The 132,470-nt window shown below is 33.0% G+C and overlaps 3 protein-coding genes across 3 annotated transcripts; 1 reads left to right on the forward strand and 2 right to left on the reverse strand.

The window, feature by feature from the left end:
- Positions 1-4,351: 4,351 nt before the first annotated feature.
- LOC142973848 (uncharacterized) lies at positions 4,352-65,102 on the reverse strand. Its single transcript, XM_076115869.1, has 6 exons — positions 64,951-65,102; positions 33,464-33,594; positions 21,380-21,499; positions 11,396-11,510; positions 7,065-7,227; positions 4,352-6,305 (listed from the first exon to the last, which is right to left on the reverse strand). The coding sequence occupies exons 2-6, from the start codon at positions 33,521-33,523 to the stop codon at positions 6,173-6,175; spliced, it is 591 nt and encodes a 196-aa protein (XP_075971984.1). The 5' UTR covers positions 33,524-33,594; positions 64,951-65,102; the 3' UTR covers positions 4,352-6,172.
- On the forward strand, positions 24,847-28,446 carry mmm (missing minor mitochondria). Its single transcript, XM_076115868.1, has one exon. It carries the CDS (start codon positions 24,919-24,921, stop codon positions 28,216-28,218), a length of 3,300 nt encoding a protein of 1,099 aa, XP_075971983.1. The 5' UTR covers positions 24,847-24,918; the 3' UTR covers positions 28,219-28,446.
- A 6,790-nt stretch (positions 65,103-71,892) lies between the features above and the next one.
- LOC142973478 (alkylglycerol monooxygenase-like) lies at positions 71,893-101,875 on the reverse strand. The gene is made up of 10 exons (XM_076115193.1): positions 101,650-101,875; positions 92,456-92,625; positions 88,363-88,490; positions 87,181-87,332; positions 86,223-86,326; positions 85,113-85,275; positions 83,269-83,420; positions 81,212-81,346; positions 79,509-79,622; positions 71,893-73,143 (listed from the first exon to the last, which is right to left on the reverse strand). The coding sequence occupies exons 2-10, from the start codon at positions 92,609-92,611 to the stop codon at positions 72,877-72,879; spliced, it is 1,371 nt and encodes a 456-aa protein (XP_075971308.1). The 5' UTR covers positions 92,612-92,625; positions 101,650-101,875; the 3' UTR covers positions 71,893-72,876.
- Between the last annotated feature and the right edge of the window lie 30,595 nt (positions 101,876-132,470).

Consider the following 132,470-nt stretch of genomic DNA (forward strand, 5'->3'; position numbering starts at 1 on the left):
AAGATCTTATCGACCTAATAAGGTCTTTTGTCAATATTAATAGTATATCAAGTAGTTATACAAAAATCTTATAACAAGAGTACAACTAACTACATAGAACAATGCAACAGGACGCCTAAAATGTCGTTCCCGTGCCAAATGTTCCCTGAACTGTGCAGCGTGCTCCAAAGTTTTAGTCTCAAGCGTCTTTAGCTTCGGAATAGTTTGCCAAATCTAATTATAGAGCTTATGGCTTACTTTAGCGCTGTCGCTGGGTAAATTATTTATTAATGTTCAGTTTGAACTAGAGCAATGAATAAATCGTCTTTATTGTATGTTTTTTTTAGAGTCACATTTACAGAATTGACTGGAAAGACTTTCGACGTGCTTTTGCCATGCTTGCTATAGCGTCACAATTTTGCATTAAGAGAAACCTATTGCCATATAAACGTGTTACCAATTTTCAACACGAAGGAGCTCAAATAAGTGCCGTTATTAAGAGTCTTTGATAAGAAAAAGGAAAAGTTTACTAGCGATTAGCACGACTCGGGAAATGTACTCAAAATCTTATGATCAGCAGTCACACACACTACCGCGAAAACCCTAAATGCAACAATGTAAAAGGTTATGTCAAAAGTAATTACTACGTAGACATAATTTTCTCTCGGCTGTTCCTCGCAACAGGCGAACGCCCAACGTTCATTAACAACTAACGATGATATATTAATGCGATGACGAAGCGCATTCATTACTGATTGCTAATTTGTATGCTTTATTTATTAATGAAATGTTATAATTATTACGTCAATCAAAAACAACAATAAAGATATATGAATAACATATTTAAAATGTGATGTTTGTCAACTCTGTAGTCGTTGTATATAATTATGTAGAAGTACGGATATCTTTTAAGTTTAAAGAGAAATTAATTACATTTGAGTGTGCATTCTTGACCATAGGAGCGTCGGTGTAAGTTCATATTAAATTTTTACGCTATTAAAAAAAAGTAGCAAATCAATAATTGTTGAACGAACATGTATGTAATTATTTTTATCAATTAAAAACTATTAAGACAAAAATACCTTTATTTATCAAAGATAACTGCTTTATACTGACTGTTTAAAAACCGAATTCAGTTTAGAACCCTAACGATATAAATAAAGTAAATATTTGTTCAGAAGTCCTTCTTATGGGTCACAACTCTATTGATATAAAATTGCTATCAATAGAAGATATTAGAGGTTAGCAATAAAGTTCATTCACCTCTTTGTAAGTATTTTATGTGATTCTGATTTGTCGTAAATCTTGGTTATTGTGAAATCTTATTGGTACTCTAGAAGCGTAGCTATTGAATTATTTGAAAGGTTTGTATGAACAATTGGGTTCAGAGGAACTTAAGTAGGTTGAAAATATTGAAATTCAAAGATTTTTCATCGAGATTTATTTTAATATAGAAAATTACATTTTTTACGTACTTTCTATTAAACTAAGATTTATACATTAAAATTTATTAAGTATGTTAATCTATTTTACCGTCTATTCCACAATGTTACATTTTCAAAATTGTGAAACGTACTACATGCTTTTATTTACATTTGTATTACTTTATTTACAATAATTAAAAGTATAATTATATCCATAATAATCATAATTACAATAAACTATTATATTTCTTTACTTTAAATCAAAATAAATAACATAATTTATTTCAGAAAGATAAACCTACTTTGTAGAAAATGTACAGTTTGTATTATATATATCTAAAGTCACTTATTAAATATTTACATAATAATATTTCATCTGATTTTTTACTTAATTCTCGACTATTAGTTAAATATTCTTGATATTTATATATCAGTGCAATAAAATATCTTAATACTACGTCTCAAGGTATCTCTATATTTATCAAAAAATTAACAAAGTTCTTTTACAATATTTACAAAATATATTTACAGATTATTTTAGTCTACTATTTTTGTAAGTTTATAGAACGAAGTAATTCATTAAATAAAAGATTTGAATCAAGATTTTAATTCTAGTAGCCATTTTTTTTTAGCTTAAGGATTGTATATACAAGAAACTAACTAGAAGTAACCAGATAATCATCTTCTGACACTAGATTAACAAACTTAACACTTAATTGTAAAATATAGACTACTAGTAATCCTGACAAAATCTAAGCGGAATCGCTAAAGTCTGTGTTATAAATAATTTCACACGGAAGAGCAATGATTTTTACCTATAATGAAGATAAGACTATCATGCATTTATACCTCACACAATTAAAATCATTTTAAAACCATCATGAATTTTCAGCGCCTAAAGCCTACCACTAGTTTTGAATAAAACCAATTCCATTTATTAAATTTCAGTTAATAGTTAACACCATTACAAAAGCCTACATTGGAATTCAGAACAATAATAATTCCACTACAAATTTCCACGTATAATTTTGTTCCACAAAGCGCGGATAAAATAAAGCCTGTCGTGACAATGTATTGTGGATAAATTATGTAGTTGTTAAATAAAATTAAATTATTATTGAGGTTTATTCACAGAGTAAAACACAAAGATACATAAATTATATCTTCCACTTATTATTTATCCCATAAGGGTAGACAGATATTAGAGATCACCACTTTCTACGATTCAGTACAAACTTCTTTTGTTTCATTTATATTCATATATCTCGTCAAAAACTTTTTGAAAAACCTGTTAAAGATACTCTACGAATAAACTTATCTATTGATTTCTTGCATTTGAAGTTTCAAAATAGGTTCATGCATAGTAATTTCATAAACTGACATTAAAATAAAAAAAAAGCTGACGCGATCAAGCTAAATATGACATTGATGGCTTTTTAACAAAGACAAATCAAGCATTCAATAGCGCAATTCTCTACAGTCGGTACTGTGGAGTATCGAAAGCCAGACCTTTAAAATGTATTGCCGAAATAGTTCTACGGAGCCCTCTAAAGGCGTTGATCAGATTTTAGTGCAAAATTTCTCCATAGCTAGCCGGTAGTCAACAGTCGGTAGTGGTAGAGAATCGAGCTACAAATGCATTGTATTAAATGCTACATAACAATAATGTTCTAATGTGAACATACATTTTAGTCTGTAACTTAGTAATATTGCGTATGACCTATATATAATTCGCGCAAGCTGTCAACAACTATGACGAATGGTATTGCGTGATCAAAATACACGAGAGATTTGATAAAAAATTACTTGTACAGATAAATTAATATCACGCTAAAAATGCAAGTAAAAAAGTTTCGTGTGAAAATGTAAAAAAATTTATACATTTTCCCCCTTAAAAAAATATTAAATAATGTGTTTTGTGACACACAAAGAAGCAGGAAATGCGTTGATGCTTGCCAATCTCCACTATTCTAATTAAAGAAACTTATTAGCACATAGTATTTGTAGGATCTGAATCCTTCTTTTGCCACGGTCAACTGTAATCTGAGACTCTGAGATCAAGGCCAAAGTTAAGTTAAATAAATTATAAACTAACAAACATATTCCAAAGCAAAAATACGAAGAATAAAATGTGATTCTAAACGAAATGTTTACACTAAAGTACCGAAGCCCTTGCCTTTTGTAAATACAAAATAAATTTCTATTCAAATTCGAACTAAATAGAATTCGCTTCCATTACTTAAATACGCAACTTGTATTTGATATCCGGAACCAAACTTCGAGCAACCTTAATAGCTGCTCAGAATTTCTCAGAATTTCAGCACTCTACTGAAAATAGGTCTAACCAACAGAAAATTAACCAATAGTACTTGAAATCTTGTTTTCCGAGTAAAATAGTTACTGTTTATTCTGAAGCTAGAGGTAAATTAGAATCGAACTAATATACCTAGTAACTAACTTATTTTGGACTGGCATAATGAAATAAGCGACTATGATAATAAATAAAGAACTACGCTGGCAAATAAAATCATTTGATATAATTCTTATATTATTATAGTGCCTGATTGAGTGTCCCACAGCTGGGCAAAAGCATGACGTTTTATCGATACGATATACAACAGCGACAGCAGCACGATTTGACATTTCAAAGCACTGCTTGTGAGTGTATTTTGTGATTTTCCGTGCAAAAAATATTTGTCAGCCACTCAATGATAGGCTCTCAAGTAATTCGTGAAGCCCTCTGCTAATGTATCTATCGCGTGTAGCAAAAACCAATCTAATATACTTTTTTCCAACAATAATCTCTTTCATTGCGTAGTTTTTTTACTTACTATACAATTTACGTTGATATTTTCCTAAAATGCTCATAAAACAAAATTAAGTATTTAGCACTGTGCTTTAAATTTTTTGTGCATCTTATTCAAACCACCTTTGTCATATAGAGCCATATTAATTTATTTCATTTCCTGAAACACGAATGAAAATCAGAAAACTTTTACTTCTTATTACCCACAAGTTAATCGTAAAACTCAAATAAAATTCTTCATGAAGCACATTCAAAAAATCTGTTTCTTTCAGAAACTTGCAAGCAAAAGTTAGTGGGTACTTAGTTTTTTACAAGACATCTCAGTAGCAAGCTTTTTGTTCAGTTAAGTGGCGTCTTCATCCACTTCCTTCAACAAATTGAAAAGGCCTTTCGAAGATGATTGCGAAAATGTATTTAGATATTTTATTTTACTTCAGATGGAAAAGTGGATTTCATAAGCTTGAAAGTTGAGATTTGAAAGAGAAAATATCCTTATTACATTTAAAAAAAAACTTTTATCAATATATACATGGCATAGATGCTAATAAATATACAGTAACCTAGATCAATTATCTTTTTATATTTTTGTATGTGTAGTTACCATACTTTCATATACGTTTTTTCCTTTAGGTGCTGTGGAGTTAAAATACTAGTTACTGGTAATAACTACTACGAACTACTATGTCGTGCATCAGAGCTCTCCGTAGAAAACAAACATCAATACATAAAAGGATTAAAGGCATATATAAATTGCTAGAGTATTAAACATTGATTCAGCTTATAAAATTGAGTTCCAGACTAAAAGCCATAAACGATTTTCAATACACTATCGCGTTCATATATTGACGATCAATACAACGCGAATTCGTTTTTAATTAACCTGGATTGCAATTGCTGTGAGCGAATCATATAGAGAAATGCATTCATTCACATCGCAAAATGCATATTAATAAATGTAAAGGTAACATTGTTTGTCAATCGGTTTCGCTTTTAATGTAAACTATAGAACAAATCGAACCAGGAAGAGGAGATGACTTGTATTCTGAAAAAGACATAGTTTAGCTTCGCAGTAGTGGCGCAGTGGTTTAGGTCACCACGCTAACACCACTGCGTCGGGAGGTCGTGGGTTCGATTACCACACGGAACAACTATTTGTGCGATCCACAAATAATTGTTTCGGGTCTGGTTGTGCTTTGTGTCCGTTGTTTGTATGTTTGTAAAAGTCCCCGCACACAAGAGCAATTCTTAGTGCGGATTGTCTTTATAAAAAAAAAAGAAACGCAGACAAATGCTAGTTTTGAAATAAATAAGTGTACTCATACGTTTTCATATGCTTCTCTATCAGAATTGCTTCTCTTTCATGTGGAATTATTACTATTTGCGTTACATTCCGTATGCTCAAAGCCTCTGCGCCCACGCGGTTCGAATTGTTCAATGCATTAAAACACGATGTGTTTTTTGGTCGATCTGTATCTGCAGTCTTGCTTGTCTTCAATTTATTACCAAGTGCACACTCCGGTTTCGCAAAATTTCATTGCAGAAAACGAAAAATGTTGATTCCCTACAGCCCCGCTATTATATTAGCTATAGCAAATATTGATATAGCAAATTATTTCATAATCACAAACAGGTTTTTAGGATAAGATAAAGTGTTAACTCCATTAGAACTATTGATTTTATTCCCTTTAATTAAACTATTATACACTCACATAGCTTACCTAATAATCAAAATAAATATTTACCTAGTTATCTAAAATTTACATCATATTACACAGCTATCGTAGAACAATTTATATCAAACTTCACAGTAGTCCACTTCACTCTAACAAACTTATATCAACCAAGCGACCCGGCTACCTTCTCTTTCAACGATGACGTCTTCGGGTGGGGTCACAGTGTCGGCGGCGGCGACAGCGGGCGCTTCGCTCACGCGTCTCCGCGTCAGCGAGCGCTGAGGTTCGCGTCATGTACTGCAGTCGATGCGAGCGCAAATCGCTGCACTGAGTAACGTAGCGGCAGCGAGCGCGATTTGGACGCAAGCGATTACTACTAAATCGCGGGATGATGGTATCGTGTCGTCTTCTGTTGGACCATCGCTGAAACAAACATATTTGGTGAGCGAAGGACATATTATATTTCTTTGTTAAAGTCCGTGCACTTCCTACTGCTGGGTTGTCCTCCTGAACAAGGTAGTTATTAGGTCTTTAGTCTTCCACGCTGGGCAATTTTCGTCAATAATATAAGATTATTTTAAATGTCTTTTTCAGCGTACAAAAAGCAACATCAAACAAAAATGGCTATGTGTTAATTTATGAGGACAGTTGTAAGACAACAATATTTTTTTATTCTCATAGTAATGTTAATTAGTTAATGTTTGTGATACTCTTGTCTCATTTTATTATAATTTTTGTTCAAAGTTCTTATTCTTGGAACGTACTAAATAATATTCAAAACATTCCAATATTAATAAGTAACTAGTTTATTAACTAGTAACAATATAAATTATCTGAATCACAATTATAGCCGTTACTAAGTCCGTCCTTGGCAGGCTGGAACTTAGCCTCAACTAAAGTCCTCTTTCGTTTCATAATAGTTTATTTATCCTCTTAGATTTCAATCAAGTTACTAATAGTTCTAGGTATTTTGATGCAATAAACTAATTCATACACATCATTGCACTTTTATTTTAAAACTTCTTTATAATTTTATCCTACAAGTGTTGTAAACTGTTATATAACATACTTAAATAATATAAGAATATATAAATATAATTAAAGTCTTGATCCCACAGAAAAGCTGCAAATGCTGTGGGGCTTAGTCTCAGTTTCTAATAAAAATATAAAAACAATATTTACCCATGATCAACTCCAGGTGGGTCCATGATAGTCCTACAGCATTGCACCACAAGTGCTATGAGTAAGCACGCTGCAGCCGCCCACAGCACGCTCGCCGCGCCCGCTCCCGCGCCCGCTACACCGGACATTGCGGCCCAACCTCGCGATGTGTGGATTGACACAGCTAAAAGCAACATTTCTGGTTAGATATTGAAGATCAAGTTAATTTTTGTATTGTAGATCCATTTTAATAGAGAGAGAACGAGATTTTAGCGAAAATAATGACTTATATTTTATGGTAAGCTGATGGACACAGGTTAACTTTGCCGATGACAGTCCAGGCACAGCCACTAGTCTTATATTTCCGCTGTTAACGAAAATATATCAAAAAATATTTCTTTATTTATCATATTATTCCCACTATGCCTAAAAAGATCGGATAAACCTGTAGTTCGAGTCTCTACTACTATCGACTACCGGCAACCAAGAAATTTTACATGAAAATCTGTTCAGCACTCTTACGCCTCTACCGGGCTCCGTAAGAACTATTTTGGCAGAACATTTTAAATATCAAACTATCGATACCTTACAATACAGACTATACGGAATTGCGCTACTGAAGGATAATACATACTCGTAAATAGACCCGAGTTAATACGTCAAACGCCGTCAGATATAAGTGTCAATATACGTCTATTAATATAGACCGGGTAATATCATAATCCTGGATATTACAATAATGTCTTCCTCGGCTTAGTTAATTGGCAGGCAGATAAGTCGTGTCTGCGAATAGAATAATATAATTATGAAAGTAATATATGTGTCATGTTTCGCAATGATCTATTTTCTAATTAGTTATTAGTATTTCATCCAGGTGCTACTAATTACCATCATAAAATTTATGTACTTTCTTAAATTCGTGACGTACTTTATTTTTCATCATATCATTTTTACATCATATAGTAGTACGAAAAAGACCACAATAAGTCTCCGACCGTAATATCAATGCTCTTTACGGTTTAAGATTAGAACAATTTTTTTTTTTTACTAACTTTTAGTATTGTTTTGCACAAAGTTGATATCAACAATGTCAAAGAGAGTAAATAATGCTATGATTAAATCATGGTTTACTTATCGTATCAAAATATTATCATATACAAAAATGTTTCATACTTTGTTGTTGGTTAAGCCCACGAAAAGAATTTGCTAGTAAAATCACGTACTTTATTAGGCAATAGTTAACCTTGGCAAGCAAGGTCATGTCTACTATATCAGTAAGGTGTGACCGGAAAATGAGTATGAATAGGTGTAATGAAGGGACGGTCTCAATTCTGTGCGAAACGGAGAGATTTGACGTAAAATTACGTACGTGATATACGGGTTTTTATGCTATTTTATGAATATTATTAATATATAACACTAGCTATCCTTTTCCCGAAGACTTTACCCAAGTAAATTATATTTCAGTATAAGGATTGCGTGCAGTAGTGATTTTTGTCACCGTGACGCAACGTCACTGTCACCGTGTACATCACCGTTAATGAAGATGCACGCATTTGGATACGTGACAATTGGGTGACTTTTGGTCCAAGGGATATGTACACGGTGACAGTGACGTTGCGTCACGGTGACAAAAATGACTAGTGCACTCTATCCCTAAGTTCGACTCTTTTCGATTTTATATAAAAGACAAAGATTCTCATTACATCATACGATTAGTTTGTTAAATGCATGGTGAGTTACATAAATATACACAGTAATGTGATGTATGAATTTTTGGTATTTGCAACCTTCTCGTGAGCAAAGTGGAATTTCATACAACCATTATGTATGTTTATAAAGGTGTAATAATAATTTGTTAATCTGAAGAAAAATACAATTAACGTTGAGTTGAAAGATACTATTATTATAAAGTAATGGGTGTAAAGTGTTAATTTTGTATTTTAATCTTCGTTTCCGAGAACAATCGGGAAGTTTAATGGCCGGGTGACAAATTACTTGTTAACTTTGTGAACGGTGATCATTTGTTTCCTCTAATTAAGTTTTAAAAGAGTTTTGGACGAAGCTAATATTTTTTCATATTTTGTGACGTTTTTGGGACAAGAAAATATTACATTATTATAGATTTTGACAAGGTTCTATACCTATATTTGTATACTTTTTTGATCATAGATATTATATTATTTTTTAATGATTATCAATTATTATCAATCAATTGTCGTTTCATACAAAGACAAACATGAAGAATTTATCAAAAACGTAATTTTATTAGGTAGGACCAAATGGTTTTATCATAAATTTCGCAATCATGTCTTTGTTATATTGCACTAATAATCGGAATGCGATTACTTTTTGCACTCATAACACGATTGTAGGCAAAACTTAGATTATCATATACAATAACAATACATACATACGTATGTAAAGGTAAACTTAACGTTATTACAATAATATTAATATTGACGACTATCCGAATATCTATTAATATACGATATAAATAGACATGATGAAATAGAACGACGTTTGGGTAAATATTGATAGTGTTTTTTGGGAACTCATAAATATATTATATTACAGATCGACGAATATTTTATGATGTGAATAAAAATGTTTTTGCTAGTATAATGGCTCGATTCTCTGGCTACTATCAACTGGCTAGCTATCGAGAAATTTTATACTAAAATCTGTTTAGCGCCTCTACCGGGCTCCGTTAGAACTATTTTGGCGTAAATTTTAAATGTCAAACTCTCGATACTCGATGGGACCAACTATACAGAATCGCATTATATTTTTTAAGAGCATGCTTAGGAAATTAGTTACATTAGGAAAGATTAAAATGTTTTAGCATCGAGGCTCCTCATAATGACAAAATCAGTTTTTAATACCGATTTTAGATTCGAAACCAAACAATGCTAATATTAAAACTACTAACTAGCCAAAACACGTTGGAAGATGTCTATATGCAACATTTTTTTTTATTGAAATCTATCCTTAAGCGCGTTCCTTCGTGCACCCCTTCCCAGAATTGCGGATGGGCCGAAATGAGAAGCAATGCGGGGATAAGCAAGATATATCAGAAGAAAACAAACTGCGGTTATTTTTATACCGATACACGTGCTGGTCAATTATGTGAATCATAGACCCTTAAACGTCGGGACAAGTTAATCCGGATGTCCTGATGTAGGTCCCGCTGATTGGACCGGAAAGTTTGTCGATATAGTTATTTAGGAATCATAGGATTTCTTGGAAGACATGGAGGTAGTGTTTGTATGTGCTGTCATGTAAGTGTTGGTTTGGTTGAAGAATAACCTTAGGTAATTAAACGACATATGATTTGTTGCGCAAGGGAAGAGAATAGTTTAATTTAACGTAAGAAACAAATACCTAACTATTATGAGAATTTAATCTTATTTCTCTACGACAATGATGATTTTTGTAGTGCATAAACCTATCGCGAATAAGTATTGTGTATGCAATCATGCTCTTCTGTAAATAATGCGTCACTAAGATAAAAAGTTTTTTTTTGTTTTTAAGTGTACTCATTGTTGAAGAGTTATAAGAGTAAGTATATACCTACGTATTATAAATATCTTATTTTCTTTTATCCCCTTAAAAAATGCACAAATATATGAATACTCATTGCATTTATAAAAGTACTATTTGTTCAATTTTGTATGTTTTTATTATCTCTAGTTTTTATACAAAGCCCTGCAGATAAGTGCAATTAAGCCATATAACTCTATAACTCTATGTATTCAACTTTCAATAAACAAAAGGAAACAATAGCAGCGTAGAATTAACTTTTTAATTATCAACAAAGTTGGGCCGCATCGTATACTGTAGTTACAAGTTACTATCCAACTCGTAATTAGTTTTTAACTTTTAAAAACAAAATTTTGTTGATGAGCGTCAAAATTTTGTTGTAAACGTTTTGTATTTTGAAATTATGATAAATATTTTTTATTTTCGTAAAAACGGGCTCGCTTTAGAGTCTTCGGAAGGAAAAATGACTACATAATTTAAGTGCTTAAGTATGTATATAAAGGTAAATTGTATACTTTATTTATTGATTTTTTCCTGTTGCTTATTTCAGTAAATCGTTTCTTTAATGGTTTAGTTACCGTTTTCACTGCAGGTGGGTATCGCGAAAACTTTTTCTAAGATAAGTTTGAATCAAGTAAAGCTCAGATCTAACCATGGTATTTTCTCATTAATGGGTTTTCCAATCAATTCTTTTTTATTATGAAACATTGTATTGTTAATATTACTATCATATTATCTGGTCTTTGCCTATGTATATTTAGGTATAGACATAAAACATTCATTTTTTACAGGTTTATAATAATATTTACCAGCAGCCAAAACACTGATACCTCCAGCAGGTATCCCGAGGCCCATGTTGAACTTCTGCCTCTCTTCTATGAACGCCACGCTCCCCATCACCATAGCTGATATGCCGCATACTATCTGTGAAAGAAGAATTATGTTACTTTCATAATCTTAGCGAAGTTTTTGTCAAATGATGGGTTTTGTTTTTGCAGATATTATTGAATTTCTTAAAAAGTTTTTATAACCCATGTGATCAAAAAAATAATATTCATATTTATTTAGTCAGTCAGATACCTATTTATTTAGGAGTTTAAAATATATTATCAAGGCCAAAAATATAGCACAATAGTGTTGACTTTTTTGGTTCCGATATTTACAATAAAACATACAGAATTAACTATAATTATAGAAGATTTTTTACATATTTGGATATTGTGTTACTCAATCATAATAATTGAAAATTGAAACGTTGAAGTAACTTTTTATAATGATTTTGTTTTTAGTTTTTAAATCAAAGGTTCAATTTCAGTATTTGTTTACTAATTATCTTTTTAAAATTTTAATTACAAATAGTCGTTTCTACTTCTAATTAATAGTTACTAATTCATACAAAAGAAAATACAATCTTAATTAAGTAAAAGAAATTTTAAAACTATCATTTGTTCTAAACTTTTAATTAAAGAAACATATGAACCTGCAAAATATAAGAAACTACGCTGTCCCTCGAATTTTAAGTCTCCTTTTTATAAGATTAAATATCTATTAAATTGTAGCTTTATTTTTATGAATTATACAAATAATGAATATACTAACACCGTATTTGTTTAACATTACTTTATTTACTTTGCTGATGTGATGTGATCATTGAACTATTTTTTTATTTTTGTCTGCTTGTGTCTTTTTGCGAGTTTAATGTATGTCCAAATTTCGAATAAAACCTGATCAGATTAAATAACATTAACCACTTAATGTTATTTAAACAATATGATTTGTATTGAATTAGGTGTTTACCTACAAAGTGGTTGGAACCGCAAAATATTTGGGTACTATTATGCTCGGAGCCATATCACTGCGGTTACCTATCCAAATAGAAATATGATGTCATTAACATCATGTTTATGTTATTCTTTGAATCTATATTGTGGAACAAATATAAAATATGTGTTTTGAAATATATTACACATTTGCAACTTTTAAACTTTCGCGTCATATGTTTATCATTGATATCTCACTAAGTCTTATTATGGTAATTGACGTTAAGCAGAATTTTGCTTCATTTTTAACCTCCTACTTACTATTGAGAAGCTAATGAGAGATGTTGTGTATGAAATCGCACATATTGAGCAAGCAGTCTGAGCACATATACAATGTATGTAGATAAATTAGAAAAATACCAATAGCACTCCGTCGGACCTGGAAATCGAACCCGAGACTTTGTAGTCAATAGTCGGATACACGACAAACCACGCCACAAAGATAATTTAATATAAAACTTATAACTGCATTGATAGAAGCACTGAACTACTGAAATATAAAAAGGCGATATCGAGAAATGCAAGTAAGTAGTGTACAACGCAATAATCCCGTGGTGTCGGTGATCGGAAACGATTGGATTAAGCAAATGACTTGGAAGTACCCGAGTGTTACTTGAACTAAAAGCTCTGTAATCGCCGTTAGATAATAGTCAAGTAAGAGACACTCGGGTGAACAAGTAACTTAAATGGGTACTGTTCAATGTGTTATTTGTTTTTTTGTTTGAGTAATCTGATTTTAGATATTTAGTGCGAAGTGATATTTGATTTTTACATTCTTATAAAAGCAGCTTAAAGACAAGCAACTAGGCCGGTGTACATACCTATATTCATTTTGACGTGACAAACTCTATTATAAGGGGCTGACGTTATTAACTGTAAAACGCGGATGTCTATTATACATTTTCGAGTATAGCTATCTAAGTTGCAGATGCAAACGTCTGACTGTCTGTCTGTTAAACTTTCACGGTTTAACTATGAAACTTTGTAGGTTATTTGTCGCTAATTGCGGTGACAAATCGGGTTGCACTTAACTCGTAGAACACCTCAAACCAGTAACGTAACTAAAATAAATTGTAACAATCACGTAACGCGAAACTCTCAAAGTTGTGATACCAAAAAGAACCTACTTCACCGAAGAGAACTTTATTTCAGTTATATAACAATCAAGTATAAATTCGAAAGTACGTATCTTCGAATTGTAGTTCGTAATCCAATAAAATCGAATACATAATGTCATCAAAAGCCACTTCTATAAGTGCCGGTGGACGTCAAACGTGGTTCACGGTCGTATTCCCGACTTTTATTTGAGGAGCGTCCAAGTACTTATTCCGTAACTTTATTGCTAAGGCGAGTCACAATGCGAAGAAATAATCTGATTCGGACTGAATCGGTGTATTTTAGGGGCCCGTTGGGTAATAGAATGGTTTAGAATAGTAAGGAATGGTGAGGGAAACCTAGATCACAGAGCTAAAAATACTATCAGCTATTGTATTTTCTATTTTAATCGTATTCGTACTAGGCGAAATGATAACAATTTAATTTTACGTAGTTGTATCGCTTAATCAACAAAGCTAAGCCGTAGTTACATTGGTGGTATATCTTAAAAAAATTGTTTAAGGATAAATAATATTTTACGTCGGTGTGCAAGATGAAGCCGATGCCGGCCTACGCTAATTATTTTTTAGCAAGTTCTGTTATTATTAATACACGTAGCATTATAAGTCAACATCATCTTACTTTAGTTTCATATTCTATCGACGACCACTTCAGTACCAGTTTTAAAAATATTTTACTATAAATGACTTTCAAAATACCTAATATCTCTACTGAACCAAAACCCTTAATTTTAATCCGCTCCCACGTTTATAAAAGTAAGTTCTCAGCGCAGAATACATTGGTTTTTACAGGATACGTTCAATTGACGATAGCTCGTAATGTCATTGAGTGTCGAGTATTCTATCTCGACTTAATACAATACTGTCTGCTATAAAACTTTGGGAATGGAAAGCTATGCGATTGCGAATCATTTTATTTAAAAGTGAAATAAAATTGATTTAAGAAGTAAGAAAATTTTGTGGAAATTCCTTCGGCAGGTAGACAGTTCCTTGCCAGGTAACGGTTGACTGAATTGATTGAAGAAAAATAAATGCTTTATTTTTTAAACTGTGTACTTATAGTCAATTTTCAATCAAACCTAACTAACACTGTCTCGCTACTGGCCAAGGTTTCCTCTCGGATTAAAAGAACGCATTCCTATTCAATAAATCACCTTTATCATCATGATTAGCCTGTGCGGTCCATTGCAGATGCTTCAGGATAATTTGGCTGAAGTTGTCTATACGGGATTGTCAATAATCATTATCCCAATCACCCAATTAGCTCAACTACTTGCAATCTCGTATATTTCGAGTGGATTGGTGAAACATGCATTAGCCACGTTGAGATTGAAACCGCGGCTCTTTGTCACGTAATGCGGGTAGCGAGTGCTTCGCAACTTTGCTGTTTACGACAGAAATTCTACGTTCGCAACTATTTGACTTCGGTGCTTGAATTTAAGAGGATTTTCGACTTCTTTGTTGTATTTTTTAGCTGTTTCTTATTTCCTGGTAAATTGTGACTTACAACTTACCAGGAAATTACAAGTTTTTGGTTTGTTAAGTAATTGATTGTTAAACAAAATAGGAGTTGAGATTGGCATGATGTTATGAAAGTCTTATGTCATATTTGTAGATGTTGCCAACTGCACCCTTAAGCTTAAAATATTATAGTGATTAATAAGCCTTTGCTGTCCCAGTTTTTCCTGAAATCCTGTATGGAAATATAAATAGTCGATAAGACATTCATTGGCTAAAAATAACTAAATCGGAATCATCATGACATGTGTTTTGAAGTAGCTCATGAATTTCATCTTTATTTGCATTATATCTTCAAAAGTACTTAGTACAGTCTACAACCACCTTTACTATGATACAAGCGTTAACGTTTTTGTCTCCCAAATCTAGATGTTGTAGCAAAAACTTCTGGAGCACGTAATTAGCGTCAGTGACTAACACTTTGTAACGAGCTCCATTGTAAGTAGCCAGGATTAGTTTTTGTATTAGGGTGGTGTTATTATTCCCCTTTAACCAGCATGTTACAACCTGTACCACATAGGAACTTACTGAGAGTACCCGTTGCATTATAATATTATGTGTAAAGGTGGTGGGAGTTTAATATCATTAAATTACCGAAAGTAAATGGAATTCGAAAATCCTGGACTTAAGAATATGTTATTGTTTATTTTATACTCCTAACATGTAATATGTAAGGAAGTCTTTTCTAAAAACTTACAGGTATAATAGGTATATAACAAGCGGCAAAAATGTTTTTTCGTTCAGATCATGCATCGTACGGTTCCTTGTTTTACCAAAGTATTCATGCATTTTACATATAATCGCCACTGATTTACAAAATCTATTAAAAAAATTTGAAATATCGTTATTGTTTCTGCAATGTTGTAATCTGTAGGGATGTGCAAGCGTGGCGATACGGAGACGATAATACACGCTTGACTATGGAACTACGGGTACTATGGACTATTATCTGCCAATTCTCTTTAAAGTGGCTCTCAAGCACAAAAACACGTATGCTAAACTATACAATAAGAGTGTAACAAAATACTATTTTCTTTCCCTTTACAAAGAACAAAGGGCAGTACTTCAAAGTTATTCTTTTGTATAGTTTCCTCATTTCAAAGAACTGATAGTAAGAATGTTCTTTGTCATAAGTGTTTTATTCCGAACTTAGATAAAAAATGTTACAAAGTAAAAGGTTATAGTTAATAATAGAAAATGTAGGAAGGGACAGGATAAGAATCTTGTACGTTCCTTTCTGAGGAAGTTAGCGGAGGTGGATGTAACTATTTTGTAAGGAAAAGGTGCAATTTTGCTACACGTGGCAGTGGCGAAGGGTCAGTTTTTACAAAAGGTAAGCCGGAGCTATTAGTCATTGTCTAGGTATAATACCTACATATTATGTACCTACATCGTAAGAATATCGACGTAAAATTCTGCATAATAACAATATGAGAGTATTATCTACATTCGACTACAGTCTCTTATTTCTCTCTCTACAGTCTAATAATACATAGGTACTTACCATGCTACCTAATCATGCTTGTTTTGCATTAAGTTACTCTGTCTTCAGTGTAGTAACACGTAGGTAACACAACAGCACATATTTAAGATAACGTATATCGAACGATTGATGATTGTCTCGCACTGGTTGTTTTATAACATATTATACAAGCAATTTAGAATGTTTTCATCAACAATAAAATATCAAACACATTATGGATAAACGCAGAACACTTTAATAGAAATGAGTTTAACCTATAAATCTGAGAAAATGAAAATTTACTCGAATAGAAACATGCAAAACAATTACTCTTTAATACACTGATACGTTCACAGTTATGCACAAACATTTAATAAGGAATAATGTTGTAATAAACACAAATATTCTAATTTGTTATAGAGCGCGCGAAAAAACAGTAAACAAACATAACCTAATGTCAAACTGGTGAACAATGTTCGACTCATACTTATGCAGGATGCTTAGCTTATATTTCGCCATCTCGCTCTTGCACGCGGCTCGCGCCGCGACAGAAACATGCGTAAGATCATGTGTCCGCCGCGGCGCGGCCGGCGCGAGCGCTGTAGCGCGAGGCAACCCGCTCTTCCTCCGGCTTGCTCGCCACTATGCAGCGCGGTGTAAAGCGCGATCCAAAAGGTCGTAAGCGACATCGCCGCCATAGTTTTTATTGTACGCGATTCCCGATCAGCGCCTACGGTTTATTTCATTATTATTACTTCACGTTGCGTTTTTAGCGGAGCGTAATTTTTGAAGGGTAGGCGTTTTCGTACTGTTTCGATTAGATTATTGATTCTAGTTAAAGATTTCGCTTTAAATATTGTTGATTATTAATTAATTGTGTATTATTAGGCAAAAGTAAACAATTAATTTAACACTAATATTAAGTCTGTCCAGAAAGGGAAGCCGGTAGGAATCGAGTTGTATGGAGCCTTCGCCACTGACACGTGGATAGTAGTATCCTATAAATAGATTTTTAGTGCAACAGTTGGAGCTTTGAAAAATGTGTAGATAAATTTTGTTTTGATTGATTCGATAACAATGTGTGCATCATTCTGTTTGTCACCTATATTTGTAATAGTCTCAATACAGTCAATGTGGTGCGTAGAAACGATAAATGAGACGGCTACAGCAGTTATTAAGTCAAAAGTTTTTCGCAATAAATGGACTATCTATTACAAAATCATTCGCAACCATTAGTTCCCGAGATTAGCGCGTTCATACAAACAAACAAACTCTTAGCTTTATACTAATTACTATAAGATTAGATTAGTACAAATATTACTGCTAGCAACCAATGAAGACTATAAAGGTGTTCGACACGTGTTAAAAGTATAAATTTATTTTCATCGTCATATATTTTTTATCTTGCGATATAAAATCCGTGTGCTAACAAGGTGGTTTAGCTTCGTTATTTTTATAAAAAGGATTCTGTCCTTCGGCTTATTGAGAGCTTAATAGGATTAATTAAAATACATACACTGTTACGTATATATTTTTGTGAAACTCTTGTTCGTAATCAAATATTTTTTTTTAAATTACGTGGATAGCTTTTAAGTTTTTTTTGGGGCTATCTGAGGTTACTAATTTTTCTGCATAGTGTCAGTTGCTCGGCTGTGTTAATGCATGTTAGTTTACCTTCCACGTTTTTGTAACTAATCACAAAATCTTTTGAGTCAAAGTATTACAGATTGCTAGCTTATATTCCGAGGGAGATTCATATTAAATAATATTCGTTTGCTCAACTTACTTTTCATCTCCACAAAAAATAATTAATACAAGCCCATACCTTTCATTTTATTAATATCATCTATAAAATAAGAAAAGACATTAAAGCACCGTCACAGAACTTGTAAAGTTTCCCAACAATAAACACTCTGAAAGGCGTCCTCGGTATTTTGCATTACACTTTCGCTTCGCTCTTTGTAGAACTATCGTATGAAGAGCTTTGTGGGAACAACTTGTTACTTCACACAATTCTTTGGAATCCAATATCTTGTATTTGTGCGAAAAGATCTGCATTTTTCTTTTTGATGTAACGATTGAAGGGGTTTTGCTATTGAATATGTTATTTCATTTTAGTTCTTCTTCCCACATACCAGTTATTAGTTTTTCTAAGGTTTTATTGGAAATCCATTATAAAATGAAGTAGGTATATTTTTTAGATCACTACCGCGGTAAGAATTATTGGTCTCGTGTAGTGAGGACTTTGTAAACATACCAACAACGAACAAAATACAACTAAACTTGAAACGTCTTTAAGTGGCGCGCACAAATATTAAGTTTTCTTCAGCTTGAAAATTGAACATATGACCTCCTTCCTTACTGGCAGTGGCATAACAACCACCTTAACCACTATGCCACGTCTAGTTCTTTTTGATAAATGCTCTGCCCCTATATGTATGTACCTGATTGTACCTAGTAGCTTGATGTTCTATATCACTTAATTATTCCTATGAATGTGGCTATACTCATAAGTTTGTGGTTCCCATTATTCGAAAGTTCAAACAAGCAAAAATAGGCTGTCTAACGTTATAATACGCAAAACAAATCAACGTTTTTAATATTTATTAGCGGCTATTTTTGTTCTATTCACAATGTGTGCTTCTATTTCATTATATTTATCTGGTTTCGAATAATCGAATTGAAATAACTACATTCTGTTAAACGAATCGAATGAAATACCATTTAGTTTATTTAACGAATGTGGTTCTCTATATATTTAAATTGAATTGATGTCGGTATTCATAAATGTTAAAAGCTTTGTCGAATTGGAAACATTTTTTTTTATAATATCACACTCAAAGGTAAACTGAAAAGGTTCGTACTCTTCATTAACTACCCGTAGTTAAAATAGAGTTCTTTCTTAGGATTTTCATAAAATTACTAGATACCTTAGCTCTGACTAACGAATGTTTTTTTTTACCCACTACCGTCCCACTGCCGAGCGAAGGTGTCTTCCCAAACGAAACGGTTAAGGATAATAATTCAAAATTAATTAGAAGAACCTATCTCCTCTTTGGTCGACCTAGGAATCGATCCCGTGATACTATATTATTCTGTAGTCGCATAACATACTATCGCCAACCCCATGGAAGCATTTTCATAAAATAAAAATGTTACGATAACTTGTTTATCAAACACAACCTGACCTTGTCTAATATTATTATTTCCCCTTACATCTAAAATTTAGTGATGTTTGGCACACATACATCATTCAACGCTATCCATCACTTTTTATAAGTTTGAGGCAATTTGTCTTACGTATATTTATTTATTACTATGTCATATCGTTATTTTAATGTACACGATCACTCACTTACAGTAGAATAAAAATATGACTCGACTTATAAAGGTATCAATAGTTGACTCCATAAATATGACTCAATAAATGTATGAAGTATAAATGTGCTACTAAATCTTTCTTTTTCTTATGTATAACTCTATTATCACATATAAAAAAAAGTCATCATAATTATCGTGTCTCTGTAAGAAATACTCAAAAGAATGTCATAGAAAATCCTTTTGAAGAATGGCAATAAGAATAACAAAAAGTCTGTTAATCCTGACTAGATAATGTCACGTCAACCTTTGTTTTAAGAGAAATTCGAATCCACAACACATAATTCACAACGATAATTAAAATTTTGTACGAAAACCGATTTTAAAACTCACACTTATTAAGTGCAACAGTTTCATAAAAAGGAGGAACATACTTTGTTCACGTACAAGTTTCACCGGTAACAATCTTTTTGTTCTAAAGTTACGAGCCCGTAGAAGCCACATGACTAACAAATCGGCCGAACTTCGTGCAAGCATCCAACATTCATGTCCTCGGTCGCTTGCGGGCACTAATACTGGAGCAGTTACCTCCCACTAGTGAACTTAGCTTGAAGCGCTAATGAATTGCCTTCTGGGTTAAGGAATCTTTGTGACGGTCAGTTCAAAGATGGGTGGTTGTTTATTGGTATATCATTCTTGAGTAAATGACACGGTAAAATATCATTATTGTTTGTTTTAACTTATCATATTAGGCGTTAACCTGCGGTGCCTTTAAAAAAAGGTTGAAAGCTTTACATGATATCTATATTTTTCTAAAAAAGAGCTACAAATATGAGCCTCATTTTATTAATAACGTAAATCACAGGCGCAAATATTCACTTAAAAGTTTTTGTTGTGTTGAATTTATATTACAATGGCAAAGACTCAAAGTTTTGTTCATTGCCTCCATCTAAAAATGAAACGCAAAGCCAGAAGAAAATTCGAAATTTTGCACAGTCAAGTATACAGCCATTTCCTCGTTATGTGTTCGTAATAACGTGCAGTGAGAAATCGTTATACTTTTACTAACGAGAACACATTCGTGACGTTCGATGAGAATGAAGAGCTAACTCCTATGTATTTTTAGTTCTTTGCAAAGCAATGAGTGAGGCAGTGTCATTCATTAGTTACTCGTTTGTCGTTAGTAAGCCTCGTCGAGGAGATTTGACTGTAAAGAAAGGTTACAAAATTTGTGTGTTGCTAAGACTAATATAAATATTACTGGACCATATTATCAGCTGACACAAGCAGTAAGGTCGTAAATTTACAGTCTATAGGACAAGCTTTACAGTCTATCGTCATTAAAAAAAATTATTAGATTTCGTCTTCCGGTCACTGTCTGATATAATATGCTTTTAATGATCTTAATTATTATTAGAGTCTCTAACCATTTCTAGATTTGCCAGTCATTTAACACAACAGTCACAAGCTTGACATTTAGAATCTCATTTTTGTATTTCCCAGTAGGGTTGCTAAAATACCAACAAAATTCACATAAACGCAAATCAATTTATCACTCACCTGTAAAACTCTTAGCCTCAGCACTAGAGCGAGAGGGTATCCAAATCCGTGACGAAACAGCGAGCTGTCTCTTTCCCCCGTCAGCGGCGCGGCCGACTCCTTCCGCCGAGACAAGGCGGCCTGCAAACAATTAATCAGATAAAGCTTTCTGCCAATCTTAAGTCAGTACGTCTTTAGGTGATGAACGGTGAGGATAAAAGTGGTGTCACGGAGACTTTGCAGGTGTCTTGTTAGTTACGTCTTAGGTCTTTGATAAAAAGCATTTAAGATGCAAGACTTGTTCAAGCCTATTAAGGTTTTGATAAACTATACAGCTACCTACAAGTAAAATGTTTGTGTATTTCGAAACAATATTGAGCGTCGAACTTTTGTTTGTTTTGAAGCGGTTTATTTCGGTGTTTACGTTCGGCTCGGAATAGATATCCGAGATCTCTAAATATACAGCAGAAATCAATGTTCCAATCAAGTTATATTAATTAACACAAACGCTATTAAAAACACAAAACCATTTCTGAACATCGTGTTTGATTTAAAGTACTGCGAATAGAAATTCTAGTCATAGCATAATTGCAGTAAAGATGTGCATTTGGCCTCCAGCCAGTATCATGTAGGGATCCAATATCGACAGTTTACCGGTACTATACTCATAGGTTCCGGTGGCAAGTGCAGCTGACGTTTTTAAAGCCGTGATTCCGATCTACGAAGCCGTCAAAGGCTGTTTGAAAAATGCTCCACTGATATCGGCCTTTTGGTAAATGATAGGCGGCGTTCATAGGAAAAAGTCGGGTCTTTTTTTATTTCTGTAAGTGAAGTTGGTTAAGGGATAACGATGTAAAATTATATATGTGGTTTTAACCCATTTGTTTTGTGTTGATAATATGTTTGTTTAACAGTGATTTAGCAGATGATTAAATAAAATAGTCGACAGAATTGTAATACAAGCATTGTTTTTGTAATCTATACCATAAAAAAAACTATGTAATTGCTCTATAACTATTAGAATTAAACGTTGCGTTTCTAAAGCAACAATGTTGCATTACACCAAATTGTTCCTTTAAAAAGGACAATTGCTCTAGAGTTTATACGAAAACAAAATAAGTTTGCATAATATAACATATAAAAAATACTCCCCTAAGTTAAAATCTATTCATAAACTGTTGCTCCTATCCCTGCTAGTACCGTTCCGTACCAGTAACCACCAACTCACTGAAGCGCATGCGTCAACCACCAACGCGACTGGCTGTTTGTAATCAAACAACAGCTCCTACAAATTAGTGTTAATTTAATTGTTAATGGCTTGCAATTAGTATTCACGGTTGCATGACAGTATTTACTATTAATACGCTTGGAGTGACGTGCTGAATTAATTTGGTAAGTACCTTTTTACAGACGTAATTTTGTTGTATGATTGCGCTTATTGCGCATACCGGTTGGTAAAGAATCAGTGGGCAAAGCAACTTTAGCGTGAGCATTTTATAGATGGGATTGACTGACGGAGGCTACAATAATGGTAATTGAGATGAGAGTGTCCGTGCTTCAAAGGGCACGTAAAAAGTTGGAATGCTACTAATGTAATATAATATTTTTTTGACCCGCTATTCCTTGTAATTTGTCTCTCTTTTTCAGTATTTGTTTGTCATTAGTGAAGCGTCTGAAGCTCTTAATTTCTCTGAATTCTTATTTAAAATTTGTCACAGCACTTCGCGGAACACAAAAATTAAAATACAATTTGCAGAAAACTCCAAACTTTACTTTCGAATACCGCTTGTTAGAAGTAATGCGGGTCCTAAACTTTTTAAAAAGGAAAACTTTTTTGGACAAGACATATTGAGACTTATACTTTGAAATTCTATTTATGTCACGTTTGAGCCTTATTTTTAAACGTTCAGAAGTTCGGATCTCTAACTATAAATCACCATATTTTGTAATAGTTTTTGAAAAAAGTCAAATTAGTGATGCATAATATGGTCTAACCTTTTCTTGACTAGTGTGGTATACTGGCCTAACTTTTACTCTTTCAGGAAGGTGACTACTAGCTAGTAATGGGAAAATACATGATCGTCTAAAATTTTCGTTTTTGAACTACAATGATGAAATTCTTTTTTATGTAACCCCTAACAAAAAAGTCATAACACCAATTTGATTTCAGATAAACAATGGAACATTTTGTTAGTGAATCTGATAGTGAAGATGAGGATCAGAATGTCAGGCCAGTTCGTAATTCTTCTTCAGAGACGAGCTATGATGAGGAAGAAGAAGAAGTTAAACCAGAAGCTAAACCAAAGTTACCAGAAGACAGTCAGGATGAGACTTTGGTACAGTCAGGTGAGGATCTTAATACTGTCCTACAGTGTAAATAATAATAATAAATCATTTATTCAAATATTTAATCTCATATAATTTAAATTCCATTGAGTCTAAAAACTACTGAATAACAATGATTTTAGGTGTCTGAACTAGGGAAACCTGTATAATAATACAGGAGGTAAAACAAGTAATGCTGTTGAATGTGTTACTCATGCTAGTGTGTAGATAATGTGTATTAAGATGTCTGTCTCTTTGATGATATAAAGATGAATTTAGTAGGCGTAATTGATCTTCTAACAAATGTATATTCTTGTATCTCAATAAATATATAACATACGTTTCGGAACCATTACGGTAATTAGAGTCTATTTTGTAATAATTTTCCCCGATATCAATACAAAGAAAGGAAAAATACAATCTTAACAAAACAGATTGATACTTTAAAAATAGCCATGAAAACAAAATTTGTTTTTCCAAAGAGAGCATTCCCTGAACAGGAAGCTTATCTATTCAAAGTCAGTTTCAAGGATATTACTTAAGTAATTACAACATTCAACAATGGGACTTCCGCAGTCAAGGCTCTGTTTCGAATAGAAGATAATTGAGCGGAAGAAAAGTTCAAAGACGGATGACCAAAGGTCCCGGGAGGACTGCCTTGACACTTTCCGTTTGATAAGGGTTTTATTAGTTTTGCTACACATCATGATGTGAATATAATAGATGAAGATATATGGAGCGTATATTAAAAGACCTTTTCTTAGAAAAAAACCAAATCGTGATAAAATTCTAACTAGGCGTAACTACTCTGGTCATCATACGTCAAATGCGGACATTTAAAGCTCTTAAATGATTAAAGTTTGTTAAAAAAAAAATATCAATTTTTTTTAATAAAGTGTTCGTCGTCAAAATTAAATAATAAATTTAAACGAATTGTGGCGATGATTTCCGGCTCATTGGCGAGAGTTAAAGTAATTAAATAGTACAGGTTACATTCAATAAATTCATGCTTGGTTGTTTTACGACAGATTTTTAGCTGAAAATAATTGCACGTTTCAAAAAGTGTAATTAACCTTATTTTAGTTATGGCCGAGGTTCAAAATAAACTTGTTGAAGAAAAAAAAAATATATACTGTCATTATTTTCTAATGTCAAATGCTGACAGTCACTGATTTGAACGAAATATATTTTCATATAATAATATATAATTTCCAGTTGAAGTCGAAGAAGATAAGATGTCCAAAAGTCAGTCATCTACTCAGGTGGCACCACCACAACCTCGAAGAAAGAGGTTCATCCCGAAATATGACGTCGAAGGTGTATACAAAATTATATTGGGTGAAGAAACACAATTACAGATAGAAATAGTCGTAGGCGTCCATGTAAACGTGCAATTTCCCTGGAAAGAAGTCAGCAAGGCCAAAATAGTTGAGAATTTGGAAGTCGGTGGTGAATTATCAGAATTCTTCCCTGTTCGAAAAGAAATAGAAGAATACAAAGATGAATATATTCTATTAGGGTTTGCACCCGAACTGTCGCAAGATGCAGAAACATTTTACCTTTGTTGCACTACGGAAGCCAGAGACCATTGTAAACAGCAATCTGATAGGTTCATTAAGAGGCAGGAAAAGAAATTAGAAAAAGCCGTCCAAAAAAAGCCAAGACCATGGGTTAGTCTGGGTAGCGAGAAAGAAATTATTGAACTGATACCCATAAACGCTAGAAATTTAATGGAGATGGAAATAAGAGCAAAGTTTCCTACGGTATACGATCCTGTAAAGTTTAAAGTAAGAGATACTAATTCCGTTAGAGATGGTTACATAGAGCTAACACCGTATAGACAGAAGTTTAATAATGTTTTTCGACGCCGAGTTGATTGTGACACTCAAGTATCGCCTCCATTGATGGATAGCGCTGCTCAAACTGTGCTTAAATATCCTCAGAATATGTGGACACAGTCAATTGCTGATGCTTTAGGTAGCATGGAAGATACTGAAGGCGGTGGTGGTGACGGAGGTGGTGGAGAACCCGCCGAAGAAGGTGAGGAGGGTCGTAAAGATGAAGAGGGTTCCGAAGATGAAGATGAACAAGAGAAAGAAGCGCCAGATGAAGCAGCGATGGCTTCTTTCAAAGCTGCTTTTCGACGGTTACGACGACCATCCTACATCAAAATGATAAATGGTTTCATGTCCTCCAAAAAAGACGAAATGACTTCGATCATTGAACTTAATACGGTTATGGATATTTACTGTAACGATTATCCAAATTTAGTCGTTCAAAAATCTACTGATACATACACTACAATGACATTCGAAGAGTATGTTTGTTTCACAGACGTTAGAGCTAAAGATAAATATGTGTCCTGTGCTGTATTTCATCCAATGTGGTCCGGTATAGTAGCTATTTGTTACTCTGATGGGTCTCCTAAGGTTATGAAGACTCTGACTACACGACCCGATCCTATTCAAAGAGCTGTGTACGGCCTAAATCCAGTAATGATTTGGAGCCACATCGACAGTTTATTACCAAAACTGTATTTAGAATCCCCGCGGGAAGTCAAAACACTATCATTTTGTCCGTTTGACGAGAATATTCTTATTGGCGGTTTAATTAACGGTCAGATTGTTTTATGGGATATTACAAACAAGCTCGATAATGTTGAAAGCATTGAAGTTTTGAGCGAAACAAGAGAAAAATATAAGATTGCAATGAATGCTCATATGGGATGGATGAAACCTGTTCAAGACAATGCCGTTGTGAGTGCTACTGTATTAAGTAATCTTATGACTAGTCATTACGGGCCCGTCACTGATATTAAATGGATATCGCCAAATTTTGTTGTGACTCCCACCGGTAAAATGACAAAAATGACGGATCACAAAAAATCTTTACAGTTTGCTACTAGTTCAATAGATGGAAATATTTTAATATGGAATTTGTCAGTCGAGAATATCAATATATTCGATAACAAAAAAGTTAAGAAATCTAAAAGAGTGCCAAGAAGACCTTCTGGATTACTTGTAGATGTTTCGCCGTTTAAAATATTGGATCGAATCCTGCAGCCGTGTTATAAGCTTATATTGGGTACAGCTGGTCAACCTCAAACACTTTGCTTGCAAGGCTTTGCTTTGAATCCACTTCCTCTTAAATATACTCATACACCAATGGATACTGGGAAAGGTAGAAAGTATTTTACTTGTGATATACTATCACAGGCAGAGAGTGAAATGAGTACTACATTTTATTGTGGTTCTCAACACGGTGATGTAGAAAAAGTATCTTGGGAAGGACATGAATTTAATACAGGTGAAATTGTCAATTCTGAGTACTGTGATATCAAATTTAAATGTTGTATTCACGATGGAGTCATATCTTGTACTACAAAGAATCCGCTCATGGATAGTGTAACGTTGACAGTGGGTGGGAAAATATTTGCCATTTGGTCGGATAAATTAAAGAATCGTCCATTGATTTGGAAAAAACGTCCTTACAGACTGACAGATGGGGCATGGTCATTGTACAAACCAAGTTTACTCTTTATTACCACGTCTGAAGGTGACATAGAAACTTGGGATTTGTTATTGAGAAGCGATCAGCCAATTTCAGTACAAACGTTATCAGGTACAATGTTGACCCACATAACTCTCCATACACTACCTCTGACTAAAAATTTGATTGGTGTTAGTGACGCAAATGGTTCATTTAGAATGTATTTGAATCCTCCAATATTTCAGTTAGAAAGTTCTTCGTACTTAGGGAGAATGGAAGCTATGCTTCTTAGGGAGGTTAAAGTCATATCAAGTTTTATTCAGTGGCAAAATATATACATGCAAAGTAATCCAGACATTTTACTAGAGCTCAAGCGAAAAGAAGGTGCTCATTTAGCAGAGAAAGAAGAGGAAAAGCGTAGGCTGAGAGAAGAACAGGAAAAAAGAGAAGAAGAAGAAGCAGAAGCACGAAGATTGGCCAAATTAAAAGTCATTGGTCCAGAAGAAAGATGGCAAATGATTATACAAAAACTTATAGAACGAACAATTGCAGTTAAAAAGAGAATAAACAGAGCAGAGTTGATTGAGCACGAGAAACCTTTAAGAGAATTGGAGGCGCAGCGTTTAGAGAAAGAAAAAAGAATGTTGGAAATAATGAAAAATCAGAAAGCTATATTTAGTGATACTGTTGCTATACTATTTCCTGAGGCGGTCAAAAAGCCACCAAAGGTAAAGAAGAGTCTATTATCAGACGATAAAGAGTCTCTCAAAAAAGAGTATTTAGAAGACTATGAATATTTGAAAAATACTGCGAAGAGAACAGTACTGGATAATCCGTTTAAGGCACCATTCTTCTGGGATGAGACTATAGTTGAAGGTAAGGAGCGGCGACAGGCTTTGAATGCTCAGGAAGATTATATGAAGATGCATAAGAATAGAATCTCTGAGGAGAACATGTCTCCGGATAAGATTGTTACTGCTCCACCATTTTCAGCGCCTAATGTCTTTGAAGAACGAGAAATGGAAGACCTGGATTTATTAGGTTAAATATTGAAATAACAGTCGTCATTTATCATGAGATTACTGTTAGTAATAGAAAAAGGAAAATGTACTAATGTCTGATTTTAACACAAAAATATTTATGATTTTTTATTTTAATCCCTGTATTCGTGTTTATTTTTAATCATGGTAATGTTTAATTTTATTATATTATTATTCATTCTTGATATTAGTGTTAATCCTATTTTCCCATTGTATTTAAATAAAACTTATGTAATTTAATTTGTCTTCTTCTTTCAAAGGTGAATTTAATTAGGATTTATTTGATATGGATTATTTATTTATTTTGGATTATTGCAGATCAAATGAATTTAAAGTAGGAATGTATAAGTGTTCATAAATACTGAGCAAGATAATAGTCCCTACTATAATAATAATTATAGACGATCTATGAAAAAAGTGCTGTAGTGTAAGCCACTAGGCACTAGTGTAAAAGTGTAGGCCATCTCAATTATGTAAGAGCTATTACAAAGCTTGAAAATCAGACAGACCACACTATACACCGAAGTGCTCAATGCAAATTACTCTGTAGTTCGCACGCCGCAACCGCAAACTGCAAGCGACACGGAATCTCGATGAAATCAATTTCGAACACGACGACAGGTGATGCTAGGTCACGGTCTCTATCAATTTAAAATATATGAATGGCGTCTACAAAAAAAAAAAAAACAGAATACGCCAGACGTATTCTCTGTATGCCATGATTGTTTTATTGCTGTCTGAAATTAACTATTGAGTCATAGTTAAGAAAAAGATGTTAAGCTTTTCAATTATCCATACGAACGGATTTATAAGTATGACACTGCATATTGCTATGAACATTACTGTTACATATATTGTTCAAACAATTTTTATTCACATAAACTAATGACTAAGTCTAATCACACCTATTATTTTCACTTGGTGAAAATTAATTTCCCAACGTGAGTGTACAACGAAAAGCACTAGCTCTGTGAAAGTTACAATAGAACAGTGGGGAGGCAATTTAGAGCTGTGCTAATTAAACCTGGGACGAGGTGTTGACTAATGAGATCAAAGGTTTTAAGTTTAGGACTAAAGTATAATAGCTGTTTTAAAGTAAAAGTTTAGTTTTAAACATTTGACTGTCTGCGACCCAATGTATAACACTTGTTTCATCAGCCTATCCTTATTCTAAGTATGTTGAAGTCGGCTTCATGAGTCACTAGATGGGTCTATCCCACTAGTCCCGTAGAGTTGTCCCGTGACGGGGAATCTGAAAACTAGTATTTTTTATGGAGCCTTTACATTAGTATGGTTTAAGATATCCCGACACTGTGTCTTACTGCTTGGCAATAGTTTCAGTGCCTGAAGAGCAGGTTTGTTATTTCCAAATAAACCTAGCGACCAATACACATAACCCTGTCATCTGCCTCAATATACACACGACAAGATATAAATTAGCCTAACAGACACAAATTAGTCTTACTTCAACTAATCTCATTTGAATAAACAGCAATTATTCAACCGTAATAGATCAATATAACTCAACATGTCTGCCTAATACATTACCGTATTAACATCGACGCAACTAATCCATTTTCAATATTATCGTAGGTAATTGTCGTATAATGTGCTAATAACATCAATGATTAATTAAATGTTTAGCGAACCGATATTTTGATGCGGATCAGCTAACGTGTTATCGTCATTAACTGGAAATTGATATATGCATAAAAACAATGGCTGTTATACCAAAGTACCTATATGCAGATGTTCCTGAAACACAAATGTTTAGCCATTTACATTGCTACTCCCATGTAAGAGGCTGCTAGCCTATTGTCATATAATATACCGGGCACGTTATCTACCTCTGGACATTATTGAGAGCATTCTAGACTATACTATAATAATATACTTGTTGCACAAGTGGATATCGAACCCTAGACGTTGTGATCGGCAATCGTGTACTACCCTACCGTCCAGACGTCAGCAGTTCTCGTCTGATACTTGACAAAAAAAATAAGTTACTAATATGAACCATGACCGTCATTTGTTTAGGAATCATAATAAATATATCCCCATGGAATTATGGTAGGTGTTTATAAATGACTAGCTGACCCGCGCAACTTCGCTTGCGTCACATATTACGCCATGTTTTTGTAACACGTTTTACTGTTACCTACTCTGCTTCTATTGGTCGTAGCGTGATGATATAAAATATGCTTTTTTTTCACGAAAAATATTCTCAAAATTATTTATATCTCTTAGTATAACGAAGTCGCGCTAAGACATATCCGCCATTAAAACAGTTGCCATGGCAACGTAATTTTGTTAATTCAATGTCATTATAATATTGATATTTCGCGACTTCGTTGAATTTTCTGAATTTTCCCGGGAAATGCGTCATTTTCCCGGGGTAAAAAGTAGCCTATGTCCTTTCTCGGGTATCAAAATATCTCCATACCAAATTTCATGCAAATTGGTTCAGTAGTTTAGACGTGATTGAGTAGCAGACAGACAGACAGACAGACAGACAGACAGACAGACAGACAGACAGACAGACAGAGAGACAGACAGAGTTACTTTTGCATTTATAATATTAGTATGGATTATATTATAATTAGATTTCGTCGAATATCGTCTATGATATACGAACTCTACGAAAGAAACTAATTATAATTCTCTCAGAAATATGGTTCTTATAGAACAATAACTATTTATTTTCATACTTGTAATACAAATATAGACCAAAATATATTTTTCATGTATTAGCAAGATCATTGTTGTATTCAACATGTTAAAGTTTAAACTTTTCTAACCTTAATCATGTTCAATTATTGTGGTAACAATTTAATATAAACAGTAAAAACAAATCATAAAAGTATTACTTCTCAAATTAGAAAAATATGTTTTCATCCGTCCTTTCTTAAAAGCCTTTCGATTTGTAGCTAGCCTCTTAGAAGCCTCGGATAACTCAATTTTTCCCCACTCCGCGGCAAAAGCAGACTTTGATAAACATTTTCAATTTCTTCGTTTAAATAGGTTGGCTCATGGAAAATTATAGCCAGTAAATAATGAGCGCGACTTCTAATTATGTGCTAACTAGTAAACATTAATTAATGTTGCTTCGGAGAAAATTAGAACTGATGATTTTGTTTCTTAGTACAATTAATGTGTTATTTAGAAATATTTGGAATTTTGCTTTGTTTCTCTTGATGAAGATTATTTTAGTAACAACGATTAAGTGAAAAAAGGGATGTCGAATTTTATACTTCTCTGGACTTCCGCAAATAATTTAAGACCAAAATTTGTTAAATCGGTCCTGCCGTTCATGAGTTTTAGCGAGACTAACGAACAGCAATTTATTTTTATATACAGAAGAGAAGATAACATAAAATAGATAATAGACATCTGAAATCTCAGGAAGTACTTGTACGGATTGAGAGCGGAGCAGTATTCTGATAAAGGAAATAAATATAATTAAATACTACAGTGCAAAAATACACGTAAAATTTAATAAGTTGGACAAAAAGCCCGTTCACAATGAGATGTTTATAAATAATCTAGTTGGTCTCGATTTACATGGATTTTTACAGGGCAGAGATGTATGAAATACACCCACGTTTCGACATTTATATAAATTGTCCCATGTCTATTGGTAACTGGAGATGTTACTATTTTTTTGGACAATAATTCACAATATTTAAGAAGAAAATGGGAGAGAATAATAGGAATTCGCTTGCGTCGCATACGAGAGAAAGGTCATACTTTTCCCCGCTTTTGTAATATTTTTTACTGGTACTCTGCTCCTATTTTTTGTAGCGTGATGTTTCATAGCCTATAGGCTTCCTTAATAAATAGGCTATCCAAAGCTTACTAAAAATTAAAAATTGCACCTAAACAAACTCAACAATTTTATAATATTAGTATGGATTATGAATGCATCTTAAATCATGTAATCGTAATTTGCATTTATAATAAACTAATCAAGATTTATAACACGAGCAATTACGAAAATCAAATCTAGTCAGTCATGCGTTACGTTGTTTGATGTATTGTCGTGTCAGACGTGCCTAGGCGATTATGAACTTAGTAGGTTTCTATGAATAAATAATACAATAGTAATGTATATTTACTAATTAGTTATGGCAGATGCATAGTGTATGAGGTCTAGTGAATAGTGCGGTGTCGTTAGCGTACTCTTTACGTCTTTAAAGAAAGGAAGAGGTTTCTCATTACATCAGCTTATTTCATTTTACGATTATACTGAATACAAGAAGGGACTTTGCAATTTGTGTTATTATAAGGCACTTGATTCTTTTTGCTGCTGGATTGCTTGTTTAGGTTTGTGGATCGCAAAAATATAACAATGGAAACCGAAAACTATTTTAGATTATTGGCTAATATTTTTAAAAACACATGAGCCAAGCCTTCTGTAACGCGAGAATTTAATCATTTAAATTTATTTCAAAACTTATTCCCGCGGCGCCCGCCGGAGGCGCTGACCAGATTTTTATACAAAATTAATAACAATTGTGATAACTAGCTACAGTCAATAGTGGTAACGAAGCGCGTCGTTTTCGTTGAAAAATATTATTTGAGCATGGCAACAACATACGAAAATCAGGATAACACTGGGATGGGTTTTATAAGCAAATCCACCGCAGAGTGGGTGTTTTAGAAACCAAAAACATACTCACGGGAAGGTATAAAGGATTAACTAAAATAAACTTCATACACCCTTTGACAGTCTCCTAAACAAATAAAGTTTCAAGGGACGGGTGTGTTGTCCCATAGGATTAGAGTTTTGAGGAATAGTGATAAATGATTTAATTTAATATTAGGTGAATGATCCCAAAGGTTGTAGAGTCGTTTGGGAAATTTCATTATGATAAAATTCGTTTCAAGTTAAAGTTATTAGTGAGAGTATTAAATCTTGCTAGGAATATGCAAAGCTTACGCGATAGTAGATAATCTAGGTCTTAGATTTGATACCAGTATCAGGTAAGGAACAATTCATGTAATTATATGTAATTCAGGATATGATCTTCTCGATAGATACCAAAGTATATTATGACTTGAGAAAATTTCAGCAGAAATTAAGGTCTTTTTAGTCAGATTAGAAAATATAAACAAAATAAAATAGGTTTGGAAAACGCACAAAGGCACTCAACAACATGTGTGAATATTGAAATGTTATGAGCATCTAAGACAATAGGTAACTCATTAAATTTCACGGTCTATCTAATAGTATTTTTTTCAAAAGACTTACGACATTAAGCTCCTCCATGTCTTCACAGTTGAATGATGTCCTGCATAGTTTGCGCTTCATATGTACTGGGTTTAGATACAGCTTGCAAACTAATATCACTCAGCGTTGAAGTGCAATTGAGATTGGAGCATCTGAAAAGAAGATATATTTTTGAGTTAAAATTAAATTCTTGAACACATCAATTATCTGGTTTAGATATATAAACATTTTTCCGTAAGTTCTAGCAATGACGACAATGTGATAATTCGAATAATTGAAAAGTTTTTGTTTGGTATTCAAAACCGCCTTAATACGCTCTTTATTCTACAAAAACGCGATATCTTTTACTCCACAAATGGCGGCGTAATGAGAAAAGGTGACGCAACTATCGCAGTGTAGCACTAGCGACGATCAAAAGTTTAAAAATGGTATACTGTAAAATTGAGTTTTTCGAAACGTCACATTATCATCACAAGTGAGCGATACATAGGTACTCAACAAAACTGAACGTAAAAAATAATTAGGTTAGAAAATTGTCCTAGTGAATATATTCTGTATTTTAATCTAAAAATGTCGGAGGAGCTAACATTAAACACCATTATAAATGTCGAAAAGCTTTACATAGTCCAATGACTTTTTTGAAGTAATTTCGTTAAAGCCTTAGTGGGTTTTTGAAGCGCTATTTATGACTAGTATGAAAACTACGCGAATAGAAAAAAAGTTATAAAACTCAGACCAATCTAAGTACTTTTCGTTAGAACAAATAATGCCTTTTCAGTGAAAGGGTTGTAGGTAATAGAATATAGAGTCGATGCTGGAACAAATGTGATTTCTACTCGTAAATGTGAGTACAGTCACAAACAAAGCGTTTATATAGGCAGCGGCTGAATATCACCACTTACAACATTCATACAAACTTCCCTTGAATCATTCACGTAAATACATCGGCCACTTTTACAATAAATACATACATAATTATATTCCTTAACGTGTTTTATCGTTTTAATATATAATACCACTTGTTTGTTAAATTGGAAAAATCTAAAAACTTTTTGAGCGCCAATAAAATTCTATATTAACTCAAGGTGTCTGAAAAATAGCGATCGCAGGAATTTATTACTATTTTTACCTTAACTGTACCCAAAGGCTCGTTTTTTGGAATAAAACGCTGTAAACGTTAATAACTTTTCCAAGTCACCTAGCCGTAGTAAATTCATGGAAACGGCTCAATTTTCGGAAACCCTTTCGCTCCTTTTAATTATATTTAAATAATCGTCTTTGTAAACGTTGGCGATAGTCAACGGTGATAATATTGTTCTGAGAAAGTTAGGTTTCTGGTAGATATGTTCAATTCTAGCCTTCAGAAATAGTTCGTTTACAGATTTTTTTATAAGAAAAAATATTTTTGAATTGAATTCAATTCAAGTTGGTAGCTTGGACAAAAGATAAAACATTGAAATTGCTCCTAAAACATGTTGCTATTTAATTCAAGTGCACATAAGATATTTTTTAACAAAAGTTTGATATCTGACCCATAAAACTAAAGTTAATTGTGAAGTAATGTAATTATTTCTACCTATATAACTAAACCTAGCACTAACCCAGGGGTCTGATAATTCACCTTAACTTTCACCGGCAGAAAACTCGTATGTATTAATATAATTTACGGTGTTCCGGTACAGTGAGTACCTTTCCCCTAACATTAAAATTCCCGGAGTTATTTCTGAAATTGTACTTTTTTGTTGTAGCAATTAATCTTTTTTATTACGAGCTTCCATTGTGTAGAAGATTAGGTGTCTCTTTTTTTATGTTGTTATTTTGACAAACTCGGAAAAGCGGTATCATGTTATATTATATTATTATATGGAGTCCTGAGGCTTATTATTATTATGACTGAAAAACTTTAGGTCATTAAAACTTGGACCACGACATCAGATGGAAAAGAACTGAGATCATGGGAAGAGACTTTGCCCAACAGTGAGATGATACTAGCTATCTAGCAATAACATTAAGGGGTTCTCTTCAACTTCTTAATTCTCTTTTTGTAAGAAACGGGTTTCTTTTTCAATGAAATAGTCAAGTTTGTAGGAGTTGCGATGTTATTGATAGTAGGTATCACGAGAACTGTTTGATTACTAATATACAACATCTAAAAGTAGGGCTTTACAAGGCTCTATCTTACTAAGACCTAATACTATTAAACTATTCTCACAAAGCTAATAAGCATAATGTACTCATCTCCATTTAAATACATTAGTACATTATATACCTTCTTAATAATTTACTATCAAAGTTATACCGCGTCATAAACAACGAGCTCTATAATAGATACACAACTTAATTACTTAGTAGACAGACCCTGTATTCATTAAGGAGTCGACACACAAAAGTCGCCAACCCGCCGACCCGCCGACATGTGTCGGCGACTTTCTGTCGGCGGCTTAATTTTATACAAGTTTCTGATATAATTTATTTTGAACAGGGAGTCGCCGATGTCGTCAACAATTGTCGGCGGGTCGGCGAGTATTTATTCTGTTTGATAGAATACAAGCCCAGTCTAAGAATCGCTCTTACGGGTTGAACTCGTATGGACACTCATATATTATATAAAAATACAAAGTATAACTAGACCAGAACCAATAAATAAAATAAATAAATAAATAAATATTATTGGACAACTCACACACGGTCATTTGATTCCAAACTAAGCAGAGCTTGTACTATGGTAACCAAATAACTGATAAACATACTTAAATACTTCTAAATACATACTTATATAGATACATTAACATCCAGGCTCGGAACAAATACACGTGCTCATCACACAAAGATTTGTCCCGGGTGGGATTCGAACCCACCACACGCGGCGCTACGGTTGTTGCGGCGAGGTGACCGCTTAAACCACTGCGCCAAACGTGCAGTTGCAGTTTAATAAATATTTGTGGATTGCACAAATATTAATTATTATTCTTGTAATAATCGAACCCACTACCTGAAGCAATGGTTGTGATATGGCAACCAACTTAACTACAGTGCTACAGACGCCGGTTAAGTAAACAGCGAGTGTAATAGATACGCAGCTTAATTACTTAGTAGACAAAGTTTCTACCAATTATACTAATTATCTTGTTTGAGAACTCAAAGGAACAACTTGTTTTATTTGCTACTAACGTAATGTAATTTTTGTGGGTGAATGAACTTACCTTTGGGCATTTTAGTTTCACGGCTGAATACTGAAATTGGGTAAGTAGTAATAGTTAAGGAAAAAAAAAATTTTTTTTCAGTTTGTTGGAAGGTTTTCTTCATTATTTTTTTTTAACTTCGTGAATGAAATTATCTCGTTTGATCAGAGTCAAAATACTCATCCGTCGTCATATTGTTGTATTTTCAAAGCAAAACAATCTTTTGGCCATTGCTCCGAAGACAAACACCTATCTACTTAGTACCTACAGTTTCTAACAATTTATTGCACAGAATTTTAACCCTAAATTCAAATCTTCATCAGGAATTGAGTACCTACACCAAATATCCATTATCTGAGTGGTAAACACTTTCTCGCCTAGGCTTTTAAATTGTTCAGTAATCCTGAAGCAAAACAACCTACTGGTTCAAGAATATTTTGTTCCAATTTTCAAAGATGATACTTACCTACTTTTAGGCATCATCTTTGAAAATTGCTTCAGAGTTTGAAATCTTCCAACCTTCCAGTATTTTTTATAAATTATGATCTGTTCCAGGGCTTTGTAGAAACCTTTACATAGATTCTGAAAGTTTTAGACAATTCCTAAAAAATGTATAAATAGGATGACAGCATGAGAGTATTAAGTGTGACTTGAAAGTGAGTGCATTCTTTTTCAAAAAATGTTTTATCAGTGTAACTATCTTAATATTAACATTACGGTTAAAAACACAATATGCGAATATAAAATGAAACCGTCCCTGTTATTGCGACTACGTACTGTCTGACAAATGAACTATTCAATTCATCACGGCATATCCCGAGATTATCCGTTTTCAATCAACGGTATTTCAACACGAAGGGATTAAAATTAACTTTTACATTTTAAATATTTTGTATAAAAATATTTAACAACGGTATGATCGAGAGTAAAGTAAAAGCAGTTTGTAGGTATAGTAACAAGTGGCATTCTTTTGTTTCTGCTTTTCTCCGTGAGTCTAAGGCCATTTTATTTTGTATATTATGTTATGAGTACTTCTATTGAACATTATAATAAAAAGGTTATTATTTCTTAAACATTAATAGAACCACTTTTAGTGGAAAATTCCCGCACTCATTCATTATAAAAACCCTTGTAGAATTTACCAAAAATACCAGCCTATTTAAGAGGAAACTTTTATATACACTCTTTCATGAATTGATTAAAAGTCTCACAAAGGCAAGAGGTCAAGATACGCCCCGAGCCACTATTTATTGCTTTATGAGGCCGCTATAATAAAACTTCTATTGCCATCAAGAAGCCTATTAAAGAGACAATATTTTGTTTGAACTTACCCTTTCTCCAAATTTTAGTTTCGGTTTGACGTTAAAGAATTTATTGTTATAGGTCCGAAATATTGAGGTGGATTCGTGGAATATTTTTCTTTATTTTATTAATGGTGTGTGCTTTTCTCGGTTTAGTGAAAGGTAAATCGGTCAAAAGCTTGCTTATTCTATTTTAGGAATGCCTTATTTTAGACCGTTTTATACAGATGTTTAATAAATATAATAATACCATTCAGTAGCAGCCATTTATTTTTACAAATTGTAACAAAGATAAATGCACAAAGCAACAGTGAACACAAATAAAACATAATAACCTCAACATAAATGCTCAAAAGAGAATGTTAAAACGCCCATTAAAGAGCAGCAAGTGGACAGCACATATTGAATAAATATTTCTGAATATCATTTATAAAGAAAGGTTAAACTATTTATTTTACGTTTCAAGATAATATAAAATACCATATTTCAAGATAAATTGGCATGTTCTAGTTTCGATATCTAATATATTTACGTTCTCATAAATCAATTTAGACGACCACCAGCTGAATACCAAATTTTATTGGCAAACATTTAAACTTCACCCAATATTGTAACACAAAACCTCAACATTGGTCTTTAATATTCAGTGAAATTCTAGTGATTTCTAAGTATTCAGTGACAAGTAATTAATATAAGTCGTGAAAAGCCGTTGACTTGTTGAAAGTCATTTTGTTCAATACCCTTTTGGGTAAAACTGAGATCTTTTGAAATGAAAGGGCAATTACTTGATGGTACCTATTTTGTTTTGGGAAAGGCCCATTTTGTTAAACGAATACTGAATGCGGTATATGAATATCTTTCGTACTAATGAAAGGCGATTTTGTTGTATTTTTATAAACATGTAGTTACTGAGCCTACATAAATATTTTACTGCTTTTTACAGTATATCCTATAGAAAAATCTATAACTACTTTAGAATACTACGGGCCAGTTCCACAGCTTATGAATAAGCGGAAGGCTATCTGCTTTAAAAAGTGACAGAAAATGTCGAATACAACGTTGTCGTTTCCTCTGATAAGGTATGTATGTGATATTTAAAATTTCCTCTGAAAAGCTAAGTGATATTTTTTCAAGTTTTCTGAACATAAATTAATGTCTGAATCGATATAACTTGATTCCAAATGTGCAGACTTTAAAAGGAGGTTTAAATTTTTTCAGACGTTAACTTAAATATTCAAGGGCTTTTTGTCAGTGGCCAGCATATATTTAACGTATTATAATCGGTACCAATCTTTAGCATACAATGCGTAATTTAAAGCTTACATTATTAACGGTCCTATTATCTGGTTTAATACAATATTGTTATGTGTTCTATTGTGCCACTCGAAGTGAAGAGCGATCTAGGTTAAGTGCGAATTAGATACTAATATAATTACTAGTCTAGAATTCTACATACAATAAATACAGATTGTCTTCAAATAAATAAATGTTGGAGCCCAGACGTCGCCGGTAATGTTAATTTTTATTGTGATAGCGACGAAAGATATTCATGAATGAGCTTTTTAGAAACAGATCCTTTGCGATTACTTTGAGTAAAAATATCAAACATAATAGTCTTTTGTTGAAGAATATAAGCCAAGTAGGAGCTTGGCTATTGCATAAGACTTATGACCAATATTTTGTGGGTTTAAATTCCGATTGGAAAACTGACGTAAAAGTCATTCACTCTTTAAAGAAAAAAAATAAATTACAGCAAAGTTTGCTAAAGGATTTTTAGACTATAGTTTATCGTAACGCGTAGTATTATTGACCCCCCTGCAATCAATGGCATTTTTTTTTGTAGTGTATTATGGAGTACAATCGAAAAAAAGTTTTTTGTGATAAGGTACTTAATACATTTTACACAATTATAGTAAAAACCTAAGCTATGTCTTTTATTACCGAAATAAATTCTACTTTGTTAAATTACATTTAAATCGAATGTTGCGGCTTTTAAGAATCTTCCATTCTCAAACGTAGTGAATCGAGTCTTGATAGAAATACACTCAGACGTAGTCAATTCAATTATTGAAAACGAAGACCCGTCTTAGACATGTTTCAACTTTTCTTCAAACTTTTATAAAGCCTAACTATGAGTGACAGTTCTGTGTCATCAATTTAGGTCAACTCTTTGAAGTTTTATTTTATTACGAAATAAGTGTCGATATTGTATGATTGATGAGGTTTGAAAATCTGGGAATAAAGTTGAAGTCAATTTTATGTTACATTTAAATTATCAAGCAGAATTTGTCCATAATAAAACCTTGGCATCGCAGGGATTTCTAGTTTAATCGTATAAAAATAACATTTAATTGCATTTTATTTTCACTTTTAGCTTAAATAAATATTAAATGAACTAGTGTCTATTGTAAAAGTAAACGCTGCAGCTCGTCATTAAAAGTATCTTGTTTCAGACAAATATCTATCATCTTAATCGGTCATCCTATTAGACAAGATGAATGATGGGCATGAAGGAAAATATCTGTAGGGATCATAGCAACGTACTCTGGTCCCTTTATGTGGAAAAGGTGTGATGGTATCTAAATATGTGTGAAATAAATAATATAGTTATAGAGAAAATATTTTATTAGCTACCTCAGCATAAATTAACATCTAAAACTTTACTTTCATTCAATCACACGATCTATGTGGTTATTTGAAACTCAGTATATATTACTACATACTATTCGTATATATTTAATCAAGTTAGGCTATATCTAGAAGCGTTTTATTATTAAAAATAAACAGTTCATGTGATAGAGTCAGTTTATTTAGGACAAGTGATCTTTTGACTTTGCCTTTAATATTATATACTGTTTACGATACGATAATGAAATTTTGTTATGTAATAAACATATTTTTCGATGTGTATTTGTATGGTACTTATATTTTTTATTAAGCATTACGACTATGTTTATAAAGTAAGACTACTCGCGACTGTTGACGGTCTAATTTAACGAAATTTTACCAATATTTTGTGATTCATGACGCTGTTTTTTTTGTATATAAGAAGATGTGAAATTAAGTGAGAAGACAAAGAGAAGAACAAAAGTGTTGCGGCGCAATATGAAAGTATGTGAGTTTGAGGAAGACGACGTCTAGGATAAGGCGAAGTAGACTAGGGAGAGTTTACGGAAGGTTGTACCTACCCACCGCCATATTGGACTATAATAGCTAGGAAAAGAGAGAGTACATAACAGTAAATAATGAATGAAGTGCCCAAAAATGACGCAACAAAACAGGGTACTTTAAAATTCAAAAAAGTTTTCAAAGTAAATTAATTACTGTTGTTTAACACAAAAAGGGTTCAAATGGATTATAAATTATAATGGCTGATTCAACCCGCACTCTGTAACCTACATATTTAATTTTGCATTGAATTTTAAATACTGGAAAAGGTTGTGTGGATAAATGATGAGTATATAACGTAAATATGTAATTAAATACATTTTGAACAACCGCTTTCGTTGTGTAATGTCTGTATGGTAACGGCTGTAGCTTATGAATTCCAGCAAATTTCAAAATGATATAATCATTATTTAACCTTTTGCTGTTTAAATTTTCACCGTAATATTTTCATTATAATTTCAATTACACTTTATTTATTAAAGTTACCCGAATTTATCAATGGTATTGGCGTTACGGTAGATTAATGTCCCACTGCTGAGCAAGGGTTTCCTCCCATAATGAGGAAGGGGTTAGGCTTTGAGTCCACCACGCTGGCCTAGGTTTTCAATGTATAAATTTAATAACACATGCAGATATATATAGATATATAACAAATGCAGATAAATTAAGAAACACTTTAACATCTCGGAAACTAAGTTATCCTAACATGGTTTGTGATACGATGACTATTCTGTATTGATTGTGAGTCAGATGTGCTAGGTTATATCGCAATGTCTTCAGTGATGTTGGCAAGGTTTAGCAGCAATTGATAGGTAACTAATTGCACCCAGACATTATTCTGAAAGAAAAGAAAACTCACCACATGTAATTCTATAACAAAAGCCATAAAACAATGACCTATTATTAAAAAAAACCTTTTTTTTCACTTCTGTCAACAAATGTGACTCAGCACATAATTTTATAGCCCACACATTTAAAAGCCTTTACAAAAAAGGTTCAGTGTTAATTTCGCACGGAGTAACGATCATTCGAGGACTCCGCAAACACTCGTTAAAAAAGGCACCATTATCGATTTCTTTACAATCTATTGAATTGAATCGACCTTTTTGTACAAATAATACTTGTTTTGTACAGACAGGAAGCTGTTGCTAAAAATATTCAAGATTTGAGGGTATTTATGGGAATTATAAAAGGTTGACATAAATATAAAATTGTTTGGGGACTTTATTTTTTGATGGATTGTAAAGAATTTGAATGAAGCGTGTCAAACATTTTTTGGACAAGAGCTGAATCTAACTATTTTCAATGCACTAGAAAGAACGATACATAAAGAATAAAGAGCAGCGTCTTGGAATATAAGCAAAGAGCCTATGCGCAATCTACGTTACATTTACCAATGACGTTGGATGTACATACATAAATATTTTATTAAATTCAGTTAACTCACAACCTAATTTGAACTATACAAAGAAGGGAAGGCTTTATAACGATGTTCAACACATATTATGGTAACTTTATATATTATTATATCCTCAGTCACCAAAGTAAAGTCAGGCAAGGAGAGTTACCAAAATATGTGCTGCCTATTAAAAGTATGTCAAATTAAGGCCACAACATGATGTATGAACAACGAAACTTTGACAAACACTGCCGTGTGCCTAATTGCTATATTAATTTACAACAAAGTTTGTTACGGTTTTAGCGGTTCCTAACAATTTATAATTAACACGATAGGGAATTTGTTGTTGTCGCTGTTTTGGTAAATTTTTTGATGGATTCGATATTTACTTATTTTTTATTTAGGATATTCTAAAATAAACTTTCTAATTGTATTTATTTGGGACTAAGCAAACATAGATCTGAATGATAATATACAAATAAAAAAAAAATTGAGCAACCACACATAGTCGTCTGAGTAACCAGAAAACTGATGTATACTGATTATATAGATATCAAGAAACATTCTGTCTTACTAATTAATAAACGTCTTGTTAGCTATGATTAGTTTACCGTGTTTTGTCTCTTTCAATCAATTTTGTAACTGCTTATAAGTGAAAAAGACAAAACACTTCAACTACATTGTGTAACTGTAACTAGTTCAATGGCTTTTAAGAATAGTTAATGTCTTGTGTCTGAATAGCAACAACTAAATACGAATACACATTATACGACGGCCATCTATCTTCGTAAATACACTTACATACAAGTCTGGAGTGAAATATGAATCAATGTTCTAATGGCTGGAAAGCAAATTAGTCGCTAATGGAATCAAATGGGGCTATGTTTCAGTTCCACACATATCGTGACAATTGCTATGCTTTCAATCAAATGGCAGTTCTCGGGAAACAGATTTATTATTGTATCAGGTACAAAATTATATGGAAAGGTATTTTAGTGTGTTTAAAGTATTTCTGCGTATTTTATTGCTGATAATTTATGTAACTTATCATAGACATCCTATAGAGTATAATCAGTTATCTGTTTGCTCCCTAAATAAAAATAGTTTAATACGCGCATTCGACCGGTTCCATATGCAATGCCTTCGGAACATAATGGGTATTCAGTGGTCTGATCGCATCAGAAACACAGAAGTTTTGCGACGCGCTAACACCTGCGGTATCGAAGCGTATCTGATGCGACGACAGCTGCGTTGGTGCGGTCAACTGTTTCAAATGCCCGAAGCAAGGGTTGCTAAGCGCATCTTTTACAGTGAGCTTAAAGAAGGCCAGCGCAAGCAAGGCGGACAGCTCCTGCGATACAAAGATGGGCTAAAAAGGCACATGAAAAGATGTGATATCGACCCTTCCAGTTGGAAGTCGCTGGCTGGTAACCGGTCGGAATGGAGGTCTCTCGTTAAGCGGAAAACCTACGCTTTCGAGGACCAACGAAAGGAGAACCTTGATCGAACAAGAGACGCACTAAAAGCCAGACCACCCATGGCTATAACTTATAACTACTGCGGTGGAGTCCTGACGTGTCCACGTTGTGACCGCACATTCGTAGCCAAGATTGGTTACGCCAGTTACCTCCGAGCTCATCAAAGAGAGGAACAATGTGGAGCTCCGCAGTAACTAGCAAAGTCCACAATAATTGCAGCCGCTGTCGCCGAAATCGGCTAGGACCAATATATATAAAAATAGTTTAGAATGGTGAACAAAAGCACTTCGATAATAATCATCGAAGTGTGTAACCATACATTTTTGAAAAGTTAAGGTCGTCTATAAAGGGCCTTTACGTGTTGGCTTCGGCCCCACGCACGTCTTCCAAATATCGTCGCCTCTATAGTCCCCAGATAATAATATACAAAAGACGTACAGATTAATTTAATTGCGTTAAAGGAATTTTATTAAAAAAAATCTGAAATGGCTTCCTGCAGATATTAGTATGTCTATAGGAATAAAACAATATGTAATTAATTTTAGAACGCAAAACAAAAGGTTAAAATCGTAAGGTACTAGTAGTTTAGATATTCCTACGCACATATTAGTCAGACGCGCTTTTCTAGTCACGCACTAAATTGTCTGTAGGCTCAGTCTTGAAGCCCTTCAAAATATGTAATAACGTTCACTACCTACATTTCTTCCAAGAATAGAAACTTCAACATCAATGCTTAGTTTATTTATCAGTAAATTATACAGCCGTCTCGTCTCGTTCATTTGTCAGCAACCAATTTCTATTGAGTTTCGATCTCTTTGTAAACACAATTTCAAGTAATATCAGCAAGTACTTTTGTATTCGATTTGTATATATAAAAAAATATACTATAGAGAAAAAATGTTCTAGAATTCTAGTATTGAAACTATCAATATATTATTCTGCCTTACAGATCAACGGCGTACCTATATGCTAATTGTTATATAGTGTATTATTTCTTTCACTTACATATATGCAGTTTCAAAATTATTGGAAAGTGACAACAGTGTACGTATCTACAACTAATCAGAGCTTAAAAGACATACTGTTTAATTAATAAATGACGATATTATTAATTATAAATTGTGTAAATGGTTGTTCAAATTCCATTTTCAAATTCATAAACGGTTATCGTTACGACTTTGTACCAACATATAATTTATAGTAGCTTTAATTATGTGTTATCAAACTTATACATATTTTTTTAAACCTTATAATACATTTTCATAACGATATTGGCTCTACGGCCAATTTTTCCTTGAAAAAAACACTGCAATCATTGCCAAATATTACCAAAATAAATAAATTCTAGAAACTTAGTTACATCTCAATAAGCTCTTTAGAGGTTTAAATCATTTTGTGAAGGTAATTGGGTCCCCGAAGAAGTTAAGCTAGGATTATTTCCAAGAAAATTAAAATTCCAGTTTATTGTTGAGAAATATCTGAAACTTTGTAATTTTATTTACAGGCAAAGGCTTTAATTTACTCCTCAAGTTATTTTATTATTAAAAATTAAATGACTTTCTCTTAAAAAAAATTATGATATTTTTTGAGTAACATTTTTCTTTGATCATTCTTTGTAGAAAGTGCAGATTCTATTACTAGTTTAATTTTGATTCAGTTACTTAACTGTTACAATTACAAATTAAAAATTCTTAATTATTTAAAATCATAACTACAGTTACATCAAAGTGCATAAAAAACAGTCAATATAAAGGTTGTTTTTTCATATACTTACAAACTGTAAACATGTATTAATAGTTAAAATATGTCTTAACCAAAGGCCGCCCGCGACTTCGTCCGCGCGGAAACCCTTCCCGTGTAAATCCCGATCCCTCGGGAACTCCGGGATAAAAAGTAGCATATGTGTTATTCTACCTTCTTCAGCTTCAGCTACCTATATACCAAATTTCATCGTAATCGGTTCTGTAGTATTTGCGTGATAGATACATACATACATTCTCACAAACTTATATTAGTATGATTCACCATATTTTTTTGCCCAACAATTTACACAATTTTCGCAACGTAATTGATCAGTCTTACGTACAATTTCCCGCCTAGTTGATGATAGTTGACTCGCAGAATGAAATACAAACATAGTTGTGCCCGTCGCCGTTGGCACAGCTCTTTATAGGAAGCGACGACTGATAAAGTGGTTGAATCAATTACTATAGGTATTGGCTATCAGTATCTACTTACTAGTTTACGCTTTACAACATTATACTCCGGTTTTCCACGTCTAAATAAGTATCAATCAGGAAGAATTTTCATAGATATTTTGTATGAATGATTGATGATTTACGGTCGCGTTATGTATTGAAAACGAGCATTTATATTATGATAGTCTAGAACTTAGAGTCTTCTTAGTTTTATTCATACTAATTTTGCGTCATGACATAATATATGTAATTATCCCTCATTTAATAAAATTATTAACCAATAATTTAAATTTGGTAGTCTTATCTGAGAAAATCGCTAATAAAATAATTTAAGTGCCTCTCCCTTACGTATGGGTAGAGGTCTCGATTGGATTATTGTTTTCGTTCTCAATTGAATGTAATTAATAAATAATATTTTCAAATGCCCACTTCTCTGAAAAGCTTTCCATCTTGAACAAACCAATAACTGTAAATACCTCAAAATATTGTACCGTTCAGAGACCAATGATCGCTGTTTCTTTAATTACGTCGACAACACTTCAAACACTTTGAAATTGATCGGTTTTGCTAAGAAATCCAATTTCGCTTATCTTAACTCGGTTGACGTTATTTTTGTTTGGTCCTCTATCAATTTGAGGTATTTACCTCAACGCAATTTTGTATTGAGCTTTGAAGTTGATATTGGTCTCTTGTTAAATAATTTTGGTAATAATCAATCTTAGATTAAAATGACAGATACGTTACACGAAATTCTCGCATTGATCAAAACTATAGCATAAACCATTTAAATGTTACTTCTGAAACAAGCTTTCAGTCTGTAGTGAAAGTTTTTAATGTCTTCTTTAAATTATGATGAAAACTTCATTCGTGTTTATGCCATTTTTATGCTTTGCTTTATTCTCAAGAATTAGTCGTCTATGCGCTATTTTAAATCCTTTTGTTACAAAATAACTCATTCACTATCCTGTTCCAATATTGACTTCTAGAGCTTTGTTCCTTAAACGTACCATCTCACCCTCTTATTCATAAAAATACATATTATTATATTAAGTTATGAAAGGCTTAATAAGAGTTTTGTTTATTTAACTCCTTAGCGAAATGAAAAAGAGAAACCATTTTATAGTAGTTTTTTAACTAAAATAGGATTATAGTGTGTTTACGAGGCGCTCATAGCCAGTTGTGCTCACCGGTCGGTAAACGATATGTGGATTAAGCAACCGTTGGCGCGGTCATTCCATAGATGGGTGACCGCAAAGTGGTATTTGAACTGAGCGTCTCCGTGCTACGGAAGGCACGTAAAAAGTTGGTCCTGGTTGTTGTCAATTAAGATAACAGTCGTTAAGCCATGTCAAAGGCCTTTCGGGCGGCTTGAACAACTTTCACACCAGGTTGACCACTAACCATACGATAGAATAGAATAGTGTGTTTATGAATAAAAGGGTTTGTATATAAACAGTTACATGAATAGTGCTGTCACGCCCAGGATTGTAGCCGCAAACGTAGTACCAAAGTGCTCGCTTTGTGCTCTGAGACGTTCTCAAGCACTTGCTAACAATACGGACCGAAACAATGTTCGGACACTTAACGAAATGGGAACACAATAATATCGCGGTGTAAATTTTTGTTTCTAGTATCTAACAATGGTTAAAAGTATGCTTACAAAATACTGAAAGTAATGCTACGAAGTGAAAACCAAAATGTCTTATATTTCACGTTACATCACCCGAGGACGGCGACTTGTTTTAATATTTCATATATTTTTATTTTGCGTTAGATGCAAATATTTTATAAATAACTATGTCAAGAATAAATATTATGAAATAAATAGCTGTATAAAATATTTCATTAACTTTAAGAACTTTTGAGAGTTAAAAACACAATATGTACTAGAACATAAAAATTGCCAAAATAAAAATGAGACCAGTTTTGCATTTCATAGAATTCTATTTTTATTACATAATTTTATGAATTACCAAAACCATAAGTAGAATATAAAATTTCAATCTACTTGCTGCATAATAAAGATCAACACCGTCTATTCAGGCCAACTTATTCAAAATTCAACTAGCAAAAAGGAACGCGTCTGGCTATATCGGTCAGGCTGTTACATAGCACTCACTCCTAGCCGCTATCCCACTACTGCCCGACACGGAGACTTTTGGCTGCTGGGTTACCCCCCTGACCCGATTCGCCTCTCATTATTGAACCTGCATCATTCAAATTCCTTTAAACGATCCATATTAATACCAGGCTTAGTGTGGACGTCCAGTCAACATGAGTAACTTTGTAACAGGACTCCCGACCTCAAACCATCCTAGCCATTCCCGACTTCCGTGTAGCCGGATTACAAGAGACGCCACGCTCCCAGTCGAATTCAACTTCGAAATAGTTCTCCATATCGTGCTGAAATGTCGTGTCTTCGAATCCACGATTCCGCCCGCCCAACAGTGAAACACTTTTTGTGGTATTCATTTTTACTTTTTTGTATTAAAATTAATAACTTTTTGAGGACTATAATAAGTGTTGAAACAATTTCTAAATCAGTTTTTTTTATATTGTTTTATTATTTTTGTAAAGACAAAGACGTTTTTAATACTTTTTGTTATTAATTATACAAGTAATAATTAGCTCTTATATTAATTTTAGTGTTACAAAGGAATGTATTAATCCGTTATTAAAACAATTCATTCAAGAAACTTGGTTGTAAAAGATTGAGTACATTTAAAAAACGTTTGAATTTCACAACCAGTTCTCCAAACGTAACAATAGATTTTATTTTATTCGCTACGGCTGTCGCATATGAAAAGCGGAAGTTTGGCTCTAGAAATAGCGGAAAAGATCAAAATTGTTTTACTTATTGTTATTAGTTAAGGAAACGAGAAGTTTTATTCATACTTTAGTTATCTTTTATAACTTGATCGTTAGAATTTGGTTCTTTTTTTTGTGTAGCAGTCGATTCTCAAAAACGGTAAAACGTTCTTAACGTAGTATTACAATGAACGACATTGAGAATAAACGTAAAATGTATTTTACAGAATATTATACATACAGACAAAATGACGCCTGTTATATTTGAAGGTGTAAGTAAGCAAGGGTATATGAAATCGAATCCGGGACCTCGTAGTCAGTCGCGCCACAGTGTTACAATTCAGCTTTATTTACTATGTACAAATATTTAAACAATTATTATCTATCTTACCTTTAAGCGAAATATATTGTCAACTTTCAGTAAACTAAATAAGTACCAACATTTTATAAATTAATGACAGTTTCAGTTGCTTCAAGACATTTCATGGCTCTAGACGTCTAATCTTCAAATGTGACAGTAAAGCATTGCGACGGCTATTTCATTAAAGGAACTCGGATTTAAGCACTTTGCGGCTACAGATTGTAATAAAATCATGTTTAAGTGTTGTGGTCGTTGTAAATCTGTTTTATGGCCGTTTTGTAATAGTATTAAAGTTGTTAGTACCTGCTTAGTTCTAGACAATTTGATGAATTGCTAAAATTATGATTTAGATGATATAGTAGTAAATAAGGGATTGAACGTGAACACGCATTTTACCTGAAGTTTTCAAAATTATGATTATGGTTTAGATTTCTTTGGGCTCACTCAGTCACCGACCACGGCCAATGAAAACTGCGTCGGAACGTCAGGATATCCAAGGTTCATGTTCGCGTTTATTCCCGTATAATATTTGACGACAAAACAGAAGTTGAAGACAAAAGAGAATTTTAAAGACAGATTTGTTTGATAATAACAACGGATATGTTTTTAACGTTACGGTGTGTATTAAACAATGACGTATTTTATACCTTTGCCCATTACAGCGCAGTTTCTTTCTCTCTTTATAAAACCTACCTAAACTCGATATAAATGCGTATTGGAAACCATTATGTAGCATTTAGACGTAATATATAAAGTAATGTTAAGACAATTGAAATTGTATTTTCTTCTAGTACCTAAAGGTAACTATGCCAAAGTAGATAGAGTCAAAATTGGAGTCCTCGTGACTTAGGCATTGTTTCAATACCGCAAGGTTTTGGAGAGGCTAGTAAACTATTCCTTTTCAAAAGTAACAAATTGAGTACTCATGTTTCGCTGTAGATTATGTACCTAGCTTAAGTTATCTATACTAATATTATAAAGCTGAAGAGTTTGTTTGTTTGATTGTTTGTTTGTTTGTTTGAACGCGCTAATCTCGGGAACTATTGGTCCGGTTTAAAAAAATCTTTCAGTGTTAGATAGCCCATTTATCGAGGAAGGCTTTAAGCTATATATCATCACGCTACGACTAATAGGAGCAGAGTACCAGTGAAAAATGTTACAAAAACGGGGAAAATTATGATTCTCTTATGTGACGCAAGCGAAGTTGCGCGGGTCAGCTAGTACCTATAAAATATTAGTTGACCCGCGCAGCTCTGCCTACGAATATTTTTGGCACTTCTTTTTTTTGTAATAAAATGTATTTGTGTGCAAGTCGAAGAAAAATTGTTAATTGTTTTTATCTCTCCATAAAAACTTTTGCATGTCTTAAAGACCATTTTACAAAAACAAAAAGTTTAATTGGCCTAGTCATTCTTAAGTTTTGCGCTTAGAAACGTATTTGGAAATAAATTTTTATATAAAAATAATTGTCCCATCCATACGTCCTATAGTCAAAAACCGACTAAACCCTTTGACTTAATTAAAAAAACGATTGAGTGAAATCGTCCGCCATTAAAACAGATGCCATGACAACGGAATTTTGTTAATTCAATCCATACTAATATTATAAATGTGAAAGTAACTCTGTCTGTCTGTCTGTCTGCTACTCAATCACGCCTTAACTAAATTGATTATTCGCGACTTAGTTCGCCACCTGAATTTTCCCGGGAAATGCGTCATTTTCCCGGGGTAAAAAGTAGCCTATGTCCTTTCTCGGGTATCAAAATATTTCACATACCAAATTTCATGCAAATTGGTTCAGTAGTTTAGGCGTGATTGAGTAGCAGACAGACAGACAGACAGACAGAGTTACTTTCGCATTTATAATATTAGTATGGATATAAATTAGCTTAGCAACAGCTGTTACTAAGAAGTAAATAACTCTTGTACGTTTCGTAGTAGAAGCGGGTTGAGTTGATTTCCTCGAATTTGTGACGAATTTCATTTATTGAGCATCAGTTTGGTTCGTTTAATATACACAGGTATTCACAATTTTACCGTTCACCTTTCGTGGAATGTAACTTAATACAAGTCGTAAATCGGCACTAAAGGCAGAAATTGTACCATGTTTTGCCGTTTCCTGTTAACAGTAGCAGACTATCCTATTCCAAGCATTTATTTATAAGTATATAGGCACAATTAACGTACAATACGGGAATAAAAAAAGCCGTACTGAGCGTATTGGCTTATGTCAATGTCTCCAGAACTTGTAGCACTGTTATCTAATATCGCTATTGTCGAGCATCGAAAGTTTAACATTTAAAATGTACTGCTAAAATAGTTCCTATGATGCCCGTAAGAGGCGCTGATCAAATTTTCGTACGAAAATTCTCGTTGACTAGCCGGTTGTCGTTAGTCGAAAGTAGAAAAGAATCGAGCTAGAGAATTGAAGTGACACTGTTTATTAGGCAACATCAATTTGTTTTAAGAATATAATAATAAAGTTTTGGTCGATTACGTGATAACAACATAAGCAGTATCTGTATTGTTATTAAGGTGTTCCTATCCTTTTCTTAAAATACTTTCTCGCTGTAGGACTTACAATTTAAACTACTTTAATGATTATTTATAAACGCCACAAATATTACACTATTCGTCCGTTAAATAAAATTATTCTCTCCACAGAAATAGTCTAAATTTCCTGTCAATCCAAATCACAAATATCGATAGTTCAATACTGATATTGAAAAAGTTACTCAAACAGAATCAATTGAACTAACACGAGTTATTAACCTATTAAATTGAATCAAACTCGTTACGCATTTCAATGTAATTTGGACAAACTTTGCAGCTATTAATGTCAGTATAAAATATCAGTCCGGTTTAAATTATTACTTTCACGTTGTAATATGATATCTTCTTGGTATTATTGTCGTATTAAGTACCTTTTGTTCTAATTCATGGTGGTAATATAAAGGATTACTGTACGGCTTTGGATCTACCCGTATTTACAAATCTAATCGGTTATGACGATTTTTAAAGGCCTTTTATGTGTTCTCCCAACCCGCGCTTTGCCAGGGTGGCTGAGTCAAGACCTAACCCTTCCCTAATTACGAGAGGAGACCCTTGCCCAGCAGTGGGACATTATATAATAATAAATGTAACCCATTAATGTCCCACTGCTGAGCAAGGGTCTCCTCCCGTAATGAGGGAGGGGTTAGGCCTTGAGTCCACCACGCTGGCCAAGTGCGGGTCGAATTTTTTTATTTGTTTTACCAGCGCAGAAACCAAGCCAATTTTGACGTTTAAAATGCAATACTACGGTACTATTGCTACCAAACTTTACCGACCAAAGAACGCCACTTAGTACGATCCTTACAAACTTCTTTTAACTATAATTGTAACTCAATAAAATTTATTTTACTATAAAACTGAGGTTTCAGGTTTTAGAAAATAATAATGCCATCAAAAACATTCTGTAAAAACCTCAAGTCTCGCCGTAAAAAGTGGTGAGATCTATATAATACCAAGTCGATTAATCTATTTAGTCTCTACATAAAGGACCTTCTGTCTTAAGTTATTACGTATGTTATTATCATGCCAATTAAAAAAAAATACCTTTAAAACAAATAGACCAACCTGGTCATCGCATGATCACACTACACAGCACGACGAGAAGTTAATGCTCCTGAAATGTTAATGGCGAATTTGTGTTTTCTTGCGATGACCAAGTCGATCTATTTGTTTTAAAGGTATATATTTTTTTTAATTGGCATGATAATAACATACGTAATAACTTAAGACAGAAGGTCCTTTATGTAGAGACTAAATAGATTAATCGACTTGGTATTATATAGATCTCACCACTTTTTACGGCGAGACTTGAGGTTTTTACAGAATGTTTTTGATGGCATCTCACTTCTTTTTGTAGAGCGAACATAAGTCCAATTTGTATGGAAAGACGTTTTTTTTTCATAATTCAACATATTTTCCTATGGGAATGTTGTTCAGTTTCATGGGCTAAACACCCTTACCCACCCTATACCCCCTGCCGTTATGCCTCATATAGTAGGTACCTAATTACACCTATTTATTTTATTTTCTACAGTAATAATAATTCATTAACTGCAAATGTAACCTTGTAATCTTATACATTTATATGGGATTACAAAGTTATTGTTGCAGTTGGTGTATTTAGAAAACTGGACTGAAATTAGAAAATATTAAATTTTTCCCATGATTAAGACACTGAACCCTATTTGTATTCTAAATTTTAAGCTTCTAAGTCTGCTAGAAGTACCTTAGACTTTTGATGATCGGTGAGTCAGTGAGTCAGTGAATCAGTGAGTGACAAAATTCAAAATTTTAACAAGTTGTCATTCTTAAACTACTGGTTCAAATTGACTGAAATTTTAAATATACCGTGTTTATACAATGACTAATTACTTGCTGAAAATCCAGGCTTCTTGTTTTATCCACAACGAAATTATAGGGGTGTCAAAAATAGCCCGAATTGCTTCGAGAAAAGGATGTTACGGCCGTGCCGCTTTTTTTTTGCTCGACTTGCGGGGGCACTTCCGTGCCCCCAGATATGAAAACAAACCTAGAGTCTCTTTATCTGTATCTATATATAACGTTCTAGGTACTTACGTACGACACCCTCGGGAGGTACAGGTCGTTTACTTGAAACCGAGGTACAATTTATAACTGAGTACAGTCAGAATTTGTCACTTGAGACCTTAAGTAAAAGTTATAAATGTAACGTGTTTCATATAAAAAAGTCTGTTGGGTATTTGCACTACCGACAAAAAGAGAGGTTTTGTAGAATACTTAATACTGATTATTATCGATAACATTTTTTTTATAATTCATTTCCGTCATTAAGGTTGTCACCACGCCACCAGTGCGTAAAGAGGTTGTGGGTTCGATTTCCACACTGAGCAATTATTTGTGTTATTCATAAATAGTTGTAGCGGGTCTTGTTGTACTTTGTGTCCGTTGTTTGTATGTTTGTAAAAGTCCCCGCGACACAAGGGTTATTCTTAGTGCGAGAGTTGTCTTTTTCAAAAAACAAAAACAATTTATTTTTATCATCAATGATACTGCACTGCAAAGAATAGATATGGAATGAAATTAAATTCTATTTCAAGCCACTGACTCCATCCCCAGAGTATTAGGAATTTCCTATTTTCACGAAGATAGTACAGATGAATTCTTGAAATAGATTCTGGACTGGATATGATGCTAATTCAACATTGTCGTAGTTTAGTGATATATTAAATTCATTATGACATATTTTTGACATCCACCAACAGCTGTTTTAGTTAGTTAACACCCCATTGTTATTTTTTATGTTTCAAAAGTCTTTGCAGAGCAAAAATCGTGTATTTCCGTTTAAGCTCTTAATATAACATAGGTCTGTCTCGCTGTTTCCCTAGCCCTACATTCCCGCGAGCAGAATACTAAGCCCACCGCAACACATTGAGTGCTAATGTGTTCAGCCATCTATCTTTTGATGACGTCACACGGTTACCCTGACAAATTAGATAGGCTCAACATTATTAACGAGCTCTTTGAGGAAAATTGGCTGATTATACTGCCAAGTTGATATGGTCTCACACGTTTTGTGAAGATTCAGCGGGTCGCGAAAATAAGGGGTGTCAGAGATTTTTAAATTACCAGTATAATGAAATGAATTTAAAAGATTAAAGCTATTTGAAGGAAATTATTATCTTCAATGTATTTATTTATTTACATATTTACGTGACTTATTTGATTCTACACTGCGAGTTGCGACCATTTTGAAAATATGTGGTACAAGTGTTATTGTTAACAACGACTTTGTAGAATAAAATAATGAAAGTCCGCGCTTCGAAAATAATTCAAAATATCGATTGCCGGTAAAGATGTTTTCAGGCAGCTGAAATTATATTTTGAATAATTATAATATGGCTAAATAAAAATTTAACCAACAAGGTGATTTTCCTTACGGGAAAAGTAATTGGTTTGTCGAAGTGTTTTAAAGAGGAAATATTAATAATAATTTCTAACCAAAATTCCCTTGATTTTATTTGCTATAATCGTAAAGAGGATAACATTGTTATGACGTATAAAATTGGTGATGAATCGTAAACTCTAAATAGGTTATTTTCGCGAATCGCTAATAGAACTGTTTTATACTTTGTCGGGTTTTACCAAGACTTTTTCGTAATAGGAAGAGCTTTTTATAGGTGTTAAGTAACAATTTGCATTAGTAAACAAACAAGCAGTTGATTTGGAAAACAAAACATGAATCTTTTTAACTTTTTTCTTATCAACCATCTTCATGCCTCATAAATTTTAATCGAAATTTCTTAGTTACAAGGTGTAATAGACAGACTTTGGATTTATACCATCCATGATGTCTAATTGTTATGTACTAGAGGCCACCCCGCGACTACATACGCGTGGAAACTCTTCCCGGGTAAATCCCGATCCCTTGGGAGCTCCGGTATAAAAAGCCATGTGTTATTCTAGGTCTTCAGCTACCCATATACCAAGTTTCATTGTAATCGGTTCAGTAGTATTTTCGTGAAAGAGTAACAAACAGCAGTACAGTGATAGCCGAGTGGTTTAAGTTGGCACCTCCCACGCTAGTGGTCGCAGGTTCGAATCCGAGGCAACACACCAATGACTTTTCGAAGTTATGTGTGTATTAGAAATAATTATCACATGCTCCAACGGTGAAGGAAAACATCGTGAGGAAACCTTGCATGCCTAAAAATTTGTTTAATACATTTCTTGAGGGCATGCAAAGTCCCCAACCCGCACTTGGCAAGCGTGGTGGACTCAAGGCCTAACCCCTCCCTCATTACGGGAGGAGACCCTTGCCCAGCAGTGGGACAGTAATGGGTTAAATTTATTTATTTATTTATAGTAACAAACACCCTACATACATTCACCCTAACTTTCGCATTTATAATATTAATATATGATAGAGTACGGATAGTAAACGGACATGAACTATGTTTTAAAAGGAATTAATCCTTGTCATGGCGAATTATTTCGTTTTAGAGAGAATTATACCCTTATCAAAGATACTTTCCGATTTGCGATTTATCTCCAATTACCTCGTTATTATCCTTAGCTATGTTCTGATTAAATTTGTTTGTTAAACTATGAAGTTCGTAAGATCAATATGTGTGTTGGATTTTCAAATCTATAAACAACTATCCCACGCTTGCATCAATACTTGTGTCTGTCCAGTCGCTTAGTAATACTCTATTTTTCAAATAAACGTTAGAAAAAAGTCTTTGCATGGTCCAGTAATATAGATTTAATATTTCATTGAAATCAGTTTTATTCTTTTCACACAACACAAGGACATAATACACTTTCAAATATGTAATATTTGTTATCAATTAAGGATACAATATAGTTATTTATACATTACCATAAAAAAAAACTGTCGTATTTATGTGAAAGTGGGGCAATATATTATGCTTGCTGAAATCGTCTGTGACAAGATCAGAAAATAATAGATTTAATTTCGTGCTAAAGTGTTAAGATCAAATAAATGGGATCATTTAAACAACTCCCACACAATATGATGTACTGAACACGATTCTATTTCCAAGCTTTCTTTTATCTTTATAGAATAGAATTGGGTAATTCAATGTGTGAGACACTTTGACATTATCAACGTTTAAAGTTGTACCAAAATAGGTTATTTCGGAGTACCTAATGTATGTTCAATTTAAAGGCTTTAAAGGTTTGAAAATAATCTACATGAGATTAGAACAAAAATACTTTATAAGACTTCATAGCATGATACTCGTCTTACTTCAAACATAATTATTAAGTAGATTTCATCAACAACGTTTAACAATTCAGTGTTTTTGAGAAATTAAATATTTATATCCTAAATGAAAATTTATTTTGAAATGTTTCTTACGGGTTTAATACATCCTTAATTGCAGATTCTAGTTTTATAAACATATAAGTATTATATCTAAAGTACCAAAATGGAAGCACATCATAAACCTACATAACTTTAATAAGTACCACACATTCAGACGAAACTTAAAGGCCCACATAACGTTTCCAACAAAGTCGTTTTTCCTAACGTGATGTTTAACCTTCATAATAAAAAATACTTGGGCAAGGCAAAGGGATGTAATAAAAACATTCTTTTAAGATCTAGAGACATCATTACGGGTATATTTTTGTAATTTTTCAAGTAGTTTGGATCAAAGGAATTATGCTTAAAGAAATATGAAAAGGCTGTAAACACAATCCCTATGTATTCTGAAGTTAAAACGAGACTTACGACTAGATTTTGTGTAAAACAAAAAACCGCTATTCGGTAGCTCGATTCTCTACAACTATCGTCTACCGACAACCGACCAGTCATCGAGAAATCTTGTGTGAAAATCTGATCAGCGCCTCTGACGGGCGTCGTAGGAACTATTTTGGCAGTACATTCTATAAGTCAAACTTTCGATACTCGACAGTACTACACTACTTTAAGGCTGCAACTTACATTTTTTTGATGACATTTTGCAAGACCAGACATTGTAATCTACAATAATATTTACTTTTATTAGTACTTATACTAACAATAACAAGAACCGAGTTAAATTAACATATTCAACTTAAAAACTAACTAATACTCCCCTCTGTTTAACTCCTTGAAGCCTCGAAGTTCCGAGCCCTAGTGTCAATTTTGTTCAAGTTGCCCTTTATTGGTGTCAAATGGTGTATATATTTAAAGTTTTGCTACAAATCATCTGCTTCAAACCTTTCAAAGACCTTTAAAGGTACTTTGCAAAGTCCACAATTTGCATGTAGCGCATCACCTGTGCTATTATAATGTGCTTTATCAAACCAAGGGCAGGTGAGGCCATTAGGCTACAGAAACGTGCCTCGAACATCTACGCACAAGGGACTAGGTTGAGCACTCTCAATCATGTCCGGAATACAAAGTTCATGATCTATTTATAGCTCGATACTGACGAGGAACCCACGCTCTCATTATATATTCATTTCAGTCTCACTACTGATAGAGGTTTCGGTCACTATCGAACTTTACGTAGGTATGGTTAATAATGATCGGTTCTCTTCAAAGATTATTGTAAAACCTACAAAAATATTTTTTGGAAAACTGACTTTCAATTCGAGTTTCTCTCAGTAAAACTGGTTATTATTTAAAGTCGACTTGTTTAAGTTCAACATGTGCAAAAATGTATCCCTACGTGTCTCCGGTCCGCAATCAGTAGGATTCTCTACAGTCGATTATTGAGTATCGAAAGTTTGGCGTTTGAAATGTAGTGCATAATAGTTTTTACGGCGCCCGCTAGAGGCGTTGAACAGTGTTCAATTTTTTTTTTTCTATAGCTAGCCGATGGTCGATGTTCAACACTTCATAGCAAAGCTTATATTTTCTTCTAAGATCATGTACCGTTTAGATTGGTTAGCGTGTAGGTATATGCTTTTTTATCTTTGTTAAATAACGTACCATTTTTAACGAATGAAAATAAAAAAAATGGTTAAGAGTTTTACTGATACATATTGCATGTTTCAATTTAACCTCACTAAGCCTGTAGCCGTGGCATCGATTCATCATTCGGATTGCAATAAAACAGAGTGTTTTGAACTATCACCACAGTAAAAGTATGTACGTATTTTAAAAGAAAAAATGTACATTGTACATTGAATACTGGGAAAATTTTGAAGGTAAGGAAATATGAAGAAGGAATAATATGAAACAGATTTGGTTAAACCCTTAAAAAATAGTTTGGTGTAGTTGTGGTAAATAAAACCCAGTCTTTTTCACATTATTGCAAAATTATAACTAAATAAGAAGGTATTTTCAAGTCTAAAGAAGTAGCAATGTACACATTCTCTAAAGAGAAGAGACTCTTCAAGATTTTGCCCCAATTAGGTTATTTAGACATTTTGCTATAATATATTTTCTATAATATAAAAGTAGCTTGAAAAAATAGGACTTACTTGCTCTTTAGCGTACTATAATATTGTAAATATTTGCACTGCAACATAATTATATTATTATTACGATTTTTTCAAACACGTTTGATTCTATCTGGCAATATCTCAAACCAAAAAATATACTTTAAGAATGACGTTACATCCAACCTCGGTATCAAATAAGTTTGTCGTTCCTATTTGAATCCGTTTCGGCGAGAACAAATAGCAACTCTGTATCTTTCTACCAAAGTTACATAATTACTCGAAGTGACTCATATTTGATTTTGTATTGTTTTGTTCGATAACCTGTACCTCGATTCTCTACCACTATCGACTACCGACAACCGGCTAGCTATCGAAATTTTGACGTTTAGAATGTACTGCCAAAAGATTTCCTACGACACCCGTCAGAGGCGCTGATCAGATTTTCATACAAAATTTCTCGTTGACAGGTCGGTTGTCTGTAGTCGATATTAGTAGAGAATCGAGCTACTGTTCGAATGAGATAAGTCATGAATCTATGGTTTTCTTTCTACGTATTTGTGTTATATTTTTTTGTGATATAATTGATGGTGCTTACGACCATACGTATCTGAGCTTGCATATTGTAGCAGAATGTCGATTGATATATAAAATAGAGATAGTTAATTTATGGCTATAGGGGAATGAGTAGTAGGTTTGATTCTCCTCTTCTACGTTTTTTTTATGTGGTCTACATTATAATAGGTTATATCAGGCATTATATTAATATTTGTAAATTTGAAAAAACCACCACTTTACTGACCACCGTAGTCTTAACTAGTTTCTCCATAAACTCAATCTGATTTTAAAGTAAAATAAGTATCATAAACATTCTTCATTATTTAAAAAAACACGAACCTTTAAACAATACCAAAATTAAACGTTTCATTAAAAAGGTCGAATCCAAGTTTTAATTAATTTTCGATCTCCTCAAAATATCAAATGTCGTCAAAAGTGTTTCACGGACTATTTGTCTTATTATTAAGAAGCACGTTTCGCCATTATCGAAATAACAAGGCGCTATTTATATTTCAGTAATTGGTAACGGACGGAATAAACTGTGATAAATGGACTTCTCCCACGTTTTCTGGAAACTAGAAGTATTACGAGTCTACGTCATTACTACTGACTTAGTTTTTCATAAAACATGATTGAAGAAATTAATAAAAATATGGTATTGAGGTAGAATACCTAAACACAGTACAAAAATCTTTTAGACGAGTAAGTGGAATTTATGTTCACAAAATGTATGCCTTTCCGAGCCGCCTTTGGGCAAGTAGATAATAGTATTTCATAATGAAAAATTGTGAAACATCCATGTTTTTGCTGTTTTGTTAAAACAATCAGAAAATTAGAATATTCCAAAGTGTATACATATATATAATTCATAAACCCGACTTGATGAAAACGTATATTTTATTTGTTGTTGATACAAAAACTGTGTACACAGTCATGATTCATGTACAATTGTTAAGCTTATTGTCTCGTGTGTGCTCCGGTTGGGATCTAAAGGATCTCCGGTTATTTGATACATTTCTTGTGGGTTTAGTCTTGTAAACAATGTGCTTACACGAGGATTATAGGAACAGACGTGTGTGAGGTTGAACCGGAGGGAAGGTGAGTTGAAACATATTATAAGGCTATTTCATTTGGTTGTCTAAACTTAGTTTTCCACTTGCAATATGAAATGTTTCTATATGATACCACCATGTAGGTTTATAACAGACATTAAAATTTGGTTAGTATTTCAGTATTGTGTACTTATTCCCACTAATATTGTAAATGTGAAAGTTCTTATAAAAATTCAGTCAGTCAGGTAGAAGTCAGAAATATTTTGCTTCTAAATGTCCTTCATAAGATACCTTCCTTATACATAATATATAGGCTGATGTTGTGGTTCAGTTTTAAAACATAGTTAGCTGGTAATATACATATTTTTGCCTCCACTAGGACTGACACAAGGAACAATTCTTCTAATAATAGATTATTCACACCTATCAGAAATACTATACAAATAATTAGAGTAAAACCATTCTAATCTAACCACTACATAGTAACAATCACTCGAAAATAATACACGAACTTGTTACAAAAACTTTGTCGTTCTCCGGATTACTCCTATTATTGGTTTAGGTACTGTTTGCTCAGGATAGTTCGGTATGGGTACTATGACCAACGGAAGTGTATCAGACGGTTACTTTGGTTAAGTAAGCTCCGGTTAGAATAAATCTCGTCTGATTCGAGTTTGTTCGGTGTTGTTTGCAAATTATATTGGTCTGAGTAGTTTGGGTACATCCAACCATGTCTAAAACATACTACGTTACGTTACGTTAGTACTATGATTATCAATAAATTAAAACCTTGATAACTACATTAACTTCATATTTTTTGGTTCACTCGCCGTAGCCGTAGCCAGTTCTACGAAAATCTATAGTTTCGATGAATTGGAGTTCTTAGTAGCGAACCTACATTTCGATAGCAGTAAAGAATCAATCTATTGATACTGGTTCAAAACACCAATCGGAATTATATTATTATTACAAAACGTTCAATTACCTCGCGTCCACCCATCTAGTAAATAGATAAGTGGATAAAACAATTTGAACGGCAACACAAGTGTACTATATTCACCTTTCCCTACAATTCCATGGAAAAACATGTTTGATGTTATGTTAAATTGAATTAATAAAACCCTTCACTGCAAATGAGAAGTGACGTGCCCATTATTTTCATGTTTAATTAATATTACGCCAGGAACTTGACACTAATTGAATTCGCGTCATACAGTCTGTTCGTGATATGTAGGTACATAATAATAATATGTTATTTTTATATAGTTTACAAGATATATACATAGATAATGAGCTGCATTTGACGGACACTAGACGCTCAGTAAGTTAAGCAACTGTTGGTGAGGCCATTACTTGGATGGATGGCCCCTTATTAATATCAGGAGAAGTCACTCTATGTTTTGCAGGACATTTTAAAATCCGGTTCTTATTAGTTCGTTATCGTTGAGGAAGCAGTTGTAAAGGCATTATTACTAAACACAACAAAAAATAAAAAATAACACGAAAAAGTCAGAATCACATTATAAAGTGCATCCGTATTTGTGATAATTGCTTAGTTGACATAACTATAATAAATCACCATTCATGTTATATTCTAATAAAGCTTTGAAAGAAAACAAATTATCACATCATTTCTCCTTAACCTATTAACTATCGCACAGTCAAGTAAACAACCAAAATACAAAAATACATCTTTCATTGCTTAAACTTCTATTTATTTTTCATTTCTCAAACAGCCTAGTATAAACATAGTGTAGGCAGACTCCTACAATCTGTTGAAACAGGGCTAGAAATTTGCTTGAAATTTACACTTTATTAGCACCATGAGAGTGCATTTTCAAGATATCTCAAAAACTGTTCTTCTTATTTTGACGTCATTAAATAGTGCCCTATTTGTATCATGCAAAAAGCAACCATAAAAATAGACCCACTGATTAAACAATTATGAAGTAACAAACATATAAAGTACAAGTTAAAAATCTCCTCCTTTCTAAAAGTTGGTTTATATTTCATATCTCCAACAGCCTAGTATAAACTCAGTGTAGGCAGACACTTCTACAATCTGTTAGACAAGGCTACGTGCAACAGTGGCCTGTAGGCTGTATCCGCTCGTTAATGAATTAATAGCACTGTTATGACTTCTACCCCTACACTACAGTGATGAAACTAATTGGACTTCAAGACGTGATAGAGGGAATTTCACTTGAAATTGTATATAGTAAAGTAAAATGCTGTTTTGGTTAGTTTAAAATGTCGAATAATAAGTTACTATATAGGAAGGAACTAGATAGTAGGAACTTTCCGATTTTATATAAAACGAAACTTCTTCAAGCAAAATCTCAACATATCGAGCAAGAGCGTATTTCTCAGTACATCTCAAAAAAATCTCGTTTAATCCGGACCAAATTAAAGAGAGCCCTAAGATAAGTAACACCTTTCAACCAAATGAACAACCATCAAAATCAATCCACCGATTAAATAGTTTAGTGTAATACATAAAAAACACATAAATCAAGAATCTCCTCCTTCTTTAAAAGTTGGTTAAAATATAAACCAACTTTTAAAGAAGCTTTTCTCAAACAGCCTAGTATAAACTCAGTGTAGGCAGACTCGTACAATCTGTTGTGACAAGGCTACGTGCAACAGTGGCCTGTATCCGCCCGTTAATGAATTAATAACACTGTTATGACTTCTACTCCTACACTTCAGTGAGGAAACTAATTGAAGCTAGAGACATGATAGAGGGAAATTTACTTGAAATTGTACTAGTTAGTTTGGAGTGTCATAGGTCATTGTCAAGATAGTTGTGTCATATGAACATTCATATCTATCATATCTAATGCACATGAAAAAAATTGTATTTTATTTTGAGTAGTAATTACACGCATCATACAAAATAACACAATAGAAAATAGATTTATAAAATCTAACATATCTGTTTTTTACGGTGGTTTCAGTTAAGATCAATTATGCTCAGGTTGAGCAAAATTTTACGCATTTGTTACATTTTAAACAATTTTTGAAGAAATAATATTTTTTTATGAGAAACGAACTGGAAGTTTTCTTTTAAATATATTTTCCAGTCAGTCGCTCTATGTAAAATATTGATATTAAGCTGCATCGGATGAGACTGGAAGCCGTCTCCAACAGAGTTTGAAAGACGGAAAATGGTATAATAATAGAGGAATCCTTCGTACTTTTTGTCCAAAACCTCTTTTCATAATATTTAGCAAGCACACTAGCTCCTCTTCTTTTGCATATAAGTTAGTTTTTTGGCGCTAAGTCATCTGATAAAAGTGATAGTACATTTAATTTTAATTGTTTAGTTCTTTCAAAGAACAAAGAAGAAAAACCTTAGCCAGTCCGCCAACTTTCATTTTGGCTAGTACCCAACATAGAAACACTAGATGTCCGAATATAATTAAGTCTAGTTCTAAATTCAGGCTTAACAACCACACAACAGGATTATCCTACTATAAATTTCGGCCTGAGCTTGGGAATGGCAAAATTATACGAATATTTAATACACGAAGACCCGAGTTATGTGTAGTTTATATACAAATGTTGTCTTAGTCTAAATTTTTCCTTGCCTTAGGGTAAAGGCGATACTAGCTTTGTAGCACGTTTGAAAATTTTGTTTAGGTTTGTCAAAGGTCTTAATAATTATTTCTTGGAAAACTTGTTCTCATTTTATGAGACTGTATCAAATATCGTTCACATGAAATTATACTATGTGGCTATTTTTTATGATTTTAAAGAATTCTGATTCTTGCCTTTTTTACACTTGTAAAATAATTATGAGAATTATTTTGAAAGTTTAGTGTCCCTATTCTCAATTCAAAGTCACAAATAACTAAGTATTACAACAGATAAAAATAAGTGAGACATCACACCTATTTACAATGCAAAAATTAAATACCTACCTGCTGTTGAAATAAAAATCCTTATTATTTATATCATAAATTAAAACATTTTAAAATTACAATACAAGTTTAACCAGCACATTCTTAATCAGTACTAAATTAACCTAAGTGCAATAACATAAAAAAGTTGACAAAACTCCCAAAGAAACTTACCTCATCGATCTGAATTCAGAAACACAACCACTTCACAGCACAATTAATTCAAATAACATTCACTCACAAAAATAAAATAGTAAGCACAATATTATTCGCGAATCGTAAGCCCAGAAGCTCCGTGCACAACGTCACACGTCGAGTAAGCCCGGAGTCGCGGGAACAACTGAAGAACAGTGGAACTGAAACTTCAGCAATTATTAAAAAGGCTGCTTTTACATACTGAAAACCGTACTACATATTAAGTATTTAACGTACTTTTTTAAATAATAATAGGTTTTTTTAAATGTGTTTATATGCGTTGATGTCTTTTTAAACGATTTTGTGCGTAACTTGTAATCGATGGTGATGAATATAGCAAAAGATCTTCGTAGCAATCGTAGCAAGTAGCGTTTTTGGGTGTCCGTTAGTAATATTATATAAAAGTATACTTTATAAAAGGTTTTATGCATGAAACTTGTAATTGACAGCAATGTATTAAGCAAAAGATGTTCGTAATCCCTACGCCTCAAAGGGCATTCTTTGGTCACTGCGTGTTACGAAAAATGTCGTGATTTTATATTGGTATTCAATCAATTTTTGATGTGATTAGACATTATACAGATGGCCTATTTAGTGATGTTTAAGCAAAATTATTGGCATGTAAAGATTTGGTTCCTTCTGATTTTCATAAATATGTAGATTTTCATATATTAAAGCAGCTTTTACTTCTTTGATACTAAATTTTCAAGTATTTAAAAAAAAATAAGGCCAATATGAATATTTTATTTCTATTAATTTATTATGAAATCACCTCCAAATATTCTGTTTCAATTCATAATAAAGATATTTATAAGCAACATCAACATGAAATATACACATTTTATTATTCATAAAACGAAAGGACTTAGTTATACGCGTTTTCTTTTTATACCTATTATCATAATATTGATAAATAGTTTTTCTATGGTAAAGAAATAGGGGTTACATTTTCATGCCAAATATTTGGTTTTAATAAAAGATTGGATAGTTTTGTGTTATTCTTTTGTTTCAAGTTAGTTTTGGCCCGCGGGCTCGTTTGAGAATAGTTGGCATGTGCTATTTGCTTTGCATTATGAAGTTCTGTTGTTAAAGAAAATGAGAATGGTAAGTTATTCCGTTCTGTTTGACTATTCTTGGCTTTGGATTGTAAATTAAGTATTGTTATAGTGTTAGTAATCTGATATTTAATATCCGAAATACGGTCTACGGGTCTGCTTTTAGGGTGATATGGAGTTTAGACCTTGAATACACCGTACTGACTTAGCGAGTTTGATTTGGTATTCTTTCATAAACTGTAGAAAAAATCAGCAATCAATATTTTCTTAGGCAGTGTATGTGTATGTGAGTGAGCGCCGGATAACTCATCGAAAGGATGAAGCGACGGCAAATGTATGAATACAACTAGCTGTCATAATTTTAATATGATAAACTAACTGGCAATTATTTGGAATTAGTGAAACAGAGGTTTGCTGTTTTAAAAATAACTACAAATATACACTTTTCTTCGAACTATGTTGAAGTCCGCTCCCAGTCTCACTGGATGCAGCTGAATACCAATATTTACATGGAGCCTATCTATTACCTATTGGACCTCCACCCTGCCACGCCGCTACCATTGCCTCGGGAGGTCGTGGGTTCGATTCCCACACGGGACAATTATTTGTGCGATCAACAAATAAATTGTTTCGGGTCTGGTTGTATTTAGTGTCCGTTGTTTGAATATTTGTAAAAGTCCCCGCGACATAACAGCAATTCTTAGTGCCGGAGTTGTCTTTAAAAGTCAAAGTAGTATGATACCCTTTGGCAAGTCTGGCTGTCAGGAAATAAATAAAAGTAAATCCGTCTTATTCAACCAGTCAGTTATATCGTTTATAACGTCTCCCTTCCTATAAATAAGTTACGTTCTCAGTTATTAGTTGTGACGAGTTCCTGCAAGTTTCCCGTAAATGGTTTCTTTTATCTTTTGCAATTACAGGAAAAGGAAAAACTGATTATGTCGGGTATATCTTTGGCTATTGTGTGGGATAATTATCTCTTATATTCAGAGTATTGTTGCGTTGTTGCCGTGCAGGTAAATATAGAAAAGTTCGTAGAAAAAAAAGATAATTATTAGCATTTTTATTTTGTTTCTTAGAAGAATTAATCCCGCATCATACAGTTACATAATTTTAGATTAGAGGGAACCTTTGTAATATAACAGTTTATGCTACTACTAATTTATAGACAACGTGTATAGTAATATAGGCATTTACCAAAACAGACACCTGATAATTATAAAATCCCTAAATATTTGAATTATCCACTGTCTTTTAAAATAAAATCCCATTTTTTTCTAATCCTTGTTGCACTAAACGCAATAATTTAAATAATTATTGCCTTTAGTTTAGCAACATCCTTGATGCACTAAACGCAAAACATATTTTAAAACTAAAACTACACAAAAGCAACAACATCTAAACTTTTCCATGAAAAATGTTGATAAGTCAGAGCCATTATGTATAAGCTGTTGTAGGAAGTAACAAGCCTTACGAAGTTTCTCTTTGAGGTTCAAAACTTGTCTCGACGTAAGATAGAAGTAATATTGCCAAGTTTTACTCACACATCCACTTACTGATTAAACTTCACGCTTGTAGTAAATAAGGTTTAGCAGAAGTACTAGTGTACTTGAAGAACATTATCTAGGAAAGTATTTTGTTAAAAAATTACTACGCTCCTTCAAACGTCTGTATCATTGTAACAGTGATTTTGATTTCTAATAGAAATAGTGAATTACAATCATAATCGTGTGGTATATTCTGTGAAAATATATTGTACCAATTTAAGTAGCAGAGTACATTGATTTATAACTATTTTAAAAACATTCTACTCCGTGTTAAAAACGTACAATTCATATTTACAATTACTTCATCGGAAGAACGAATTTGGTATAAAAAAGATTTTTTTTCTATTAATAATGACTATTACGAAGTGAAAATTAAAATCCAAATAATAGTAAAATCCTGGCCGATATTCAGCTACAGTGGCCAGTTTAATTGAAACCAGCCAACCGATCATTTGCATCTACTATAAGCCTAAATTGATAGGTATTATTTTAATAAAAAAACGATGTTTAAGCTAACAAAACCTAAAACAGTACAATCTGGGGATGTAATCATTATCTCTTAGACCAACACTACACTGACTATATTTAAACCACAAAAACAATGATTGAAATCAGAACCTAAATCAAATACAACGTACCCCGAAGCAATGAACAAACGCTACCAACAATATCGTTGAGCAAACTATTCTTAGGAAACGTTAAAACCACATCCTACTAGTAAACAGTACGAAGCAATACGTAAAGTAAATACAATTAAGTTTCGTGTGCGTTTCCAACCAAATAAATAATGTAACACAGAATAGAATGTTTCAGAAGTTAATAGTACGTTTGAAGTACAACTCTAAGCTAAAACTGAAACAGATTTGGGCATTTCTCGAAGACTGAAGCAAAAAATTAGCATTTTTAATAATATGTATAAGCTTAACGTACGTAGCGTAACTTTTAAACTATCGCGTTGCATGTTTATAAAATAATAAATAAAAAATATGATACGGGTATAAATTATTTCGACTGCCTCCGTGGCGCAGTGGTCTAGGTCACCACGCCGATACCACTGCATCGGTCGTGGGTTCGATTCCCACACGGAGCAATTATTTGTGCGATCCACAAATAATTGTCTCGGGTCTGGTTGTGCTTTGTGTCCGTTGTTTGTATGTTTGTAAAAGTCCCCGCGACACAAGAGCAATTCTTAGTGCGGGAGTTGTCTTTAAAAAAAAAAAAGAAAAAAAAATGCAAACATACAGCACTGCATTTTTCTACAGTCGATACTGCCGAATAATGAAAGTTTGACATTGAAAATGTACTACCAAAATAGTATCTACGATGTCCGTTAGCTATTAGAGTTGCTGATCAGTAGCTCGATTCACAACTACTATCGACTATCGACAACCGACCTGTCATTGAGAAATTTTGTATGAAAATCTGATCAGCGCCTCTGACGGGTGTCTTAGGAAACATTTTGGCAGTACATTCTAAATGTCAAAATTTCGATAGCTAGTCGGTTGTCGGTAGTCGATAGTGGTAGAGAATCGAGGTACAGGTTTACATAGATACAAAATTTCTCGATGATAAGTTGGTTGTCGGTAATCGATAGTGGGAGAGCATTGAAATGCCTGACGTTACGGCATAGGTAACTGTGACGGTAGGCTGACTGTCAGCTGACCTTCGAAACACGGAGACACTCAGAACAAATTCCACTAAAAGGCTTCCACGACTTGGTGTTATGTGCAAATTTTTATAGTCTTCGTTACCAGTGTAAGAAAGTATTTTCGCATCTATTTATTTATCTGTGTTTGTTACTGCTTTTATGTAGAACAAACCTCTGTATTTTGGTTTCTATTATTACAAAGTTACAGTAACTTGAATGTTTGCGATTGTACGCAACGTTTGTTTCGTGTTTTGCTTTCATTTCAGTTCAAAAGTTACGAGTAAACATCAAATACGGATTATATTGTACTAATGTTTATGAAACGGGTTGAATGAAATAGTAGTTCATTTATATTTCATTGTGTTTTGGCTGTGGGTATAGGGGCGTGTAGACTCATTCTATAGTTCAACAACTTAGTAGAGAGCATTTGCATGCACAAGTTATCTATATTACAATAATAATAAAATAAAGTAACAGCATCAAAAAGGTTCACATTAACTGCGTGGGCTTGGGGACCACTGATGATCTAAACTCTAAATTTTGTTAACCTTTGCCAGCCACGAGCTTCGCGTAGAAGGGTCTCTACTAAGTTACTTGGTTACAACGTTAACAAAAAATCAAATGAAAATCAGAACCGTCTTTTCTTCGCGTATTATACGTTATTGAATATTGATTTACGGTATGACGATCTATATATAGTAATAAGTAGATATCAAGTGGTAGATCACTTTTACTGTTCACTGAAAGTTTGATTAAAATCCAGCCTGCAATTTGTATTTCAAAAGCTCATTTGAAACAAGATCGACTACGTGTAGCGAATAAAAAATTCGTTTGTATTTGGTTTGCCGCTAATAATTTAACCATTTGTAATGTTATAAACAGTTTAGGGCCAATTCCACAGTTTTTATTCAAGTGTCAGATAACAAATTTGTAAGATTATAATATCTGTTTCTAGCGGCCCGCGACCTAACCTAATTTAAACAGTTGTTTCACAAAAAAACCTTTACAACTGTTTCACATAAACCTTCCTATTGAATCACCTTACCTATTAAAGAAACCGCATCAAAATCCATAGCTTAGTTTAAGAAATCTAAGAATACATACAGACATAGTGACAGCCGCGGGAAGCGATTTTGCTTTATTTATACTACTAACTGACCCGCGCAACTTCGCTTGCGTCCAATAAGAGAGAATGTGTGAAAGTTTTCCCCGTTTTTGTAACATTAATTACTGGTACTCTGCTCCTTTTGGTCGTAGCGTGATGATATATAGTCTATGTCCTTTCTCGGGTATCATGATATCTCCATACCAAATTTCATGCAAATTGGTTCAGTAGTTTAGGCGTGATTGAGTAGCAGCCAGACAGACCGACAGACAGACAGAGTTACTTTCGCATTTATAATATTAGTATGGATGTATTCCTAAGCCTCTATCTAAGTCGTTGTGCCCGCGAACCTAGATTACTTTTATAGCCTTTATTCAAATATTATGGACAGGAGGACAGTTACATTTGATTTTGTAATAATGGCGGCCTTTTGAGATAAGGCTCGTTTGTTTGAATTAGTTGTTAGATAGGAAGTTTTGAGTGTCTCAAGAGACCTGTTTATTCATATGGTTCTATCTTTACCTGTAATTTTGTCCAAATGAAGGATTTCTAGAAGTGAAAGGTATAATATGCGGTGTAAGTTATCTAAAGGTAGCATTCGATTCTTAGCGACCGCGACGCGCGACCGCCACCCGCGACCATGGTCGCCTGTCGCGAGGCGACCCTAGCTTTCGGATTTCAGCGACGCGGCGACGGCGACATCGTCACTCTTCCCGCAGTTTTAACGGGTGACGGTTGTGTTCTAATGCAGTACGATATGTTGGACAATTATTCCGCAGCTAGGAAAAAAGTTATTCAGCAGCTATTGGAGGAAGAAGAAGATGATGATATTCTTATTATGCTATTATCTATGCCTCCAGAAAAAAGAATGAGGATTGATTCAATCTTCACATCACGAGAAGAAGAGGGTTGCTTTCAAATACTCATAAAACAACATTTGAATAATTATAAAGAAGAAAAGTTCAGAAAATATTGTAGGTTAAATCATAAGCAGTTTTTAATAACTAATTCTATTAACTTCTCGTCCTCGTTCGGTGAAAATGCCGCCATTTTGATGTGCTTCTCGCCTGCGTCGCGTGACGGCACTGCCTCCGATGCGACCGAGTCGCTGTCGCCACGCTGCTCTCTAGCCACGCCCACCGGTCGCGCGTCGCGGTCGCTAGATTTGTTTAGTACTCCATATAAATCCATACTAAGCAGTGGGTCGCGCGACCCGGTCGCGGTCGCGGGTCGCGGTCGCGCGTCGCGGTCGCTAAGAACCGAATGCTACCTTTAATGTCAATATCGAAATCCTGTCATTGATTAGAAAGAAGTGATCTTTTTTAGATTTATCGAAGAGAAAAATATACATACATACATTATGATTTTAAAAACTTACCTTTATAACAGTCCGATATATTATGATTTTGAAATCTGTATTCATTGCCTCTTTTATACGAACTTTTCACAAATGTTTTCACCAAACAATAATATAATTGTAAGGTTACGTCTTTATGAGACTCGGCTCACAATTCTGAAGACTTTAGGATTGGGGAGTAAAAAAATAAAAGGATACATTATTTTTGCGCTGTTTTATTTAATAAATTCGTAACAAATAATTTATCAATAGTCGTTATAAACGTGTCTAGAGTAAACTATACAAATGCTAAGGCGACTTAGAATAATTATTAATAATTATTCACAAATAAATTCGCTGTACACTATTATTTATTAAATTATAAAAAACATAATTAACCATTATTGTAACTATTCTATGTATTTGGTGTTCATTTTTAAATATACAGTGTGTTTTAACTAATTATTATTAAATTATTGTACTTAATTTTAACACAGAAATGGCTACAGTCGTATTTTTAATTATAAATAATATTATGAACAAGACTTTGAAGTCAAAAGGTTTCTACTTATTTCTAATTATTGTATTTTTTGTAAGAGCACAGAAGTGTCTAGGCCAAGTTCTCTTTAATATTATTCATATACACTTATTTATTTATTGTTTCTTTATAAAAAGTAACTTTATTCTTTATAAATACACAAGCATGGCTATTTTTCGAAATTTACATAAAAACGTAATTCAATAATCAATTTTATTGTAAATCGGCAATACATTTCATTATGTTAAAAAAAAACAAAACATTAATTGTGGTCTTTATGCATCAACATAACATATTAACATTTTCAGAACGTATACTGACATTAACGAGTAATTTCGAACTCGCCACGATCGCTTTGGCTCTCTGAAAAACTATTTATGGCAGTAACCTTTATATGAAATGTTTTATTTGCTGTGAATATTTAAAGTGAGCACTTATTCAGAAAAGCTCAATATAGCCTTCACTTAGCCGCTGCCACAAAACAAACAAGGCTTTTAAACATAAATTGAGTTGTATTAACAAACCTGCACTAAAAAATCGTATAAAAATGTAACAATAAACTTACATAATATTAAGGCATAACTTGGCTATTATTTCATTTGTACATTTCATATATTCGCTCAAACACACGTAAATTCAAAATCATCAGTCGTTTAGTTTGTAAACTAAGATGTATTTATTCCACCTTCCTGGTCTTCTTGATCTCTAAGAACTTGAGTATATTGAGGCACCAGAACATGGCAGACGCTACGTAAAAGACTTGAAGTCCTGTGGCAAGAGCTGGGCTGCTTACGGCCACGCTCCTTGTGAAGAAGGCAAGGGCTGAACACCTGACGACTTCCGAAAGGGCAGCGTATTTGGAGTTGTCGAACAGCATGCCAATGATGGTCAAAGATGCAATGATGTAGAAGACAAAGATCAGAACGGAGATCGGAGTCATACCCTGTAACAATAGAAAATGTATGTTAGTTAAGACATTTATTACTCTTTTTTGGTCGAACATCTTGACATTTTACCTTTAATTGATTTATTTTTTTATTTAAATCAATTATGACTTTCAATTATAACATTCTATAAATCTTTTGTCGCTGTCTTTATAATACTTAAAAAATGAATTGAAAAAATCGTTCATCATTTTATTATTACAAAAGTAAATGAAAAATTCTAACACTTATTCTAAGAGCTCAAAAATCTCCAATAAATAAATCTGCGACGACAGATAGCAACAGAGAATAAACAATAATAATTTAGAATTATCTGTCTGATCCCAAACCGCAGCATTTAAAGGATCGTGGTCTTTATTTATTATGTCTACAGACAGTTAAATGTATTGAGAGATCAGATACGTCTAGTCGCTATTTGAATAAGGACTTAGGGTTTATTAAGACTCGGTTTATCGTTGACACAATCCATCGTGTATTTCAGTACACAAGATTCCTTTGTGAATATACTAACGTGTTTAATTAAAATTACTTTTAGTGCTGCACGTTTCGAGTCATCGTTAGTGACAGGTTAATTGCTGAAATTAAATTTTCGCTTTGCAAATTTAATATAAAATAGGATACGGGGATTAACGCGACTACGGCAAGTGCACCGAAACTTTAGCCAGTCCAAGGTAAAATGCCATTCCATGGAGGTATAGCAAAAGACCTTATATATAGCCTAGGTCAGTATAATCCAGGTAGTCAATGTTATAACTAAAGCAATCCTTAACGAATTACGTTGGATCATCTAAAGATCGGCAAATGCATATCGGATCTGAATCACTGAGATTGTATGTTTACACAGGGTTGAAGACAGTTTATGATAAACTTTGCCTCAAGACAAAAAATGCCATTTTTCGAAATAACGTAAATGTGATGACAGTATAAATTCGGCGTTGCTACACCATTACTTTCCAAGAATCCATGTTACTTAAGGCTTTACATGAGAAGATTTCCTTTAAAATTTTACGACTTACATGTGATGGTTATAAAGCAAGATTGGTGGTTTCAGCTTAGTATCATTTCGTTTTATAGTCGCTCCTTTGACGTGAGTACTTCGTCTGTGACATAGAGTAAAATATACTCCAGCTTTAATGGAGATTATTAAAAGTGCTTTTACATTATTAGATGTTTTTAGGTTCCAGTTTATATTAAGAGACAAAATGTTGATGCTTTCCACCATTTTGTTTTTTTTTTTGGCGATAGTTGTCTTTTATGTGTTTTCAGTTACCATAATTTAATAAAAATAATTTGGTTTGCAATGGGTTTGGTTGCCTCAAATGAAGATTTTTATGCCTATGTTGACAATGGTATGGTATAAAGGATGTTTATCTACTTTTAATGAATATAGAAATAAAATCGACGAAAAATAACTCTTAACAAAATGTTTGTCAAATTAAAATTGTTTCTGACTCGAAAAAACTATTTATACTCTTTATTTTGAATTTTATTAAAGTTACCCGTTCGCTTTGTGGCTTACGAATAACGGCTTTGTAAGTACTCTCTTTTATTTGAAATAATGGATTAATACCAAAAATAATGGAACTTTTTATTAAAGTAATGCCTCAGGCATTTTCATTTAATAAATGGTGGTGACATTTGAACTAAAATCAAATAAGAAAAAGTTAAATTTTAAAGGGTTACAGAAACCTACGATACGCCCACGCATATAATATTAAGTTGGCAACGTGTACCATACATACTATCCAAAGTAGAGATCTTCAAAAATATTAATTGAAGCATGTGTATGAAACACGTGCTAGGTAACAATTTATCTACATTCTGTAAGCATTAACAATTTGGTCATCGTTAACTCAAATAAGGAAATGTAGACACTCGTTTCCAAAACGAAAAGCGTGTATTAAACAATCCACTTTTAATTTTCTTTTCTAAATTTCTCTTTAAGTTACTCACTCGTTTTTGATTGAGCCTTTTGTAATTAATTTTATCATTTAGCCATCATTTGCCATTGCACAAACATTGTCACAGGAGGCTTAGAATGTTATTCTAATTTGATGTTAGACTTTCATGCGTACTTATTAATATGGATTTAGATATAAAACACTTTTCGTTTACTTCATAACCATTGTTTATCCGAATGTGTAAAGCTGTCGCCTATCGTCATAGCAATTAAATTTATTCCTAAATTTTCTTCTTTTATTATTAGAAACAAGGTCATGGATGGCTTAAGGCGGTTTCGCGGTCCGATGTCTTCCAACATTTAATCAAATTAAATGGCACTTTTTATTTCAAAGTTGGATCAAGAGCTGAAAATAATTTTTGCCTTTAGCGTTCTGCTTATGATATAAAATAGACGATCCTTTTTAGTTTATTTCTGCTCACATATTTATTTCTTAAGGCAGTTTTTCTTTCAACCCTTTTAGTGACTGACAAGTCTATTCTTGATTCTATAAGATATTCTGATCGTAGACTTCTTATTATAACTAGGAGTATCTGAACACTGGTGAAAATAGATTCGAAATGTACCGCATTTAAACAGTACTCTTATTTTGTTAATTCGCCTTTTCCAATTTAAGTAATCAGATTAACAACACCGCTTACATCTTTGTCACTTAATAATAATTATTCAAATTTGTTCTAATCACAAGTCGACATATACATATAACACTTAACAATCCATTCATTATGAGCTCGCTACTTAAGTTGGTAATTAAGGATTCGACAGAACGATGCTGACTTAATGGTACAAAGCTACTCATGAGGTGATGAAGCTTTGCGCAAAACTGCTTAGACGTAAAATTGTTGTAGCAGAAAAATAAGGAAAGTTACTTTACGTAACTATTTATTGGAGCTGAGGAAAAAAATACTGTACTAGGATGCTACTTCACCGTGTTAGAATGAAATATATTGTTTAATTGTATACTTCTATACATTCACAAACGATTAGATTTTGAACAGTTAAAAGTATTCATTGTTCAAGATGTAAAAGCAATTTACAATTTAAGTTCCCAATTCATTTACAAGTCAGGTCTTTTGTTATACGAAAACAACTCAATCAAATTACTTAGAGTTATCTACTACCGTGTCTCGTTCCTTTGGATCTATAGCCTAAAGCATCTATAACTACTTGATCTTTCAAATCTATTTTGGTATATGTTTAATTGAACATTCAAAGCAGAACAGCAGGCATTTTCTTAACATAACGAACAATATTATCGGCCTACCTCTGGATATGGATGCCGGCAGAATGCCGTGATGTGGAAAAATAGAACGTGTTTTGTTATTATTATAATGCGGAGATGAAAAGTTGCTTCGCCTCCAGCAATTAGGATTAACGATAATATAATTTGGGAACACACGGATCTTTAGAACGTACCGTTATGCAAGCATAAGGAGATAATAATAAAGTATCCTACTATACGGCAAAGAAATAACTCAATAGATAGATAGAAAGACAGTCTGGAGACTCAAATTTTGTTCGCGATATCAAAACATCTTCAATCTAATCTAAACAATGAAATAAATAAGACCGAATGTTCTTGAACAAAAAATTACCTATTTATAGAATTCCAAGCCAAAAAAATACAGGGAACAAAAACTCAATTCGCTCTATAATATGATATTCATGAAACCGGTACGCTTTCCCATATGTTTCCATCCCCCAGAGTCAAGGTGAAAAAACATAATTTCAGGGCAACAAAGGCACCACACGTGAAAATTTATTAATGGCTGCTCAAATTTCAGGATGTGATGACGAAAAGGCAATTATAAATCTTTGCAGGTCAATGGCAGCAAGGCCATGGGTAGCCATTAATTTCGACAAGGATATCATAAAGGGAAAATTTGATGCCTTATAAATTAGGGTGCTTGCTTCAAGGTTATTAAGAAGACAGTGAAAAGGGTCTTTTAGAAATATGCTGAGTCCTTTTTCTTAGTAAACTTAGATGTTAACTTAACTTACTAGGATAAAATATTAATTAAGACGGGGTATTCCATATTTTACATAATATACAAAAAATCGTGTTCTACCAACCCCGAAATTTAGCCTACTGAATGACAAAACTACAACTTGAATTAGATATTACCAGAAAATTCTTTCTTTTTGTTTGTATAAAGAATAATAATATCTAGTTTTTGCTTTAGTTCCAGTTGTGTCAACAATAATCATAAATAAAAAACCGGAACGATCTTACTTCATGAATCTGGGGGCACGGTAGTGCCCCCGCCAAGACGAGCCAAGCGAAGCGCAAGCGCAAGGGCACTACCTACCTTTTCTCGAAGCGCTTCGTCGTATTTTTGAACCTTCATAACTTGAGTTTGGGTTATACCAGATAAACAAAATTTTCAGGATATAATGTCAGTGGTAGACTTAATAAACCTCTAAAGTTTCAATTGCATAGCTCTTATACTTTAGATTTTATTGATATCTAAAATACCCCGATTTCGTCACTCACTCACTGATGATCAACAAAATTCTTAAGGTACTTCCTGAAGTCCTAGAAAACTGAAATTTGGTATGTAAGCTAGTATTAGTACCCAAACAACAAAAAAATCCTAAAACTTGGAACTTTTACCCCCCAACCCCTTAAACTAAGGGGTGAAAGTTTGTTCGAGACTTCCGCAACTTTTGACGCTAGAGGTCTGAATGCGGCCGCGGAGGGGTAAAAATCTGAAATAGGGAAACTTAATTCCCTATTTCCTGCTTGAGATCTGAAAATTATACACAAGTACATAGAACACAAACTTTTCATCAAATCAAAACATTATCCTACCCATAAGTACTTAGATATGAATAATATTACTACACTTCACTTCGGTAAGTGTTTATTATTAATCAACCTATACTTTTGAACATAAGCATCGTAAGTATAGTATGCGCCAACGCCCGCCGCCTGCCCCCTCGTCCCCGCGCAGTAGCTAAAAATAATCGGCCCGTCAGCGAGCGCGGCACCCGAACGCGGGCAGACGCGCGAGGGCAGACGTCGTTGACGGTTGTCTCGTTGAATGAAAAATTTTCGGAATATTTCGGTGATTTAAAAGTTTGCTATCGCGGAGAAAAAAACCATTTGCCTAATATTTAATTGTTAGTACAAAAAAATACTTGTATTTGTCGCTCATTTTATCTTTCTATCATAAGCAACCTACAAAAAGAAATGAAATCCCACAAAAACATTTCATGTTAAATGTTGCCAAGACGAGACCATATAGCTCGCACTGTCAAAAAGTAATCAGATCCCGTGTAGAGCCAAGTTTCTAACCCTACATGCCCAGACCTAAATCGATAAGCCCTAATTTCACACTCAAGTTACGGGGAAATTCTACAGCCATAGCTCGTACTGCGTTGTTCGTAGCGCGTAGCAGAGTTTTTACGCTATAATCTCGTAGGCGTGCAAACCTTGGACGTAACTGGCGAGTCGGCCGCACGGACTTTTTGCTATTCGTCATATGGGCTTGAGCTTAAAAATCTATTCAATCTTCTAAACTCTTTCCGTGCGGCCATCTCGCCAGTTACGTCCAAGGTTTGCACGCCTACGAGATTATAGCGTAAAAACTCTGCTACGCGCTACGAACAACGCAGTACGAGCTATGGCTGTAGAATTTCCCCGTAACTTGAGTGTGAAATTAGGGCTTATCGATTTAGGTCTGGGCATGTAGGGTTAGAAACTTGGCTCTACACGGGATCTGATTACTTTTTGACAGTGCGAGCTATATGGTCTCGTCTTGGCAACATTTAACATGAAATGTTTTTGTGGGATCTCTATTATCACGAACAAATTTTAATATTAGACCGTAATACAATGCTAAAATAGATGCAATATTTCTTTACGACAGGCGGAACAACGGGTCTCACTTACGACAATGAATAAAAGATTTTGTAAGGGGAACTTCTGAACATGATTTTACTTTTATACTCATAATTTTATCACAAGATTGCTTAATATACTGCACAAACAATATTAAAGCCTTGCCTCAGTAAAAAGGATTCTGAAAACCAGTAACGTACTTACGTCTAGAATTTTTATTTGTGTTTGTTGGAGATAATAGAGCGTTTTTATTTTGTATACCAATACCTATTCCATCGAATAATTAAAATCTATTACAGACTTATTAAACCAATATTACCTATGATTGCTTATGATGGCATTATTACCTATATGATAAACTATACGTACTCACACTATACGTACGTACATTTTGGTAATTACTTTTCCATTGCCATTTTATGCGTGATTTATAATTTTCGCTATGCATTTAAGATCTTATTAGGCTCATTACAAATCTTTTCTAAACAGTCACTTTACTTTTTTTAAATAAATTTGGAGCAAAATATATCAAAACATTTTAGGATTATAATTCGACTTACCATGTACTTAGAAGCCAGCTCAAAGAATCCATACAACACAATAGTGTAATGTGCTACGAGGTACACGTTGCACCAGAGAGGAAGCTTCACATCAAACTTGTCTCTGTTCTCAACCTGCGAATAAAAATAATAGATTACCTTTGAACTTATGAAGTCCTAGTAACATTCTCACAAGACCTTATAACGTAGATCATATTAAAGGTATAATAAATTTTGCATGTTTGAACTTAGCATTTATTTTAATATTTATTGTACGATGAGAGAAGAAACCTTCGTGTGAATACGATTTTTTTGAATTCAGGATCATATTAACTTTATACTCCTAAAAATGTTCATCATTTATAAGTAGAAATTAAAAAAACTTTCTTCACAAATTACCTCTAAATCTAAAAACCTAATTTGTAAGTAGAACCTAGGCTAGGCAACTATTCAATTACAAAACTTTATTTTTAGTCAAAAACTTGGTCCTTTTAGAATAAATTATAATACTAAATGCTTATTAAAATTCGAGATATTTTCCTGAATCTTAGAGGTACTTTTTGTTTGTAATTTCACGGTAAGTAGGATCAAATTTGCGGGGGTGTTGATCTCACCTACGGCTTTCAAAACAAAAGATGGAAATCCCATTACGAAATATATCAACTGTCAAAGTTCACGGAATTGTATTTCAAACGGTATGTTTTTTGATCAAAAGTCTGATGACGTCAAGCTATTATTATAAGAAAGGTACGTAAAACTGAAGTTATAAATAAGTTTTCCTAAATGGGTAAAGAATTTATTGGATTTTATTCAAATTTTGACACGGATCAAACTCGAAAAAGCTATAGATGCTTTAAGTGCTAATTACTGGAATTCCTGGGGCGTTAAAGGTTCCTAAACTGTATCTCTTCAAACTCAGATTGAATAAGATGATTTAAAGAAGATAGTCTTCTACATATTTAGACGTTGTGCACGTACCTTTAAAATATAAATGAACCAAATACACGACTAGATATTAAATGCAACTGTAGTAAAGCACTTGATTTTTATTAAGTTTTCTATCTGTATTACGAGTATTTTGCCCACTAGCATATTATGCAATATTCATAACTAGGCGTTTATAGCTAGATTTTCTACTATTTTAACTAGGAAGCAAGTTATTCGTAGTCAAGGCCGTATCTAGTTCGTTACCTAAACTAACTTACACGTTAATCCATTTACCGAATACGCAGACTCGAATATTCGATTTAAATTTCAACATTTGAAGCCTGAATTTAAATTTTAAATGCGTATCAAAGATCTTCGCAGTTCAATAAGATTACAACGCCTCGGGGAAAGCTGTAGAGCCTTACTGACTATTCCAGCAAATAATGTTATCTTTGAAAACGATTTCCAGATCAATGGATTGTCTATTTTAAATACTTGTAGTTTAGAGTTGATTTCAGATTGTATATCGAATTGTAAAAAAGTAGTTTTAAATCTAAAAAAAACTTGTAAGCCGTATTCAACCTTCACAAAGTTTCTGTCTAAAATTTTAATTTTATGTGTAAAAGTCATGCATCACAATCTCCGATAATTCTAGGTTACCATGGCAAGTAAAATTCTTATTCTACTATTTTACTCTAGGTCAGCAAATCTTAGTTATTCGTAACAATACATCCATAAAAAACTTAATATGAAATTAAATTAAATTAATTAAATTTAATTAATTAAATTATACTCACATCAATCTTAATATCTTCATCACCAAGACGTGGGGTGCCTGGCTCCCAGCTTGGACCCCAAACGATGGCACGAACCTTGTCGCCGAACGTGTTCATCTTATTGAACTTCTCGATCACGTAGTTGTTGTAGAACGCCTGTGATATAATAGTGAAAGTTATAATTTTGGTGACGATATAACTGTTTAAAATTAGCTTATTAGGTTTAGTATAAAATGTAAGAGATGGGTTAGGGCTTCTATTTATAGGAAACCACAAAGAAGAAGTTTACAAATAGGAATTTGCTATCGTTCATAAAAAAAATGTTTTAGTTTGGCGTATTGGCGACTGCTTGGACCAAATATGAAAGAAGAAATATCACATAAAGTTTGAACTGATATAAAGTATGAGCATAGCAATATTTTGAAGGGCCAAACGAGCATCTATTTTCAACACGCAAACAAAGTTAATTAAAATTTGATAAATAACGCAGTCACTTTGAAATATGTTACAAACAATGTATCGCAATTAACTTGTGGAATGGGACTATAAAGCAAAAAGTGATATTAAGGGATTACGTAACACAGGCCACAACATTACGTGCCACAAGGTTTTATCTAGGGCCTCGTCTGATGTCACAGCGGTTGATGATAAAAATATGACATGAATAAGTAAGTAATGAGGGTTATAGAAAACTGCCTTATTGTACGGTGGGAAACAAAACAGTGGAAAAGAAATATGTAATGAGGTACTTTTTAAATCTCAATAAACTGTAGACGTTTTTGAAGTCAAGTCAAATCTTTCTATGGGTTACTTTCTATTTCAACATAACCTTTATTAAAGTAAGAAATATAATGCTTATTCTAAAAATAATATTGTTATACTTCAGAAGCAAATAATTTCATTACGACTTCCACCTCAAAGTATAAAAGCAAACTAGGTAACTTTCATTTCGCCGCAAGGCAAAACAAGTTTCATGTTTTCTTTATTCCTTGAATAATTTTTAATTCCGCAAGTCAGCTGAAATTATATTTTCAATATTTATACTTAATAACATTTCTTGGAATAGCTTAGAGTGTCCACTTTATTTTGTTTAGAATAAAGCTTTTGCTGCCACAATAAGTAAAATTTTATCATCGTCTTGACATTTTGATAAATATTCGTAAGACTGCTTATGTAGTGCAGTATCCAGAGAATCTGACTGCTGATGACCAGGTCTTAGGTTAGAATCTAGGATCGCGCAAACTACTACTGCTAATTAGTGCTAATTAATGCTTATTTATACATATTAGAATATTTCTCAATAGTAGCCTGTAGTTTGGTAACGTGCTCGGCAAATGGCAACAGGCTCGCCCTCTACATAGGACTAACATTATAAACTGCGAAACTAAGCCGTATGTCCTACACCTCTGCATGTATGTATGTATGTATGTATGTTTGTAAGATTAATATAATTTCTTTGCACGGAAATGAAATCACATAAGGAAAGTTCTCAATAAACATGTACAATATCCTTATGTATCCTTAGAGAATTAGCTAAGTACTCTATCGTCTGCTGATGACAGGATTATTCGTAAGTTCTAAGTGCTAAGTTGTGGAATTACACCACCAACACATGTCTGTGAAGATTGGAGTACAACTTGAACATGTAAATGTAATAGTTTGTATTAATTGAATATGTACTGAATATAATAATATGTTCGAGTGGATGCTCACAAAGAATTTGGAGTTAGTATAATAAGATGTTCTTCTTAAATAATTTAAACACAGTGAAAAGTTCTTTATAAATACTATTTCATATCGGAATGGAAAGCTAGAATAGGACTGGCATAAACTAGAAAAGGCTTTGAGCCGTAAATAAAGAAAAGTTGGACGATGATAATTATGTTGATGATATAATATTATTAATTTAACTTAATTGCTACTAAAAGTCCTCTATAAGAAAAAACGACAGCACGAATATATTGCGAGACATCTTATAGAAGAAATCTCATTTACTTTTTCATCCTTAATCCTTTTCAAAAAGACGAAAACAGCCAATATCGTATAATTTTAAATGTCTAACATAAAAAAGTACGCACCTGCAAGTACAGTGGATTGAAGGAAGGCTGGTTGTAAATAAGTCCGTAAACGATCTCAAACTTGTCAGTCTCTGGCTTGAAGGTGCCGAAGAGCCTGTCCCAGATGATGAGCACTCCGCCGTAGTTCACGTCCAAGCAGTACTTGTTGCTTCCTAGGAATAACAAAGTTTTTAGATATTAAAAGATGATCGAAAGTTGACCACTTAGCAACAATTTCCGTACAAAAAATATGTTATCGGTATTTGGTTTTGCATAAGGACATCAAATCTAAAATGTATTAAGAAATATTTGCAGTTTAAACAATTTACATTATTCATTGTATTCTTACTTGTAAATAAAATAATTTGGATAAAAGACCTAATTCAGATATTTATAGAAAATGTTTATTCACATTTCGAAGGTTAGTGAATAAATGTAGGTATAAATGTTTTGACGTATATTATATCCTCAATCAAATACTGTCATCAAATGAAAGACTTTTTCCATTAAAATATTAAATTGCGCGATTTTGTCATTTTCCGCAAATTGATTAAATCCTCGTGGATTTGAACGAATCGTTGATTCTTTCATCGGTAGGGGAAATTCGCAATACAGTCAAAATAAAAATAAATTTTAAAATGTTCAACGAACGATACATTTCTTTCTCCACTTAGGGAATTTGAGTCTTATTAAATTATTAAGGCACGAGAATTTAATAAAACATCGACCACGGCCCTTATTCCCTACTCCAAGCCACGAACATTTTCTTAACCAAATTCGAAACATAGATCTCACAAATAAAATAAAAGCTATTAGGTACCATTAACAATAGCATCGTAAAATAAAACATTTTGTTTCCACCCAAAAATTTCAGAGAACATATTTTTTACGGGTACCAAATACCATTCGAATATTATGAGTACTCAAGATTCAAGAAGTATTAGAATACAAGTCAGTATTCTTTATTAAATAAACGTACAATTTGTTGTTCCCGTATTTTATTACGATACCGGTATTGTCTCGATAAGATTTGGGTTATCGGATAAATCAATTTCAAGCAGCTTACTCTACGGTTTTGTTTCCTACCTCTCCTGAGGCCTGTACTTCTCCATAAGTTAATTATTTTACTTGGTCTGTTTTAGTGTTCTGTCCGTTTCTCTCATAGATAGTTTTAAATTTGATTGAAAGTGACTAAGCATATTATTGTCTTGACCATGTTTACATCGCGTTTATTAGTAATACATTATACTATCTTTAGTATTTTATTTTGTAATAAGGAAGTAATAAACTCCGGACCTTTTTACCATTTTGTTTTCCTTTATAGTAAATAAATAAAGTACCTACTTGACTTGGAAATTTCAGTTCATTTTTGGATGGTATTTTTTCACTTGAGACGTAATTCAGGCATTTCTATTACGTCAATGAGATTCTTAAAATACAATAAGGAATAAAATTATTTATCACTCTCAATACTCTAGCTATGAATTCTACGAAAAATTCGAGAAATACTAAAAATAGAATCTAGTTCTAAGAAATAATTCGAAATCAAAGCTAAGAAACGAGATATTGAAGATAATAGTACAATAGTGCTAGGTGTCAAGTTTTGGAACAGAATAAATGTATATAAGACTAGATGTACTTATGCTTTGAATTTTAGTGCTTATAAAAAGATATGTTATAAATGTCTAGTCTCGTTGCAGTCCAGCCGTTAGAATTCTGAGTACCGCGTTCACTGTATTAAATACGGTTTCTACTAATTCAACACACACACACACGTGAACGCTGACTGCAGAACTTGACCGCAGAACGCATAAATTGCAATGTGTATAACGCCTAGACACAAAAATATGTTACATGAAACATACCGTGATGTACTCTATGATGACTAGGCGAGTTGAGGATGTACTCTAGAGGACCCAAGCTCTTGATAGCTTCGGTGTGGATCCAGAACATGTAGAGGTAGCTGAACTGGTGATGCATCACGAATTGTGCAGGAGGAATCACCAATGCTAGAGGTAGGTAGAAGGCCTGTGGAAAAAAAGATTTGTTGTAGTAGGTATATTATGTTGAGAAATTGATTGTGTTGCTTTAAGGAGGCGTGATATCGATTCTTATAATATGGAATAATATATTCATGAGATCTGTATATACATAGTTGTTTCCGATCTGATGGTATCTTATCTGTGGTTTGTAAAAATTCGTGTGATTTAAGAGTTATGGTTCAAACAGGAATTGTCTTTAAAAATAACTCAGGATATTCATCCTAAACAAAATATTACAAATAGAAATGTCTCTACCGTAACCGACTTTACAGACCGTATTATGCGGCTATATGTTTATAAAACCAAAACTCGATTAAAATTATTCAACTAATAACATGAAATTATAAGGTATTTTATCAGTACCTAGCTTATACGAACATTACCATCAATCCCAAACCAAAAGGGATTCAAGTAAAAACAGTCATAAGCCGATATTTCCCGCAACCTCTAATATATTCACCGTCACGCGCTGAATATCAAGAGTTTCACTTCGGCTTTACCTTATGTATATGAAAACGATGGAACTTCAGAAGAAATAAAAACAGACTGATCGCCTCCGGCCATTCGTGTTTGCTTTATAAATATGGAATGTGAGCATGTTGCTACTGATGGATTAGTTTCGATATGATTTTTTCATAAGACAGCTTAATGGATAGATGATTTCGGAGAAATACGTTGGTAGTGTACTGTTTTTCATCGTTGTACTTAAAAAATGCCCGAAAAGATGATGGCCAGGTCGATCTATTTGTTTTAAACGTGAAATATTTTTAATATTGGCATGATAATAACTTATGTAATAACTTAAGACAGAAGGTCCTTTAAGTAGAGACTAAATAGATTAATCGACATATATCTCACAACTTTTTACGGCAGAGAGACTGAGCTGCGAGACTAGGGTTTTTTACAGAATGATTTTGATGGCATGATACTTACAAATCCACACCATCCTTGCAAGACCGACTGTCTTATTCCTACACCCATGTTGAAGTCTTCAGATGTATGATGCACTTGATGCTGAGCCCATAGAATATGGACCTCTGTGAACAAAAATATAATTATAATCAGTAACAGGAAGAGTTAGGAGCTTGATAGCTACAACTTAGGACGGGAAATTAGAGGCAATCATAGTACGTATAAGAGCAACGAAGGAGGCCATGTCCCAACAATAAGATAATATAGGCTACTGCCAAAAATGCCCTGTGGATAAGATGAAAATAAATAGTGGTTTACTTAATTGTAGAATAAAAATGCAAAAAATGTGACTCATGGAAAATAAAAATAAAAAAAAATATTCATAATAAAATAAAATATATGAAAGGAAAAATGGAGCCGTAATTTGTTTGAATGACTCATGATATTATATGGTTTGGTTTCACGAGTAAGTTATTTTGGTAATAATTGACTCCGCAATAGTTACAAATGATAATTATTAAATCAGATCGAATACAATTTTAATTAACATTTCATGATCTGTTATTTGATATTCCTGGTAAGTTCAATAATGAGATTCGCATGAATTTGGCACTTAATTATTATCTATCAGAAGCATAGCTATATTAACAATTATGTAGAATATTATATTAGCAAATACTTTCTAAAGCTTGATCGTTATTTGTTAACTTAACGATTGTAGATGCAAAGGTAAACCAAAAAGCTGGTATTAATTGATCATTAAGCAAACGTAAGCTAGATGAATATTATTTGGTTTTAAACTAGCTATGGCGACCTAACCAAAACCGATGCAGAAGTGTTTTGAGAACTTAATTTCAGCAGAATACGCTAAGAGCGCGCGATCCGGTTTTCGTATAACATTTATTTAAAGCTATTGATAAAGAAGAGTATAACTAGCGTCTTTGTCGTTAATAGTAAAGCGAAGAAACAAACAACTCACCATGACAAGCTCTATGCATCCAATAGTAACAGAAGTCGACTCCTAGCGCAGCTGCGTACCACGTGAAGGTCTGATCCCAAGGAAGGTCCACCAGTCTGAAGTTCACGTATATCCATGTGTACAGGTAGGACTCAGCTCCACGCCAGAGTATTCTGGAGAAATATATAATTATGAATAAAAAAGTCAAAAACTACATGACAGATCTCAGAAGAAAAGTAAAAAGTTCTAGTAAAGGCTCAAGAATGGAAACCTACAAATTATCTATTAAATTACAAGTCTGGTTATATTGGCACCAAAACACCCTGTGTATTTGCAATCAATCTGTCTGGATAAAGAACGGAACGGATGAAAAAGAATTCATGGCAATTGTTTTTGATTTTTCTTCTACATAATTTACTGGCATGCTGAGTTATGCAATACTAGCAATCTTGTCAACCCCTAGGCTCGACTCGGCTTTGCAATGGCTTTACCTGGGTAGTGCAATGAATAGGGTGCAAACTAGCAACACTTGGATCGCTAGCAAGATTTTTTAACCATTCGCCGTTTTTTATAAGTAGCCGAGATTTTTTTAGTAAAGGCAAATTCTGAAAAAAATGGCCTGGAATTCCTAGCTTAACAATGTAATCTTCAAAAAGAATTTCCGTCTTAAATCCATTTTAAGGCGGAGTAAATTGTGTCGGGACACATAACATGCAAATGAACTAAGATGATAATACAGTCGTAATAGTAGAGGCGGGAATACTCAAGATGCCAGTTACTCAAGATGAGATAAGCTAGGCAGTTCGTGTAATACTCTTGGTCTTTGTAGGCTCAAGGACGGTTTTTATTTTCTAGCACGAAATAACTATGTATTATAATATGAAAGTATGTAAATTCTTTGTATCTAGATATTATTTAGCTATGGCGCAAGTTCCATTTGAACAAAAAGATTTGAATAAAATATAAAGTCTGCTACGCAATCTTATAGATTTTTAAGAAATATCATTATCCTAAATAACCTGAAATAAAACGATTTTAAGTCTAGCGTCAGACCTGATGTCTTCAGCGATGGTAGGCCTCGGCGCTACAGCAGACGCAACGACTAAAAAAATACAGTGAGCGTGTTGAACGCAGCATTCAGCACCGAACATTGCGCAAGTTTGTCTTTAGACTAAGTGTAACAAGTCGCATCGAAGAACTTACCTTCCACACTCTTGAAAGATTCCATGTGATATACTAGTGAGGCCATCGTTGAGTCTAATGCCTGGCTTTCCCTTCATCCTCAGGACTATGTGCTCCATGATCATGAAGAGGAAGAAGTAGGGGAACGACTGAAACAAAAAGCATTGCGTTACTTAAAGATGTTAATGAAAAGTGTTATACGGCCTATAGGGCCCGACTTCGGTCAGAGGATCATTTTTCTGCCACTATTGATTGATCGATATACAAGAAGCTTAAAAAATTTCGCCACTCGTTTTGTACACAGACATAATATTTTTTCTAGTTATTTTATTTTAAATGTCAATTTAAGTAATTTTAATTATAATTAATTTTAAATGTCTCACGTATGCTTATTACGTAGTGCCGATATCTATACTGAGAAATCTAATCGGAGGCGATTTTTTTTCTAGTACATCATATTCAGTGGAATGAGGGCGCACCTCTCTGCTTTAACGCCTAAAGGATGCAGACGTAATAAATAAATAAACAAATGGAGCAATAAAATAGGTCTGCAATAAATCTAGAATATCTAGAAATAACCTTATATTTTTCCCTAGACTATCTTTAGCAATAAACTGAATAGGCAGTAATTGAGCGCCTTCCTGTTTTGTAAAGGCCTTAGTAATAAGTTAATAAATCAAGTCTTGAGAGCACAGGAAAAGGCCATTAGTACTAGTATTTATTGCTAGTTATTGTATTTAAACTAAAATAGCCTTTTTATAGTTTGAAATAGGCTAATTATTAAAATGTCAACGTGATGTGTAAATCTTTACTGCTATGTACTTATAGCAGAAACTTATATTTATAATAAAGGCAATTATTGCTTATTTTTTCTCACTAGAAACTAAAGTTTTAGTCCTAGGCTAAAGGCTGCCCATGGCCATATTACACCGTTAATATAACTTAATTTGGGCTACCATTGAAAATATTAATCTTACATCTTGTATACAATCAAATTAGAATCAGATTTTTAAGTTCTCTCGATCTTGTATGACAAGATATTGAAGTAACTTTAAATCTTCTATTTTATAATTCTGTGCACTGGTGGGTCCATGAGTCCCTGAAGAAGACTGACTGACTACCTGAGATACAAGTGTGTGCAAGACACTGATTCCGAGATTCAATTTCTTTAACGTCCTTTATAGAAATTAAAACTTCATCATCATCTCTTGTATGCCTTCACAGTTTCATAACCATGCTGACGTTAGGTCAGTAACCACACAAAAATGATTGTAACTGTATACAGTTATCCACACCTGTAGTGGGTGTTGTCTTACATGTTTCATTCACAAGGCTCAGTGAATGTTGATGTATCGTGTGTCAGTTTCATAATGATTGCGGCAAACGATGCCGTTTGGAAATCATTGTATGCTAATGATAGATTTGTTGAGATATTTTAGAGTATTTTGTACGAGATTCTAGTGTTTGAAGTGTTCAATTACAGTTATAGGAATAGCAATACGAGATAATATATTTCAATGTGAAATTAATGATAATTTAAATGCAGTAATATAAAAACAATGACTGAAAACATTACCGAAGCTAATAAATTGTGATAACACCTTTATAACTTCTTTAGAATAAAGATTATCTATGGTTAATCTATGTTTTACCTTTAAATGTTCAGCGCTCAGCGCCTACGTTAAAATGAACAAAAATCATTTTTCTACAAAACATGCAATATAAAACACTCAAGGCGCATGATCAATTTACGTAAACGATTCTAAATGACAGAACATTTTATAATGACGGAAACGAAAGAAAATCAATCTAAGAAATCCATTTGAAAATCTAAACGCGTGTTTCAAAGGTCACGGAATAATGAAAAAGAAATTATAAAGAGAAGATCATCCATTCAGACCACGTATAGGTAATTGTTCGCGACAAAAGACGGAGATTTTCAACCGAAGAATCGAACAAAACTGGCTTGTAGCACACATATCCACTTGCTACCCGTTAAACAAGCGGACATGTGGAATTGGGTACTATTGTTCTTATTTAATTCTTACTGCCAAACTAACGCATGTAGAGACATAATCTAAGCATATCAGCAGATCGAAAATGACGATTGTACAACTAGGCTATGTCAGTTTAGGTTGCAATTAACGCTACTCGAACGTTTGGTAGCATCTGTAAATGCAGCATCCACATTGAGAAATGAAGTTGTAGCCTTAAAGTGATGTAAATATAATCAGTTTATGATTGTTGGTTGATATGTGTGCTTCAAGCCTTAAAGTATTTCGTAATACCACGTCGGCAATAATGCGATGAATAAAACGTATTTTGTATGAAAATAAGTAAGAAAAACGACACGCGGGGAAAATATTTGTGGATTTTCTTTTTGGAAAGTACTGAATGGTTTTTTATGAGTACGTAATGGTTATTCTACTGAGTTTATTGAAGCTTGAAATGTTTAGGCTACACTTAAATACAAATAAATGTTAAATGAAATCAGTAAAAAAAATAATGTTGACTTTAGGTTGGCAGAGTTTAATCTGTAATGTAATTGGCTTATGTTGTATTTTTATTTATTCAAATAAATATAAAATATATTTCTGTACCATATTATCCCGAGTTAAATGGTGATTTAGTACCGATATTTTCCATTTCATAAATACCCCTAATGTGGATAAAATAGTTCTATCTTATGATTTAAGGTAACCGTATTCGATTAAAAATTTAACATGCAACGCGAGAGTTTAAAAGTTATGATTCTAGCTTATGATTTTTGTAAGTCAATTGTATTTATTACTTTAGCCGGGATACAATTACGGCCGAATTTGTTTAAATATGTTTAAGAAGGTCGTCGTTATGTACCGCGTTTGCTCTGTATACGGTGTTTCATATATTAATGTCCTCCTAGCCGATATACGGCTACGGCGGTCAGTTTCATTGAAACTGGCCATCTATGCAGGACTTTTTTTATAGTGTCCAAGTGTGTGCACAATACACAGGTACACTCTCTATTCCATCACTCTCATAGCCCGGTGGGACGGATAAGCGACACGACCAGTGAGAGGTCAGGCGCAGGACCGACGGCTTTACGTGCTCTCCGAGGCACGGAGGTCTTCGACCTCAACTTCCCAACTCCGGGCAATCTCTAAGAAATTCTTAACAGAAAATCTCAGAAAAGACTTTTTGGCCCGACCCAGGATTCGAACCCGAGACCTCTCGCACGGCAGCCGCATACACTACCGACCGCGCCACAGAGGCAGTCAAAGTCATATATTATTATCCCTATGATTGGAATACTAAAAAAACATGAATATTGCGTCTATTGCACACGTAAATGTTTGCAAGTCTCAAATCTGAAGGTAAAACCTAGACATTAAAAACAAATTACATAGGTCTTTAGTCCCCTCTCTTAGAAATGAAAGTCTTCAAATCAATTTATGTCAACATGTCAAGTACACACATTGTTATTGACAAAAAACGTACGTCTATTGACAAATAAAGCCTTGATTTATTTGTATTGCTACATGTAATAATTTGAGAGAAATTTTGCAATCATATCACGAGATTAGGTTAGACCTTGTGTGGATAGAAATAGAGGTTATTTTCGAGTGTGTCATTTCAAGGTGTTATGATGATTATTGATAAGTTGGTCATTGAACTTTTTAATTGATTTATTTATTCGTGTATAATTTTATGCCTAACTATGGAATATTTGTAGCTGCATACAAATATTCCATAGTTAGGCATAAAATTAAGATGAATCTTCAATTCATGTTGTTTAAGATTTACCTACCTACAACTAGATACTTACTAATCACTTTTGCGACTAGCTTATTTTTTTTGTACCATCCCGTTGGAAAATGGTCTAATCGATTAGAGTCCTAATAACAATAGCTTAATTAATTCGAATATCTGCTAATATTCTCAATAATAGCTCGATATATTTAGTCCAGTATTTAGTAATTGGCTCACCTGCTATTATACGCGAGTATATTGTTAGATTTCAGCTGATACCTTATGGTTTAGCAGATGCGAAGTTATAAAGAAAATATTGTTATTAACACTAAACTTGTTTGCTTCATCATTCGGTATGAGACTGACCAAGATAATAAGTCCTTACCTGTCTAAAAAAGTTAGGTACATCCTCCTTCCTTTCAAACATGGTGTCCTTAGGTGAGTGAAGGTAGAACAGTCTGCCGATCCCCTTCAAATGGTCACCGACCATGTCTGAGAACCCATCCTCTGAGGTAGCGTTGGCGAATACTGCGTCCGCCATCTTTTGTTACTTATCTGAAACAAGGAGAAACAATATTGTAGTTCATCTACATATTATATAAATTACGCATTGTTACCATGGAAATATATAGAGTGTATAACAATGCGCTCTTATATTATGAACCTGGAAGTTTGTGTATTTTAGACCTTTTCACGTAAAACCGGCTATATTTATTTGGAAATACTTTTAAGGAACGGTCGATTATATCTCAGGAGTGCAGATAGATGGATTTGTTCCATGGCTATAAAATGTTAACCTTATATTTTGCCAGCGTCTCTAACCCGGTAGTTGTAAGCATAAAAGTCACTGGTACTAAGCTTGGAGTTCGTGGGTACAATTTTACTAACAACAACTAGCACGTGTGATCTACAAATAATTTAAACTTGTTCTAATATGAGTGGTACTTCAAATAATAAGGTTACGTATAAAAACTGTCGGTGAAGCTTCAAGTGCGTGTGAACTGTACTCGTATCTGTCTGGCCTTTGACTGATAACACACATAATGTGTAATTAATATGATTTGTGGCATGTATCGGTACATATAACATTTGTAATTGACGGGCCAATGTGCGTAAATGAGGCAGAGAGTTATCATAGTTAGTTTTTAGTTGTAGTCAAGATAACGTTTTCTATAAGAAGGCACATTATAACTAAGTTAGAAATTACTGCACAATTAATAAAAAGCTAACTTAATTAAAAAGCACTAGTAAAAATAAAACAAAAATACGAAATAATATGAAATCATGATTATATTTAACGTATCTTTTTCGAATGCCTAAATTGCATTAAAACACTTTATTAATTAGCCACGTTAACCAATTTTGTTAAGCTATTTGGCTTTGAAGAAGATAGCTCTCGACTTTTCAATTATTGCAGGTCCGATGCCTGAACCAATATAGGTTAATTTTATATTATCTAAATCATATTTTTTACATGAATTGCTTTTACAAATCTGCATCAATATGGCACATATTGCTATGATATACAAGCTCATAGCCAGTTGTGCTCACCAGTCGGTAAACGATCTGTAGGTTAAGCAACCGTTGGCGCGGTCATTCTGTTGATGGGTGACCGCATAGTGGTATCTGAACTGGGCGTCTCCGTGCTTCAGAGGGCACGTAAAAAGTCGGTCCCGGTTGTTGTCAATTAAGATAATAGTCGGCATGAACAACTTTGACACTAGGTTGACCACTAACCATACGATAGGTAGGTACAAGTTACTAACAAATTATCCGATGCACAATAAGTACAAGTATGTCATTGACCTCTAAGATTAGTTCAAACAGATTACATAGATCTACCGAGTGAATGCAACTGACCTTTTACATAACAATCTATGTATCTTGACACTTTCATAGACTTCCTCAACATTAATACTGTTATATATAACTAGTAACTAGTAGATAACATGCGGATATGAATGAGTTCATGTTGTTGTTTTTCCGTTTTATAGTTAGTGATTGTTTCTGATTTATTAGTATTTGTAGTATTGTTCTGTTTAATAAATATATGCTTTAGTGATTGTTTTGAAAAACAAGGTTTATTTAGCTTTATTTAATTTGTAAAAACGTTGAAATTTATAAATGAAATATGACTACTGATTATGATTGTATATAATGAAAATAATAAATTGATGATATTATAATGAGACAAGTGTAAGAAGGTACACGGGTAAGGTACAATAATATGACGAATATCTTCGTATTTCAAAGTTTTAATTAGAAGCTGTATACAAGTAGTAAATTATATTCGTTCAAATCAAGCCATAATAATATTTGTTTATTATTTTGGTTAAATGAAAGCTTAAACTTTTACATATATTTAAAACAGCGAACACAATATGTTTTTTAAATAAATCTCAATATCCACATTCACACAGTCACAAAAAAAATGCAAATAACAACTTACATTCAACTGTCAATCCAGTCAAAATATTTTCAAAATGTTATCAATGATCCCAAATACTTATAATTAGTCACACTGTCCAAATAATACTAAAAAAAGAACAGCAATGCTCATTCATATAAAGTGTTTTAATCTACAAAAAACAATCGTTTACGGTTCAGCAATTCTTGTTATCTTATCAAAAACACATGTAGGGTAAAAAGTTTAAGTGCTATCGCGTAAGAATACAATGTTTTTTTTTATAATTTTTATAAATACGGAATATTTTATATGATAACCTTTTATTTGTTTGCAAGTTCCTTGACCCCTATTTTGTAAACGATAGGTCAGTTTTTGAAAAATTCATTGATCTTTTAAGTACTAGATAGTTTGCAACTCTAATACTATAAGATTCGTTTTCAAATCAATGTAGCCATTGAAAGACCCGATCTGATGAAGTTAGTAATCTAAATTATTATAAGTTTAGGCTTATATCAAATAAAAAGCTAAGTAGTGTCTTTATTATGTTTTTGTTAAAAGCGCGTGAACTTTTATAATTAGTATTAGTTCAGTTAATATGACTTGGAACTGAAGTTTAAACTTCGAAAACTTTAGTTTCTAATAACGGTACATTTTTGCTGAAACATTTCAGAAAGATATAATTTATATTATTTATATCCTATGCAGAAATATTCTTTGATAAAAGTTTGTCGCCTTCAATTTAATAATCAATTCAACATTTTTGCTATGCAATACCTAAACTCCTATATCAAGTCATGTAACGTGGAAATGTTTATATTTCATAACTATTTCACAACTAAGTAAAAAATAAATTATTATTGTTACATTGAGGTCCAAGTTAGACGGGACCTTTGACTTGAACGATTACAATTTGTTGTCAACTAGATGTTTCTATTGACCCCTGCGATAATTAGTACAAATATTAATATATGATCACCTATCAAAAGGCTGACCGCGGGAAAGTAGGCTTACTTTAATTAAAACATATGACTTTAATGAAATAATTCGTTATCTAAAGATTATTCTAGTTTCTTAATTCGCTTAACAACTGTTTTTCTTGTAATTTGTGTTTGTGTGACCTCTAAAGTTTGGATTAAATATTGATAATCGACCACCCATGTAAGAATAGGTTGTGATGTTTATATTGCTGATTCAACTGATAACTTATCGTGAATTGGTTTAAATTACCGTAAGTGTGCTTGTTTGTTCTTAAACCTTTGCGCTTGTAAAACTATGCAACTGTATAAAGCTGCAATAATTTCATAACAGTAGGTATGACTTTTTTCATTATTAAACTTTCAGAAGTTTTAATTACAGTTTTAATTACTTAAAAATCATAACATAAATTTAGTACTGTATGACTTTAAGCTCGTACCATATTGTTATGATACTAGATTACAAAACTTTAAATAGTTTTTTTTACTTCTGTCTCTAAATGTGTGCGTTAGATACTACCAGAAGTTTCTATTAAATATTACACTATCAGTATATTTTGCTTCTAACAATAAATAATTAGTATCATACACAAAATTGACCTCAGTCATTAAAAATACATAATTAAATTTTGAAGTTACATAAAATTATTTGATTGTACAAAAACATTGTTTTAAATATGATAAAGATTACTTAACATGTTTGTAAAGGGGCTACACGGAAACATAAGTAATTGTTGTGCAATATGATTGAAACAAATTAATAAAAAAACATGTAAAAAGTTATCAGTTTGTAATGATGTCAAGTTATTCACTTGTCAATTAGCAAATGACGAGAGTACTTTGATAAGTATTACGAAATGTTAAAAAATATATATTGTACTAGCTTAAACTCACATAGTACTTTTTAGGTAGGTATTTGATATACCCTTCCGTGGGATAAAACCTACCCGTCTGAAGATTTTCATTTTAATGTCGTTGGCCTATGTACCTAACCGTAAAACTATAACCGTTGTACTAAAAAACGTAGTGTAAGCTCTGACTACTTAGTTTAACAGTGTTTTGTCACTGTCAATAGATTGTAAAACTGTATAAGAGTGAAAGTGACAAAAAACTGTAATACTAATCAAAGTTGACATGACGTTAATTAGTAAGAAAGTAAATGTTTATCGTGTATGAGATCTGTTTACAGTTACATTATGTGTTCAATTCGCGATAGATAATTAGCCGTAAATGCGATACATAGATTACAAAAGTCAAATCAACCCTGAGACAACGTGACTGGTAGTCGCATACAACATTGCTCAAACCACACATAACTTAAGTAGTCGTTATTATTTTAATCCATACTAATATTATAAATGCGAAAGTAACTCTGTCGGTCTGTCTGTTACTCAATCACGCCTAAACTACTGAACCAATTTGCATGAAATTTGGTATGGAGATATTTTGATATCCGAGAAAGGACATAGGCTACTTTTTACTCCGGGAAAATAACGCATTCCCATCGTAAAATTCAGGTAGCGGACGAAGTCGCGGGTAAAAGCTAGTTAACTATACATTATACCTGTCATTGATCTAGTATCAATCAATAACAAATAAGTACTTAAAGTCATAAAAACTGCGCTATGTTAAACAATAACATGTTTAGTATTCAGAACAGATATATTATTATTCAAAAACTAAAAATAACATTAGTCTTGGCATGAGATCAATGAATTCAAATGGCCCCGTATGTTTGTGTTGCGAATATTTTTCTTAGTTGTAAGAAGAAATATATTGGATACGATATTAAATACATACATGCGAGTGTTTTAACCAAAAGAGATACAGGGTAGACGCTGACTGTATTTTTTTGTGTCATGTTTTCATGTGTCAGAAATAAGACAACATATAATATTCATAGCTTAATCTTCTATTCAGATTGACCAAATATTAAGTTCTGCTTTGACATCTATATACAATTATCAAAATACATAGTTAAAAAGGTTACAAGTTAAAAGAGAGTAATTATATCATATCTAAAGCCAAGATTTTTCAAATTTTGATACCAATGAAAACCTCGCATAAAAGAAGTCTCACCAGTTTAATAATGTCACATTAAAAATGGTTTTATCCCGTCTTATGTTTTTATGTACTTAAAATATTTTCCTTGAAACATTTATTAGGTAGCCAATCTAAAATTATACGTCTATCATATAACTTTATAGGTAATACTAAGAATTCCTCAGATCTTCTCTAATTATCCCTTAGGTATACTAATTTCTCGATTTCTCAAGAATCATATTTACCTCGTTTCAAGCTAATTCTTAGAATTACCTGTATATCAAATAAACATAAACTAAGTTATATTCCTGTTTCGTTGAAATTCAAAGTTTGTAATTAGATCACATGTTATGAAGTCTGTTGCTATCTCTCAATACATATTGTGCAGTTAAGGTAGACTTCCTTATTACAGTTAACCAATAAAGTGTTTGGATTTAATAATTATAATCATTCTTTAGTCCTCGTAATTTTTTTCATAGGTACGTTGTAATTTTGTGTCAATATTTTCTGTTGCACAGATGCTTAGATGGCTTGTTCATAAAAAAAAAATATGAATGTAGAATGACGAATTTAATTAAAATGCAGAAAGACATACAGAGATCATATCGGTGTAGTCTTGCAAAAAGGTAACGTGCTCAGTACCTACTTCTAACCGGCAGTTGTAATATGTACAAGATGTATGGATGTGAATGAAGGAAAGGAAGTTTGCAAGGATCGTACCAAATGGCGTTTTTGGGCCTCTTCCTACCATTATGAAAAATGTGTGTTTTTTTTGTATGTATGTAAAAGAATTTCCAGGCCATAGTATGTTTTAAATACATGACACTTTTATTTATATTAGACTGTAGTGTCTGTTTATTGCCACAATTGTTTTGTTCCATTTACGCCAATGTTATTGAGAGCATTGACCTAGAAATGTAGTACTTTTATATAAGCGTAATACTTTTTGACTATACTATATTAATAACTAGCTGACCCGGCAAACGTTGCTTTGTCATATAAAAAAAATCACTTAGGTGTATGAAAAATAGATGCTGGCCGATTCTCAGACCTAGTCAATATGCTCACAAAATTTTATGAGAAACGGTCAAGCCGTTTTGGAGGAGTATGGCAACGAAAACTGTGACGCGAGAATTGAGATAAACAACTTAGATGCACAATTTGAGTTTTTTACCGTAAGTCAAACATACATTAGGGCTTTATAACATACTTAAAATATTGTGTAATGAAAAGTAAGCCAGGTCGTGAGTTAGGGAATTATTTTTTATTTTTAAACTATCGTATATTTTACATTAATTGTCGATGTACGTAGACGTGTAAGTACTTGTACGTACGTACTAAAATTATATAAAGGTATGACAAACTAAACAATGAAAATTATGATAGGGTGTTATCAATTATGATATTATGTAATTTATTTAGAATGATGTTCTTGTAAACCATTACCATAACGATAAACAACCAGTTATCAAAAAAGTATTTCGATTTTATATGAAAAGTTCTTTGAATTTAGTAGCCCGAAACTTACATATGACCAAATAAAAAAATATACCAACATTTGCAATTTTGTTCTGCAGTTATTTTTTTGATTAAAATAACGATGGGAATAGCGATTGTTGTATAGGAGCCCCGTTAAGTACCTATCTATTTTTTGATGTTATAGCATTTTGGTTGTTATAGTGGTAACAGATATACATCATCTGCGAAAATTTCAACATTATAGCTATCACGGTTCATGAGATACAGCCTGGTGACAGACAGACATATAGACAGCGAAGTTGCAGTAATAGGGTTACCGTTTTACCTTATAAGTACGGAACCCTAAAAAAGTAGAATCACAAAATTACAAGTAGTTGAAATTAATGATGTCAGGTAATTTCCACTAATGACATTAAAAATACATAACTTGCGGTAATTAATAGCATTTTTTAAGTAAACATTATCAATTTGCTCCATATTTAATCATAAACCAATTAATTGGTTACTGATAAAGGTTTTTCGTAACGGAGTGTTAATTGTCACGTTTGTTACAGCGTGCTCTTTTCAACGTGATTGAGTTTGACGAAATTTTTCAGTTGAAAGTGTCACGTTGTCACGTTTAAAATTTTCCAGCAGTAGGTATATAATATCTTCAGTGTTATAAAATATTGAACAAAAAAGTTATATTTTACAAAAAGAACTCAAAATGTATAGACGATTATTTGTAATTAAACAATTATACTATTCATACTTTTTTATTGAAGCAATTCACCAAACTTGGGTTATTTTACTATACGTTTCTATAATAATTTTATACAATAATATAGGTAACAAGATAATAATCCTAAGGCACATCTGCATCTAAAACTTTTATTTCGTTTGGAATTATCCCACTTGGGAAATTCTCGTGCTAAATGTTTTACAATATTAATAACCTTACTATGACCTATAAAATACAATAGATATATACAGTACTCTACCAATCAAAGTACACCTAGAACTATGATCACTATTCAATATAAAAAAAACGTAAAAAAAATGACCCACCAAACTACTGTTTCGTATTTCTTATAAAAACTGTTGGTGGTCTAACAAAATAACCAGTTTTACGATACATTAAAAACATTAATAACTGAATAAATTTAAATAAATTATAATATAGATCTTGTAGGAATATAAGAATATTTTAGGTATCAATTTTTTACTCTGGTCATACATTGGATTTTGTACCTTTGGAAGTAGACGAAAATGTCAAACATCAAAGTCTAACGTGTACTTTTTCAGTTATTTTTTGTCCTACTTTAGTTTAAATAATATTCATAATTATTATAAACGTGAGAATAACTAGTTCACGGCTAAATCAATTTATATCTATAGTTATTTGGCAACTTTTAATATCTCTAGGGAAGGACATAGACTTTTTTTTATTAAAAATAGCAGTCGTCAATAAAACACCCTATTTAATGTAGCATAGCTGAAAGCTAGATTTTGATCAGGTTTGTAGACTTTTTTACATATGTGTTTTTAACATTAATAAAGTAAAATAATACTACAAGAATAATTTAAGTCTTCAATCTATTAATGGGTAGGTTAATATGTTTTCTATTTAAGATACTAATGTATGTAGGTACGTATTCTAGTCTTTCATAAATTAATAATGCTTTTACCACAGAATAGATAATAGTAATTTTACTAAGAAAAATATACTTACTAAAAAAAGCTAATGGATTTTTTAGAAGACCCATAATCTTATTAGCAGCGCTTGTCTATGACTTAATGCATGTTTTTTTTTGTTAAAATTTAATTTGGATGAAAAAATTCTTAGCGGTTAAGAAAATTTATTTTATAAAATTAATTTACAAAGCAATTCCTAAATAATTATTTCTTATAATTTATAAATTTCGAAAAAGGTTACATGAGGTATAAGAATATTCCAAAAAATATTTTAGTATAGATTTTAGAAAAGATTTTAAACGCAATACGTCTTATTTTTGCTTTTATATTTTTTTTTTCTAATACAGTTAACCCTTCGTTCACTGTAAGGTCAAATATATATATATTGCATCTTAATATATACTATCTGATTATATTAATATATAGTATCAGATTATAATATATCTTGTAAGATTTTCTCCTATCTTATCTTGTTTGTTTGAGTTCCATCTTTGTTTGATAAATTTCTCTTCAGATAAAATCGTATTTGTTTGCATTTGGATATGTCTCCGATTAAAACAACTATCATTGAAGTATGACCTAGTTTTTAATAAAAACAGTTCGTGTATTAAGCCGCAAAGCAAATAATTTTGTTTTCTTACACCTTAAAAAATCGTTTACCTTATTGAAATAAAAGTGATACCATTTTTTGCAGATGTATACAAAATTACACAGCTGCGTTAGTCATTTTACATCATTCTTTAAGGTACTACTATTACTACACATTCGCAACTGATAATTTTATAAAATTAAATAAATTATATACTTAGGGTGTATGGAATAAATACGAGTGGTAAAAAATAATAATCATATTCTTACATTAAAATAAAAATATAAATCTAATTTATCAACCATAATTTATAAAACATAAAACTAATAAATTAGCTGTATTTGATAAATCCAGATATATTGTTACGAAGGGCGTTAAAATATAGTTTAAAAAAAATTAAATTAAATACTCACTATAACAAAAAATAAAAAGACGTCCTCACTGAATAAGGTTTTAAAGCACTGTAATAAGCCACTAAGTTCACACAACTAACTAACAATTAACCCTAAACCGCGACACTGTATAATTACCCCAAAATGTCCAGTTTACCCGAGATTATATACCCCGAAATGTATAACGATCTATATCGATCGAGCGTGCACTCGCGTTAAGAATCGAATGCAAACAGTCTACTCGAGTAGGTCGCATTTGTATAAATAGCTACAGCGATGCTAAGTACTTTAACACTTTTGTTGTTGTATCGGTCTTTTAGGCTGATGAATTTATTTCGTTTTATTGATGTAGAACATTCTACTGTCATGATTAATCGGGTTTGTTTAGAACATGATGTATCACTACATAGTATAAAACAAAGTCGCCCATTTTGTCTGTAGTCCCTTCGTATGCATAAAACTTTAAAACTACGCAACGGATTTTGATGCGGTTTTCACTAATAGAAAGAGTATTTTCTCCGACAGGTTTTTATATATAATTGAAATACATTGAAACTATATTAGCTGAGTTATAGCGATTTATGTCCAAGAAGTCAGAAAAAAAATCTAATTGAAGATTGCATTTGTGCGTGCGCCGCTTATACCGTTGGATACAAGTAAGAACAATGTATAGCAAAAACATTGGTCTTTATTAGTTCTACAAAAAAGTCCGCGATGACATATATCCAGCTTTTTTATTTAAGTCACAAAAACTACTTTTCTGTATTAAAAAAACATTTAATTCGTTGGGTGATGTTTAACTGGTGATATAACCAATAATACATATATCCTTATCAAAATAAGTAAGTTCATCATCACGAGCAATTAATTTAGATTATTTTTGCAGTTTACAGTGTGTTATTTAGACATATAGTTTAGGAGATATCACGATATTAGTATTGCGGCACGGTACGGGCCGGCCGCGGCGGCGGGCGGGGGCAGCGTCCCTATAAATGGAATATAAAAGATACAAAAAGTACTAAATCAAAAATTAAAATAGATAGTGTACCTACATAAATAAAGTACAATCTAATACATAAAAAAGGTAAAGAAAAAAAAAAAAATAAAAGGAAAATAAAAAAAAATAACATGTATATCTACCTACAGGTAGTTTTTAATTGTAGATAGTCTTTAATTTTAAATATATGGGAAACCTTTCTCATCGTTAAAATGAAAATGTGTGTATACCTTATATTATATTTCAAAAAATGTAGACAAAGTTAATCTTCTAAAAATAAATGTAAATAAAAAATAAGTAAAAGTAATAAAATGTAGAATGTAAATAATTTAAAAAGTAAACAAGAAAATAATACTTAGATGTATATAACAAAAGTAGGTAAGTACATAAAAAAAAAACAAAAAATATAAAAAAACGGTACATAAAAAATAAATAATATTAAAAAGTAGGTACTACGACTTTGATCTATACATATAAGACAAAAAAAAACGGTACATTAGGTACTTAAATATTTTTTCCAAAAACTGATAGGGGGGGCGATCAAAGAAGAGTCACAGAAACCAAAAAACATTTTAATATTTTAAGCGCGGTTAAGGGAAAGAGAAGTTATTGTGAATTGAAAATTAGTATCCAATATGTGTTGGTGCGTTGACTGTATTTGTCGAAGTAGCGGGATACACGCAAACGAAGTTGCGCGGGTCAGCTAGTCTTAAGATAAACAAATGATATTGAAATGTAAACTATATTTGCGAATTTGTTTTTATTCTTTTAAAAAGATTGTTAGGTATAATTTTTAGAACAGAATTTATGGTATGGGAAGAAATTATGATATTCCAATAAAATGCTTGGAAAAGACTGTAATTGAATTATAACCTACTCTAATCTGCAATCAATTAGCATAGGCTATATTGGAAATTATGTAGTTTGTTTGTATAAATTACAATCTAAGAATGATTTCCATAATTTATATTACTTTTCAAAGAATCACAAATCCTGTATTTAAAACGAAATTTATTTATTTTTGTAATGGACATTTTTAATGTATGATGCATTTTTGTGCAGCGTTAAAAATACATTCTCGGTATTTCTGCCGCTAATTGCATTACAGGGTTAAGCCTAGAGTATTAATAACACCGTGCCGGTTGGTATGTCACACGTCGTGTTTACTTTCCGATGATAATAATACTACATAATAATATTATTATTACATAATCATATATAATAATATCCTTCGTTATATTATTAATTTATTACATGTATTATTAGGTATATTATAACTTATTTTTGTAATTTTAACCAACTCAAATTATTATTTGAGAAATAATTTTGGTATCAATAATATTTACATCAAAATAAAATTCAAAACATAATTTTCATTGCTTATGATGATTTAGGTTACTTTTTAAAAAGTGGCCATATTATGTCACTAAAATCACATAGAATTTTTCAAGCCTAGGCTTTCGTTGTCAAGGTTCAGCCTCAAAAATGTTATTTGATGAATCAGTCATTATTTTATATATATTAAAATAAGGATTTTGATTTTGAAACAAGACAAAGTTGAATACATTAAACCAACACAGCCTAGAAATCTTTATAAGGCCCGATTTACAAACACCTAACGAACCATTATACCGTTCTGTAAACGAGAAACAAGAAGTTTTCTAATAGAAACGTCAAAAGTTTACTAATAATATAAAGATCCTGTAATGAGAAGGAATTGGCCTGTGTAGCTACAGGTTAAGGCTTTTACTTTTTATGTTATTTCTTATTCTAAACGAGGGTGAGGTACTGAGGTAAGTCTTTACTAACTAGCCCAAGTAAAGGAAAATGCTTTACTTTGACTTTAATTAGGGATAGATATTGAAAGATCTGTACCTTTACGTCCTTAAAATTATACTCATTAAACTGTTTTTTTTTTTATATGAGATTCTAACAGATATTGTTACTATTCAAAGATCATTATATAAAAATCTAATTAATAAAAAAAAATAAAGTACTCCTTTTCCATATAACAATTTTATACACAAGCTTGGTTTTTTCTTTTCATATAATCAAAGCACACGTTGCCATTAAAGCCAATAATTAAAATTTACTCTAAAATGTAAAGTGAAATCTACTCGCGTCGAAACTAAAAATAGAATATAAATTTATTTTAAACTCACATGAACCCTTCTGTGATTGAAATTAGCAATTTGAATGAAACAATTTAAGTAATCAGTGGCCTGTATGTGAATGAAATTACTGATGAAACAAAAGGACATCCTTTGTGGACTCGTGGTGACCCTTTAATACGATTATGTGAATGGACATTATTTGATGAGCTATTTCTGTATGAAGAAGGATACTGAAATTTGTTATAATAAATAGTTTAGATTAATCCAAGATCAATTTTATAATATAAGTGTAAAGTATATTAATGACATTTATGATTATATTATTTCCTAAATTGTATCGTTGTCCATACAATAATGTTTGAACATGTTAATGAAATAAAAACCTAACTATTTCTTCAGTTTTGGTAAAATTGGTACCTACTTTGTCGCTTTATTAGTATTTATTTTCATCAAATAGAGTCATTGTTATTAAAATTAGTATTATATTTGTGTTCCAGATGCTATTAGTTGTAATAAATCTTACACAACAAAGAGTATTGAGGAAATTTTCCTATTTCCGTGATTTGTATAGAATTCTTAATATCAAATGTGATTATCGTTGCCCACAATTTCTTCGGATATTATTAATAATTTAGTGACGGATTTGTTTTCCTACAATTCTTTCTCCATTATGGTCTATTTAGGTCCTTTCGTCAACCTAGCCTTTCTTTCAACTATGTTTGAAGCAACTGCCAGTCTTACTGGATACAGCTGAATACCTTGTATTTTACATTTAGCAAATGCCTATCGGACCTCCATAAGCCAGTTATCAGTTACCATAAGCTAGTTATATGACTAGTTGTCAGACTAATCTATCTAGGTTCTTTATCACCTTGAAAAGGACATAAAGTTGATCTTCAAGTCATTATTAATGACACTCTACCCAGTTATATTTAGATTGACAAGCATACAAGCCAATGAACATAACAAGAAAAAATGAAGTTCTCGCCTTATAGGTAGGATATCGGTTGCTGATAAAAGAAGTATTTTTGCCAACCTTTGCTATCCTACCGCAGTTTAAGTAAATAAATAATCTAGTCAAGTCAATCTTCTCTAAAACATATTTTTAAATGCGAGCCATTTTCACATCTCATGTCATTATTAATACATTTTCTGTTAACTTCAATGCTAATTTTCAAAGAAACTAAATTAATATGTAGTTTCCTTCCTATTTTTTGCGTTTATTTCTCAATAATATATCCATAGTAAGTCTCATTTCCTCGGAAACCTTCAAGTTGATGTCCTTATTACAACCACATTCTTATAGGGTCACGATTTAAGTTAAAGATGCTATCTGAGATAATCCTCGATATTTGTTAAGTCATTCTTAGTGTTAATACATTAACCTTAATGGTTTAATTGTAAGTTTCGTTTCATTATAATCGTGGGTTTTTCCTAGATAGGTGCACTGTTATTCTTTGAAACTTATATTTCATTACAATTGCAATCTATTATCTTTTCGGCGATAGATTTCCTATTTTATTTATTTGAACAAACGAAAAATATGAACACGATTTTTATTTCTGTATCATGGATCGAATACTATTTTGGAATTAATAAAATTGTAGTAAACAAGAAATATTACGGAATTCAAATTTCTCGTTCAAATAATTTAAATAAACATAAAATGTATATGGTTATTTCCCCACAAAACAAATATTTGTGTGCATCATAATTAATCGTAATTATTTTTTTGGATTTTTATGACACCACGCCCTTAACTATTGTTTTTTTAGACCGTATGGTATATAAAAAAAGTTTTAAATCTTTAAGAACAATAACTTCTTTGCTAAATAATGTCATAATAATTTCACAACTTGTTATTATAACGAGAATAATAATTAACAAGTTAATAGTCTTCTAGACTCTTAAATTTAATGTTAATACTGCACTCTATACCGAGACATATTCAGATAATTTTCAAAATTTCCTCTTATTTTTTGCAAATTGCTATTTTAAATCTTGGCATATTATGACCACGCATTTCACAGTAAATGTTACGATGATATTTCCCCAATGTAACCGCATCCTTGTTGTAGGATCACGAAATTGAAATATTGAGTTCGGGATAACCCAACGAAATTGTTGAGTCACTATCCATTCTTTTTAATAATAATAATTGTGTTAACTTAAAAAAATATATTCTAGTGATTTTCAAAAACATTTTTCCCATCGTTAAATGGTGTGTTTACGATTATTTTACTGCTTGATTGTACCTGATTGCGTCCGTTTGGGACGATTAAGTTCATTAAAATCTATTCAATAGTCTTTGTGTTTAAAGGTAATGGGCATCAGAATCTATGCAAAAAAACATTTGTGTGAAATGTTTTGAATTTTTCAATAATAAATATTCAACTTTATTTTATTCTGTCTAAAAAGGACTACACTTACAGGATTAAAGCCGTCTAAAAAATAGCAAAACCTATGTATATATAAGAAATTGAAAAGTAAGATGTCATAAATCAGTTAAGTTAACTATAAATTTTCTTCAAATGCCAAATAAAGTGAATGTCGTAACGATTTCACAATTAATAGTCAGATATTATAATAAATACATTCATTACTTTGCTAATGGATATTTGATTATTATATTTATTGTGAAATCTAGAGCACTCGATAGAACGACCTTTTAATACTTGAAGATATTTTTATACCCCTACACAACACTTTATGAATGTAAGGTTTAAAACTTACTTTTTAGTTATAAATTGTGCAAAATTAGGTTATGGATTTGGTCACTGCGATTCCCTTAGTGCGAAAAATATGTATTTTCAATAAAATAAATCAGGCAAAACGAGCTTTCTTATAGATTTGATTTATGTAAAATCCAGAATCAGGGACAATTGTTTAAATACACTTATAACTGTATCACGAGTAGGTAAAAAAGCGGTAGCAATGAGTCTCTATCCTCTCTCATTTTTTCTTTCACTTATTTACCTCACTGCTGAGGACCGTGACTGCATCAATGATTTGTCTTCATCGGTAGCTTTTCGAACTCCACTCTCTACTTATCTATAAAAAAAGTCTGTGATGGTCACGTACAAACTGGTGTTCAATTCATAATTGAGGTTGATCAATAAACAAGACGATTGGGTCGTTATAACATTATTATCATCATAATTTAATATTTTATATTAAAGATTAATATTTGACAATCAACCAAAAATATAAATTAATATCCATAAAAAAGAAATCAGTCGGATTAGGAGATATTTATAAACTTGAGATGATGATTATAATCATTATAAATCATATAATATTGTGAATAGGAACCGCGTATTCCAAAACAACAAATCGTTTGATTATTATTTTTGGCAAAACTGGTATTTTTTGCGTGTTTGTGTCAAATGTTACGTAAATATAGGTTTCTGACCTCTGTTACATTTATTTTTGTGCCAGTGATATACACATTCTTCTAGAATTTGCTCATGTTTATACATCGTTAGCTAGGCTTATTTTACGTATTTTTTGTACTTTTTACATTTGATATTTTTCATCTACTGTGACTACATCTATTTGAGGCGCCCGTAGCCAGTTGCGCTCACCGGTCGGTAAACGATCTGCGGGTTAAGCAAACCTTCGCGCGGCCATTCCATAGATGGGTGACCGCATAGTGGTACTCGAACAGGGCGTCTCCGTGCTTCATAGGGCACTTAAAAAGTCGGTCCCGGTTGCTGTCAGTTAAAATAACAGTCGTTAAGCCACGTCAAAGGCCTTCGGGCGGCTTGAGCAACTTTGACACTAGGTTGACCACTAACCATACGACAAGAAAAAGAAGAATCTACTGTATTGTTTTGTGTGTTATGTGATTTCAATATATTATGGCAAGAAGCAGTGTTTTCAAGTTATTATAAAGGTAAGATCTCATTCTTTATAACTATACACGTATGTACAAGTTTTATTGTTCAGTAAATAAATATTAGAGCAAGATTATAGCCGTCTTTTGAGTATTCATAAGTTCGAGTTCATATTTAGGTTATGAATAAGCTTTTTAAGATATATTACATATGCGGTTAGCAAATTTGGAAATGCAATATTTTTGTAACTGAGCATAAAGCCTTGTCATTGACGGAACTGTAGCTTCAAACTCTACCACTATCGTGTACGCACAACCGGCTAGTTATCGACAGATTTTGTATAAAAATTTGATCAGCAAAAATAGTTTTTACGACGCCCGTAAGAGGTTACGGGCGTCGTAAAAACTATTTTTGCAGTACATTTTAAATGTCAAACTCTCGCTACTTGACAGTACTGACTGCAGAGAATTGCGCTACCGAATTTGAGGTATTGACATCACAGTATGATAAAAATGATGACATGATGAGCAAAATAGCCGAAGAATAAGGATAATTCAATCGTATACATATTTTTTTAGCTTACAATGGTCACGAAATAAGGATAATAAGCTAATTTAATAAAACAATATTATTTTGTTTGTTTACATCTCGTTTTTGTCCATAAAATAAGTTATTTTCAATCTCAGTAACGAAAATATTTAAGTCATAAAAACGATGTTTGGCAATAATATTGTAACAGTAATAAAAATGGCTTAACGACTAAAACAAACATTTTGATTAAAATCGTCCAACAACATTTAAATAAGTAATTTTATTTACCTACTGTTGACATTCTACGGAGATCCAATTCTAAGAAATTAATACAAAACTACAGTAAAATATATTTCGCGAAAGAACACAGTAGGTACTATTTTATGATCGAGTTCTTAATATCCATCGAGACCTCATGATTAACAGTCGGAGTCCCTTCCGATCGCGCCATGAAGGAGGTCCATCAATACAATATAATAAATACATGTTCTGTATTGTGTTTAACTTTGTATAATTTACAACAACACAATTTATGAATGTCTACAAAATCCATGACATCATAACTCAGTACAGACAGTTTTTTTAACTGGTCGTCATTGAACGTATTTGGGTATCTAATTGCATTTGTCGACAAGCCATAGTCTGGCCACCTTGAGTGCAGGCCGTGAACTTGGAAAGTGTTTTGTGGTGACATATTGACGGTTTGGTTGTAGAGCTTGTTGCAGAGTCTTTGACAGCCTATTCTTATTTTGAATTGGTCCATTTATTGCTAGTCAAGAAGAAACTAAGGAAAAAACAACTTAACTAAAAAGATAGCGATGATTTTTATTCATAGAGCTACTCAAAAACCTTACATTTAAATATAATATTATTATAAACAAGATTTAGCCGATCCGATATCGGTGTAAAATCGTCACAAACCGATTTTCGCGATAATAATATTGTTACTAATTCAAGGTATTAATATGTTTATAGTTCTTGTCCTATCTGTTACTTTTTTCCTTTTTTATTCTTCAGAACCCGTTTTTTTCATTTCCACACGTTCATAATTGCTTTTCTAAAAGTACCTAACTTTCATCCAATATTCTCAAGTAAACTATAACAAAGCGTTCAACTAGCGTCCCAATAAATTATCCTCCGAGTTACTGGAGATAAAAGAAAACGTTCTTCTTGATTAGATCACTGAATAAAGGACGCACGTGATTATTCCACGCAGGCTTTCGCTTGAAAAAACCTTTTGTAGTTCAACAAACACAATCTTCAAAGTCTATTGTAGAAAGTGAAGATCTAATCTTATTAGTGCAATGAATTAATTCCGGAGAATTCCCAAAGCACGTTCCTAGTTTTATTACATTTTATTAGAAACTTAATTTGGTGTGATAAAACCATGGTAAACAAATAAAAATATGATACATTCGCACACACTGCCACAGCCGGGACATCCCCAGCGTGGTGAACACAAGACTTAACCCCTTTCTCGTACCGAGAGGAGACCGTTGACCAGCAGTGGGACGGTACCTAATAGTTATATTATATTATTATTGTTTGAATTATGCAAGCGGTTGGTAATAATACTCGACGATCACTATTGAACTAAGTCCGAGCAATTTTCTAAATGTCACAGAGAGATAATAAAAAACAGGGACTGGATCAAATAGCCAAAGATATTAAAATAACAAACAAGTCTTTAACACCCACACGACAAGAACGTGCCTGGTAGCTATAGGCTCACGACTTTTATACGATTTACATTTTTAACGCCGAAACGAGGGTATATTTTATTCATCTCTGCACCTTTGGGTAGATATATTTTATATAATAAATTTAACCCATTAATGTCCCACTGCTGGGCAAGGGTCTCCTCCCGTAATGAGGGAGGGGATAGGCCTTGAGTCCACCACGCTGGCCAAGTGCGGGTTGGGGACTTTGCATGCCCTCAATAAATGTATTAAACAACTTTTAGGCATGCAAGGTTTCCTCACGATGTTTTCCTTCACCGTTGGAGCATGTGATAATTATTCCTAATACACACATAACTTCGAAAAGTCATTGGTGTGTTGCCTCTGGTTCGAACCTGCGACCACTTGCGTGGGAGGTACCAACTTATACCACTCGGCTATCACCGCTCCCTATTATTTTATATCCAATATTATTTGCAAGAGACCATCTATTAATAGTGTAGGCGTAAAGTTTACCACCCACGGTTTTAAATGTCTAAATATAACTTACTCTATATTTCCAAAGTTATGTTGGGGGCAAAACTATCTTTCTATTTTGGCCTTGTTTTTAATTATTCTATGTATGTGTTGACTTTTCTACTGCCATATTTAAAGTTGGTCAAACTATATAAATAAACAGTATTGCCAAATGTTTTACTAAGTACGAAAGTCAAGAACAGCATCATCAAATCGGCAATTTTAATGTCATTCTTTATTTTAGACACGGGATAGATTTTACAAATTATCAAAATAATGCCAAAAAAATATCAATATACACGTGAGCGAAGACGCGTCAGTAAGAAAGTCTAAAATGAAAATCTTTGTTATTTTTTTTTGGTTCTTGATTTTAACTATTAACCATAATGGGTATGTGGTGTAATAAACAGTAGTCTTATCAGACGCGGAGGAGCTCGTGGCTTAGTTTACAACAGCCGCGCGGGTCGATCTCTGAGGTTAAGCAACGCTTACCGAGGTTGATTTGTGGATGGGTGACCATCTTATACATATCGAGTTCCTCCGTGTTTCGGAAGGCACTTTAAATTGTGGGTCCCGGCTGTGATTTTCGAAGATCTTTGACAGTCGTAACAGTAGTCAGAAGCTTGAAAGTCTGACAACTAGTCTTACCTGCCCTTAGTCTGCTACATGCTTGGACAATATATTCTGCAACTGCGAATGCTTAGGTAGGGAAATCTTAAGTGAATTAACATCGGACCATTGTGGACAGAAGGCTATATTTCCTGTTAGGGTAGATAATAGGTTAAAGAAAATTACTTGTAGGCCTATTACTAGGGATCGTTTAGTATTATTTAATAGTGAGATAGCTAGTGCTATGACGAAGTTAGACGACACCGAAGAACACCCGGATAACCTTTACACATCGTTATTCAACATTATTGAATCCAAGTTCAAAACTATCTTCAAAGAGAAAACCATACTAGATAACAATAGGAAACTCAAATTTTGCGATTGGGCGACAGCAGGTATTTATAAAAGTAGAGCTAGGTTGTATGAGCTTTATTCCATGAAACAGTTCAATTTTAATCCTAAATTTCTTGAATACGTTAGGAACTATTCAAAAATTTTTAAGAGAACTTGTGTTGCTGCTAAATCCTTACACTTAAGCAACAAAATTAAAAGCTCAGACAATACGATCAAAACCACATGGAATATCATTAACAACGAAACAGGTCGTGCTATCCAGCGCGAAAATAATTTTGAACTGAAAGTAAATGACACGATTATCACCAACAACTTAGAGGTTGCTCAGACGTTCAATACTTTCTTCGCTGATATTCCCACAGCTACAACTAGCTCCTTGAATTCCTGTCCTGCCAAGGCAGAATGTTTACTTCGAAATAGTGTAGAAGAGTGTGGTAGTGTTTTTTTCTTCAAACATATCAACTCTAATGATGTAGTTAAGGCTTTTAGGTCGCTCAACTCCAAAAAAACACCTGACCTCTGGGGCATCTCTGTTAAATTAGTAGAAAGTATCATCCTGGAAATAGCCCCCCATTTGGCTTTAATATTTAATAGGTGCGTAGATGCTGGTGTGTTTCCGGACTTAATGAAACACAGTAAAGTAGTACCACTCTTTAAGAAGGGATCTAAGAGTGAGCCCAGCAATTTCAGGCCCATTTCCATCTTGCCTGCGGTTAGCAAAATCTTCGAAAAGGTCATATTAGAGCAGCTCGAAAGTCACTTTAACTCGAATCAGCTATTTCATGGTAAACAGTATGGTTTCACAAAGGGTAGGTCAACGATCGATGCAGGTATTTCGCTCGTCAAGCATATCTATGATGCTTGGGAGACATCCCAGGACGCCATTGGGGTGTTCTGCGATCTCTCCAAAGCATTTGACTGTGTCCAACATAATACGCTCCTTAGGAAACTAAACCACTATGGAATTAGGGATACAGCGCTCGATTTACTTGCGTCATATTTGAGTAATAGGATTCAACGAGTAGATATTAATGGTGTAAGGTCTTCAGGTTCAGCTGTTTCTCTCGGCGTGCCTCAGGGTTCGATACTCGGTCCGTTTCTTTTTCTCGTATATATAAACGATCTCCCCTTTCAGGTGCAGGACTTATGTGATATTATATTATTTGCAGATGACACTTCACTCATTTTTAAAGTAGATCGTTCGAAGTCTTGTTTTATTGATATCAATAGTATTCTTGAACAGGTCCACAACTGGTTCACTTGTAATAATCTGTTATTAAATTCTAACAAAACTAAGTGCATTAGGTTCACTATGCCCAACGCGAGGAATTTAGGTACTAACATAGTCGTAAATGGGCAAACTATCGATTTGGTAGATTCGGCAACTTTTTTAGGTATCAGTCTGGATAGTAAGCTCCAATGGGGCACTCAAATAGCGCATCTCTCGGGGAGACTCAGCTCCGCCGCGTACGCAATCAGAAAAGTAAGACAGTTTGCTGGTGTGGATGCGGCAAGACTGGTTTACCTCAGTTATTTTCACAGCGTCATGTCTTACGGTATATTACTGTGGGGTAAGGCTGCTGATATAGATGTTATTTTTGTCCTTCAAAAAAGAGCTATCCGTGCAATTTATAGTTTAGGAGCGCGAGACTCCTTGAGAGAGCTTTTTGGGCAGATAGGGATACTGACGGTGTCATCACAGTATGTGCTTGCAAACTTGTTGTATATAAAACAAAATTTAGGGACTTTCGCAACAAATAGCGATAGACACAATTACAACACTAGAAACAGACACAAATTAGTAGGTCCCCATCATCGTTTACACAAGGTGCACAATTCGTTTGTAGGTCTCGGCATTCGTTTCTTCAACAAGCTTCCAAAGCACATCATGGATTTACCCCTGCCAAAATTCAAAGTTGCTGTTAAGGAACATCTCGTTAGGAAAGCTTATTACAGAATTGATGAGTATCTAAACGACAATAGCTCTTGGGATTAGTCGCTCGCTTGATTAGGATTCTTTGAAATTAGGGAACTTTGCTATAAATTGTATAAACTCAGTAGCAGTAGGTCTAAATATTGTAAAATATGGGCAATTAATGATGCAAATAGGTGATGTTACGTACAATTTGATGTTATTCATAAAACTGTCACTTTTTTCTTTTATAATGTTCACAACCAGTGTGCTCACTTGCTGCCCATATTCTTATTATCACATGCTAGTAGGTGCTCCCAACATACGGCATGATCAGAGACTAATAAATAACCTAGCTATGTTCATTTAACTTAATTGACGTTTAGTCTATATCGCCGATTGTTGGCAGCTCCTCGCATGATCAATTATTGTATCAACCACATTGTAAAACTTTTTGGCGATTGAAAAGAGTGGCCGTGAGTTTCTCGCTAGCTCTTCTCATAAGGCTCTACCCCCTTTCCGAGCTAGTGGTAGATTCAGTAATTGTAACGACTATCATAAGTGTCAATATTTGACCTAAATGAATAAATGATTTGATTTTGATTTTGATTTTTGATTACCGAAGGATACCGGTTATCCCAGGTAACTGGGGTGTGGAGGTCAGATAGGCAGTCGCTCCATGTAAAACACTGCTATTCAGCTGCATCCGGTGAGACTGGAAGCCGACTCCAACACAGCTTGGAAAAAAAGGCTAAGCTGATATAGTCTTATCAGACACGAATGTATCCAAATTAACTAATTTCATAGTAAGAGGTCCAAGCGCTTTGTTCTCCATCCTTAGCGACAGTGTGTCTCACAACATGAGTGGCCTACTTTACACCTTCCGTACAAACAAAACAAGTTTTACAATTTGTTAAGTCATATACATAACATCAACAAAAAATAGTTGTTTACTAACAAAATTAAGTCGCATTTTAAATGTGATCGCCATTTTTTTCCCTTTGCACTTTTTATATGTTTTGATTGGATATTGAAATGATATATACCTAAATTCTAGATTGTTGTTCACGTGTAGGTTTAATTAACCTTTTTGTTAATAAAAATAGCAGCACGTGATCTAGCAAGTTTTAGAATTAAACATAGAAAAGAATATTTTGTTGCTGATCAAATTTTGAGTGTCACCTGGGCCATAAATATGTTATTTTTGGATTTTTTTGAAAAAAATCATGATAGGTAATTTAAATCTTCCAAATAAGCGATGCACCTTGATAAACGATTTTTAATGGGAGGAAAAGTAAAGTACTTCAGAGCTTTTACAAATATTGTATTTATTAAACTTTAAAAGATTATATTCACCTCATCGAAAGTGCCAATAGAGAAATGATAATGAGGGTCAATAATAACTAGCCTAGCGCAACAAAAAACAATTTTTTTAAGAAAATCTTTGGCGACAACTTCGATTGTTGCTAACCGAGCAAGAGCAGAGACTTAATTTCTCCACACCTTTATTGGCACCAGACCGCAAAACAATAGAAAACGAATTGTCTCGCGTTCCAATCGTCGCGTTAAACTTCTTCTTTGTTTACAAATCTGTTTGAAACCCGTAAAAATAAATAAACATGAGGTAATATTACATATTTATTCACGTGTAAGAATACAAATAACTTCATTAACGCCATTAGAAATAGGCATGGTAATGAACTTGAGATATGATGCAACATCGCTACTACTTTCATAACCAACCTGTTATGGTAATTGAATGATTATTGTCATTAGGATTATAGTGTTTATGGGTCCTGTGGTTGCTGTAGAAGATCATGGTTATTCTTATAAAAAGCTAACTAAACACACAAGATGACTATATACAATTGGCGCAAATGAGTTAATATTGAGAGACTAGCTGACCCGCGCAACTTCGCTTGCGTCACATTAGAGAGAATGGGTGAATTTTTTCCCCGTTTGTGTTACATTTTTTACTGGTACTCTGCTCCTTTTGATCATAGCGTAATGATATATAGCTTATAACCTTCCTCGATAAATAGGCTATCTAACACTGAAATAATTTTTCAAATTGGACCAGTTGTTCCTGAGATTAGCGCGTTCAAACAAACAAACAATCAAACAATCAAACAAACAAACTCTTCAGCTTTATAATATTAGTATAGGTTTAAAACAAATGAAGGGAGTTAAGGTCTAACCCCGCCTTGGTTCAAGAGGGCATCCCTTCCCAGCACTGGGACAGTCACGTGGTTAAAACATCAATCATAGCAAAAAAGAAAGACGAAGTAAATAAAAGAACATTAGATAACGGCTCAGATGATGGGCTTGGTGTCATTTGTTCCACCATAGGTACTGATAAAACGTAAATATTAACTCAAAACCTCTACTGCTCTTTCCTCGTCTTCTTTTGGATATGGAGAAGACTTAAACTTCGAGTACATGAGGTTCGCTTAGAACCAAGGTATGATTTGAGAGCACGCTATGAATAAATAGTACGACTAATGGTTCGGTCATTTCAAAAGTGTTGAGAAAGTTTAGTTTTATAGTGAGCAGATTTCTCAAACATAAACGTTAGTTGCACTACTAGATAGCATTTTCCTTGTACAGAACCTCAGAAACTGCACGCATTATTTCACATCCGCGACTTACACGAGCGCGTTCTCATAATGCATTGTAATAAATGCATGAGCACACCTATAAATTGTTGTAATTTGTATACGTATGTGTTTCTATGCGTTTATTACGAATCTCATCAACTTATGATTTGTGATAGCTGTCGTTTTGTATCTGCTTTTGGTTCTGTATGTATACTAAAAGTATAGCATGATTAGGTAACTTGGCATATCACAGTCTTCTTCTTTCTCGTATGGTTAGTGATCAACCTAGTGTCAAAGTTGTTCAAGCCGCCCGAAGGCCTTTGACGTGGCCTAACGACTGTTATCGTAGTAGATAACAACTGGGACCGACTTTTTACGTGCCCTCCGAAGCACGGAGACGCCCAGTTCGAATACTACTATGCGGTCACCCATCTATGGAATGACCGCGCCTAGGGTTGCTTAACCCACAGATCGTTTACCGACCGGTGAGCGCAACGGGCTATGGGCGCCTCAATGCATATCAGTGATGACATTAGAAAAGGTCAAATGCGTAGTTATAGGATACGATGAAGAAAAAAGTTTGTAGGGATCGTACTAAGTAGCGTTGTATGGTTTTCATACTCGAATATTATTAACATTTCATGTTTATAAATGACTTTCTCTACCGCTACAGTAAAGAATACGCGCGGGAATTACTTTCGAAGCCTTACTTACAAAGTCAAGTGGATATTAGAAAAATACCTAGTATCAATCAATGATCAATGACTTGATTCGCATAAAAAATAAGTCACAAGTGCGTATCGTTTACAAAAGATCTACGGTCGTATCTTACAAAATAACAGGTAAACAACTAAATCACTGCAAGCATTTCCCACTGCAAGCTAATCTAGCAAACTTAAGACTTCTATCAAAAATAAAAACGAAATAATCTATATATATAAAAATAAAAGTCGTTTTCCTTGGTCACGGCATCACGCGTGCATGGCTTTACCGATTTCACTGATTCTTTTTGTGTTGTGTTTGTTATTATTAGGAGAAGGTTCTTACGGAAAAAATATTAAGAAATCTCTCAGTAATAATCTAATAGACATTTAATTTTGCATATTTTAGGCGGTACGAAGTTCACCGGGTCAGCTAGTTTATTCATATAAGTCAAATACTGACACTTGAGACAGTCAATGATACAGAGAGTGAATTTACCGCCAGTTCAGAAGATAGAGTCAATGGAAAGACCTAGGTAGAAAGTTAGTTAACGGTGTTGAAACAAAACTATCACTATTAAAGACAAACTCAATAAATATTTTCGATTTAAACAAGTAGTTTTCTCAATTTCCAAACTAAGGAAACAAAATGTGAGAAATAGTAGTCACAAACGTTAACAAATGTCCATAAATTAAAAGATTGACGTTAAAATTGAACGATCAGTTAGTTTTTGTCTCATGTTTTTTTCCTGCTGAAGTAATAATGTCCAATTATGGCACAATTAAGGAAAGAGTTTTATTATTGTATGAGTAAAGTGCGATCACTTTCTTACAGGTAAAGTTCAACTTACCATTAAGTATATGGTATAGGTTTTTTTTAGTTTTACCATTGTTTTATTGGTTTTGTGTTTAGAGTCGGTTTGGTATTTTCATCTTCATCCTGAATATTCATTTGTCGACAAAGAATAAGTAAAGGGCATAGAAACGGCAAAACCATCTACTTCTCAATGTAATTTCATGTGGGGAAAGATATATCAGTGTCATACAAATTTAACTAAAGACTGTGTACTTAATTTATTTGCAAAACAACAAGTATCCTGTAATCACTGGACAAAATATCTCTGGCAAATTTCAACCTCCTGGGTTCAGCTGTGCGTTTTTCTTTATCTCTAAACGCAGACAATAATCTATACTAATATTAAAAAGCTGAAGAGTTTGTTAGTTTGTTTGTTTGTTTGTTTGAACGCGCTAATCTCAGGAACTACTGGTCCGGTTTGAAAAATTATTTCAGTGTTAGATAGACCATTTATTGAGGAAAGCTTTAGGCTATCATCACGGTACGACCAATAGGAGCAGAGTAGCAATAAAAAATGTTACAAAAACGGGGAAAATTTTGACCCATTCTCTTATGTGACGCAAGCGAAGTTGCGCGGGTCAGCTAGTTGCCGATACGATACACAGAATTTGACTTTTAAGTATTAAAAAACTCCTCACAAAAATATTCTTTTTAATACTTTATTATTATTATATTACCAGATTATTTCACAATAATGTCCCGACTATTGAATCCCTCTTTCATTCATCAAAGGACCCCTAAACACCAATGCAAATCGTAACAATACAAACTGTATCTATTATGTTTATTTGATTAACGATTTGTTTACCACCGGATAGAGCAACGAACCGTCATATTGCATCATAAACCATGATCTTGTATTAATTAATTCCGTACTTAAGACTAATCGTCGAAATGTATCGCGTCACTGGTTTATACCTTTTTTATTTATTATTATTAAAAATAGAGTAGTTTTGTTAATTGGTTGGTGGTTATGATAAAAAATTTACGATTTCGCAACAAAGAAATATGTCAACAAACAAGTCATTAGAAGAGAACTGTAGGGACACTGCTGACGCTACATTGTGTAGTCAGGCGCACGCCTGCGATAGTGCGACGCGGCAGTCGTCTCCGCGCACTCATTTAGTTAGGACATATATTTAGTTATTAATATGTAGTAGTTTATTGTAATAGTCTGGTACCAGAAAATATATATATCATGTATAATGAAGTACGTTATTTATCGCCACCACCCCGAAGCACAAACCTCCACATTGGTGACCCCGACGTGATTCCACAGAACAAATGATTAGGTAGCTATTTCGTAACTCTGATTTTTAGGTAATGAGAGGAGAATGTAGTATTTTGTAAATCAGTTACACTATCAAAATACTAATATTTAAACGTGCTATTTTAATTTAAGTTTAACATTTTACTGACTAATACGGAGAAAACAATTTTACGTTACTAAAAATGACATACATTTCCACGTTAATGTAATATTGTTTATAATGTAGTCGCAATTATTTTTGGTCTTAACTCAAACCTGCCCAAAAATGTAGATAATATTTTTTAACAAATAAACTAACAAATCGCTACTTTGGTAATATTCATTATAATCGTTAAAAAATAGTTACACGTGACAAACACATGTCAGTCACGACTCGTTTTTGCACTATTTTGTTGTTTGTAATTTCAAGGTTAACAAAGTCAACTATATTTGTCAAATAACCGTTATGCTGTAAGTACTAATACATAATATAGGTATTATTTTTGCAAAAAACTCTATCTACAGCAAACCTTCACGGCTATATACATATAGCCACGTGTACACAATGACATACTGTAAAACAAATAAAAACCCATTACTGTCCTACCGCTGGGCAAGGGTCTACCTACTCCCGTAGTGCGGCAGGGATTAGGCCTTGAGTCCACCACGCTCGCGCTTATCAAGTGCGGGTTGGGAACTTTTGCATCATAGCATCACGATGTTTTACTTCACCGTTGGAACAAGTGATCCATACTAATATTATAAATGCGAAAGTAACTCTGTCTGTCTGTCTGTCTGTCTGCTACTCAATCACGTCTAAACTACTGAACCAATTTGCATGAAATTTGGTATGGAGATATTTTGATACCCGAGAAAGGACATAGGCTACTTTTTACCCCGGGAAAATGACGCATTTCCCGGGAAAATTCAGAAAATTCAACGAAGTCGCGAAATATCAATATTATAATGACATTGAATTAACAAAATTCCGTTGCCATGGCAACTGTTTTAATGGCGGATATGCCTTAGCGCGACTTCGTTATACTAAGAGATGTAAATAATTTTGAGAATATTTTTGTGAAAAAAAAGCATATTTTATATCATCACGCTACGACCAATAGGAGCAGAGTACCTAACAGTAAAAAGTGTTACAAAAACATGGAAAATTCTGACCCATTCTCTCTTATGTGACGCAAGCGAAGTTGCGCGGGTCAGCTAGTAGTTATATAATTTCTAGTACACACATAACTCTGAAAAGTCATTGGTGTATTGCCTCGGGTTCAAACCATCCTCCACTTGCGTGGGAGGTGCATTCTTAGACCACTCGGCTATCACTGCTCATACACGTACTATATTGTGAAATAAACTCCTTTTGTCTGTTAAACATTTCCGGCTCAGCGGGTGAACCGTAGATTAAATTTTCGGAACTCTCCGTAGACACAAGTCAGTAATGAATAAGCATAAGTGTACTGATTACATTCAAAGTCAGTTCTTACTGGATTTGCACTGTGTATTCACATTGAACTGCGGTTACAGTACCTTGATCGTTTATTTCTTGTCTATGTTGTAATATTACTGACTGTCATTGCTAGGCGCCTATTTTACCTATAGACATACATAAAATCACGTATTGTTCCCTAGGGGTAGGCAAAAACCGAAAATGGATAATCTGTACGATCGTTACAAACTTTATTAACTTGCGCCAATTTTATATACATACATACCTACCTACATAAATCCATAAAATAACGCCTTGTTCCTATACTGCCGTCGTAATGAAGAATGCAGTAATCGACATTTTTGCAAAATTGATATTTTTATCGAAATGACGTTTTAAGACACGTATCTTACTATTGAGTAAAAATATAAATGAAAAAAATACTTAGAAATCAATGAAAAACTAGTTAATAATGCAGTATTTGCATGAATTTGTTCGCTACTTGTTAATATAAATGCAGTAATGAACATGAACTAGGATAAAATGCAGTAATAATACTCGAAATACTTATTTAAAATGCAGTAATGTTTTTATCATAGGAATAAACGTAGTATTAGTTTAGACTTTCCTTATTCTTATTCAGATAATTAACAGCTCTTTGATATGTGCCAACACGATGACCATTAAATATCTTGAATCAGGACATACTTTTATGTCAGCCGATAACTTTCACCACCAGGTTGAACAACAATTAAAAAGAGCAAAAAAAGTTTATGATTTCTCAGACTTCATTGATTGCATTCAGTTAGCTAATTCCGGAAAAGTAACAGTGAAACCTATGGAAGTTACTGATTTTTACAAGTATATTGATCATTCATCGCAGCATAAATTGAAAAAGAGCACAAATCGGATATATTTGAAAGATATTGTTAGTGTCGAGGTGCGTAGGAATAATTTTAATTTATTTGTAAAGACCGAACAAGATGGTGAACTCCGAGAAATAGGGTTCCTAAAAATGAAACACATAAAGTCTCATTCAATTCCCGATCCCATACAAAATTCAAGTCCTAGGGGTATCACTGAAGCTAGAAAATCTGCAATTATTTCAACGCTCACTAGAGTTATTCCAGAAAATAGACTACCATTTTGGCAAAACTTGCATACCAATGACAATTCAATTGATCTAGTTAATATTTTAGATGTAGATGATTGTGATGAGTAAAGACTGAACTTGCATTTAAATTAATACATTTTAAGACTTACAAAGTGCCATTATTAGCTCTAAGTTCTTTATTGTTTTAGTTTTTAGGTGGGAGCTGAGATCCCTATTTGTTTTTGTTTGTAATCGGGAGCAGCAGTCCCGTTTGAAGCATAACGTTGATTATATGAATGTTGATTGTTTTATAAGTTTATATGATTAAAAGCCTACTAGACCTTGTGAAGGTCTCTAAATAAAAGTATTCGAATTTTATTTTTTTTATTTTTACACACTATCCTAAATTCAAGGGTCTAAAATATTTTGTACTGCATGTATATAATAGTATTTATTTTGACTTTACTATTCCTTTTACTAACACAAAATGCAGTAAAAAGTATTTGCTAGACATGAATGCAGTAATAAGCATAAATACTGCATTTCACTTTGTGATAGACTATAATATCCATTAGTAACACAAGGTTGAAATGCAGTAGTCAACTTTATAAATAACCTAAACCAAAATTAAATATTTGAAATTAAAATATATAATGCATAGTAATAAAATATACATATTAGTTACAAATTTAAATACATTTGATTTCCAGACGACTAGAGATAACAAGAAATCATTTAACCGCGTTTTTCTCGAAACCGCGAAATTGCAAGTACTGCATTTACGATTACGACGGCAGTATAGGGGTAGGCAGATACCAAAGAATACCACTTAGTAGGTGCGATCCTTGAAACCCTAATTACTTTGCGCCTATTTTAGCTTAGGTATTTTAATTAAGTAGAAAGATGTGGTCTAAAATTGATCCATCAATTTATTTTTAACGGAATTATATCCATTTATGATGAGTTCATTTCCTCTTCTTTATCGAAAGACACTAAATTCTTAAAGCAGTCGGATAAAATCGTAATCAAATGCAATCTTAGTCAGTCAGTCAATATCATGCTAACTTTTGCTGTAGTAATAGCTCTAGAAATATCCCTAATCAACGCTCCGAAATTATTTCTTCAAATCCATAGCACAAAAAATAAAAAGTACCTAATACTAAAAACTCGAAACCAATTATTTTCTACAGTTCGCACAACGTTCATCGAGTTTCAATAAAATCGTTCGACCTATTAAAATTGAAACAGCACTTCAAATTAAAAACTAAACTTTAGCTATTAACGAATTCGATAATAACGCTAACGAAATAAAATATTTTAATTTCTCTCACTATGTGTGCACTCACGACCAAAAATATTAGGTGGTTTTTTATTTAAGACATCTCCCGCACTAAGAATTGCTCTTGTGTCGCGTGGTTCATTACAAACATATAAACAACGGACACAAAGTACAACCAGACCCGAAATAATCAATTGTGGACCGCAAAAAAAATTGTTCAAAATTAAGCCCACGACCTCCCGACGCAGTGGTAGCGGCGTGGCGACCGAAATCACTGCGCCACGGAGGTAGTTCGGAAAGACATTTCTTTTTTCTGCGGAAATAAAAGTAAGTCTAAGGAATAAGAAACTGAATTTCAACAACCTAATATCAATACGAATATTCAGTTATACTTTTTTATAGAACCATGTTTGTTTTGTTATTAGACAATAATATATCACACAGTTACTTTTAAGTTAACAGAAACTAGTAATTTCTTAAATGATAATGCAATATTTCTGAAAATGTACCAGTGTTGACATATTTTTGCTCTTAACTGCACAGATATTTTTATGAAGAAATATAAAATTAAGACGGACTATAAAAACTGAATTGTTTTAATTTGAAATTGTCGCTCGAGAAAATAATAGTCTTATAATAAAAGTGACTGTTCCATTATTATTTTAGGTTGTATAAACGTTTATATTTGAAGGAAAGCTAAGTGTATTTATAAAGCTAATAGTAATCATTCTTATAAAATTCCCTGATGAAATGCTGAAGAAATATTTGACAATTTACCTTTAATTTGATCTAAAGCGTATATTATTCTGAGTCCTTTTTCAAGTCTTTTTATAACATGTACTTCGTTATAATTACGTCTCAATAATAGAGCGATAGATTATGACAACTTTAAAAAAGTACAAATCTCGTACTAAGAATAGTTATTGTGTCGCGGGAACTTTTACAAACATGCAAGCAATAGACCCACAGCCAGACCTGATACAAGCATCTGTATCGATAACACAAATATTTGTTCTGTGTGGATAACAAACCCATGACCTCCCTACGCACAGATAGTGACATGGCGTCCGCCTTTTCCATTGCAATCATTGTTATAATAGTGAACGATAAACACAGCTTCAAAATCAAAGTTTGTTCGAACATCTTTGCCGAAACTAACGCAGGACGCTCAATCTTACAACTGCGTGTACTAGTTTACATTTATTTTTTTCTTTATTTGATAAAGGTATAGATAATTTACACCTCGTACCATTTTTCCGTCAGCACTTCGGCTTACTTTTAACTTAAGTAATTTTGAGCGCCATTTTCCTACAAAAAGTTAAAACTTCGTTTCACAAACACCCTATTAAATAGTTCTTTCCGCCTGAACGACTTAGAACAAAGGTTTGACTATAGTAGTAAAAACATCGTAAAGAAAAATTTTATTCTTTTTAATTTTTTCAGTCGTTGGATGTTGATTTCTAAATTGTTATATGTTTAATGTGCTAATTGTGTTATATTGTACGTAACATACGTACGCTGTTCGGATATTTTGTAGAGAATGTGACTGCTGATCACAAAGGTTTGAGCTCAAAAAATATTTTTTAATAAGCTCGATCGAGAATGTCCAACGGAATTTTAAAGCCCCAGTAAAGTAGTAGTCTTTAACAGTATAAGTCTGTTCAGATCCAGCGGTAGCTCCACAAGCTTAAATTTTGTGACACTAATCACAAAATACTGAATCCTTCCGAATATTTATGTATCTTAAACAGTTATGTGTCATGCCGCTGCTAGGCAGGGCAGGCCTCTCCCCATCATTATCATTCTTCTCGATCTGGTTCCATTTTGTGTCACCTCCATACCTATACGCCTTTTATCGTAGTTAGATGCTCGTTAAATACATAATTTAAAGCACCCATCTATAAGTTAACCACAAAACGTAAACACCATAAAACTTAAACGGTAAATTATCAAAACAAATTCTCGAAACGACCGCACATAATAAAACTATTATTAAAATTACTTTTTCAATGGTTAACGCGCGAGGCCGCCTAGTTTGCGTATTTTCTCCCCAAAGTTCATACTTGGAAGCACAATAAAGAACTTTCTGGAGATCAAAACAAGCTCCGAGTTAGTTCAACTATTAAATTGCCTACGGGTCTTTCGGAATCGTTTTATGCTTTTATTATTCACCTTGGGGATCTACGTAAGTTTGTGATTTAACTATAAAAATTATGGTATTTTTGTAGTATTAAGTGTCTTTCTTACCGTGCAAAACCGTGGTTTTTCTAACTGTTAACAATTAGGATTACATTTTTCGCATTTTGGTTAGAATTAAAATTAAACGTGAAATTTTAAAAATGAAAATTTCTATATAGTAATTTTGATAGTAGTAGTACTTCTTTAGTAATAAAGCGGATGTTGAGACTTATATCCTTCAGTGCCTGAAAACATAATAAAACCAATCAATACAAACAAATAAGTATATAGTGATTTAAAAATATGAATGCTTAAATCGTCGAATTGATATTGATTAATGTCATGATCCACGAATTTCAATATTAAAATAAATTTAACCCATTACTGTCCCACTGCTGGGCAAGGGTCTCCTCCCTTAATGAGGGAGGGGTTAGGCCTTGAGTCCACCACGCTGGCCAAGTGCGGGTTGGGGACTTTGCATGCCCTCAATAAATGTATTAAACAAATTTTAGGCATGCAAGGTTTCCTCACGATGTTTTCCTTCACCGTTGGAGCACGTGACAATTATTTCTAATACACACATAACTTCGAAAAGTCATTGGTGTGTTGCCTTGGGTTCGAACCTGCGACCACTTGCGTAGGAGGTGTCAACTTATACCACTCGGCTATCACTGATTTTTCAATATTGATTTAAAAAAATTATATCCCTGAACTAACTAATAAATATCATTTAAAACAATTTACTAAGATCCCGTCCCAAGCCAGCTTTTATTTACTTAAGATGGTAACAAACTTTAATAAGTTAGAAACTTGCTTCATCTATCACTCGTAGTGGGAAATTTCCTAGAAAGGACGACACGACTTTAAGTAAATAAGTGATAAGTTTGCTTCATGTTTTTGTAGTATCTACATTCTACATCTATTGTTGTCGATCTATCATTATTAAAAGCTGAGTTGAAAGATCGTGTAATAAACTTTTGGGTCAAGATTTACTTCGGGTTCTGTGACGAAGTGTCTATTAATAATTTGAAGCGTTGTATTTTTAATAAGATGGTCTTGTTTTGCAGAGTAGGTACAAGAAGACTAATGTAAGTTTAGTGTTGCCTAATATTGAATTAGAATAACACTTCAAAAATTTAAACAAAAAATGCATTCTAACCTTTAATTTCATCGCCATTAAGACCCGTTACATTATAATATTATGTGTACAAGTCGCGACAGTTTAAAATAGTTAATTTTAGTCAATTGTTTGTGGATCACACAAATACTTGTTCCGAGTGGGAATCGCATCCACGACCTCCCAACGCAATGGTAGTGGCGAGGCGACCTCAACCATTGCGCCCCGGAAGTACTCAAAGGTACTACACTATTATACTTATCTAATTTCTGCTAATAGCAGGTCTGGGAACGTTTAACGTGGCTATTTAGCTCGTAAATTTTATAGCTACCCATGTTTACCAGCTAAAGAAAAGACTTACACAGCAATCGACTTCTTCTAATTCTTTTCTCAGCATTATAGTTTCTCCTTTAAGAGCATAATGTTAAAAAATAGTATCAACATTTTTCTTTGCTCAATTAAAATGTAGAACTTTCTTGAAATATAAAGGTTTTTTTTCGCTAAGTTACTTACCCGCTGAAATACCGCAGAGTTTATGACGAAAAATCCCGCCAACCCTAATTAATAGCCACTCTTGAAGCTTTTAAAAAGTTTTCAAGTAGTTCTAACGAAGGATGTTTTCGTGTAAATAAATTACCATTCTCTATATTATGTCGTTAGTTATTTTCAGAAGTAAAATGAATATAATAAATGAGACACAGGCGCATTTACTAGAACTCAGAAATTAAGAATTTTATTTATCCATATAAATTTCTCGGTCTAATTGTAGTGGTATTTATTTCTATTCGGGCTGTCAGGAAATCCGTAATCAGTTTTAGGATAGCGTTATTTTATAGTTTGGCGATTTATGAACGCTTTATGTTTCTCAAGGTACCTCGGTCTTTATAATTTTTTCTTGTGTGTTCATTTTCCACTATAAAATCTACGGCTTTGTTGTTCTGTTTAATAAAATAATCCATAAAAAAAACTTAATCTACAAATGGCTATCAATCTAGAATCAACTCGAAAATACGAAATAAACCTTCTCGCTAATTAACGAAGAAAAATGGTCAGCCCTAGATTTTCACCGCCGTAAAAAAAAACAACTAACAACAGGTTATTACATTACAAAACAGTAACTAGTGCAAAAAAGCCGCATAATTGCTTGGTTGCCTCTTGCTACGCTTGTAGAGTAATTGTACGGTAACGTGGAAAAAGTGTTTAATGAAAATTGCACGAACCTTTTCGTGTTACGACTTTTAAAGCGACTTTAACGAGTGATGTAAGGATTTCCTCGTGGCATAATCAGTTCTAGGAAGCTGGTAAGATTAACGAGAAGCATTTTTAGATGAAAATAGAAATTAGAGGAAATGATAATTCAATTTGAAAGGAAAGGTTTAATGATGAAGTTGTTACAGGAAATACTTAAAAAAAATGATCAAGAAGAGTTCATCTATCGGACTTGGTGTATTATTTTTTAAACACTTTGGGCAGTAAAGCACTGATTATTACGTATATACTTATATTAAATCGGGGATAATTAATATAGGGGAAGGCAAAGACCGTGGGTGAAAGGTGTAAACGCATTTTTTTATTATCTTCATGAGCATTTTTCATAATTTTGGGTAACATTTCAAATATTACATTTATTTTGCTTCAACAGCTCTAGAGTTATTTTAAAGTTAAACTAATATTTTCTACTGCTGATCAATATATCACCGTAATGTATGATGCCATTAATTAGCCAATACAAACACCGGGGCTGGTCCAGACTGATAAACGATTAGCGCACAAACTCACGCTAGCTTAGTCTTTATTAACGTTCATTGCCTACCTGAACTTTAACTAGATCCAGGTTTTGTATTTCTGCAATTCATGGTACCTAATGAAAGTAGTATTATATTTCATATCTTTAATTTATTTTTGTACCGAATGATATTCGGTTAACTGTTTTGGCCAAATGTATGGCACTCTTACACTCTTTGTTTCATTACTCTCGTAACGAAAATACTGTGTCTAGGTGACTAGCGAGAGGTCATGCTCACGAAGATTTCTTTTCGATGATCTCCAAAGATTACGCTCCTCTACTTCTAGTGTTTGTCATAATTTCATAAATAAATGAAAATTGCTCTGCAAAAAAATGTAAACGTATCTTTAAAGTTCCGAACTCGAGTTTTCTACTTAGCAGTTGCGTACAATACTGTAAAATTAAAATGTGGTAAACGGGATTAGTCAAACAGTTAATGAGGCTTAACATCAAAATCCCATAGAAACAAGGCAGCAAAAGAACCAACTTACTGAAAGTAATACAATTCCTATACAATTATCTCAATTTGTGAACCGTGAACTGTTCCGCCAAATGACCAAATTGGGTGACCAAATGGTTTCAGCTGATGTCCCTGTAGCACTCCCACACAACATGACATCACGTGTAATAAAACATTTCTATCCTAAAAATTCTGAAGAGTTATCATTCAATCTGTATGAAAACGCTGGTTTATAAATTTTTAAGATCCACGGGTCTTCAAACTATTTTTTTTATTGTTGTGTTAGTTAGAACCACACAAAGGTACGTTTAATTTTTATAAGTGTTCACCGTAAAATTCCTATGTACAATAGACCAAATATGTTTTGTACCAGATAATCGATTACCATTAACAAATTTTGTACGAAAATCCGATCAGTGCGCCTGGGGGGCGCGGTAGGAAATTTATTTGCAGTACATTTAAAATTTCTGACTCGATAATCGATAGTTATCCATTAATCAATTAATGGCTACAAAACTTTCTATAAATTTTCCAATAACGATGAGAAATTCAAACAAAACACGCAACACTTTAGTAATTGCAATTTTCTTTGAACACTAAAGTAAACTGCAAATAGAACATACATTCCTCATGTGATAACAAGACATACAACACGATAAAGGCAATTTGTACGTGATGCATTTCAAAGTGAAATCAATCGTGCAAGCTTTGGCGTCAAACAAAGGCAGACTTGAATTGCATCCAAGAGATTGGTGCCGAGTTTCACTGCTAAGTGCTTTCTCTAGTGAAATGCTAGTTAGGAATAATAGAAGTCACTGGTAATAATTAGCTTTTGTTCGAGTTTGATTGGATTTTCATTGCAAAATGAATTCGTAAATTATTTGTGTTAAATTTATTTCATTTATTAAATATATGTATGATGTATAAACTAAAAACCTAACGTATAAAACTTATACATTAAAAGTTTACATTGAAATGTATATCTTTAAAAATAGGAATTGGTAATATAAAAGCTTACTAATTAAAAAATGAAAATTCAAAGGCGCCAGGTGCTACTGAAATCATTTTCCTTCGTCCAGAAGCTGAACAAATTTGTTTATTCTAAAGGACAGATATATTACCTAGCAGGTACATGTACGTAGTAGGTTTCCTATATACATGACTCTGATTTAAATGCATTTTTGTGCTAAAATTCATGCTGATAAATTGAAGTTTTAACAAAATTGGTTGGAGATTTTATATTAAAAACATGTTTTAAAACAATGTTGAACATGTTCTATAATTCAAGTAATAAATTTACTTTGAATAATCTTACAAGACAATTGAAACATCCCAGTAGCGAAATAAACTATGTTATTCAACATCTTGATAATACGCGAATAGCTTTAAATCGGAGACTCCGCTTAGTATGCTGTTGTATGCAATGGTAAATCTTTGCCAAATTTTAAATTGCTTTCACAGCAGATTACATGTTTAAAAACTTCCTTCTGATTTATACCTACTGTTGTGTTTAAAATAAGTTTTTTTAAACATTTACTGTCAAAGAAATAAAAAAAAGGCTTTTGCCCAGCGGTAAACAATTATAAGAGCTTACTATGCCAGCATCTTCTTAATCCAACGACCATACTCAATCGTGACTGTCGTGATGGTAGCGGATATAAAAAAGGTACTTGTCTATAAGAAATTAAAACACAATATGCAAAAATACACCTGACAACACCGTAGTAGCCCTTCACGAGAAAAAATACGAAAAGGGTTGTAAAAAACATCAACAGATGTATTTTTAGCAATAGTTTTCTCATAAAAACTATCATCAATCATAAACCTTTAGCCGTTACCAATCAATAACCAGAAACGGGTACGCAGCTGAAATTTATATTGATCGTGTATTTCATTGCTGTCTGTGATGGATGCATCCACTTGTCCTGTCAGTATTATGACGTAGTGGAATACTGGCATAGGCTGTGTGTATGCTTTTGCATAAAGCGATTAGCGTCTCATTGTTTTGTACTTCTGAAATTTGTAGTGTATTTGTAATGGAGAGAGTTAAGTACTACAAGAGATTTTGGGAGTGCAATTTAAATAATTTAAGGAAGTTGGGACCATTAGAATTTGATAAAGGTTAGAAAAGGTAAGAGTTGTTCGAAGGAAATTGACTATTAAACAAGATAGTTAGTAATTGATGACGATGAACAGTTTAATTTAAATAACAGTTAAATATAAATAGATGGTATGCGATACACAAAGTCGTTAATGGATTAGGCTTAAAACAATCTAGTTATAATATGAATCGTCAATATCAAACATGAGTCTACGCTCTACAAATTCCAGTCTAATTTAAATCAATTTTAACTTCAAAAAGTCTCTTTCAGTATAAAAGTCAGTCATTAATCACATTTACGGGTCCTGCTCAATACCCGAAAGAATCGGTTCGCAGGCAACAGTTGTTAAATCGATTATAGAAAAGTCCGATTATTTACATAGAAAGTCGATTACGTAGAGGAGAGCTAACGAGGCATTTCGGCGATCCGATTACTTCGCTACGATGGATAATGTCATTATCGATAGGGAAAATGGCTGGATATTTTGGATTGCGATGTCTATTTATAATTTAAAATGATGAACTTGTTTCAATTCTGCGCCTATTTTCGTTATATTTTGATGATCTTGATAATGTAATGATGTAGGATTCATTATGAGGTGGTCTAGAAGTAAAATCGGAGTAAACTGAACATTTGCTTACAATGCCTTATTTAGGGATTGAACTTCGAACCCGTTGCTTCGGGTTTAATAGCTATAGTTTCTTAAATAGCGTAAAGAACATTAAAAAAATTACATACTTATTACACAACTTGATTACTGGCAATAACTAACCATTAACTTAATAATTGGGAAATATGCATCACTAATAATTACCACCAAATTGTTCTTAGAACACAAAAGCATTTCTCCTCACGTATTTGAACAAGTCCTCAAATAGATTAAACTAAATCTACAAGATACTTTAACAAGTTCTTTCCTCGAACAAGCAATCTTAAAGGCTGTCCCAAATATACAGCTTAACCGAATAAACTAACAAAAGTAAGTAAGGGAAGGCTAATAGGCAATGAAGGAGCGTAACACACTTTATTTTGGTCAACCATTTTTACAAAGGGCCCTGTAAGTGTTCCTTTAAGGGTCGGATGAAAGAAAAATAGTTTGCCACGTAATATGCGATTGAAGGACGTTGGGAAAATGCGTGATCGTATTTTGTTTTGTTTGCGGAAAGATTTGTTGGGACGAAAGATACTGTGAATTGGGAAATTTGGTAATATAGATTTTGGTTTAGTTTCTAACTCAGTTTTTGTCTGCTTTATATTATTATTACATATTATGCACAAATTGCATGGTTTTAATTTGTAATTAAGTATTTTTAATAAGAAAGCAAGGATTTTTTTTAATTAGATTAAAGAAGAATAGATTTTTAAAAACTAATTAAAGTAAAGACTCATATGTTACCAACTTTAGTCCTCATAACTTTGTATAGATTTGTTTAATAAT

The sequence above is a fragment of the Anticarsia gemmatalis genome, chromosome 6 (assembly GCF_050436995.1).
Source record: "Anticarsia gemmatalis isolate Benzon Research Colony breed Stoneville strain chromosome 6, ilAntGemm2 primary, whole genome shotgun sequence".
Classification (NCBI taxonomy): domain Eukaryota; kingdom Metazoa; phylum Arthropoda; class Insecta; order Lepidoptera; family Erebidae; genus Anticarsia; species Anticarsia gemmatalis.

What these genes read in the sequence shown, in the direction of transcription:
- mmm (XM_076115868.1), top strand. Translation starts at nt 24,919, where the DNA reads ATGTCCAAAAGTCAGTCATCTACTCAGGTGGCACCACCACAACCTCGA.
- LOC142973848 (XM_076115869.1), bottom strand. Translation starts at nt 33,523, where the DNA reads ATGAAGCGCAAACTATGCAGGACATCATTCAACTGTGAAGACATGGAG. An exon ending in ACATGGAGGAGCTTAATGTC is followed by an intron (nt 21,500 to 33,463) that starts GTAAGTCTTTTG and finishes AATTGTTTGCAG; the next exon opens with GCCGCCTTGTCTCGGCGGAA. An exon ending in TGAGGCTAAGAGTTTTACAG is followed by an intron (nt 11,511 to 21,379) that starts GTGAGTGATAAA and finishes CTTCTTTCACAG; the next exon opens with ATAGTATGCGGCATATCAGC.
- LOC142973478 (XM_076115193.1), bottom strand. Translation starts at nt 92,611, where the DNA reads ATGGCGGACGCAGTATTCGCCAACGCTACCTCAGAGGATGGGTTCTCA. An exon ending in GATGCATAGAGCTTGTCATG is followed by an intron (nt 86,327 to 87,180) that starts GTGAGTTGTTTG and finishes TTTTGTTCACAG; the next exon opens with AGGTCCATATTCTATGGGCT. An exon ending in TCATCATAGAGTACATCACG is followed by an intron (nt 83,421 to 85,112) that starts GTATGTTTCATG and finishes TGTTATTCCTAG; the next exon opens with GAAGCAACAAGTACTGCTTG.